General features: G+C 41.6%; 1 protein-coding gene across 1 annotated transcript; it reads right to left on the bottom strand.

The window, feature by feature from the left end:
• Positions 1-17757: 17757 nt before the first annotated feature.
• ANKRD55 (ankyrin repeat domain 55) lies at positions 17758-114081 on the bottom strand. Its single transcript, XM_080804929.1, has 11 exons — positions 113991-114081; positions 90554-90676; positions 78331-78461; positions 76365-76474; positions 66521-66581; positions 51537-51665; positions 41015-41199; positions 37023-37190; positions 33445-34106; positions 20085-20177; positions 17758-18126 (listed from the first exon to the last, which is right to left on the bottom strand). Exons 1-11 carry the CDS (start codon positions 114046-114048, stop codon positions 18005-18007), a joined length of 1842 nt encoding a protein of 613 aa, XP_080661055.1. The 5' UTR covers positions 114049-114081; the 3' UTR covers positions 17758-18004.
• Positions 114082-138734: the final 24653 nt, after the last annotated feature.

Below are 138734 nucleotides of genomic sequence, written 5' to 3'. Positions count from 1 at the left end.
TCACTTGGGCTATAAAGCAGGTTAGTGCTTTATTTAAGCCAGTGAAGACAGAAATAGTCGAACAAATCATAAAACAGAAACCTGAGAGAGAAGGGGGGGAGAAGGACAAGTGTGCATCTCCGAGTTCTAAATACACTGCCCTGTTTGGCTGTGCTGGTCTAAGAGCAGCCTGCGAGGGCCCTTTCTGGACTTTCACCTCTAGGTTCTTTGTTCCTTCTCCTTGGCCTCTGCTTCCTGAGGTCAGCCCCACTTCTTCAATAAGCCTTTCCTCGGGCCACCAGATGTTCCCAGGCTTCAGGAAACGCTCCTTCATCTGTCCTTCCAAATGTTCCAGTGACTGAAGGCTCTCTAAGCTCACCACCACACTGACGATCTGAGGTGCCCAGAACTCATCAACAGCCATGACGGTCCCCGTGCTGCTCAGGGAGCTCGGCTAAGGCCTGCCCTGGGCCTACAGTTGGTGGCTGGGGGGTTAAGACCAACCTTTTAAAGGAAGGAAAGAGAATGACTGAATGACAAAGTTTGATTTGTCATGTTTTCTACTTATAAGTGAAACCACCTTCAGGGAAAATGGGCGACCATAAAGGTGACATCCATCTATCTGTATTTTTCGTCAGTCTTCTGTGGGGGAATTTTTCTTCTACTTCTTAAGAGAAAATAATAGCCACTGGAGAGAAATGCCCTCAAATTCTTGCCACACACCTTTCTTCCACCCATCCTTTCATGGGCTCTCTCCATTCTAGTTGAAGAGATTGCTCATTGCCACAGTCAATGCTAATGCTATTTCCCTTTCAGCCTGATGGGCTTTGCTCTGTTCTAGTCCCTTCTCCTTCCTGCTGCCTCTCTTGCTACTGCTTCATTCCATTAGCATTTAAACCAGTTCAAGTTTCTCCCAACCCAAAACAATGCCCTCCTTTGTTTCCACATTCCTTTCCTTTAGATTAACTATACTTTCATCATTCTGTATTCTTGATGCTCTGGCATCTGAGGCCTTGCTGACTAGGGAGGGTCCACCTCTCTCCAAGTTAGCTAATTTCTAGAGACAAAAAACAACTCACCTGTTCTGTGTAAACTAGCCAATTCGGAACCCATACCCGAACCACCTCTTTTACGTGGCTCTCATAGGACTGCTGCACTTGGCCCACTCTCCTCCTACGCTAATTACCCCAGGCCCAGGTCCAGACAACTACAGACAGGCCCTCTGCTCCAGAGCCCACCGGAATTAGTCCTGCGAGTCAATTCTGAGCCCGCTCACCCTGCCTTGCCTTGCCTTCCTGTAAAATCCACAAGAAAGTCTTCTGCCTGTATTTTCCCCCATCTTCCTCTGCCTCCTGACTGACCCTGGTGCTTCCCCAGCGTGGCCCAGTGTGGCCTGTCTGCCCCTCCTTTTAGGAACTGTAACAAACTATGTTTTCCATGGCAGTGGTCTTCTGATCTGCTAGCTTCCCATTACTGGAATAATAATGAAAACTAATTTTAAAACATCCACCTACTTCCTTATCTGTTTACTTTTGGCTTCACTGTTTACTTTTGGCTTCAGTCAAGTATATTGAAATAGGTGTCTACACTCACCATCACCACTTCCTTACTCTCCACTCTGAAGTTCTCCTATAATCTGGCCTTTCTCCCAACATTTCTCTAATACTGCTCCTGTCAAGATCACTAAAACCTTGTTGCTAAAATTTAAGGTGGCTTTTCTGGCATTATGGATTAATTATGGATTGATTTAAGCTCTAAGCGGCATCTGATACTGGTAACCACTGCGTTCTTGAACTGCTTTTCTTTGGCTTTAGTGATACTTATCTTTTCCACCACAATTTCTTAAAATCCTTCGTGGGTTCCATTTGTTTATCTCTTCATTGCAGAATCCACAGAAAATTCAACAGTATGCTTGTCGCCTCCACATGGCCATCCACCAGCATTTTGGAATGGGGATATCCTAAATTGCGATCATAGCTCCCCCCGAAGCCTACTCCCGCAGTGTATTGCCTTTCTCATGAACGGCACCTGTCATCCCTGTTGTTGCCTGTGGGGTCAGAGTCTTGATGGCATCCCTGACTCTTCCCTCTGCTATATTCCCCACATCTAGTCAGTCACTGAGGCCTACTGTCTGTTTTACTTTTTCAATTTTTCAAATCCATTTATTTCTCTTTCCTAATTGTCCCTATGTTAGTCTGAGTTCCTTTCTCTCTCACCTGGTTAATCCAACAGCTTCCTAAATAGTCTCCTCAACTCCATTTTTGTTCCCTTCCTTCCATTCTTCCCACTGGGCCACAGCGCTCTTTCTTCACATTCCCATTGGAGCACGCAACCCCCTTCCTCCACTCTATACTCCTTTGATTGTGCCTCATTACCCTTAGGACACAGTCCAGATTTCTCCACATGACCTTCAAGGACTTTCATTTTGAGTTCTTTGCTTGCTTCTCTTATCTCCTTTCCTGTCATCCCTTCCGTTCCCCCATCATAGTGAACTGTCAGCTGTGTCCTGAATGCTTTCTCATCTCTTAACCTTTGTCTGAGCAGTTCCATAGGCTCCCTTTCCTTCTCCTGTTCCTGGCCCACTCTAACTCATTATCAGATCCCTGGTTAGGGATATGAATCCCACCTTAAAGTTTTTTCTGATTTTTAGGTGGTTCCAGAGCCAACAGAGTAACTCCATCAAGAGTCTTACCACACTATTATCTGCCTGGTAGTGCTAAGCGCCTTGATGGCAAGCCCATCTCTGGCTCACTGTACCCTTTCTAACAGTTTGCACAGTGCTGACACAAATGCTTGCCGAATAAATGACTGTGATTCCAACCAACGCTTGTGGGCAAGAGTGGTTCCATGAAATGGCCTGTCCTGAGAACACTAACATTATTGTCCTCATGTTTCTTTCATCATCAAGAATAATACTCATTGAGTGCTTACTGTGTGTCATGCTATTTTCCAAGGGTAGGGAAAAAAGCCAGACCACTTCCTTATTTACTCCATTGACATGGCATTTAAATAAAGTCACTTTCATTTTTCTTTATCCCTGTGGTGATTCTTCTTCTATACACCCTGAGATCATTCTTGTGGGGGAGGGTGTATAGAAGCCCCAAGAACTAATCACTGACCTTAAGCAACACTGACCTCAGGGGGATAGATTTCCCAGTTATCCATGATATATTTTGGCCATGTGCATCTAATCATTCATCAGAAGCCTGGAAACGTTAAGGCCAAATCATCACCACTTAAAAATATACTTGTTTAGGGCTTATTTTTCAACTGGTGGAACTGGACCACATTTCCCATCGCTAATTAATTCCGATAATTAAATCATTAATAAGCTAAAGCCATCTTTTGGGTTGCTTGTAGAAATACAATTGCTAATATGATATGCTAATATTAATTGCTAATTTGGGGGAAAGGAGGTCATTGTCGGGCACAATGAAGTCACTATTTCTGAGTTAATGGAATTTTTGACTTCCTAGAGCAAACAGATGTTTCTACATATGAGGCTTTGAGCATATCTAACAGAGGCTATAAATAATATTGTAACTTACATATCTGACACTGGCCACTGCCATCTCCAGAGTCTTTATCCACATTTGTTATAAAACAGTTTGCAAAGACCTAACAGGAAGAGCCAGGCAATTCCTGGATGAAATTATGCCATTTCATCTTCAGAGAGAAGAAATTGTTGCATTTAATGCTTGCCTACCCCACCATTCAGACTGGGAGGAAAGGCGTTGTCTCAGTCCTCTTGGGCTCCTATACCAAGTACCATAGACTGGGTGGCTTATAATAACAGAAATTTAGTTCGTCCAACTTCCTTATTCCAAACAGACTAAGATAAATGGATCTTGCCCAACGGAACTTCCTAAAGTAGAGAGGGGATCCCAAAAGAAAGGTGGGCAACTAGTTAGGATCTTGGGGGTGGTGAGAAGAGATAAGCTGTTGACCAGAGGAGAGCTGTTCTCAGCAAGAGAGACCAAGGGAGATAAACCTGAAGCCTCCTTCCACTGGAGAGAGGCCTTGATGGCAGAGCAGTTATCCGGGCTGGGGCGGGGTGGGGCCGGGGGCGGGGGCCAGAAGGGGAATCCATCAGACTTTTGGGGATGCATTTTGGTTCCCTCCTCCCCTCTCTCCATAGGGTGACCCTGAGGGGCCCAGTACAAGTGCCAGGAAGTTGGAGAAGAGGTAAATAAAGGAGAGAAGAAGCTAACAACACCCAGTTCTCCACAGCAGGCCTCCAAGCCGGAAGCCAACTTGTGTTCAGATGAGAATTAGGTTGGAGTTAAGATGTTAAACTGTTCTGAATTTTGAACATCAAAGACCGTTCTTGGGCCTGAAAAGCTATTGGATCTGCCTGAGATTTTTATCTAGGGCCTGGAAAAATGGTCTCTGTCTACTAGGGAATGATGGGCAACATTAAAATTGCTTTCATATTCACCGTCGATTGAGACTTACTTCCTGAAAGAAATGTACCATGTAGGCATTTTGACATGTTTGCTTAAAAAAAAAATGCAGCTTGATACTTTACGGCTTCTTTTTATGTGTCCATGGGTATGTACATACGTATATATCATATATATATATATATGCATGTATAACTTTACAGTTGGAAGCATATTTATAATTGTTCTAGTCTAACATACGCATTTCCTAAATCAGGAAAATTAAGTTTCATTAAGCCCTCTTTCAGTTCCAATGTTTTGTGATTTTATAATATGGATAGCCACTCATAAAAGATATTGAAATAAACCACGCTTTTCTCTTATGGATATGTACTAGGTTATCTTAAAACAGAGTAAAGTAACCTCTGATGTCAGAGAGGTGCTCCAGACACTAACTGGTTCACTGCTTCTGCAGGAGACCCAAGGATGCTTGCTGCTTTTTTTTTTTCTTTTTCTTTTCCTTTTTTTTAATAGACCAGGGATCTGCCAGCCTAAATAACTGCAATATTCGACCAAGAGCCAAGCCTGGGAGTCCAAAAACAGAGTCCAACATTGCCCTTGTTTTAGATAAGATTATTTCTATTCACCTTTAGAGAACATTTGGGTCCCCCACCTGCCCAGAGATTCAGGCTTGCAGGCTTACAAGATGTCAGTCTTACCACAGAACCTTGGTTCTGCATCCCTGAGCTTTTTTCCCCACCCCAAGGGCACAGACAAAGGTGGGAGGATATATCAAAGATCTTAAAGCAGGAAAATGGAAGCAGACAATGACCATACTCCATTAATCTCATTCCTTCTGAGTTCTCCATTTAAATTCACCAAATTCTCTCTGTTACAGCTCATGAACCACTTACCATGCCTGTTATGGTGATTGGTGGGTGTGGGAAGAGATGGCTCTCTTCTTTTGCAGCTTGGCAAGCATTCTGTGGTTGACAGAGCACCAAAAATCTGAATCCCCCTTCCCTTCTCTTCTTGGGCCTCTAAGGTCTAGAAGTAGATGCAGTGACTGAGTGGTTGAAATGTCAGAGGAAAGAGGCAATTATCTGTAGCTGTGTGTCAGGAACTTGGATATTCAGAAAAATACTGAGCACAGTGAGGAATGTGTGGAACTTACCTGAGAAATCCCTTAGGTGATGCACAGATAGAACCCAGGGGTGTCTCAATGGCCTGACAGACAGAAAGAACAGGAGGCCTGAACACCAAGACCTCTCTTGTGGCCTGAGGTGTCCTAGTTCAGCTTGACTCTACAAGAAGACGCAGCTTGTACCAGCTCTGGGCTCACCAGCCTCCTTAGCCTTCCAGAGTGTACAGGTCCCCAGAGTGACCCTGCCCAGCTTGCTCATCACCAAGAATTCTAAAGTGTTGGCTCTACAGGCAAAGCCAAGAACCACTCCATTCGTTTGCTGAGATACCCTATACAAGATGACAAAGAGCTTTTCCAGGAAAAAAGTGGAGGCCTTAACAGCAAAAAGCTACTACTAGAGTAACTCCTAAATATCAGTGTGATTTAAGACGAGACAAGTTATTTCTTGAAAACACTAAAGTCCATCTGGGTCTTTGGCAATTGGACTCAGACCATGTCAGGGAGTGGTTTCACCATCTTCTATGGCCTCAGCGTTCTCCCCTGGGGCCTCTGCATCTTACTCTTGGCGACGGAACCCAGAGAGCATGAAAGGCCCTCTGAGAGGTTTTAGAGAGTTTGGACACATCATAGCCACTCACATTCAGAATCAGCCCATGCCTCACCCTGCTGCAAGGGCTCGGGACAAGTGGTTTTGCCATGTTCCCAGGAAGAAGAGGTCACCATGGTATTGGTGGCACCGGTAGTCTCAGGAGAACCAGGTGAGCTCCCGGGGTTGGGGGGGGGGGGTGGCAGGGGAAGCAGAATGTGCAGGAACTATGAGCCACATGACCTGGGCAAGTTGGCTGGTCCTGCCACTTACAGCTGTAAGGCAGAGTAATGGTCCTGATCTCATGGGATGGTTGTGAGGGTTCCACAAGAGGACTCCCATGAGTACGGGACTTAGAACCACAACTGCACCGTAGTAAATGACTGAGGGATAGTAGCTGTTTATGAATGGGAAGCACCTATACCAGGCCCAACAGAAGAACATGAGCTGCTTTTGTTTCTCCTCTTTCTTGTTTATTGCTTCAACTAAAAATGTTCTTTTTTTTTTTTTTTTTTTTAAAGTAGAATCCACACCCACTGTGGAGCCCAACACGGGCTTCAACTCATGACCCTGATATCAAGACTTGAGCTAAGATGAAGAGTCAGGTGCTTAGCCGACTAAGCCACCTGGGCGCCCCTAAAATGTTCTTTTCTAATGTTTGAGGTCCTTCCCGGACCTCCATCTGCTTCTCCTTTTCTTTCCCGTTTTTCTTCTTTGCAGCAGCTTTGGATGGCTATTTCCATTCTGGATTTTAATTTCCTCCATTACACACCCTCTGGTTGTAAAAATCTCCTTTGGTTATGCTCTACCCTCTGGCCTCCAGTTTCCTCCCCACCATCAAATACCTCCTGAAAACCTCCTCTTAATGAGACTTTGTCTTTATTGCCCATTTAAAGAATCTTTCTAAAGTAAGTGGCATGGCCCCCTCTGGTTTTCTACTTTTCTCTCTGTATATTTTATCAATTCTCACAGGAAATAGACCCCAGGACAAACAGGGCTATCAGTGGCAGCAATGCCAGTAATTGGCAATCAACCAGATTTCATGGAGTTCCTTGGACACTGATGGGACAAAGTCAGAAAATAGAACCGGAGATAATTAACAGTCTTTGTCATTCTTTACCTATGTAAATGCAACCTAGAGAATTTTGGTTGGCTTCCTCATCACATTTTGTTTTATTCACAACTGTCGCTTCCTCACCCTGGACCAATGCACACAATGGGTATTCACAACTTTTTTGCTAAAATAATCAATCTTTGTCTGCAGAAGGGAGAGTTAGCAGGAGAAGATAAGTGGTAAATGAAAACAAGGGAGCATTTAAGAAAGACTGCTTAGTTTCTTCTGGTAGTCTCTGCCATAACTTTTTACGGAATTTTTAATTATAAGATTAAAGTCATTATTAAGAAGTATTGTTCCTCGCATCAAAAAGAATTATTAGTCAGGGTGCCTGGGTGGCTCAGTCAGTTAAGCAGCTACCTACAGCTCAGGTCATGATTCCAGGGTCTTGGGATCGAGCCCCACACCTGGCTTCCTGCTTAGCGGGAAGCCTGCTTCTCCCTTTGCCCCTCCCCCCACTTGAATTCCTGCTCTCTAAGAAATAAATAAAATCTTTTTTAAAAAAGTATATTAGTAGTGTTAGAAGGGCTAGCACATTTTATAAAAATGTATGTCTTAGGAACTAAATGGCCATTCTTCTTCATTACATTATTCATTTTCTCTTAAAAACTGTCAAAAAGACACCTCCTCCACATTCACTTTAATTGAAAAAGATAATTACCCATATATTCTTGCCAGGGAAATTTTAAGGTAATAAAAAAAATACAGAGTTCTGTTGAGTTAATCCTGATTTTAAAATGATTTGTACAGTTACCTTTCGAATGTTGAAGATAAAACACACTTGAGAAGCTCCCTGACATTTTGTTCTGTTTCCCTTCTCATAACAACCAGCGTTACATTGAAAACACAGAAAAGACAGATGATTTTTAACTTTATGCGTGATGTCTGCATGTGCACATACTTAGGTCTATGAGACTTAAAGCCAATTCTCTATCATTGGGGGGCTACTTTCAAAGCTGACAGATCTTTCAGGCCTCTTTCCTTCCTCCTCCCTCTTCCAGAGTTCATGTGCACACCTACAGAATGTTTAAGAGGTTAAGAGAAATTGGATCACAGAAGTCAGTTTATTTTGCCTCTTGTGAGCCACTGTGTTAAAAAGGTTTGCACCAAGAGAGAGAAGGTAATGGATAATCCATTTAAAAAGCTGTGAACTAGAGGCTATTATGCTGTGCAAAATAAATCAATCAGTGAAAGACAATTATCATATGGTTTCACTCCTCTGTGGAATATAAGAAAGTGCAGAGGATCATAGGGGAAGGGAGGGAAAACTGAATGGGAAGTCAACAGGAAGAAAAACCATGAGAGACTTAACTATAGGGAACAAAAGGAGGTGGGTGGGAAGATGGGGTAACTGGGTGATGGGCATTAAGGGAGGCACGTGATGATGAGCACTGGGTGTTATATGCAACTGATAAATTACTGAACACTATATTTGAAACTAACGATGTACTATATGTTGGCTAATTGAATTAAAAAAAAAAAAAAAAGCCGTGCCTCAGGAGTACCAGAAGCACCTCTCTCCTCTTTGCGGGGGTAACTACCATTGCTTCTTCTGTCGCTCCACCAAGAGAAACTCTCTCCTTGGCCCCTGGGTTGGACTGGGAATGGCAGGGACTGGGGCTGGTGAAAGCATGAGCTTCCATGTCCACTCCTCCTCCCTCCACCCCACCTCCTCTCACTTCCTACAGTGTCTCAGCAGTTGGCTATCCTTTCCTGAACAGATCTATTGATGAGGAAATTAGGTCAAATTAGCACGAAGTATCATTTTGAGAAAGAAATACTCAGCAATGTCAACATTTTGGAGAGTGGCACAGCTTTGTCAAATATGTCGTTTTTGGTTTTTGGGTAGCGGTTACCACTTTATAAGAACTAGTCTAGATTTCCTTATACTCTGACCCTGTACCTCTGGCTTTCATCTTCAGGATCTTGAAGAGGTACAATGTTAATACTCTGGATTATCATTTCACTAAATTGTTACATTCCCACTGTAGGAATTTTTTTTTTTTAAAGATTTATTTATTCGACAGACAGAGATCACAAGTAAGCAGAGAAGCAGGCAGAAAGAGAGAGAGGAGGAAGCAGGTTCCCCGCTGAGCAGAGAACCTGATGCTGGGCTCAATCCCAGGACCCTGGGATCATGACCTGAGCAGAAGGCAGAGGATTTAACCCACTGAGCCATCCAGGCGCCCCCACTGTAGGAATTTCTAACATGAAAATTTATTCTAGGAAAATAGAGGTTTTTTTCTTTTTCTTCTTCTTTTTTTTCTAAAATAAAATGCTATAGAGGTGCCCAGCTGGCTCAGTTGGTGGAGTGTGAGACTCTTTATCTTGAGGCTGTAAGTTTGAGCCCTGCGTTCGGTGTAGAGATTATTTTAAAATAAATAAATAAATAAATAGCCATATAATAATTAAAAAAACAGTAAAAGTAGAGAAACAATTTAAGAGTTAACATTTGGTTTTACTTGGGAAAATGAATACAGGAAACCTCATTTAAAGGGGAGTTGGGAAACCCTGAAGGGGGAGCCTTCTTGCCCCTGTTTGCAGATCCCACTAGGAATAAGCATAGCTCAAACCTCCCAGGAGGCTGAAGCTTACTTTACCATTCCGCAAGAGGAAGGAAGTTTTCTCCTTGCCCAGGAACAGTCCAGCCAGTGACAACTACAGCAACTCAGCAAATGAGAAGCTGCCACAACCCCAAACTCTTGTCCTCTTCCAATGGACTTTTGCTTCCAACAGCCCGCCCAATACCCTATGTGTCCCTATAAAAGAACACTCTTCTCCTTAGTGATCTACACTTGCCTATGGTTGCTATAGTTTGCATGTCCAGTATTGCAATTCCCCTGTTCCCAAATAAACTCCTTTTACTGGTAAACTAGATAGTTTATTTTTAAGGTTCACATGTTAAAAGATAATTTATTGGCTTCAAATTTTAAAAATGACCAAAACAGAGAGTACACAGTTTAAATGACTTTTTTCTTCTAATAAATACAGGAAAATCCTCATAACATAACCTCATATAAATTTGTTTTATCCTTTATACGTTGTATGTTACTTTTCGTACAGCATCTACCACAGGGCGAACAGTCAATAAATGCTTACTGAGAGAACGAATGACAGCGTAAGTACTGTATAATCATCTGCTTCTGATCCAGAACAAGTTAACGCAAGAACAGAGAAGAGATGCTGGAAACGGGGATAATTTCCAGATGTTGACGTTAGAGCTGAATCCGTAAGAGGCCTCCCTGACTCTCTGAGTGATGTCTGGTTCTTGGGTCACAAGATTTAAATTAACCTTTCTCTTTACCAACAAACAGTGACTGGTTATGCAACCAGCCAAGCAATTCAGACATAGATATCCACAATTTGCCTGGCTTATACATATAAGGAGAACCCTGCTTATCCCCTTGATTCTCGGACAATTGCCCTGAAGAAAGGCACTGTCACATTCATTTCCTACCTGCCTTCCACTCCTTCCCAGGGGCTGGTAGTGATCTCTTAACTAGGAGGGCAGTTACGGGGGAAACTAGGCATTTTCCTGAGTTTTATAGGGTGTGGGGGTAACTACATGATCAGAACGTGAAGTTACAAAGCCTACCTTACCACCAGGCTACCTGTCTTGAACAGAAAAAGGGCCTAAACTGAGCTGTGAGCTGTTAAGACTCACAAGGTAACACGGAGAAACTGTTCATCCATGAACACTCATCGCGGTGTGATGTGGCTCATGATGAGCTCTAAGGGCAAATCGCATTCTGAATGCAGTGTTGAGTCACGCATTCATGTATTATACGGGTTTCACTGACACTTGGATTATATTCTATCCCACAAAATATTACAGTTTAATACAGTAAAACCTACGCATGATTCCTGTGCCTCAGCAGTGTTTGCAAAAGGATCTATTTTTAAAACATCGTAATCTACACAGTTCCAGGTATCTATCTCTTCGGCAGTGTCTGTAAGGAACAGACGCCAGGGCGCCCCTTCCTCCGGCCTCCCACACCCCAAAACCTCTTTTCCGGTCGCAGCCTTCGGAACCACGGTCTGCCTGCCGGGACAGCCAACACCGCGGGGTGAACGTAGCCCCTGCAGTGCCCCCCCCCCCCCAGCAGGAGCTCCCACGGTCGCCTGATCTCATCCAGGGGAGGCCGCGTGGATGCCCGGCCGCCCGGCCCTGCGCGCGCCCCGCACTGACCTCTCTCGGGCGGCGGCTCGGCGGGGAGCACGTGGCTCCGTCCGCGCCACTCCGGCCAGTGGGCAGAGGAGAAGCTCCCGGGCCCCGGGGTAGCCTGAAGATGCCAACCAGGCGGACGGCGGCGCCCCTTCCAGGACGTGCGTGCGGAGGTCGCGCGGACGCGAGCGGTTGAACCCTGGACGCCGACGCCGCGCGCAGGTGCTGCCTGAGCTCAGCCTCGTGGCGCAGGTGCCCCCGGTCGAGAAGATGGCCGCCGCCTACCCCACCCCGCGGGCGGCTCCCAGGCGTCTTCTCTCGCGGCTCCCCCTCGGGCGTCACGGGGAGTGTTGCTCTGTGGAGCCCCGTGGCGCTGGCCTGAAGTCAGGGCTTCTGCCCAAGCCTCTTCCTGCGGCCACCGGGCCTCTGTTCAACCACCCTGAACACTATAGACCAAGCCGTAGGCCAATCGGAAACAAACAAAACTTTTGCAGAAAATAACATTAAAGTGTTCTTATATCTAAAAGATTACTCCCCAAAATATTATACCCAGTGGTATGCTGGTAAACCAGATCTCAAATATAAGAAAGTCCTGATTTTTAGTGTTTTCCAGAGTCTATGGTGTCGGTATTCCCACCGGGGCCAAAGTCAAGCCACCAGTGGTTCAGACTTCTTGAATACTGGATTTAGCCATCAACTCTTACAAGCTGGGAAGAGCTGGCCCGAGCATATCCGAGGAAGCAAAATCTTATTTATTATATAAGCCTTTGTTAGAACAGTAGAAAGGGCTTTATGAAGTTTGACTCTTCATCCTGAGCTAGTAGAATGTGGCAAAGGGGAGAGGATGCTCCCTAAACTCTCCACTAGTAGAGACTGAAAGGGGTAGCTCTCAGGAACTCAGGAGTTAGACATTCAATGGAAGGGAGATTCTTTAAATCTTCTCCTTTTTTCTTTGCCTATTTTTTTCCCTCCTCAAAGTCACTTATTCAGAGAACACTGAGGTAGGTATTTTAGAGCGAGCTATTTCAACACATGAGAACATTCCCCTGGTTTTTAGCTTTTCTGGAATTCAAACGCTTACTTAGCTTTGTCATAGAGATTTGAGAAAAGTCCTCTGGCAGCCTCCTTCTAGCTGTAAACCACAGTGCTGATTGGCCTCACTGGCGGTTTGTTATCCTCTTACATACTTTCAGAAACTTCTCATCTAGCTCTGCAGTTTGAATAAGTTCTACTTTTTCAAATATGGTTAGTGTTTGGCTCCACAGTGGTGCTCCCTAAGTCCATTTTTAGGGTTTTAAGTTTCTTTTTTTAACCTGATTGAGCATAATGCCTGTCTGCTCTGTATCTCATCAGTAGGATTGAATCCTGACAAGTAGAGAAATTATAGTTGGTATCTCCTGGGACATCTTGGAACAGTGTCTTCAGTATTAGTCAAGGGAAATGGGTGTCATCTTCTGCAGGTGAAACCAGTTCTTATTTCGTTTATCACAGAGAACTATTCTTTGGGCTCTAATATGTGGCTTTGCTTCTTCACAAGTTGGTCTTTTTATTATCAGCATCTAAATAGTTGGTAAATATAATTGGTTTCTCTTTAAAAGCTTCTTTGGGAGTACTTTTATACACCACGTGAAATGGAAATAATGGAGAGAATTTCCTTTCCTCGTCCCTTTATGTCACTTACTGCTGTGTCTCTGGTGGTGATTCACCTTCTGGGCACCAAAGATACTGTTCATGATCATCTGTATCTGGGCTCAGTTCTTGCATTCACTTACCATGTGCAGCCAACTACTCTCCACCTTCCCTCCACCTTCTCACCTTATAGCTGGCCTCACATCTCCAAATCTCCAAACTCCATCTTCCCATCAGTAAACACAACATGTTAGAGTCTACCTAAGGGAAACAGCAGTGTTTCTTTTGTTCTCATTTTTCCCAGTTGTGGACCACTAGAAATTGTAAAGTGACTTACCATTCACCATTAATAAAATTTTTACTAGGGATTTAATAATTAACAAGCTATTTCCCATTTTTCACTCATTAGTGTGAAAATTACCTTTGTCCTTCTGATGACAGTTGTGCCAATATACCATGCTGACTGGAAACTCTTGAGCTTTTTATACAATTTATTCATTGACTTTTCATGTTTGGTCTTTGGGGATTTCTTGAAGCTTGAAGCTCAGCTGCCTAAAAGACCAAGTTTGGATGGACTAAAATAGAGGTCAGAATGGGAAGGCATTTTCTTTTGAAAACAATAGTTTTGATAGAAACATAAAGTTTGGTGACAATCTTCATCTGTCAGTATTAATATTTCTGTGCCAATGTCTAGGAAATATGTGACTCTGATGGAATTTCCTGATTTGATTTTTTAAAAAAAGATTTTATTTATTCGAGAGAGAGAGAGAGAGAGTGCATGAGAGGAGAAGCAGAGGGAGAGAGATAAGCAGACTGTGCTGAGCATGGAGCTGGAACACAGGTCTTGATCCCACAACACTGAGATCATGACCTGAGCTGAAATCAAGAGTTGGTAGCTTAACCTGCCTGAGCCACCCCAGCACCTCTAAGGAGAAAGATCATTTTCCCTGAAGGCAATAAGAGAAGTTAACTACCACACGTGAGAGTTGCTATCATGTGTTCTTTTTATTATTATTAATTTAGTTTTTCACTTGAGTGTTATGTTTTATGCTAAGTTCAAATATGTTCCTTCCTTTTTTTTTTTTTTAAAGATTTTATTTATTTATTTGGCAGAGAGAGATCACAAGTAGGCAGAGAGGCAGGCAGAGAGGGAGGAGGAAGCAGGCTCCCCGCTGAGCAGAGAGCCCGATGTGGGGCTCCATCCCAGGACCCTGGGATCATGACCTGAGCGGAAGGCAGAGGCTTTAACCCACTGAGCCACCCAGGCGCCCCAAATATGTTCCTTCTTAATTACCCCATTTAAGCCCTACAGTAGATTCTAAAGTTTGTTTGCAAAAGACTGTCTTTAAAACGCCAAGATGCTCTTGCTTAGAGACATGCATTGGTAAACTTCAAAGAGTAGGGGCAAAAGCAAAATCAATGGTTATGTTTGTCTTTCTGGAAGGCACAATGTTTCTAATCAGTCACTTGGTGACATTTTCTAAAATTGGGTTATCAAGCTGTGATTATTAATAAAGTTGGAAATGATAATAAGCTGGAGACACAGAAGCTATTTATATTGGCTGAGTCCTATGAAAACAAGAGCGTTAGAGTTTAGTGCTTATGGGGAGAAAGAACACCTGTGTTACACCAGGTGCTTACCAAGGAAAAATAAGAAAAATGGGGGGGGGGAACCCTACCTTTCCAACAACCCTAACTGGTTAGCACAAATTACTGAATTGGTGGACTCTTTCCACAAATATTAACATTAGCTCTGCTCTGCCTATACAGCTTTTAGGCTGAATGAATAAATTCGGAAATGGATGCTTTGCCAAAGGTGTATCACACCAATGACATTTCTGGAACAGGAAAACAATGATTTGGGAATTATGTATGTGGACTATGGGACTAGGAAGACTCTGCCATTAGCTGTGTGACTGTGGGCGAATTAGTCAACTTCTTTCTTTGCCTTGGATTCCTTGTCTGTACTTGGATAATACAGGTTGATGTAATGATCCCAGTGAAATAATGTATGAGCAGTTATGATTTTTATTGTGTAAATAAATGATATGTCCTTAGCAAGGAAGGGAAATATAAGAGGTAAAATAATAGTCATTTTAGAAGAAAAACTTACTTGACATTTTTTAAGTTGGGCACAAACCAGCAAATACCTAATATCTGATTTCATCAGTAAAAGGACAAATCTACCCCAAACAAGCCACTTTACTTGGTGACAAAAGGATAACTGGTCTATTTAAAAAGTTGGTAGTGGGCAGCATAATACATCTTCATAGCTGACAAAAGATTCTTTTTTTTTTTTTAAGATTTTATTTATTTATTTGACAGAGATCACAAGTAGGCAGAGAGGCAGGCAGAGAGAGAGAGGAGAAAGCAGGCTCCCTGTGGAGCAGAGACCCTGCTGTGGGGCTCAATCCCAGGACCCTGGGATCATGACCTGAGTCGAAGGCAGAGGCTTTAACCCACTGAGCCACCCAGGTGCCCAAGATTCTTAAATCAACTTCAGTGGGAAGGCCTAACATTAGAAAATGCTAATTGTGGGGGCCCCTGGGTGGCTTAGTCTGTTGAGTGTCTGACTTTCAATTTAGCTCAGGTCATAATATTAGGGTCGTGGGATTGAGCCCTGCATCAGGCTCCATGCTCAGCAGAGTCAACTCATGATTCTCTCTCTCCCTCTCCCTCTGCTCCTTCCCCTGGGTGCATGCTCTTTCTCTCTCACTCTCAAATAAAATAAATAAATCTTTAAAAAAAGAAAAAGAAAAAGAAAAAAAAACCTAACAGGAAATGTTATGTGTGTATACCTTAGTGCAAGTGTCAGGGGATGGTGGCTTTTTCCAGAGCTATAGACAGGTATGGTTTCCCTGTTTTTTAAACTGCTTTAGCCTTTTAGCTATCCACTTGGTAAAGGGAACTTAAATGAGCACTTGGGGACTGAGCTTTGGTTAGTGTGGTAATTTTTTGGATAATTCATTAATATTCCAGTTCTCCCCTTTCCTGCAGGTCAAAGAATTACCTTCATCTGCTTACCTCATTTGGAGTTAGGCATGTCCCCACATGACTTGATTTGGCAAATGAAATGTGAAGGGAAGTGATAAGACTCTCCTGGCACTTCCTCTATTTTCATCACCAAGGAGGCGCGTGCTGAAGTAGAATGTACACCTGCCAACTCTGCCAGCTGGTGTGCGACATGTACTGTGAATGAGCATTGTCAGCCAAGGAGATTTGGGGGTTGTTTATTATTGCAGCAGAGGCTGGCCTGTCCTGACTAAGCTAAGCCATCTATGTCTGGGTATCTACTTGCATGAACATAGATTCAGAAGTAACTGGTGACATTATAGAACCACCTAACTGATACTTATCAAAGAAGGATTCTTCTAAGATGCAGCTCATGAACAAAACGTAAGAGAAAACCCTTCAGAATCTATGTCCTGAGAGCTCTTCCGTCTGCCCTCCCATTAGCTTGGGTGACTGTCAAAGGCTTTCTCTTCTATAATCCCTAATTCAGACTACTATCATTGGCAAAATGAGACTGTGGACTAGTAACCTCTTTATTATCACTTCCTACATCTCTCTACCTTGCCACCTCCCTCTCTACAATCCTATTTCCTTCCCTTCCTTCTTTCCTGGGGGTGGGGGGGGGAGACTGAGTGCCCATTGTGTGCCAGGCACTGTATACATTTCTAGAAGTGCAAAGCCAAAACACTGTGATTTGGCCTCAGAGGAGCTTCTATTTAGTTAATGGCACAGTCTGACCTCTCTCAACAAATAATGCCAATATAAAATGGTAGTATTGTACTTGAGATATTTACAGAATAACATATAAGCTTAGAAATAACACAGAATTGGGGTACCTGGGTGGCTCAGTTGTTAAGTGTCTGCCTTCGGCTCAGGTCATGATCCCAGGGTCCTGGGATTGAATCTCGCATCAGGCTCCCTGCTCAGCGGGAAGCCTGCTTCTCCCTCTCCCACTTCCACTGCTTGTATTCCTTCTCTCACCATGTCTCTCTCTGTTAAAAAAAAACCTCTCTTTTTTGTCAAAAAAACAAAACACACACACACACACACACACACACACACACACACACGACCAAAAATAAATAAATAAATAAATAAAAAGAAATAACACAGAATGACTATGATCTTATACACCTAGGCCTTGAAGTTTAAATCAGTCCAAACAACACACAAACATCTTAGTAAGACCTACAGTTAGCAGTAGTCTTTTAAACTTTACTAAATCATAAGTTTGAGAATGTCTTGAATAGGCAGAGACCATTATTTTCAGAGAAAAGAATGATTAAATACACAGAGTATTTGAGGAATGTATGAGAAATTCCTATCTTATTCAGTTAGGCCAGGATGTAGACCCTTCCAACTCACATGATCTTCTCACTATTATAACAATCATATCTAAAAATGACAATAAGTGGAAATAATCAAATAACAAAGAAGATACATAAAGACTGGCAAACGATTTGGGCTATAGCCAGAATCAGAAGATGTTAAAAAATATCTTACAGAAGCTTATACATTTAAAAGCGATAAACTGACTGTTTATAAAGGAATTTGCTACTATGATTTTAATTAAGTTTCATCAACCTAAGATAGAATTGCAATAAATGTGAAGAAAAAGTATGGAATATGCTTTTCTGTTGTTTTTTTATTCAGCAAAGCATGTATTTTTAAAACAAAATCATTCAGGAAAAAAAATCTGGGGATGCCACAATGCAAACAGAACACAGCAAAGTCTCCCCGCTGATAACATATTGTGACTTTTTATTTTGGCATGGAGACGCCACAGAAACTCACAGACTTAAAACATATATACAATCAAAGATTCCAAGTGCTTCTTTGGGAAGTATCATTGGAATAAGGAGTTACAAAACTGTGAATGGCTTCTAGAAGGCAATTTACTACATCACTCTTTGTTCTCACAAACTAGAGTAATCTCATTCTTTGGCGGCTGAAAATATATGTAATCTCTATTTTTACAGCTGGTGACCCGCAGTTAATTTTCATCAGTGGCGGGATTGGCCAAGCTTTCACTGTCTTCGGCCGCTGTGCTGTGTCCCCGTTGGCTTGGAATAGCAGGAAGCACTCGGTTTGTCCGCAGAGGTCCTCCAGACAGAACTGTGGAGAAAGAACAGAACGGGAGTCTTTCAAGGTTTGCTTCTCTCAGAGTCTCAGGACGAATGGAGGTGGCAGAATGAGCAGTGGAGGAATATCTAAGGAGCCTGTCTTGGTGAGAGCCCGGCTGCAGGAAAAAGCTGTGTCTCTGTATCCATTCAGGCTTACCACGTGTCATCAGCGATGTCAAATATGCACAAACACAAGACGGAGCCAAGTTTGTTCAAAACACATCGGGCCCTGCATGCCTGGCAGAGCTCTCTTTTCCTGGGGTGGAGTAGCTGTTGATGGCCAAGTCAGCATAATGCTTTAAATGAGCCCCACGACATCTGTACTGCTATTTTATGCGAACCTCAAAAGGTTCTCAGGGTTCTCTTAAAAAAAGCCCTCCGTACCTTTCCATTTCTTTTTCATTGAGCTAAACCTGATCAAATATCTTTATCTTCCCTTCTCTCCTTACATTTAATTGTGGAGAAGGAAACGCTCCTGGGCTCTGCCAAAGATAATCCCTTCTCTGGCTTCTCCAAACCCCACCAGGATTCAAGGCCAAGTGACTACTTAATTGGGTATCTTTGTGAGTCATTTCTGCTTAAGGTCAGGCTTGAATTTCATCTAGTGATTGAATTCACACCATCCCAAACTCTCACTTTACATGGATCAGGAAAAGCAAAGGAATGGATCTGAGATTTTGGTTTTGGCTACAAACTCTTTGAGTTTGGACATATTATCTCCATCTCTCCTTTTCCTTATCTGCGGAAGGACAGGGTTACACTAAGACCCCACTGGTCACTGTTTTTACCTAAGGAATCCTAGAACCCTTGACTGGTTCCTTCCAAACTACAGCCTGGGGCAGAGAAGACATGTTGGATATTTATTCTGTGCAAAGTGTTGCCAGGATTTTCCACCTATTACCTCATGTAATCCTCCCAACAACCTTGTCAGGATGGCACTGTTCCTATAGGCTAAGGGAGGAAACTGAAGGTTAAGAAACTTGTCTGACCAGCGCAGCTCTAAAATCATCCAACCTCCGCAATAAAGAGGGTATGGAGAAAGAGAGCAAGAGCGAGACAGAGAGAGAGAGAGAGCATGAGAAAGTACCTGCATGCTTGCATACATGTTATAAATGATGGGGCTAGGATAGAAAGAAAAGGAAAGAAGGAAATTAGAATTCTTAAGTATTGCTTGTTTGCATGAGTCATCTGACTCAGTGTCTTATAGTTTTGCTCCTGGCTCTGCTACTTACTACCTAAGTAATGTTGGGCAAATCATGTAACCTCTTTGAACTCAGTTCTCTCATCTGTACAATAGGAATAATAATAGAACCTGCCTCCCCATACAGATATGAGGATATACAAACTCAGAATTTCTGGGTATGGGGCCCAGAAATCTACTTTATAACAAGCACCCCAGGTAATACTTTAAGTACACTCAAACTTGAAGGTCACTGGCTGAATAGAATATATTTAATATTTTATATTTAAGAAATTTTTGTACAAATTATAAAATAAAGCAATAATGTCAAAAGCAGTATGGGTGAACAGCATCTCCATGATTATTCCTTTCTGTTTAGGGATACATAGCTTCTGAGTACAGGAATAACACATATTTGTATCTGTTTATCAGAGTAAGGAAAGCAATGTCAAGAGACAGTCTTAAGAATTTTTAAAGCACCTTCTTAAACACATTAAATAGTACAAAGCAAAATAAACTTGTCATTGTTTTTATAATCCAAACACAAAAATTCCTCAAGGGAGGGAGTATTCTTTTTTTTTTTTTTTCCTAAACAAGCATTACCAAGTTGGATGAAGCTTTAAATACTGTCTCTCTTCTATTTTCCTGTAATTCACAAGTTTTGGTGCCTGATGTTCCCTCAAAATATGAAAGTAAACTGAAATAACAATTGGTGCGTCTAGACATGTTAACACTAGCAAAGGCAGCCGAAGAAGATTCAGAATACTTACATTTTTGGTCTGGCAGAGGAGCTAGGTTGTTCCGGGTGATAGGAAGGTCCCTGATCTGGGGTCTGTTTGGGGACAGATGCTGAAAATTTTGTCCTGGGGACAAAAAGAATTGTATCAATCATCTGAGACATAACCAAGTACAAATTACAAAATCCACTGCACTAGAGAATATTGAAGTTATTAGAGATTGCGGAGTTTAAGATGCTAACAAGAACAAAAATCGTAACAGCTACACTTTACTAAGTTTCTATTATAGCAAAGTCACTGTTTCAATGAAAGAAAAAGACATCGGAAGTCAATTCTTGAATAAACTAGTTGAAATAAAATTTTATAAATAGCACAGTTGACCACCCACTCCATAAAACTTAAAAGTTTGAAAAAATAAAATAGGGTATAAAGTTTAACATCTTAGTCAAATCTGTGGTGAAAAACACAAATCAGTAGGATATATTCTTCTAGATTAGTGTTTCTCAATGCTGGCTGCACATAGGAATTATCTGAGGAGTTTAAAAAAACACTCTTGCCCTAGCCAAACCCGAGATCGATTAAAAGAGAATCTCTGGGGCTGGAATGGGGCATCAGATTTTTATCAGTTTTGAACAGATTCTAAAATACAATAGGCTTGAGCATCACTGCCCTAGAAGATGGGATCTGGGTGAAGGTACTCAGGAGATGGCTACTCTCTAAGTTAGGCCATAAGCTTTGGGAGCCCTGTGTACTGCCTGTTGGGAACCATTGGTTAAAATCTCAGGAATTTAGTGATCGGCTTGACATCACAGTGGCAGCCTGGCGTCAGTCATGGTAGAAATATTTATGCTATGGACATGGCAAGCACTGATTTCTCTCCTGGAGAGCCAGCTGTTAAATATTTATCAACACACTACTGATTATAAAAGAGTGATCTAAACCTCTTAAAGTAGAAAGAATACCCAAGGTATTTATTTATTTATTTTTATTTTTTTTAAAATATTTTATTTATTTATTTGACAGACAGAGATCACAAGCAGGCAGAGAGGCAGGCAGAGAGAGAGGAGGAAGCAGGCACCCTGCTGAGCAGAGAGCCTGATGCGGGGCTCGATCCCAGGACCCTGAGATCATGACCTGAGCTGAAAGCAGAGGCTTTAACCCACTGAGCCACCCAGGCGCCCCAAATACCCAAGGTATTTAGGTCCTTTTAAATAGCTGACCAAGTGGGACAGAATTAGACTCATTTGCCAGCTTGGGCAAGAGATGCTCCCTCTCTAAGCCTCAATTTCATGACCTACAAAATAGTGAAAATAATTGTATCTGTCAGAGGAGTCAAGATGGCGGAGAAGTAGCAGGCTGAGACGACATCGGGTAGCAGGAGATCAGCTAGATAGCTTATCTAACCATTGTGAACACCTATAAATCCAACGGGAAATCGAAGAGAAGAAGAGCAACAATCCCAGAAACAGAAAATCGATCACTTTCTGAAAGGTAGGACCTGCGGAGAAGTGAATCCAAAGCGACGGGAAGATAGACCCCGGGGGGAGGGGCCGGCACCCGGCAAGCGGCGGAGCGACGGAGCACAAAACCGGGACTTTTAAAAGTCGGCTCCACTGGGAGACATCGCTCCAGAGGCTAAACTGGGGGGAAACCCAGGCGGGGTCAGCATAACCCCAGGACCTGCGGGGTCACAGAAGGACTGGGGGTGTCTGAGTGCCGCAGAGCTCGCAGGTATTAGAGTGGGGAAGCCGGCTATAGCGACAAAGCCGAGGAGTGAGCTCTAAGCCCGGGGTTACCTTGTGCCGGTCGCAGGCTGGGTGGACTCGGAGCGCGGCCGGAGGCCGCGGAGACAAAAGCGACCCGGCGCTTTTCTCCAGCTCCAACAATTGACTGCTTTCCTCGAGGCGCGACCGCAAGCCAGGGAGGCGGGGCTATTGGGCGCTTTGCTCTGAGAGCGCACTGAGGAGCGGAACCCCAAGCTCTCGGCTCCTTCGGGCCGAGAGATTGGGAGGCCGCCATCTTCATTCCCGTCCTCCAGAACTCTACGGAAAGCGCTCAGGGAACAAAAGCTCCCGAAAGCGAACCCGAGCGGATTACTTAGCCCGGCCCCTGGCAAGGGCGGTGCAATTCCGCCTGCGGCAAAGACACTTGAGAATCACTACAACAGGCCCCTCCCCCAGAAGATCAACAAGAAACCATCCAAAACCAACTTCAGTCACCAAGAACAGCGGAATTCCACAGCAGGAGAAAGCAAATCCTACCTGGACAAAATGACAAGGCGGAAAAACTCACCTCAAAAAAAAGAACAAGAGGCCGTACCGAAGGCTGGAGACCTAATCAATACAGACATAGGTAGCATGACAGATCTAGAGTTCAGAATGACAATTCTCAAGGTTCTAGCCGGGCTCGAAAAAGGCATAGAAGATATTAGAGAAACCCTCTCCGGAGAGATAAAAGCCCTTTCTGGAGAAATAAAAGAACTAAAATCTAACCAAGTTGAAATCAAAAAAGCTATTCATGAGGTGCAATCAAAAATGGAAGCTCTCACTGCCAGGATAAATGAGGCAGAAGAAAGAATTAGTGACATAGAAGACCAAATGACAGAGAATAAAGAAGCTGAGCAAAAGAGAGACAAACAACTACTGGAACACGAGGAGAGGATTCGAGAGATAAGTGACACCATAAGACGACACAACATTAGAATAATTGGGATTCCAGAAGAAGAAGAAAGAGAGAGGGGAGCAGAAGGTATATTGGAGACAATTATTGGAGAGAATTTCCCTAATATGGCAAAGGGAACAAACATCAAAATCCAGGAGATGCTAAGAACGCCCCTCAAAATCAATAAAAATAGGTCCACACCTCGTCACCTGATAGTAAAATTTACAAGTCTTAGCGACAAAGAGAAAATCCTGAAAGCAGCCCGGGAAAAGAAGTCTGTAACATACAAGGGTAAAAACATTAGATTGGCAGCGGACCTATCCACAGAGACCTGGCAGGCCAGAAAGAACTGGCATGATATATTCAGAGCACTAAATGAGAAAAACATGCAGCCAAGAATACTATATCCGGCTAGGCTATCATTGAAAATAGAAGGAGAGATAAAGAGCTTCCAGGACAAACAAAAGCTGAAAGAATTTGCAAACACCAAACCAGCTCTACAGGAAATATTGAAAGGGGTCCTCTAAGCAAAGAGAGACCCTAAAAGTAGTAGATCAGAAAGAAACAGAAACAATATACAGTAACAATCATCTTACAGGCAATACAATGGCACTAAATTCATATCTCTCAATAGTTACCCTGAATGTTAATGGGCTAAATGCCCCAATCAAAAGACACAGGGTATCAGAATGGATAAAAAAACAAAACCCATCAATATGCTGCCTACAAGAAACTCATTTTAGACCCGAAGACACCTCCAGATTTAAAGTGAGGGGGTGGAAAACAATGTACCATGCTAATGGACATCAGAAGAAAGCTGGGGTGGCAATCCTTATATCAGATCAATTAGATTTTAAGCCAAAGACTATAATAAGAGATGAGGAAGGACACTATATCATACTCAAAGGGTCTGTCCAACAAGAAGATCTAACAATCTTAAATATCTATGCCCCTAACATGGGAGCAGCCAACTATATAAACCAATTAATAACAAAATCAAAGAAATACATCGACAGTAATACAATAATAGCAGGGGACTTTAACACTCCCCTCACTGAAATGGACAGATCATCTAAGCAAAAGATCAACAAGGAAATAAAGGCCTTAAATGACACACTGGACCAGATGGACATCACAGATATATTCAGAACATTCCATCCCAAAGCAACAGAATATACATTCTTCTCTAGTGCACATGGAACATTCTCCAGAATAGACCACATCCTGGGTCATAAATCAGGTCTCAATCAGTACCAAAAGATCGAGATCATTCCCTGCATATTTTCAGACCACAATGCTCTGGAGCTCGAACTCAATCACAAGAGGAAATTTGGAAAGAACGCAAATACATGGAGACTAAACAGCATCCTTCTAAAAAATGAATGGGTCAACCAGGAAATTAAAGAAGAATTGAAAAAATTCATGGAAACAAATGATAATGAAAACACAACAGTTCAAAATCTGTGGGACACAACAAAGGCAGTCCTGAGAGGAAAATATATAGCAGTGCAAGCCTTTCTCAAGAAACAAGAAAGGTCTCAAATACACAACCTAGCCCTACACCTAAAGGAGCTGGAGAGAGAACAACAAAGAAAGCCTAAACCCAGCAGGAGAAGAGAAATCATAAAGATCAGAGCAGAAATCAATGAAATAGAAACTAAAAAAACAATAGAACAAATCAACAAAACTAGGAGCTGGTTCTTTGAAAGAATTAATAAGATTGATAAGCCCCTGGCCAGACTTATCAAAAAGAAAAGAGAAAGGACGCAAATAAATAAAATCATGAATGAAAGAGGAGAGATCACAACCAACACCAAAGAAATACAAACAATTATAAGAACATACTACGAGCAACTCTATGGCAACAAATTTGACAACCTGGAAGAAATGGATACATTTCTAGAGATGTATAAACTACCACAACTGAACCAGGAAGAAATAGATAACCTGAACAGACCCATAACCAGTAAGGAGATTGAAACAGTCATCAAAAATCTCCAAACAAACAAAAGTCCAGGACCAGACGGCTTCCCAGGGGAATTCTACCAAACATTTAAAGAAGAATTAATTCCTATTCTCCTGAAACTGTTCCAAAAAATAGAAATGGAAGGAAAACTTCCAAACTCATTCTATGAGGCCAGCATCACCTTGATCCCAAAACCAGACAAGGATCCCACCAAAAAAGAGAATTACAGACCAATATCCTTGATGAACACAGATGCGAAAATTCTCACCAAAATACTGGCCAATAGGATCCAACAGTACATTAAAAGGATTATTCACCACGACCAAGTGGGATTTATTCCAGGGCTGCAAGGTTGGTTCAACATCCGCCGCAAATCCATCAATGTGATACAATACATTAATAAAAGAAAGAGTAAGAACCATATGATACTCTCAATAGATGCTGAAAAAGCGTTTGACAAAGTGCAGCATCCCTTCCTGATTAAAACTCTTCAAAGTGTAGGGATAGAAGGCACATACCTCAACATTATCAAAGCCATCTATGAAAAACCCACCGCAAATATCATTCTCAATGGAGAAAAACTGAAAGCTTTTCCGCTAAGGTCAGGAACACAGCAGGGATGTCCGTTATCACCACTGCTGTTCAACATAGTACTAGAAGTCCTAGCCTCAGCAATCAGACAACAAAAAGAAATTAAAGGCATCCAAATCGGCAAAGAAGAAGTCAAACTATCACTCTTTGCAGATGATATGATACTATATGTGGAAAACCCAAAAGGCTCCACTCCAAAACTGCTAGAACTTATACAGGAATTCAGTAAAGTGTCAGGATATAAAGTCAATGCACAGAAATCAGTCGCATTTCTTTACACTAACAACAAGACAGAAGAAAGAGAAATTGAGGAGTCAGTCCCATTTACAATCGTACCCAAAACCATAAGATACCTAGGAATAAATCTAACCAAAGAGGCAAAGAATCTATACTCAGAAAACTATAAAGTACTCATGAAAGAAATTGAGGAAGACACAAAGAAATGGAAAAATATTCCATGCTCATGGATTGGAAGAACAAATATTGTGAAAATGTCTATTTTACCTAAAGCAATCTACACATTTAATGCAATCCCTATCAAAATCCCATCCATTTTTTTTAAAGAAATAGAACAAATAATCCTAAAATTTATATGGAACCAGAAAAGACCTCGAATAGCCAAAGGAATATTGAAAAAGAAAGCCAAAGTCGGTGGTATCACAATTCCAGACTTCAAGCTCTATTACAAAGCTGTCATCATCAAGACAGTATGGTACTGGCACAAAAACAGACATATAGACCAATGGAACAGAATAGAGAGCCCAGAAATAGACCCTCAACTCTATGGTCAACTAATCTTCGACAAAGCAGGAAAGAATATCCAATGGAAAAAAGACAGCCTCTTCAACAAATGGTGCTGGGAAAATTGGACAGCCACATGCAGAAAAATGAAATTGGACTATTTCCTTACACCACACACGAAAATAGACTCAAAGTGGATGAAGGACCTCAATGTGCGAAAGGAATCTATCAAAATCCTTGAGGAGAATGCAGGCAGCAACCTCTTTGACCTCCACCGCAGCAACTTCTTCCTAGGAACATCGCCAAAGGCGACAGAAGCAAGGGCAAAAATGAACTATTGGGATTTCATCAAGATCAAAAGCTTTTGCACAGCAAAGGAAACAGTTAACAAAACCAAAAGACAACTGACAGAATGGGAGAAGATATTTGCAAACGACATATCAGATAAAGGGCTCGTATCCAAAATCTATAAAGAGCTTATCAAACTCAATACCCAAAGAACAAATAATCCAGTCAAGAAATGGGGCAGAGGACATGAACAGACATTTCTGCAAGGAAGACATCCAGATGGCCAACAGACACATGAAAAAATGCTCCACATCACTCGGCATCAGGGAAATACAAATCAAAACCACAATGAGATACCACCTCACACCAGTCAGAATGGCTAAAATTAACAAGTCAAGAAATGACAGATGCTGGCGAGGATGCGGAGAGAGGGGAACCCTCCTACACTGTTGGTGGGAATGCAAGCTGGTGCAACCACTCTGGAAAACAGTGTGGAGGTTCCTCAAAAAACTGAAAATAGAGCTACCCTACGACCCAGCAATTGCACTCCTGGGTATATATCCTAAAGATACAAACGTGGTGCTCCGAAGGGGCACGTGCACCCGAATGTTTATAGCAGCAATGTCCACAATAGCCAAACTGTGGAAAGCGCCTAGATGTCCATCAACAGATGAATGGATAAAGAAGAAGTGGTATATATACACAATGGAATACTATGCAGCCATCAAAAGACATGAAATCTTGCCATTTGCGACGACGTGGATGGAACTAGAGGGTATCATGCTTAGCGAAATAAGTCAATCGGAGAAATATAACTATCATATGATCTCTTTGATATGAGGAAGTGGAGATGCAAGGTGGGGGGGTTTGGGGGGAGGTAGGAAAAGAAAAAATGAAAAGATGGGATTGGGAGGGAGACAAACCATAAAAGACTCAATCTCAAGAAACAGACTGAGGGTTGCGGGGGGGAAGGGGGATGGGAGAGGGTGGTGGGGAAATGGACATTGGGGAGGGTATGTGCTATGATGAGTGCTGTGAAATGTGTAAACCAGACGATTCACAGACCTGTACCCCTGGGGATAAAAATACATTATATGTTTATTAAAAAAAAAAAAAATAATTGTATCTGTCTTTTTCACTTGTCATACAAATTAAGTAGGAGAACAAATATAAAGCATTCAGCTTACAAAGTTAATGCTCACAAAATATTAGTAATTATTACAGTTTTATTCTGTGGAGTGTTTAACATGATCTCCTGGAGAGTGGGGAATCTTTTGATCTTTTGCCTCATAGTCTTGTAAGAATCAAAACACTAACAGAACTGCTCATATGTTTAATTCTGCTTGGGTCAAGAAGTCCTTAGAATAAGGGGGAAAAAGCATTAGCCAAGATCCACTGTCCATCTGTGTAAGGAGTCCAATGATATATTCTAAGGGCAGAGATCTGAGCACTGCCATTTGATGAAAATTGAGCAAAATTTCCAGTCTCTCTGGTGGATATTATATTTTTATTCCTTTGTATTATAAAGGTCAAATAACTTCATAAGCTATTTAAAAAGAAAACATCCCTGAATAGAATAACAGTAAGTGATTATAGCAAGTACCCATATCAACTCATACCTTACTTATCTATGAACATTTGAGCAGAAATTTACAAAACCAAGAAATGAGATAATGATAATTATGGTTAATGTTTACTGAGAACTTAGGACTCTCAGGAACTGGGCTGAACCCTATAGGCATGACTTCATTGAATCTTAACAATCACTTTCCCTTGTGACACAGATACCATTATCATCCCCACTTTACAAATGAGGACCCTGGGTTGGAGGACTTCTCAAATCTGCTCAAGGTCGCAGAATGCAAAGCAACAAAGCTCCAACTTAGGTCTGTCCGACAGAAAACCCATCCTGCCTCCCTAGCAGCCAAAGCCATTTTGACAAGATAAGAGATGGGCAGAAAGGGGACGTGACAGTGATCTGGGAGGTGGGGGGAGAGCTAAGACTTCATTCTCCACTGGCATCTGGCTCAGTTTGGAAGGACAGGGTGGAGCTATGCACAGCCCAGAGCTTTTACCTGTCTTGCGGGCACCTTGGGGAGCATCCAGCCCATGGGGACAGGGTGGAGGACCACTGTCCTAGATTCAAATGGCAAGAGGGGTTTTCACAGTTAAACAAAGGAATTTGGTTAAGCAACTGAAGAAATTCAGCACTCTATTGTGTACTCACCGTATTCCTGAGCCTAGAGCACAAAGAGGACAAGGCAGTGTGCTCGGGAGGGGATTATAGTGTATGCTGGAAGAAAAGCAGGTCAATTTATTCTTTTCGAGCCCAAGAGTAGAGGTGTGAGGGCATCACATAGGAAAGAGGGGTCCAGAAAGGTGGAGGTGTCCTGAATCCCACAGGGCTTCCCCACTTCCTACCTAGCTCTGTGACCTTACGCAGGTGGGCTAACCTGTCTGTGCCTCCATTTCCTCATTTCCAGAATAGGGAATAAGAACTTCCCTCCTGCCACGCTGTCAAAGGGGAAGTAGCACTTCACTACCTGCCCCACAGGAGGCTCATTAAGGCGGAGCCGTTCTTCCATGGTTCACAGTGAGAAAGAGCCACAGCTCCTGTAGAGGTCAGGGTGACTTCCAGGCAACAGTGGCTTTTGAGCTGGTTCTCAAAAGACTATACAAATCTGCCAAGCACACAGTGGACAGAAGGCATAAATAACAGGGGCACCGATGCCATAGACTGAAAGGTATGGGTTATCAGGGAACTGAGAGATATTCAAGGAAGTGTTCAAGGGGACGGGAAAGGATTGGAGATGTGAGGCCCAGATGCTGAGAATGGGAAGTGAGGCCCAGCCACCCTGGGAACATTCTGTTTGCCAGCCAAAGGATCTGACCTTTGTCCTGGAAATGACAGCAGCACCTCTGATGAGCTGAAACACAGGGGTCACAGGATCAGATCCTACAAGATCAGGGAGGTCAGCACATTGCTGCTGGGATAGTCTAGAAAACCGGGAGAAGGGAGTTCTCTCTGGAGGGAGAGGGGAAGTGAGCGCTTTCTTACTTTCTGTGTGATGGCTTGTAAATAACCAGGCTGGTAGCAAACACCGCAGAGCTTTCTGTTCCATTTTCTCTGAAAGCTGCTTGCAATGAATTAAGCTGATGTGCTCCAAATTTCCTCATTAGGTTAAGTGCCCCATCCTACATCTCTCTCCATCTAGCCCACTGACAGGTCTCAATGAATGTTAAACAATAATCATTACAGCTAAATGTTCAGGGTTGCTGATGCAAGCACAGGATATTAGCTTCCAGGAACTCTAAGGGTAGCACTGTTAGCCCCTCTTATTTCTACTAAACCCAGGGCAGGAAAAGACAAACTCCAATGCCAAAGGGGCTATTCAAGTTCAAACCAGTGGTAGGTGCAGTGGTATGATTTACAGTATCCAACTGCTTTATCGTATTGGACTTTCATATCAAATATGGGGGATTGATGTTGAAATCTGCTAGATAAACAGCTTAAACCACTTAAGTGAACCCTCAGAACTATAGTCCTGAAGGCTCAGCAGTTCTAAAAACAACATTTTAAAGTGGGTTAAAAATGTCCACAAAAATAAAATCTGTAAGGCAGGAAAATCTTTTTGTTTGGGGAAGGGCAACATAATTTCTAAGAAAACTGCACTGTGTGTAAAGCAGTAAGTATACTAACAAACTGGACTGTGATATTTCAAGAGACAAGCACATTGCCACGATGATACCTTGCTGTTTAGGAGATCTGGGTTCGAGTGCTGAGTATGTCATTAATTGGTTGTAAGACTCTGAGCAGGGGTGCCTGGGTGGCTCAGTTGGTTAAGCAACTGCCTTCGGCTCAGGTCATGATCCCAGGGGCCTGGGATTGAGTCCCACATCAGGCTCCCTGCTCCTTGGAGATTCTGCTTCTCCCTCTGACTTTCTCTCCTCTCATGCTCTCTCTCACTGTCTGTCTCTCAAATAAATAAATAAAATCTTAAAAAAAAAAAAAAGACTCTGAGCAAACAGTTTTAACTATTTTAGGCCATGTGAGTTATAACTGAAAAGGGCCTCATGAGATATAATGGCTCCAGCCTCTGGATAAGAAACTCACTCAGAGAGATGATATGTCTTGCTTTATCAATCAGGGCTCATCCAGGAAAAAAGAGACCTCTGGTTTGTCTTTCAAAAAGAGGGAATTTCATACAGTTGGTTATGTCTGTGATAGAAAAGCTAAGAAGCCAAATGAAGAGAAAATAGGAGGATAATCCAGAGATTAGCTGTTTATATATATATGTATATATGTATCTATCTATATATATATACACACATATATACACACATATATATATATGTATGTGTGTGTGTGTGTGTGTGTATATATATATATATATATATATAATTTATATATATAATTTATTTATTTATTTTTAAATGCAACCACCCCTAGGCTGGTGAGATGAGAGGAAGAGATGGTAGAAGCTAGTGGGGGCCAGAGGCACAGTGAGCAGCTGTGTGGGGGGAGCGGGAAGACGAGGTGGACCTGCTGTTGGGGAGCAGAGGAAGCAGAGGGACACTGTGTATAACTACACTGCTTTCCCTCATTCTCCTACTCTTCCGCTACTGCTGTGCCTCCCGGTACTTGGCCCAAAGTACTTGGAAGCAGCTGCAAGGGAGCCTAGGAAGCATCGTTCCCTGAGAGACAGAATAGAGCTGAAGAAAAAAGACTGGATGTGAGAGCAATGAGGCAGCTGACTAGCACATTTACTTAAACTTCATCATGTTTAAAACAAGGTCATTTCTAGCTTGTATCTAAAGCACAGTGCTTAGTAAAGGGCCTGGCACTTTGTTTTTAAAACAACAACAACATATACTTTTGTGTGTGTATAATACTATCTTCAAATCCCTGTTCTAAGTACTTTACATACACCACCTCTTTTCATCTTAACAGCAACTCAAGTCCTATATTAAGGTATTTCCTCCCAGTTTTTTTCAGGTGAAAAAAAAAAAACCCAGGGAGATTAAGTAACAGTAAGTGACACAGCCAGACTTTAAAGCCAGATGTTTTAACCACGGCAGTATTCTGCCTCTTGACAAATTAGAATGACAGAGACTCTAACCATTATAAAGACCATATAATCTTCTATCTAAACATGAGAAGAAAATTAAAGTCAGTTGCACAATCATTTTAGCAAACCCATTATCTTTAAAAACTCATTTACAGGCTGAAGATTCTTGGGAGATTTATCTTATCAAACTCAGTTGCCTACAATGGCTCCTAGTTATTATCAGTGCTTAAAAACATTGGTTGAAAAAAGAAATGCTTTGATGTGCCACAGCTAATTATTTAAGATTCCCTTGGAGAATTTTGCTGCTTCTTTTCTGCTATTCTGCCACCCCAGGACTATTCAAGTTACTTCAATGTTGTTGAAGCTGCTGTTACTTTAGTTTCTGTTCCAGACAGCTGAGCCCAGTCATAACTGACAGAGAAAAGATAGACCAAGGCTATCTGGGGAACAGAGAAAGAACAGGATTTTCACAAATTTCAAAAGCTTTTCAAAAGAGAAGGTATTAACCAGGACAGGACCAAATCCAGGGCTATGCCACTAACCACATACTTTCACACTTTGTGGAGGAAGTAAAATGGTGGGTGGAGTTTTCCTCGGATACCAGGCAAAAGCCTTCCTGTGCTCATCCATATTTATCCTGTGGTTCAATACATAACAGACACGTATGAAGGCAGCCATACTCCACCTCACGTGTTTCAGACACCATGCACCAGAAATGAGGGAAGAGAGGCAGACTCACGCTGCATATTAAACAGGAAGGAATATTTTATATTTCCAAACACATGTTCCTTCTCCTCTTCTTACAATACTCATAGCTCTCCTGGTCTTTCCTTCCTCTGTGTTTGACAGAAACAGGGGTTCAAGATACATCATTTTTCCTCCCTCTCAACCCTATCGTAAGAAAAACAACAGAAACACGTGGATAAAGAACAACTGACATTCCACGGAGAGATACTAGGACTGCGCCGAACTGGGGACAGTGACGTCCAACTGGGATCGAAGGGGACTGTGGGTATGCACATCCAGCCCGTCATGACCCTGTGAGATTTGGGTTCAGGGTTGCCCAACTTGTTAATTTCTCAAGAGAAGCTAGAATTTTCCATTTTTGTGTGAAACTTCACCATTTTTGAATATTAGCAATTAACTCACTTGAAAACAAAAGACACTGTGGTAATGAATTGATTTGGGAAGCTGTTTTGTAGCCTTCGCTTTGGAACAATGGTTTCCTTTCTCAGGTGTGCCTCAGAATCCCCTGTGGACCATTTACAAAATAAAAATAAATGTTTTAGTGTGATATATTTATTTTAAAAAGGGGGGGGATTATATATATATATACACACACACACACACATATATATAGTTTGTATGTGTATAAAAACAAATTCTTTAGTATGATACATTTATTTAAAAGGGGGATATATACTTATGTATAAATGTTTTGTGTGTGTGTGTGTGTGTATGTGTGTGTGTGTATCACGTATATAAGACATCTCTGGAAGAATAAACAAAAAACAGCATCAGTAGTTTTGGATGTGGGGTGCCCTGCAGCTGGGGGAAGAGACAGGAGGGAGAAATGCAATGTGAGCCTTTGGAATGTGTGGAGACATGAACCATTAACATGTGAATGTGTTTCCTTTCTATGTGGATACACAGAAGGCACTGCCACTTCCCCTCCTCCGTCACCAAGATTTTGCTTCAGTAGGTCTGGAGCAGGGACCCAACACCTGATTTAAAACCAAGCTGGCACACAAACAGATCAACACCTCGTAACTGATCTCTGCCACTTACCCCTAGTTAAGAATCTTGCTACTGGAAATACTAATATTCCCGCTCAAATCTGCCACAGGTATTTGCTGGGAAGATGAGAAGGCACTCATCTTGCTCTCAGGGTGGAAAAGCAGAATGCTTCCATAGCCTGGAGATCTTGATCCAGTGAATTCAAGGACAGAAGTTGGCCCTAACCATCCATTTTGTTCTGGCCCTTCCCTCAAGGCTAGTACTGTTGGTCCAGTTCCTCACCCAGAACTATACACAGAGACCCTGCCCGGAATGAGGGAAAAGGAAGCAAGGACGATACCTGATGAAGGATTGTGTAGGTGAGGAAGTTGGGGCAGCCCCAAGACCTCCTGGTGACCAGCCTTGCTGGTGAGCAATCTGTCTAGCAGCTTATCAGAAGAAGACACAGTCCAGGCTTTACAGAACACCTGGTTGGAATCACCTCTCCAGGGGTGATCTAGCAACGTCTGGCAGCCAGTTCTGTTGTGCAGTAAGTCCTGCTCGCTTCGGCTTTTCTGAGATCTCTGGGCCATCTGATGAGTACCAGAGTTCAGGCCGGCTTGGGAAGTGGCCCCCTGGGAAGCTGTGAGGAAGTTATTGCCCAGGGTGATGGGTGGGAGACTCTGCGTTCTGATTGGTGGAAGCCCCTTATGGGCCAGAGGCTTCTTTTCTGGCAAGAGATATTTTGAATTCTCCAAGGTCCGCTTCTTAAAGTCAATCATAGCCACCTGACCACCGGGCTCTTCTTGGCAGTTGGTCTCCGTGATGCTGTCAAAGGTAGTGATGATGTCATCGACTTCCGAGGTGTGCTCCCCCCTGTGTCGATCCCTGCTGTGATCCTTATGATAGGCCCTCTGCTCTTCTTTTTTGTTTTTGCAGAAGATTTGGTTGAGCATGCTGAATCGTCCCTCCTTCTTCTGGGGTCTACTGTTCTGGGAAGGAAGGGGTCGAGCAGGCTCTGTTCTATGGGGATATAAAATAACAAGGATGCCATGAGAGGACAGGAAATGGAGACAATCCCCAAGCAAAAAAACAAAACAACCTCCTTCTGTTCCATCTTCTTGAGAAGGCCGTCTCAAGTCAAAGGTGATGCGGAGGAACTTGCAACACCGTTTGTCTCTTCCCCTTCCTTGCCATGGTCACTTCTCAGCCCAGTTATTTCCTAGATTCCTCTTAGTTCCTTGGGAGCTGTCCTTTCAAAATTTACCTCCAGAGAATCTATTTTCACCAAGGGATAACCTAAGCTGAAAATAGCTTAAAACACTACTGTTCTCACTTCTCAAGGGCAGTCAATAGGAGTGTAAGTTTTAAGTCACAGAGATGAAGGCCAGGCCTGAGTTGAGGCTTCAACTAGTGGAAGTGGGGTGTGTTCATAGGGGTGGGGGAAGTTGGTTTGGGGTTTTCTCTGCAAGGGATCCCAAAAGATCTGGGCAGCGCTCGGACATTATCTACTTTAGGAAGCCGGCCTGTTTTATGCTATTTGGATGTTCTTCACTTCCCTTTCAGTTTTTACTAAATTTCCTATTGAAAAAATACTTAAAAAAAAAAAAGTCTACTAAAGGAAAGCAAGGGAAGAAGATTTTGTCTGGGCTCCAGCTGCTCTAGAGGAAGTATGTAAGCCAGAGATCGGGCGTGGCAGCAGAAGCAATGTGAGCAATGCCCAATGGGCAGGCAAATTCTAAAGAAAAAAAAGTTGTCCAGCTGGCTCCTTTTCTGTGGAGAGTTTCCCTGAGGCACCATTCTGTTTTTGTTCCTTGGAAAATTCTGTTACTCTCTTTTGAGGCCACAACTGACTTAGTGCTTTCTGTGGTACAAGTTAATGATGAAACCTGACCCATGTGAGTGTCCTAAAAGCCAGATTGCAACATTACTTTTCGGAGTGAGATATTGTAATCTGTGATTTGGAGAACATTGCCCCTTGACTGCATATAATTCATGTTTATCTTTATAGGTCACGCAGTGTATAATTGGATCTTTACTTCTATGATGTATTTCTATCTTCCTTCTTTCACATTCCACTAGGCTTTTTGAACTACTGAACACAACTTCTGGACCCCTGATATTACCAGACAGAGCCCCAGGGGATTTCTAAAGTTCTTTCAAGTTGACCTGTAAAGAATATGGCCCTGTGAATTAATCCTACTTTATTATCTTCTACAGTCTTTCCTCCTTCTGTCACAGATTGTGATTCAGGACGGGGGGGGGGGGGGGGGTTGTCTCAGAGTGTAGCCCATTGACCCTGAGGGCGGGGGTCCCTATAATCTTCAGGAGTTCCATGAGGTTAAAACCATATTCATAATAATATCAAGATGCCTTTTTCATTGTGCTGCTTTTTGCACCAAGGGTACAACAGAGATAGGGGGTCAAAGTATTGGGCTCCTTGGTACAAATCAAGACAGTAGCATCAATGGACTTAGGTTAAAAAAAATCGTCATTTAATTTATTAATGTCCAGCAAAAGTGATTAATTTTATTAAATATTAACCTTTAGGTATACATTTTTTGACTAAACAGGAAGTACTCGTAAGCAATTCCACTATATAATGAAGTATGACCGTTGTCTTGAGGCAAAACACTTGTGTAACTGAGTTGCCAGCTAACCCAGACACCTTTTTTTTTCACGGAACACCATTTTTATGACTCATAGACAAATTATGGTTATTTGGAGTTGGCTATTTACAGAAATTTTCTCAAAAATGAATAAAATAAGCCTGCCATTTGAAGGTAAACAATTGACAGTAATTGCTGCCAATGACAAAAGTCCAGTTTTTAAGGAAAAATTAGAATTGTGAAAAACCTGCAGGCACGCTGTAAGCTTGACAGCTTCCTGATACATAAAAGCTTTACTGATAAGATCAGTGGTCGTTTTAACAAACATGATTTTTAAAAAAATTCTATCACGAAGTGTGTCATTTGGAAGATATTCACAACTAACAGAACCAGTATTTTCCAAAGGACCAGAACAAGATGTTATAAAGTCATGCATGGGAATAAAACCCATTTAAAGTGCGAGATAGAACTAATGGATTTTGATACAACAGAGTATAAAAAGTTCATTGATATGCTGACAGTCCATATTGCAACTAACCTTTAGGAAACTAACACTTGTCAAATTTTGATGTAATATCAAAGGGAAAAGTATCCACAATTATCTCCAAAGGCCACTGAAATATCTTTCTCCAACTACATGTTTATGCAAAGCCAGATTTTTTCCAGACACTTCAAAACAAAGCATTGCAACAGAGGGAAGGCAGGAGCAGATATGGGAATTCAGCTGTATTATATCAGGCATCTGTTAAGATATCAAAGAGATCTGCAAACAAGGTGGAGCTCAGCTATTCTTCTCATTACAACTTGTTTTTGGTTTCAGAGAACAGGTTGTGTTTAACTAAAAACATGGTATTTAGGTCGCCATGCAAATGTAATGGGGTTATTATTGTTTTACAAAAGTAACTAAATAAATATTTTATTAAAAATTTATTTTAATTTCTAATGCCATAAATATCAATAGGTGTAACTCACATCCATAAAAGCTCTCTGGGGTTCCCAATTTTTGGAAGTGCAAAAGGGTCTTGAAATTTTGAAATTTTGAAATTGTTGATTACGGAATAAAGAATATGAAGAGACCATGGCATTAAGGGAAGAAGAAAGGAAGAAGAGAGAAAGGAGAAGCACCACTCCAGGGGGTGCTGGGGCTAATGGATTCGTGCTCATGACTATCACTTTGCTCCACTGAGTTGAGAACATGTCACCCTCTGTTAGACAACAGCAAACACAGTATTAAGGTAGTGCTGGCCTGCTGCATCAGCAAATTCAACAATTGTAAGGGATTTTGTGCACTGCTGGGAGAAAGAAAATGAGGGCCTGCCAGTGCACTTACCTGCTCTCCTGGGAGAGGAGTCTGACGCAGGCCGCGTGGCCGCAGTACAGGGCGTAGGCCAGGGGCGTGCTCTCCTTGGTGTCCCGCAGGTTGCTGTCCATGCCCAGCTCCAGCAGTGACTGGACACAGTCTGCCTTCCCTGCAGCAGCAGCCCAGTGCAGTGGGGTCCTGGGGGACCACAGGGGAGCAATACAAGGGTCAGAGCACAGACATGGCCCAGGTTGCTTAGCCAGCGACAGGTCCTGTTTAAAGTCTGGGCCCCGCCCGAGACACATGTTGCTATGTATGCCGTGGACATGCTAAGCTTTAGATGGGGCTGCAGGATGACAGTGTGCCCGTTGGAGCCTGTCCTCTAGTTCTAAGCATTCCCTGGCCTTCTGCCTTCACTAGCCTTCCTGAGAATGTCCTAGAAGAGGAAGCAGTGGGTCAAAGGCTATGGATCATTTTCAGGCTCTATATACCCAGGGCCAAACAGTCTTCTAAGAACACTGACTCAATTTAGCCACCTACCAGCTGGGTGCCTATTCCTTCCCTAAACTGAGTGTTATTAGCACCTTTAAAGAAATTCTGCTGGGGTACCGGGGTGGCTCAGTCGGTTAAGTGTCTGCCTTCAGCTCAGGTCATGATCCCAGGGTCCTGGGATTGAGCCCCACGTCGGGCTCCCTGCTCATCGGGAAGCCTGCTTCTCCCTTTCCCTCTGCTTTTCTACCTGCTTGTGCTCACTCTTGTTCTCTCTCTCTCAAATAAATAAATAATATTAGAAAAGAAAATCTCTGCCAATTTGGTAGGCAAAATGATAATTCAGTGTTGTTTTCTTTTGCATTTCTTTAACAGTGAGGTTGAACTTTTTGAAATACATTTCTGTCATTTGTGACTTGTCACTGAAACGACTCTTAATGACCTTTGGCTCTTTTTCTGTTAGATTGGTAGTTTTTTCTACTATTTATGTGGGCTCTTTATGTATTAAAGGTATCGGTCTTTTGGTAAACATTTTCTCTAATTTCTTACTTGACTTTTAATTTTTTAGTGATTTTCCATACAACTGAAAAAACACATTTAGTTATCTCTTCACTTTTGTTTCTTTCATAACTTTATGCTTAGAAAGCCCTCCATTAGCCAGAAGGTAGGTGTATGTTCACCAGTATCTAAGCCTTTATAAAATTGTAAAACCAGTATTTTCTTAGGAAAAAAAAAGCAAGAGACTGGGAGAAAATACTGTAATTTATAAATTGCCCTGGGAAAGGCTCAGCCCTGAGGCAGAAAAGGAGGGCATGACCAGCTTCTCCTTGGCTTTGTGGTGGGGCCTCAACCTTGGGCAGAAGGGCAGCCAAGTGGTCTCTCAGACATGGAGGCAGCTGAAGGGTTCGACTGAGAAGGGCTCAGTTGGGGCTATCTGTGAAGGTACATGAGCCTTAATATTTGGAGAGTAGTCTTGTCCCCAGTGTGGCCAGTGTCCCGAGGTATGGACTGTATCTCCTATCAATCAAGCATCCTTCACCTCAAGTTATGCTATGGGCAGCACTTTGAGACCACTTAATAGGACCATATTTCTTCTTCAATATAGTGATCAATCACAGTGCTTATGTGAATATGTGGCAGATGTGATTCATTCCACTCTACTTGAGAGAGGTCTCCAGACACTATTTATTATGAAATAGGATGAGGCAGCAGCCAGATTATGCCATCCTGTTTAGAGAATATATTGCCAATAAATTCGGTAGATGAAGGGTTGGACATCAAATTTCGGCAATTTACTAAACCATGACAACCCACTCTGGAGCAGCTTGAAATATTTCTTCACAACAACTGTGAAGGCTGACTGTTTTAATTGTTTGGACTACCAACACAGAAAAAGAGATCCTGAAGAATGGGGGGAAACTGACATTGTTTTTCAGAAAAACAAGGGAAGTATAGAGACAACTCCTAACTGATACACGTAGAGCCTTTGTGGGCAATCTGTAGTATCCAATGGCAAGTGATCCCTGCTGTAATTCCTTTCTTACTCTAAACTTCCTGCAATTTCACAGGAACAGCAGACTGGTTTCAGCCATCACAGTGTGGAGTTGGGAGGGTCAGAGCCCATGATCAGAAGAAAGTCATTCCAGATGGCCGAGGAGGTACTCTCGGAGTGGCGGGAAATGATGACTCTAAGCATGAAGCATTGGTTGAGGAATCGGCAGCTATGGAATGATTTATAGGACATGTAAGCATTCCCTAGAGGATTCCCAGAAACATGGAGGGAGGGGAACCTGATGGAAGATGGTCTTTCCTGACGATAAATGGGTTGGGTATTAAAGTCAATCTGACCCCACGGGTTGATGAAACTTGGGACATTTATGCTACATAAGGTACTTCTGGGTCATGTGTTCTGTGCCATCACTCTTAGGCTAATTTACACCATGTTCTAAATGTCACAGATCTGTAAAACTTTAATATCTAGGAGGACTAGGACCTCCACATTTTCCCTTTTCTTTTTCTTTTTTTCAATCACTGCCTTATTTCTTCCCTTTTCTTCAAACACTTTCCCTCTGCTAAGAAAGACAGGAAATCACAGTTAATGCAAATGCTTAAGGCACTTACACCTATGAAAATTTTGAAAAAATTCTACTATGAATACGAGCTCATAGTTTGTGTGAAGGCAACAGCTGCATGACGCAGAAAACGTGAAACAAAAGGGAGGGCAGGATCTGTCACTGCCGGCTACCTGTGAGCTGAGCTTAGGAGCAGGAATAGATTCTCTTCGAGATTTTACTTGAACTTAAACCTCCTGGCCTTTATCTTTTATACCTTTTTTCTCTGCTTGGCTTTACTTTCTTCCGACGCTTGTGGAACTGGTTTTTCTTTGCTAAGTGTGTGATAATGCAGAATGGCAAATACTCTCTTCAGAGCTGCTTCTAAAACTACTCCGAATTAGGCAAACTTTTCTCCAGCCCTCCTCTCCTTAATGTGTTTTTTTGGCCTCCTGGATCATTCACATTTTCTCTTCATACAACTTTAGTCCTGCTACTACTGTCTTATCTGCTCAGGATCAACATCTGCTCTTAGGAAAAGGTCTACTTTCAGTGCTCTATGCTGTAATTTTACAGTCATCATGTTAACCATGCCCAGCTCCTGAGACTCAAGGCACAACCTAAGATTTTTTCTCCGGTGTTACAAGGATTTCGGGAATCAGGAGTAGGAGGTGTTTCTTGGAATTTATCTAAAGTTAGGATAAATAGGTGGCTAATGTTGCAAGAGGGTTAAAAACACACAAACAAAAAGCAAAACAAAACAAAACAAAAAACCCCATACATAGTGTGTAAGCCTTTTACTTATTTTCCAAGTCTTGTTTGTTGTTATATTACTCTTGCATTTCCATTGAGTCAATGCTTAACTAAAAGGAAGATTAGATAAACAGTGTAATTGAAAAGCTCTTAATAGTTGATTAGGAAGAAAAGCAATGTGGATGGAAAGTTCTGTTTGGAAGAGGAGGGTATAAGTCTTCCTTTAATTGCTAACTACCTCTGAGGTAAGTCTCTTCCCCTTTCCGGATTCAGCTTCCTTTTCTATGTTAATATTATTTTAATGCTTGGGAAAAAAGGCTTGATAAAGTCCTATCTGGTTCTGAATATAAAACCTCTATTATGCTCTTGTCTGGATAGCAAGAACTTTTTGACTTTTTAACATAATCCAGGAATGAAGAAAAAAATAAGACTTACTGTTAAGAATAAAAAAGAACGTATAGCAGGAAACTGACATACAGAAAACTTTCTGAAAACATTTAGCAAAAAGTGGAAAATCTGACAATACTGTACAGTCACAGAATTTCTCTCCATAACAATGATTTTTTCCTGCCCTGACTAAAACAGAGCAGTTTTTATTGTCACCAGCACATGTGTAAACATTACCGGCAGTGAGGATATAGTCATATAGGATAACCCCTTAACCATGTTCTTTAACTTTCAGAGAAGATGACTGGTAGTCCCCGACACATCCTGAGTGGGCGCAAATACCTGTCATCCACATCCAGAGCCTGCAGGTTACACTCAGGCACTCTGGCCAGCTCATTAATGATGTCACTGAAGCCCGCCGCCGCTGCGATGTGCACACACGTCTTCCCACTCTCGTCGTCGTAGTTGACGATGGACGGCCCTTGGTGGTGGCTCAGGATAATGGAACACAGGATTCTGTTTCCACTCTGGGGAGGAGAGGTCAAAAGGAGCTCATGAGGTCCAGCCTGGGGCTCTTCCCTGCCTATGCATGTTCAGATAAAATACAAAGGGGAAAACAAATGCAAAAGGAAAAGGAAAAAGAAAAAGGGAAGTAAACACATTTTATCAAACCCTCCAACACCTTCCCACTTGTCTCTTGTTACTGCCAGGATTTCTGTTTCCCAGAGGAGCTAAATTGTTGTCTATGATTCGCCAGCTAAAAAGGAATTCAGTTATACACAAGACTAGTTGACTAACGTTGGCGCTGACCCATGCAGGGGCGACCGACACAGCAACTTGCTGCTCAGATCTCTGTGCTTTCTTTCCCCAACTGTGGCAGAGGTGACCGCTGAGAAGTTGGTACAGTGAATTCTCATGTTAACAAAATGACCATGACAGCTACTCACTGGTGGCATAATGATGACCAAGAGGATCCAGTAATGGTCAAATGGCTACAAATGGCATGAAATTTAATCTCCAAAAATCCTTGGTGAAAGGAAATGGATCATAATTAAGTAGCTAATCAATAAAGAAATCGACAAATATGAGAAAGAACTTCAGGCAACCATATAAACTGGGTTTCTCTGTGTAGATCTATAATAAACTTTTTATCTTATCTTCGAAGGGAGGCTATTGTACACTCTTTTTAGTAACCTGTCCCAGCCTTAAAAGCCACCAGTTCATTCTTGAGGTGTCCTGTATCTCTCCAGCTTGCACAAATAGGTGAGTAAAATCTGTACATATTACTGCTATTGAATACCTTCTATCGAATTAAAAAATAAAAAAATTGCATGAGCATTTGCAATGTAAGATGACAATAAATCTTCAGGGGCAAGTGAAAGAAATTCTCATATCACTCAATAAAAAGTCTTATCTTTTAGATTTCTCCTGGTATCTCTGGAAAGATCATAAAACAATCCAAATAATTAATTGTTATGCCTGAGTTTTCACGTCTGAGAGACCACCAAGGAGCCAAGCACCGATGCAATCACATGAGGGTTTATCTGACAAGCTTAAGCTTGGGCCCAAGTATACCCGATGCAGCGGAGTAGGGACTTGGACCCTGAGGCTAGTTAAGGTAGGGGTTTTTATGGGTCATTACAAGAGGCTTGGGGCGGGGGGTGGGGGGGGGTGGGGGGGGTGGTGTGTGTGTGTGTAATTTCAGACTTTTCTGCAGTAAGCTGATTAGCTGTTGCAGGGGTGTTGCAGGGTGGGGTACTTTCTTGGAACTAAAGCAGGGTGGGAGTCCCTGGAACTAAAGTGAAGTAGGGGAAAGTTCAGCCCTTGGTCACAGGGGCCTGAGATGGCTGCCAGAGCTAAGATGGCTGTACTTGTGCTAATGCTAAACTCGAGGTGGGATGGCCTTAATTTTCTCGGCCTCCACATTCGTTAGCATTTTAATTTTCTCAGTGAATCCACAGAGAGACCCTGGAACTCCACGCAGTGGGACTTCTGGGTGGAATGGAGGTCCCTCTGAGGCATGCAAAGCCAAGTTAAGGAAATGGGAGAGGCAAGTTGTTATTCTGGAAGCACAGCTTTGGACCACATGTTAGGGTCAGAGACCCGGGCAAGAGAGAGTTGGATTTTTAAGAAGCAGCAATTCTGATAGGCTTCAAATGCTGTTCAGCAGCTACTTCCTGATACACTTTTCCATGTAAAATTTCCTGTTGATCTTCTTTCCGCTTTGTTACCCTGTTCATGTGATCCCAAGTTTGCATTCTAGAACTTGAGTCAGTTTCCACAATTCCATGGAACAGCACTCATTCATTTCACCTTTCCTCTTCCTTTCCCTCCCTTGTTTCTGTTTGCACTCTGGGCTCTCTGTCTCTCCGGATTTCCCATGACTCAGCTTGCTGCTGGCTTCACAATGAGCCATTACACTGTGGACCCTGGGGTGTGTTTCCAGTGCATAAGGGGACAGCAGCTGACAGTCCCGAAACCTTTAGCAGGACCGAGGGCCAGGAGCCTCACAGCTCTCAGAGTGCTGAGTGTGTGTTAACTGCAACAGCCAGGGCCAGATATATCATGTATGGAGTCCCCTAATCACATGGCAGGGAACAAGCTTATTCCTTTCTTTTTGGTGTCTTTTTCCTCCCAAATACCCCTTGTCCTGAATTTTCCAGGGAACCTCTTCGTCTTTACATCTAGCTCTCACTTACGCAACAGGGGCACTCTATCTCGTTTTCTCTGATAAGAAAATAACTCCCAGGTAAAGACAGGAAAGCTGTCTTTACCGAGTGAACATTGTGTGCCTGGCACTGCTCTCCAACCATTTTCACGTACCAGTTCATTTCATCCAGACAACAACCCTGTGGGGTAGATCCTCCTTTGTTTCCCATTTTGTAGAGCAGAATATGGTGGCACACGAGGGTTAAGTAACTTGCCCAGGGTGACAGCCAAGAAGTGACACAGCACGATAGACAGCGTGTCTGCAGAGCCCTTGCACCTCATGGCTACACCATTCTGTCTCTGATAAAAGGAACCCTGTCTATTTATTTGATCCTTCATGTTCATACTGGAGAAACGAAAGTAAAAAAGTAAAGAACTCCTGTTTAGGCTGCAACAGCAGTAGCAAGGATGTGTGCCCGGCCAAATGAAACATGAGGTCTTTAAAAGCTTCTGCTCTGAGGGTTGCCATGGAGCACCCTCAGAGGAATCTGAGGGGCCTGAGAGAGCACTAGGCTGTGAGCTGGGGCCTTGGCTTGCTGGTTTCCTGGTAACCACATTTCTTTCTTGGCGAGCTGGCTGTGTCAGGCAAAGGTAGGCTCCAGGCCCGGGAGGCCAGCAAGGGTCACAGAGACCAAGAAGCACCAGGACAGAAGGAATGGGATGGTGCCTGGAAGAGCCCTCAGGAAGAATGGAGAGTGGGTTTCCACTTGGGAGAAATGTCATTAAACGGGGGGAGCAGTCATACTGTACAGATCATATTCTTTTTTTTTTTTTTTTTAATTTATTTATTTGTTAGAGAGAGCGAGCGAGCACAGGCAGACAGAGTGGTAGGCAGAGGCAGAGGGAGAAGCAGGCTCCCCGCGGAGCAAGGAGCCCGATGTGGGACTGGATCCCAGGACCCTGGGACCATGACCTGAGCCAAAGGCAGCCGCTTAACCAACTGAGCCACCCAGGCGTCCCTGTACAGATCATATTCTTACGGAGCTCTGGAATTCTGCACTGGATGACCAGATGAGCATTGTGGATTTGTTTCCTTGTTTTCTGTTGTATTTGTTCTGTTTCTGTTCGTGGATAATTCATGAAGTTGCCCTCATGTGCTCTGAGAACTGCTGGGAACTACTGAATGTTAGTCATTGTCACGTTACTCGTCAAAAGGGAGGGTTCATAAGAAGCCTTGTGTGATATAATGATTTATAAGAAATATATATGGTCACTCAGATTCCTGAAAATGCTTCAGAGCCATAAAGGTGAAATGGGTGTCCTGTTATTAAAAGGTGACTTTTGGACCCCACTCAAGGGTGGGGCTGGCTGCCAGGAGGACCAACCGAGTGATTAGAGGGTTGGAGCTGTCAGTACCCTCACGGAAAGCTTCTAGGGAGGGGAGAGAACTAGAGGTTGACTCAGCCCATGGCCCATGACTTAATCATGACAGTGTAGTGAAGCCTCCATAAAAATCCAAGAGGGCAATCTTTAGGCCTTTCTCGGAGAGCTTCCATGCTTGGGGAACTGGAAGGTTTCCATCTGCTACCAAGCCAGACCCCAAATCCATGAGGACAGAAGCTCCTTTCTTTGGGACCTCACCTTATGTATCCCTTTAACTGTCTGTTGATTCCTATGCTTTATCATATCCTTTCATAAAATGGTTAAGTGTTAGTGTGTCCCTAAGTACTGTGAGCTGCTCCAGCAAATTAATTGAATCTAAGAGGAGGTCACTGGAACGTCCAGCCTGTAGCTGGTCAGTCAGAAGCACAGGTAACAGCCTGGAGCTTGAGACTGGCATCTGAAGTGGGGAGTGAGGTGCAGCCTTGTAGGACTGAACCCTTCACCTGTGGAACCTGGTGCCATCTCCAGAGAGACAGTGTCAGAACTGACTCACATTCTCAAATACCCTTAAAAACCTTGCCATCCACACACAAAAGTTGAACTAATGTATAATAACTTTGCTGCGGGAAGACTGCTAAAAAACAAGATTCCAATGTTCTGACTGTAGATGCTTTTTATTCTAGGAGACCTTCCAAAGGGTCTTAGTGGGCGACTTAGGACTACTTGGTTATTTGCTAACACATGCCTGGGGAATTAGTGCTGTCGTGGCTTCTTCTCAGATGAAACTCCAACCTCCTCCCTTCTTTTGGAAGCAGTGGCCCGTTTGCATCACTTGTCTCATGATGGTGACCAGATAAATGGGAGGCTAGGATTTTAGGTCATAAGCCAGAGCCAGATGCATCAGGCTGGGAATGTAGCTGTGAGGGAACATCTACCAGTCTACACTAGGTGAATATTTGAAAGTTGAGAGCCTGGAGCTAACCAGATATAAAAAGCACCTAATAGCCTGAAGTCTGAACCATCTTCATGGTTAGCCCCTTTGGATACAAGCTTTACTGTTTGGCCTGACTCCAGAGGCCACTGTACCCCAAAGCTTGGGGCTGACTGCCCTGGAAAGCTAGGGGAAAGACAAAAAGGGGGGGAATGGGGCATGAGGCATGCTGACCCTCAGCTGCTGAGCCACATCATTTCATAGGTTCTCTAACATGGTAGAAAAAAAAAATCTCCTTTCTTGCTCTGTTAGTGTATAGAAAGGGGCTGAATTCTGCTTCTGGGTGTCTGACAAGATGAAGATCTCCAGGAGGGCCCTATCTTGTCCTTGCTAAATGTCTGACTGGGATTCTGCTGAAATGAAGCCTAGCAGAGAGTCACCCTCAATAAATATTTACTGAACAATAAATAAATAAGTGAGAAAGAAATTGATGAACTTTGAGCAAAGCCAAAGAGAATACCCATCCTTTTTAGCCTCTCTCTCTTTTCTTCCTTATCTTCCTCCTTTTACTCTTTTCATTCTTTTTTTATATGCATTCACTCTTAGGTGAGTCCCTGTTATCTTCTTCTCCTGCACTCTTTTTCTCTCTATAACCAGGTGCTGGGGAGCTGACCCACGTGGCCACTTAAACTTAGGTTGCCCCTTAAGCCTGCAATTTCCCTAGGTGGGTCAGCCTTTCCTGCCAGGTATGGGTTTAGAAAACTTGACTTTCTTTTTGTTTACTTTAGGCTTAGTGGCTTTGTAGTCTTCCTCTTATCAAGCGCTGCGAGATACGGCCTGGGTGCCTGCGTGAATGCTGGGTGTCCTTGCTCCAAGGACAACCTCTGGTACATTAGTTTCTTTACCCGTGCATTGGATGGTGGGACTAAATGAGTTAACATAGTCACTTCTAGCTCTAAGATTCTTTCCCTGTACTAACTGGACCCTCTGGTATGTGACATTTATCCGCCGTCACTCTGAATATATTCAGGGTAAAAGTATATTTCTAAGATTTTGACACAGTCCAAAAGGTTGACCACAGATCTTCACCACAGGAAGGAGGAGGATTCCATACTGGACCAAACCAGGCTCAAACACTCGAGGCTTAAAGGTTATATTAAAGAGCTTGAAGGGTGAGAGAGAGAGAGAGAGAGAGAGAGAGAGAGTGTGTGTGTGTGTGTGTGTGTGTGTGTGTGTTTAATTTCCTTAACCACATAACCACATACTGAATGAACAAACATGAAATAGTTGTTTTATATTAGTGCAGCTCTTTTCTTTCTACTTTCCTTTAAAAATGCATGAAAAGAAAGTACTTCTAAGGAAGACTCCAAAGAAACACATCTTCTAATAAGCCGAAGAGGGAGCTACTGGTGAGATTTGAGGAGCACTAGATACCTGCCCCCTCACTGACCTGCCATCATATCTATTCTAGAATTCCTACCATTAGAAAAACCTCCTAGTATTAGGGCATTACTCTCCTGCAAGTCTCAGTTGAGCTAACAAATGGTGTTCTACAAAGAGAACTCAGTAAGCCATTAATCTCGCTGATTTGAGATGGGTAAATTTATTGGATTGAATTCAGTGAACACTTCTTAAAGGAACTAAGATTCACAAAGATCCGTTCTGGGTCTGGAGAGACATCTACATGAATAAGACATATTGTCCTTAAGCATACAGTCTATAAGGGAAGAATCAGCCATTCCACTGCTTGCAACACCAGTCCTAGACATAAGAAAGTACTAGATGGGCAACTCAGAGGGAACAATTCTTAAAGGGAGTTCAACAAAGAAGGTGGCATTCCTTTGGGTCTTCAGGAATAAGAAAGAATAAGCAGAGATTCTTCAGGCAGAAGGAATGATGTGGGGAGTGCAAGAAGGGTTTCAACAAAAAGGAAGAGGGTGATTAAGGTGGAGACAGACGGAATCTCTGTGATGTACTGGAGGGACCATTAGTATTTTGGTGTGATTGGAGTAAAGCCTATATGGGCTGAAGAGGAGAGGTCAAGGAGTGGGTGGGGACTAGGGCGTGGTTGTTTATAACAGTAGGCACTAGGCCAGGGATTTTGTTCTGTACCAAAAAATGGAACTCACAGAAGGTTTTTGAGCCAAGGACCAACAGTGACCATAACTGTTCTGTTAGGATTAACAGTTGTGTTCATCCTTTGGGATTTGTAAAAAGAGCCCTTGGTGGCAATGTAAGAATAGAAGGGACAAAGAAAGGGCTGAAAGTAGTAATATAGATAGTGAAACTGTTCAGATGAGAGATGGTAGAAGCCTGATCTAAGAAAGTGAAAAATTGTCTCCATTTGCTCTTCTGGGTTTACTCTCCCATTTTTTTTCCATTCTCCTCTTCCATTTAGCCTTCCTTGCCCTATGGCTTCTGGTTGGGTTTGGCCAATGAGTGACACTGACCAGAGATGGGAGTATGAGGATAGAAATTGGGGTGTTTATCATTCAGTTCTCTCTCTGCTGGACCACGGTTTGGTCATTCCATCAAAGGTTATACCTACTGTCCTGGGCCCTCTCCTACAGCTCTAGCTTTTGTTGTGTCTTAGTAACCACTCCCTCCCATGCCCTTTTAGAGCCAGATGCCCTAATCACAATCTGCTGTGGTATGTGATAGCCTCTTTAGGAATCTCTGCCCAATTTATCCCATCCCGACTGGGCTATGTTTCCTGCTGTGACCCTGACCTGTACAGTGGGGAGAGAAAGGAGATGACAGAGATGTGAGAGCTGAGGAGGTAGAATTGAGGGGTCTTGACAACCAACTAGACACAAAGGCTGATAAGGAAGGAGTGTGGATGATGCAAAGCTCTTTGGCTTGGGCTACTAGGAGGACAAGAATGTGATGGGAAGGGAAGACCACGGGTTAAGTTTGGACATGTCCAGTTTGAAGGGTCTGGGAAATGATGTGTGGTTGCCAAGGAGAGCTAGAAATGTGAGTCTAGAGTTTCAGAGAGAGGTCAGATTTGAGAAGCTTTTGAGTAGAATGATAGTTGATGGGATGGGCTTTCTGAGGAAGAGAGGAAGAAAAAGACTGAGGACTGAACTTCTGCAGGGTCTCCTGGGCAGACAGGGGAGGTGAAGGAGGGCAACGGGCCCACAGGAGGGCATCACCAGCTACCAAGGCACTTGAGAGATGGGGCAGAAGCCTAACCCAAACCACTTCATGGGCCTAATGTTTCCAATCTTTTTTGCCCTGGTTATCTGGGTGAAATACAGAGGCTCTATTATTTGAAAGTGGCATGGCTTTAAACATGGGCTCATGTGGTCCAAAAGAAAGGCAGGAAGTTTGGGGAAAGGAATAAATGACAATGGGAAATAGACTCATTCATGTGGAAAAACTGAAAAAGGAGCACAATGCTGGTCCTGTGCTATAAATGAACCAGAAGGCAAGTGTAATCATGGTTTCAGCTGACATTTGGAATTACCCTTAGTCTTCTTGGCAGATTAAAGGGCAGGACACACCACTTCTGAATTTCACTGCTAACCACAAGGACAGAGAGGGAGCATGGTTCTCCTACAAGTGTGATTCTGCACCTTTTAGGGATAGTCACTGATCCACACTGAGGGAGGAACTGAAGAAAGTTGTGGATGACTTCTTCAGAAGAGTTTGCCAACATATTTACATCTTCACACATAACATGTTTCATACAGTTGTAGGGGTTTTAGAAGGGACCTGTCTAGTTAATCCTTTTTACCCCCAAAGGCAGATACACAGTGGGTGCTCAAGAAATATATATTGGGCAATTGAGTAAACAAATGGATGGTGCAGTATGTTTATACCAAATCATGATCAAGATGCAAATATCTTAGGTATGACTAGATAAGATTTTAGTACCCATTAATATGAATTCATTTATCATAGCAGTTTTCAACCCTCGGTGCACATTTCAGTCTCCTGGGGTGAAGGGAAGCTTTAAAAAGTATGGATGCCTGGGCTCTATCCCAGAACAACTAGCTGAAAATCTAGGGTGTGAGGCTTGTGTATCAGTATTGCTTAAAAGCCCTTTAGATGATTTTAAAGGGCAGAGAGGACTGAAATCAATGCAGCACATTAAAAGCCCTATCATTTGGTAGAGAGAAAGAAGAAGATGTGGGTATGATAATTAAGCTGTTGTGGAGGAAATCAGTTACCGTAACAAAAATGGTTATCTATTCTAATTACCTAGCATGTTACACGTTGCTGTCATAGGCACACTCTCATTCATACCCCAATGACACACAGACAGTTAATCCGAGAGGGATTGGTGATTTTTCTCAGATCAAAACCAGGTCTGTCAATGCAAATAGATTTTTTGAGTTGAGTACTGGGTGTTCTTTTCATTTTGCCAAATGGCCTCTTTGAGGATAAGAGCAGGGGTTCCCACCCCTGAAGAGTCCAAATCAGAAGGTCAGGAGTAGGGTCTGGGAACCTATCATTTTACAAGCACTGTGGCTGATTCCATTGCAAGGCTGGGACCACAGCAGCAGCTCTAATTTGGGCGGGGGTGGGGGGGTGGGGGGGTGGGGGGGTGGAGGTCATGGGAGCAGGAGTGTGAGCCCTATCCCAGATCTGTGGAATCAGAATGCCAGGGCGATGAGGGTGAATACAGGAAATGCTTGATTTGGATACCACTCCCACCTCAGCTGAGGACCTGCACACACGGTTGCCCAGCCAGAGGACCGGCTCGGGCAGGGACTGGCATGAGGGGGACAGGGTGGGAGATTAGATACTGAAAGCATGTAGGAGGATGCTACAGCAGGTGGGGAGGACAAAACAAGTTTTGCTCACTTCGCAGTTTTGCCCAAGGCTCGTCTTAGTACAGAGTAACTAGAACCAAAGTTGGAGTTACAAAACCAGAGAAGTTTCCAAATCACTTCAGTTTCAATTTTACCTTGAGCCTGAAAGTGCCAGGTGCTCGTCTCTGGCATGCTTGGCACGTGAAACCACTAAGTGAAACCGCCAGCAGGGCAGGCAGAAACCCCCTCTCGCAAGCGTCCTGGCAGCAGCTCGGCAAGGGTGCCTTTATTGGGCTGATGAAGTTTAACAGTGTCTCTGCTTGGGTAGCAAAAGACAGAATGGGCTGGCAACTTGGTTGAAATGATGCATAATACTACTGTCCTCTGAAGGACAGAGTACATGACTCTGAGTTAATCTATTCCTCTAAAATAGGAAGCACATCAATAATGTTAGCTATGGGCATTCTTTCACCTTATTCTCACTTTCCCCCTCTTTGGGCTGTAGAGTTCTTGGCCCTATTCTGATTTCTTTGGTCATGTGTTCTAAGACAGACTCCCTTTTGTGATCATGGGATAGCATTAAGAGGCATGATTTTCATTGCTCAGGCCAGAACTCAGGGTCACTTGGAGTTACTCTGCTTTGGAGGATTTGGAAGAAGAGAGTTATGGTCAAAAGACTTTGAAGGGATTTTCCTAATAAAACTTTGAAGGTTTATCCTGGTGCACTGTGAGCTACTTAGCAAGCATGCAGATGGAGAGAGTAAGAGAGCAAGCAAGAGAGGTGGGGTGTGTGTGTGTGTGTGTGTGTGCGTGCGCATGTGTGTGTGTGTGCATGTGTGTGTGTGTTTATAACAGCCAAAGCAGGCTCTCTTCCCCCTCTGTACCTTGGAGGGGGTTCTTCTCCACAACTGATGCACTCAAATCCTCCAGAGTGACAGGTTTGTGGTCAGGCCCTTTGGACATGAGGGGACAGGAGGAGGGCAGCGTGAATCTTCCTTGCTCTAGCACACATTTAACCTTCATATCAGTGCAGTGGCTGCACCTTTGATAATTCCATCTTTCAGGTCTGATAAATGCAGAGACTTGTAACATGGCTTTATACCATCTAAACTTGAGACAAGTTTACTGGTCAATTTCTCACCTGGACTGCCCAGTGGAGAGCTGTTTTAAAGTCTTTATCCACAAGCGTGGGGTCTGCTCCCTTCTTCAGCAGCATTTGAGTATGTTGAGGCTGGTTGTGGAAAGCTGCCCAGTGGAGCGGTGTCATTCCCTACAAAACCACAGTCAAAAAGGGGAGAGGTGAGCACAGCCTATCAGGAAGGAAAAGGGAGGTCCCACTTTCTCCCCAGACCCAAGGGCCATCACCAGATACATTGGTTGCTGCCTGTCAGTTCAATCAGTCCTTAAGCCATTCAGTCAACAGATACTTACTGAGGTTCTGCTTTGTGCCAGGAAAACAGGGATGGAGAACACTACAGAGAATTACATAAACAAGATCCTTGCTCTCATGGGAACTGCAGTGTAGTAGAGGAAGACAGACAACAAATGGAAATGAGCAAAAGGATTTTCCAAATTGTTCAGTGCTATAAAGAATGCATATGGGGAGCTGTGAGAGAGTAATTGTGGGCTTAGTGACTGTTCTACATGGGCCTCTAGGAGCCAGGCTGGGGGAACAGAGCAGCAAGCGCCAAGCCACAGAGGCAACCACTTGTGACTGGGGTCATGCTAAACTGCCATATCCCACCCACAGGGGGAGGGACACTGTTTTACTACAGTATCCCCAGTGGCTACAACAGAGACTGGATAAATAGTTGTTGAAGGAATGAATGGAGAAGGAGAAAGAGCCATGTGAGATGAGTCTGGAGAGGGAGGCAGGGCTGATCCTGGGATGTAGGATGGGGGATAAAAACTCTGTATAAGGCATTTAGATTTCATTCTGAAGTCCATAAAAAGGCAGTGAAGGGTTTTAAGAGCATGTTGACATAATCTGATGTACACTGTTAGAAGAAATCACTCTGTGGCAGCTTGGATGAGTCCATCTGGTGAATCTCAGCTTCTTTCAGAGCTTGAAGTCACACGCTTTAGGCATCATTTAATAATACAATGAGCTTATGCTGGGAAAGGTAACCATGAGGACGAGTATTATTTGGGAGTATACCATGAAAAGATGGCCTCTTCTCCTTGCCCATACTCTCAGTACACAAAGTATCTCTGAAATGACTCTAGATTAAGATGCTTGGTAAAGAGGGTAAAGAGTATGGGCAGCTTTAAAGTCCTTTTCATAGTCATCTCTGCACATAATATAGAGCTAAGAGTCTAATACTTATCAATCCAATGGTCTTTATGAGTCCTTATGTAGATTTTTCACTGAATCCTCTAAACAATCTTCTGAATTAAGTACTGGGCTGAACTCCACTATGTGTTCACCAAACTCTATGTCCTCTTCCTCCAGGGTGCGCAGGGTACATTCCCCAGCCTCCCAGCAGATAGGGGTGGTCTTGAGACTGAATCCTGGTCATTGCAATGTGGACAGAGTGGGTGGAAGCCCCTCGCAGGCCTGCCTAGAAAACAAAACCACGGGGTCTCCTTCCCTTCCTTCTCTCTTTCCTCATCCAACAAATGAATGCAGACAGCAAGACTGGAGAAGATTCCAGAACCATGTAATTACAACGCTTAGGACCTGACTGATGAAGGAGAATAAGGCTACCCTGTGATCCAGGATTGGACTATGATTCTAGCAAGAAAGAAGCTTTAACTGTGTCAGGCCCCTGAGACTTTGAGTTTATTATTGTAGCAGTGGGCCAACTCTGATAGGTGCTGCTGTCCTCCTCGTTTTATAGAAGAGGAAGTTGAGCTCTAGAGAAGTTCCCAAGTCTGTGAGTGAGAATCTAGGGTTTGAGGTTTACAGGACACTGGGATGAGAATGTTAATCCCCTTGACCAGGTTGAAAATTCTAGATCATTATGTTATGGTCTGCTTTCAAGTTGCGAGAATCACATAAGTGAGATATGCTCTTGAGAATATTTCAAGAAATTAGTTACATTTGGAAAAGAAGCCTACACTGTTGGAACACAACCTGGATCCTCGCCAATGTGAGTGGTGTTGAGTATGATCCTGTGAGAAAACTCCAGGAGATGGAGGGCAAAAGTCTTCCTGGGCCAATGACCAGGGAATAAAAATGGGAGGATCACCGGAGCACATTCATGGCCTCCTCTTAGATCTGATAAGTGTGGAGAATCCTTAACTTGCTCTTGTCGTTTAAAGCTAAGAGATAATCGTTCACGTATCACAGTTGATTGCCTGCATGTGGCCCACATCCTGCATGTAGCTCACATTTCACACGCAGTTCATGTCCTGCTCATAAATCTATATTCTGTTTGTAACCAGATCTTGTGTAAAGTATAAAAGAAGTGATTGAAAAATAAAGTCATCTACTGATCACTGATCATCAGTCGGTAATTCCCCATCATTTCAGCTCTGATCACCAGGATTACCACTTTGCATAGGTGACAAGTGACACCGGAACAGGGACCTGAAATTGACAAACAGTAACGCAGTGATCCGGAGACCTCACAGAAAGAGGTAAGTGAGAATGATGGGGCAGAATCAAAAGTCGCGTCCAGCATTTCCTAGCATTAATATGACACCTTTTAACTCAGGGAGGTGCTTGAGTGTCCAGTGGTCGATTAAGAGCTTGTCTGGATGCTACTTATGAAAATAATCCTGGTTTTCCAATGAAGGAACCTTGGAAGAGGCAGTTTGGGAGCATGCATGCCATAACGTGGAAAAGGCTTATAGACAAGGTAAAAAAAATTTTGTGGAGTTTTGGGTTACATGGGCGTTGGTAAAAACAATAATTCAATTTTTGGGGGGGGAACATAAAGAAGAAGATCTTAAGGCTGAAACAGCCACTTCTTTACATACATATGAGTTAGATGATGAAACAACCCGACAAATTCAAACAGAAAGTAAAAAAATTATTTTTCGGCAAAAAGGACAGATGCCATGTTTCTCCTTTGGCCACTGCATCTCCGATTCCCTCTGGGGATGAGGACGAGGAAATAGCAGCAGATCTCTTTGGGGATGAGTGAAATGACACTGGGTTGGGTGATTTACGCACGTTACAATTAGGACTAAAAAACACAATTCTGTGTCTACACCATCTCGCCCCCATGAGCTGCACTTAGTTTTCCCTGTAACTTTTCAGGCTAATAGGCCAAATACTTAGGATGGGATGCCGATGGAGACTGTAAGAGAATGTAAAGGCATGTTCCATGTACAGACCTACTTCTCCGTATTGTTAGGAATATTTATCCAGTCGGAGCAGTAATGCCCGCTGGATTCCTTATGATTTTCAACTCATAACTAAAATGGTATTAATCTCTTCTGAATTTCTACAGTGGAAACTGTGGCTTTCTGAGGAGGCAAATGAAAAGTTCAGGAGTTTAGGACAGAGAGGGAATGTCGCAGCTGTAACTCAACATGGGAACAGGAGCTTGGACGATGTCTAATCATCAAACTCATAACATCCCTCTTACAGCCCTTCCCTGCATATGTGATGTGGCCTTACAAGCCTGGCAAAAAATTAATTCGGGTACCGATTATACTCCCAGTTACACAAAAATATAACAAGGGCCTGAAGAGCCGTACATTGATTTTTATTGGCAGGTTAAAAGAATCATTGGAAAAGCAGATAAGAGGAAGACAAATTCAGGAAATACTCTTAAAACATTAGCATATGATAATGCTAATGAAGACTGCCAGGCCCTGATCTAACCTCTGAGAATTTGGCAATGTCCTGGATTATTTAAAAGCTTGTCATAATGTTGGATCCTTTAAACATCAGGCCTGAGTAACAGCGTTAGAAACCGTGGCTGTTAAAAACAATTGCAGGCAAAATGTTCATTGTGGACAAACAGGATACATAAACAATGCCGTCTCCCTCCCTGTCCGATTGCTCCCTCTTCTGCCAATCGCCTGATAAATCCAAGATTCAACCCCCTAATGTTTTTCCCCTGCAGTCGACAACACAAGTAAACACTGGGCTAAGGAATGTAAGTCAAAAACCGGTAGAGCCTTCAGGGAACCCTCATCAGGGAAACCCCCTAAGGGGCCAACTCCAGGCCCCAATAAATGTGGGGTCACAGAATTCCCTATTCAGTTTGTACCCAAAAGCGACTCTCAGTTATGGACTTAGTCTCTGCTACTCAGGGGAGCGCTGCTCTTGATAACCGTCTTCCTAAAGCTTGCTTTATATGTCCATCTCAATATCCTTAAAATTGTCAACAAACCGATACCCCCAAATACGGCTGGTCTCCTGCTTGAATGGAGTAGCTTAACTATAAAAGGAGTTAAGTACATACTGGAGTCAGACTCTGGTTATTATGGTGAGATTCAAATTACGGTTTCTGTCACTGTTCCTGGACCTTTTCGGCAGGCGAACAAGTCACCCAACTCTTGTTACTTCCCTATATTAAAGCCAACTCAATCTTCAAACTTGAGGGAGGGAGGACTCAGCAGTACTAATAAAGATTCATTTTTCTAAGAAACTGGAGGAAGTCGACCCCAAATGAAGCTTTCTATTAAGGGACAAATATGTGAAGGGCTCTTAGATTCTGGAGCAGATATCTTCATCCTTTCTTGTCAGTGTTGGCCACGCCAATGACCTACAATGCCTGCTGATAATGCCCTTGAGGGTCTTGGCTATGTAACTACTCAACTGAGACAAAGCAGCCGACCTCTGCCCTGCGCGGGCCCAGAGGGATTACAAGGTCATATTCAACCTTATTTACGTGTTACTGATAAATTATTTCTAGATTTCTCTGGGCAGTTCTCAATCCTCGGAGTTCTTTACTGCCATCCGCTCTATTCTATTGCAATGTTTTAGCGTTACGAGGGTCCCTACTACTGTAAAAAATGAAGGCACCAGCTTACACAAGCCACAAATTTTACTGCCTTTTGTTCTGTTGGGCCCATTGATCTTATTACAGGTATACCTTAAAACCCACAAGGATAAGATATAGTTGAACGAGCTCATTGTACACTAAAACTGCAATTACTAAACAAAAAAGGGGTAAACCCCAAGGATGTTTTAGCACTCTGTTTACTCTTAATTTTTTGAATTTATGCCAACGCGACAGTCCGACAGCCGCAGAAAAACTTCTCACAATCACAGCAATCCCTTGAAGCATCTATTCCTATTTGGTTCAAATCTTTTAATGAATGGCTTCCTGGCCTCCTATTAAGGAAAGGCAAAGGGTCTGCTCTTATTTCCTCAGATACGGTGATGGAGCCTCCGAAACACTATGGCTTCCTCTTTGGCTCATCAGGCCCCAGAAAACCAATGACCCCGCTGATTACCACTGCACCCCCGATTTCTGAGAAAGATCTGGAGACAAGCAACAGAGGAGGTCACTCACAAGAGTCACTTGTGATTGGAATGTGACATCCTTCTGTATTACCCCTGCAAAATACAATCGTACTCGTTATGAATGGGATAAGATCAAATATCACTTACAAGATTTACGAGGGAATGTATCTCTTGACCTCCAAGCACTCCAGCAGGAGATTTTTGAAACCTTTCGAAACAAATTGCCAGGCTTTCCTTATGAGAATCTCGCTACAGGGATTGCTGAGGCACTGCAAGGCCTTGACGATTGAGCTTGGTTTCAGAGTACTATGCATTGTTTCTGGGGCAGGAGTTAGCTTGCTAATACCGTTTATGTGTATTTCTTACAGGGTACTGTCGTCTCAAACGACAAGTGACCTCAAACGACGAGTGAACAAACAAGTGTCTAGCTTGGAATTGGCTCTTAAGATGTTGCAATTAAAAAACAAAGGAATCGTTGGAACCAACCTGGATCCTCAGCAATGTGACTGGGGTGGAGTAGGGTCCTGTGAGAAAACTCCAGGAGATGGAGGGCAAGAGTCTTCCTGGGCCAATGACGCCCGGAATAAACATGGGAGGATCCCCGGAGTGCTTTCATGGCCTCCTCTTAGATCTGATAAGTGTGGAGAATCCTTAACTTGCTCTTGTCATTTAAAGCTAAGAGATTCCTTCACGTGTCACACTTGATTGCCTGCTTGTAGCCCACCTCCCAGACATAGCTCATATCTCATATGCAGTTCATGTCCTGCACATAAATCTATATCCTGTTTGTAACCGGATTTTGTGTAAAGTGATAAACAAAAGTGTCTACTGATCATCAATTGTTAGTCCCCACAGTCCCCCCATCATTTTGGCTGTGATCACCAGGATCCCCACCTCACGAAGGTGATATTATACAAGCGCAGGGGAACTTCTTTTTTGTATTCTGACAGCTGAATATTTACTGAGGATTCAGAATAACTCTGTGTATTTCAGTAAGTCCTCTTCGTTATAAATGTGGCACACTGGAGGTAGAAATCTGGACTCAGCGGGAATCTGATTATTTTTATCATTCATGGATTTTCCCTTCCCAGTGCTGAGTCTTGTTTGCTTCAGACTCATTGGCTTCAGCTACCAGTATTCAGGGTTAAAGACATGAAAGGAAATTGGAAGTCACTGCAAGTCACTGCAGTATAAACTCCAAGAGTAGGTCCTTGTCTGCTGTCTGAAGGCTTAGGGCTTAGAACAGTGTCAGGAATGTTGTAGGTGCTAAGTAAGTTATTTAAAATGAATGACTTCTTAACCATCCTTGATTAAATTGTTTTGCTTTTGTAAAATCTAGCTTTGCTTTTAAAAACTATATAAAAAAAGGCAAAACATGACTTCTCCTTTATAATAATCAGTTTGTCTGATACCTCATTGTTACCAACTCTTCAACTGAAACCTAGTAGAATTTTTGATCAGTTCTCCAAATAGGTACATGGCTATCACTCTGTGCATAGGTATGATTTACTGATACGCGAACTCACTGTGAAAAAACGGTTATGAATTAAATTCTGGTTATGCCCTGCTAATCCTTGTCTCCTAAATACAACCGTTAAACTTCTAGAGTTATTTCCTTAAAACAACCCCACCTCCTGCCAAAAAACCCTTAAAACCCCAACTTCTGCATCCTTTGGTAAAGTGGTAGGGTGGGGAGAAACACTAGTGTTTTTTTGTATAGCTACTTGTGGCCAAGAAATTTATGTTCCCTTACCATATTTATAGACGTAATCCTTAATGGGTAGACCATTGTAGCCCCATTTTACAGGTGAAGAAACCGAAACACAGGTTAAGTAATTTGCCTATGGCTATGGGTACATGCCATAGTTGGGATTCGAATCCAGGTCTCTTCAACCCTGGAGAATAACACACACTAGTAGGCTAACACACTAGTAGGCTTTCCTTTGGAGGTGAGCTCAACTGCTGGAGAATGTTTTTCTGTGTGATATTAACTGGATTCAGATCATCTAACTTTTTGAAATGGTTTTCATTAGTATAAGGGCTGCCATCTTATATTTGTTGCATTTAGCATTGCTTCTAGGTTCTCAACAAAAACAACTGGCACATCCTTATTTTGGAAGGTACTGAGCTATATATTTTCTCCCATTCCCCACCCTAGAATTTGGGTGATTATCTGACCCTAAATCAAGACTTGAATCATTCCATTCCTTCTTGAAATAATCATAAACACACATGTATGTATTATACTATAACAAGTTGCAAACAAGTCAAGGGAACTTTTTCCATTGCTGTTTTTTCAACTGGGCTAGTGAGAAAACCAAATGCCCTTAGAATTAGTAAAAAACCCAAACTTTCAAAATCAGCTTTAGTGCAGGCCCTGGCATTGCACAACACACGGTTTAGGAAAGTAGACTTTTCGCTACAACTGCCTCTCTCCTCCAGCTTTTGGGCAGACAAGAAGTCATCCCAGTTTTATGTGAAGGCTGGTAGCCATTTAAGGGGCTGACTTCAGGCTCAGAGACTGGTGTCTGTGTTAAGGTGTGATGCACTTAAAGGTAGAAGCTGTGGCTTCTTGGGCGTGGTGAGCCCACAGCACCGAACACAAGTGTTCAAGAAATACAGGAAGAATTAGTGAATTACAGGTTATCAAGGCTCCCTTGGTCTCAGGGAGAGTATAAAATACCAGAGTGTCTTGGATGCAGTCCAGCCCTCTGTGTCCTAACTGTGGAGACCTTTTCTATCAGCTGCTCCCTACAATTTCGTTGAGGACTCAATTGGGCCTTCGAAGCATCAGGGGGCTGAAAACCCAGGAGCCATGTGCAGACATGTTGCAACAAACACCCAGATGGTCCAGGTCAGAGTAGAACTCCACTTTTTTTGAAAAAGTATTGGCTCAGAGACTAAAAACTAACGGACATTCACTTGAGAGCATAGCTCTCCAGAATGTTTCAAAGGGACGTGTTCAGTTTTAGTTGGCTTCGAATCCATTTAGAGGTTGCTGATGGGACTGGGTTGGGTGTTGAGCAGGTTGCTTTGAAACGGCGCTTTCATACAGATGAGGAATTCTGTGCCTTGAGCCTGTGTTACTGACATTTTAAGGGCTTACAAGTCCTATCAATGTCTCAGAACCTTTTTTTTTCCCCCCCAAAACCACTCTTACTTCTGTGTTTTCTGAACCAGAAATCTGGTTAAGTGCTCAGGATAGCACCTTTAAACTGGCATTTGCAGACTCTGAGAAGCACAGAGAGAGATGTATGATATGGCCAGGCACTTGCTACACCTCTCAAGTTGGTGCTCTGGGGGGTAAAATTATAGCAAGTGCTGAGAGGTCAGCGAAACCTAAAGGATCTAGAATTTCACAGAAGTACAGCTTGGCTTTGCTTGACTTTCTAAAATTTACATATTATTAATCTCCCGATCACATATGACTACTGCTCACAAAAGTTGTCTCTTCTAGACCAAAAAAAAAAAAAAAAAAGAAGAAGAAAAAATGATGTGCTTTAAAAGAGTTTTAAAAAAAGTAGATGGTTAAAAAAAAAAAAGTAGATGGTTAGAAGTGGAGGAAGAAAGCCATTTCCTTTAATTTTTATTTTGAAAATATGTTATAGATCACAAAGATTAATAAATTATTTCATCATCTATGTTTTAGAGTTTTCCAATCTGGATAAGTTATGTTTATCATAACTGTCAAAAGATTATAATTAAAGACTAAAAATAGACGTTGGGTTTTAGGACAGTAAGAATGGCTGCTATTGATGATATTCTTTTAAAATGCTCACTCTCTCCCTGTCGGGGCACTTGGGGGCTCAGTCAGTAAGGGTCTTTCTTCAGCTCAGGTCATGATCCTGGGGTCCTGGGATCGAGCCCTGCATTGGGCTCCCTGCTCAGCAGGAAGCCTGCTTCTCCCTCTCCCACTCCCCTTCTTGTGTTCCCTCTCTCACTGTGTCTGTCTCTGTCAAATAAAATCTTAAAAAATAAATTAAAAATGCTTACTGTCTCCCTGTAATAATGACAAAAACTGTGTATCCAACAAAAACATAAAAATCTTTAGGGTAGAGAATTTTGTAATTTAAATGAGACCCTAACAGAAGAAAGGCTATGAAGAATAACTCAGGCCATGGAAGCAAAAGGGCAAATTTTAGTAAGAACAAACTTCTAAACTAAAACCTTGAGAATAGAGACCTAAGTTGGTATATTTATTTTTCAGCTAAACAGAACATCTACATTCTGCACTAAACTGTGAACTATTAGAGCAGGAATCAAGCCTACATGAGACAAGGTAGGTACCTAAATATTTTTTAATGAATAACACAACAACTTTCTCATTTCAAGCAGATCACCTTGGGAGGCCTACAGTTATTCCACTTGTTGATCAAAGTATTTTTGGAAGATCTTTTTTGGATATTCTGCAATATCCTACAAAAAATACTCTGCAATATCCACTGCAGCAGGGGTTCTAGCCATGGATAGAAAGCAGACTTTGTGTGAGCTTAGATCAAAGAAAGAAATTACATCTTTACGGTTACTAACTTCAAGTGGAAATTTAGCATCTTCTTTAAATATGGATATAGGCAACCACTGTTAACAACACCTGTGACTTTGCCAATGATACAAATCACAGATACTTTTGTATTGCCTTAATTAGCACAGATATCTCAAAACACTATTTCTATGCATCACTAGTACAGTGTTACTTGTCTGACCACTAAATCTTAATGTATTAACAAGCAAGCTTGCATATCACCATTGCAAATTTGATCTTTATAATATTTTGATAATGCTGTTTCAAAAAAACTGGTTTCTCTTGTAATCCTATGTATTTTATTTTATGCAGTTGCAAACATTTTTCTGTGGTTGGATCCATCAGCTTCACCAGTGCACCAGAGGTGTCCATATCGTAAAAATGGACAAGGATTCCCGGCCTAGAGTCTACAGCACATTTTTTGAAGATCCCAAATGATACAACATCGTTTTCTTGCGAGTAGATTTTTGGCAATAATTAAAAGTCACCTGGGGAGTCAAATCTGATACATAAAATGGGTAACTGAGTTGGGTCAACAAAACAAAGAGAAAGGGCCAATAAAATGGATTCTTCAAAAATTTGATAATTCCTTATCTACATATGTAAGTATATTTTTGAGGTGAGGGCTCTACTATGTGCAAGTTACTGAGCTAGAGTCTAGGGATCCAAAAATAAAAAAGATAGGCCTAAAAAAAAAAAAAAAAAAGGCCTACCTCTAGACATGCAGGGAAAGGAGAAGGTGAGGGTTCCTAAGTTGCAGAGACTTTACTCCATTTTTTTTTAAGGTATTCATTTTTAGGATAAAAATTCTGGAGCATTAAAAAAAAGTTCACTTTATTATTTTCCCTTTTGCGAACTGTAAGGTAAAATGATTTCTAGAGTCAGGCACTGTTTCTGTTGATTTTGCCTTGACAATGCAGTCTCTGCTTATGATTATATCTTAAGGATGTTTTAAGTGAATTTAGTGCTAAGAATTACATCCAAAGGTTCACATCTGTTTTTGCAATTTAGATTTTTTTTTTCTCAGAGCACTGTTTAATGAAAGTTTGGTCATTGTCAGGTCACTTAAAAAATCTACTTATATCAGAATGTGCGTTCAACATAGGATTAACAATGTACCCTAAACACAGTTAAAAACAGTGCTTCTCTGGATAAATGCATTAAAAGTTCTAAATGAGCTGCCATTAAATTAGCTTGTAGCCCCTTTTGATGAGGCACTCTTCCCATCAAAGCTAAAATGAGAGCAAGAGAGGTTAGATTCCAGGAGTTTAGCAACTTGTCAGCTCCCTCTAACTGCAACAGACAGCTACTCTGTATGTCAGTGATTCCTTTGAGGTCCAGAAGAAAAAAGGCACAAAGGACAATCTGACCCATTTTGCCTTTCCCACAGTGTCAAACTCTGCAGTGTAGATAGCCGGCAGTAAATAAGTCACTTTACAATTAAGGGCAGTGGTCAATGAAACAGGAAAAAACAAACAGATCATTAGAACATAACAATTACAAGAAAACTTAGCATAATGTGATTATGCCTTGCGGGCTTCGGGGTGGGCCTTCTTTAAAAAGGCCTCAAAAGCAGAAGCAGTAAGGAATAGGAATGATCACTTTGATTATATCATATTTTGAAATTTCTGTACTAGAAAAGACACCACAGACAGTTCTAAAAGGAGTCATGCACTGCGAAAAATTATTTGTAATCCAACAGCAAACAAAGAGTTAATGTTCAGAATAGAAAATAAACTATGAATCCATACAAAAATGACAAAGTAGCCCAATAAATGAATGGACAAAAAAATCTAAAGAGGCAAGTCATAAAAGAAGATATAATAATGGCCATTATGCCTATGTAATGCTACTCAGTCTCATTAGCTATCGGGGAAATGCAAATTAAAACAAGAAAATATGACCAGCACACTATTCAACCGCAGGTAGAGCTATAAATTGATCGCAGCCTGGAGAAGCACTAGGCATGTGTATAGAAAACAAAAATGTATACCCCACTTCCCACCATTGTATTTCTAGAGAAATGATTGTGTAAAATACTCAAGGAGGCTTGTATAAGACACTCTTTAGAGGAGTGTTTGCGATGGTGAAAAACCGGAGACAGACTAAATATACATTCATAGGGGAATACCAACATAAACGGAGGTATTTTCATAGTGCGGAACATCATGAAGCCATTAGAAGGAATGAGCCAGATCCGTACGTTACTGACATGAATAGAGCTCTAAGACATTCTGTTGGGTGAGAAACCAAAGTTGTAGAACAACATATGGAGTGTGATACCTTATATGTTACAGTCCACGGGGTCTGTGGGTATATAGAAGACATTGGGAAAGAGACACATCAGACAGTGATTACCTAGGGGCTAAGGTGGTAGGGTCAAGTAATCAAGGACTTACTATCATTACTTGTAATATTTAAATTTGTTTTTTTTTTTAATTTTTATTTATTTATTTATTTGACAGAGAGAGAGATCACAAGTAGGCAGAGAGGCAGGCGGAGATTGAGAGGGAAGCAAGCTCCCCGCTGAGCAGGGAGCCTGATGCCAGCTCGATCCCTGGACTCTGGGATCATGACCTGAGCCGAAGGCAGCACCCAGGTGCCCCTGTAATATTTAAATTTGTAAAAAGCAAATGTGTTTACATATTATACAAGTAAAAACTAATAATGTAAAAAAAATTGTTTCAAGCCCCTGAGCTCAGATCAAGACAGCCACTAAAGTGATAATCACTTCCCTGATATGAAGTATTACCTCATGTTTTATTTTACCTAAACAGGAGAAGTGCTTTCTTTCTTCCTTTCTCTGTTTGGTAGTTTCAGTTTATAACCTAATCTATCTCCTAATGAAGTTAGATTTCTACTAACTGATCCTTTAATCTTCAATCATTATTGTGACAAGCTTGGGGGTCCTTCAGTTATTCTTGGAAAATAATTTCATTCAGACTCTGCAGAGGAATGCCTTGCTCTTTCCGCTTGTATTAGACAACCCTAATGCTTCACTAGCAGCGGTAACTTACCTTTTCCCTCATTTCTCTTGCCTTTGATCTTTTCTCCTTCCTGTTATTTAGCAGATGCGGTGTGTGTGTGGGGCGGGGGAGCTGTGTGCATGTGCCTATGCTTTAATTGTTCCATCATATATAATGGAGAATCATTGTGCTTGGAGCTCGTTGGCAAGGTGATTGGGGGAGGGGGAGAGTGGGCCATTGCTTGTTCAGAACACTGAGAAGCCGAGTGTAGGAAATCTGCCGAGGTGGTGAATGAAAAAAAGCCTTTGCTGTGTTCTTTCCATGTCAGAAGTGTCCTCATTTCCTAGTGGTTAAGAGCCTCTAGCCCTTACAAATGTATATGGATTGACTCATAATAGCATTGCTCTGTGTGTGTGTGTGTGTGTGTGTGTATGGGTATACGTGTGTGTACACACACACACACACACACACATATATATTTTTTAAACACAGACAAGCATTAGCAGTTGGCTTAGATGGATTTCAGACATGCTGTGACACGTCCCAAAGAGGAAGCTGCAACACTGGCTGTAAGTGTCCTTTTGAGGTCCTCTTCTCTGCACATAAAAGCCACAGTGGGAGGAATCTCTTCTGAGAGGTTACTTTGCATGAGAAGGAAGTGGAGACATTTCCAATATTTAGCACATATTATCTGAAAAGTGTAACAGTTAACATTGTTAGAAATACCTGGGTCTGCTTTCACTGTCCCCAGCAGCCAGGGGCCTTGCAGGATGGGGAAGAATAGGGAACCATCACTTTGCCAGAGTATGTTCTTTTAGCTGAAGACTGAATGGAGTTGGAACTAAGCTTTAGGGTATAAATGAGTGAATTTGCCCCCTTTCTAAGAAAAGCCAATTTTGCTGGGTGAGGGTACGAGTTGGAGGTAGAGGAAGCTGATTGTCAACTTTCCCAAACTTTAGAAGTTCGTGATCAGTTAGTAAAAACTGCACCACTTGGGATGCCTGGGTGGTTCAGTCAGTTAAGCAACTGCTTTTGGCTCAGGTTATGATGCTGGGGTCCTGGGATAGAGTCCCACATTGGGCTCCCTGCTCTGGTAGGAGCCTGCTTCTCCCTCTGCCTGCCGCTCCCCAGGCTTGTGCGTGCCGTCTCTCTCTCTCACAAATAAAAATCTTAAAAACAAAACTGCACCACTCAAGCTCCCTGCTTTCACACCATGGGCAGAGTGGTCAGAGTGTGCTTTCTCATTGCTGGTTCTCATTTTTAAAGCAGAAGTTTAGAACAATGTAAACCTCTCATTTCTAGGGTTTTGATTTAAGTCGCTGAAGACATGGGGAGTGAAAGCAGCGTGTGACCACTGCGTCAGGGTGGTGTCCAACCTCAGACTGAGGTTGTGAAGAAGGGGCTTTTCAGTGTGGTCATTAATGCTAAGCCAGCTGGGAGGAAACCCTGTCATCAGAAAACTCAAGAAAGGCTAGGGGCCCAGCCCCCGTTAGGGCACTTCCTCCTACAACTGCTGTCTATGGCCACCTGGCTTCCTTGAAAACAGTGTAATTTGGGATTTTCATGCGTATGCATTTTCAATGCTATCACACTTTCTCAAAGTTATCAGACATTCTTAGTAGAGTGAAGCCAAACCAAGCACATAATATATTAAAAAACCTAACAACATTAAAACATTCAAATGTTTAAAGAAGCTTGTTAAAGAAAACAGGCTGGGTAATGAAAATCAGCGGCAGTTCTGCCTGGTATCTGGTAACACTCAGGCAGGGATTTTGTTTGCGAGTACTGTATTGTCTTCTTGGAAGACTTCTGTTGTGTCTGCCACATAAAGAAAACAGCAACCGTGATCACTGGTGTTAATGATGTGGCCTCCGGAGCATGGAGCCTGAAATTATCTGTCATCTTTCTCTCAAAGGGAGAGCAATGGCAGCTTGCCCTTGAAGTTTCTGGTTCAAGAAGACAGGAAAGAGCAATATTTATTTCTCAATATCCAGAGGGAAATTACAAAATTTCAGTGGTGTGATAGATGCTTAAGTATTTAATGCAAGAAATCCTATCCTAGTAGAAGCTACCCATAACCAGGGTGGGGATAAATTTCTGCCTGAGGGTTAATAGTCGAGACACAAGCTCCCCTCTCAGGGTGGGAGCCCACAAATGTGCTTCATCCCCTCCCTGAACCTGTATGATAGGAAGCACAGGTTGAGAAAAGCCCTTCCTTCTACTCTGACAGGTGTAATGGCCAGCTGTTCTTGAGAGGGCAGGCTCACCTCATTGTCCTGGTGATTAATCTCGCTGAGATTTGACTGTTGCACCAAGACTGTTAGGAGCCTGTGAAGAAAAATAGAAAGGCTCAAAAGAACAATCTGTATGAGGACATAACATTAGAAAGACAGTCCACTGAATGCCTCCAAATGAAGATGGGCTGCTTCTGCTTACCTAGGGGAAGAGCCATAGAAAAGGCAGTGTGATCAGTGAGAAGGCACCTGGGGTGATTCCTCTGTCTCTTGTCCTCCAACCCTTTTTCCATCTCAATGACTCAGGTCGGGGTAGGGTGCAAATGGCACAGAGAAGGTGAATTTTCAGGCTCGTATTACTCACCAGACCTGTTCTGTGTGACACTTGAAGAACTAAAGCCCTCCACTACTTACTCTTTATTCTTTTACATAACTGTATACAATGCTTTCAAATTGCTTCACCACTCACTACATGGGTCATGCCTTTTAAATGTATAGATTTTAAAAGGAGACAGCATTTACAACTTTGCTTATTTTTTGCAAAACATACAAATATCTAAGCATGAAATGACACTACTCAGTGTGAAACAACTATCAGTGTTTCTCAAGTTCAAGTTTTTATCGCAGTTGGGTCTCACACTTGAATGACCTTGGTCAACACTGTGGGAGAGAAGTGACTGAGTGTAGTGGTTAGGGACTCATAATCTGGAGCCAGACTGTATGGGTTCACATCCCATCCCTGCTACTGACCAGCTTTGTGACCCCAGGCAAGTGCCTTAACCATTCTGTGCCTAAGAGTCCTCATCTGTAAAAGAGGGGTGATAAAAAGTGCCTAGTTTATAGCTCAGAATGCAGATTAAATGAGTTAATGCATATAGCATTTACAGTATGCCTGGAACACTGCAACTGTTATTTCTAGAACACTTAACCCTAAATTTTTTAAAAAATATTTTATTTATTTATTTGAGAGAGTGAGTGAGAGATAGCAGGAGTGAAGGGGGAGGAAGGGGGAGAAACACACTCCTCATTGAGCAAAGAGCCCAATGCAGGGCTCCATCCAAGGACCCTGGCATCATGACCTGAGCTGAAGGCAGACTCTTAACCACCTGAGCCACCCAGGCGCCCCGACCCTAGATTTTAACCCTGGCTCCATCTCAGAATCACCGGGGAAATTTTTTTAAAACCACAAATACCTGGATTCTATATTCAGGGTTTCTGACTCAGTAGGTCTGGAGAGCTCAGCTTTCACAGTTGAAAAGGGCTGTTCAGGAAATTCTCGTAAACAGGAATGAAAACCACTGAGACAGGTACTGAATGAATTAATCAATGGATACTCATTGCTATGAACTGAATTCTGTCCCCTCCTGCTCCAAATTAATAAGGCTCTGACCTCCAGTGCCTTAAAATGTGACTGTACTTGGAGACTAAGCCTTTAAAGAGGTAATTAAGTTAAAATGAAGCCATTAGGGCGGATCCTAATCCAGTTTGATTGATGTTCTCAGAAGAGGAGATTAGGGCACACAGAAACACACCAGGGGTAGGGGATCACAGAGGAAAGACCATGTCAAAAGGCAGCAAGAGGGTGATTCTATGCCAGCGAAGGACAGAAGACTCAGAGAAAACCAACCCTGCTGGCACCTCGTGGATGAACTTCCAGCCTCCAGAAATTTGAAAAAAATACATTTTTGTTGCTTCAGCCATCCAGTCTATGCTACTCTGTTAGGAAGCCCTACCAAACTAATATAACCAGTCAAGATGATAAAGGATCGTCTTTATGGGGAGACAGTGAAGGTAATTAATTTTGGAAGAATTATTTGAAAAAATAAAATGGTTTAGGCTTTCCCCCAGTTAGATTTTCATTGTGTCTCAGCTTAGATGCCATGTAGTCCTGAGTGTTAAATTGCTACCTGCAATAGAAGAGAAAGTGGGACCAATCATGTTCCATAGTGGTAAATGTAACACAAAGGGAGCTTAATTAGGGATACCCTTCTGGTTATTTGCTGTGGAGGTGAAATAACCAAGAACCCAAGGTTTAAATCTAGTCTTATCACTGTCTTTTGGGGAGCTGGGATAATGCTGTGATATAATTCTGCATGACCTCTCTGAGCTTCTGTATCCTCACGTTTATCACAGCGATAACGGCATGGGGATAATGTGGTAAGGACTGAATAATGAAACCGGCATAAAGCTCTTAGTACAGCGACTTGAACAATGTCTCTAAATGCAAGCTTTCTAAATTCTAAAATTCTGCATCTAGTGGGATGAGGCTATAAAAATAATTGCACTTGTGGATAGTGCTGTTTTTATCTTCATAATTATATTTCATTCCTAGATATATTTTCTCTTATAGTTGCTTTATAAGGCTGGAAGACAACTGGCAACTGACTTTCTTCTTTCTCTTTACTGGCCATTGTTTAAGCTCTATGGCTCATTTGGTCTGAAGTGTGGGGGGAGAGTGGGAGAGAAAGGCAAGAGGTCAGCTGTGGCCCAGTCTGGTTATCCTCAGCTAACCCTGAGCAGACTGAGATCATATGTAGCTAGATGGCATCTCCTGGGACTGCCCCAGAGCAGTGATCACACTAAAGGAAGTTGGGCTCTGACCAGATGGGAATGAGGGAAGGGAGGGCAAGACCTCTTGTCATGTCCTGGGGATGCCTCCAAGAGGGCATGGGATGAATCCTGTACCTGGATATTTCTCTGTTTGCTTCTCAAATCCATTTGCTACCCTGCAATGTCTTTATCGTGCAGGCTTCTTTGCCCTCTGACTTCTCTCTGAGTTTGGCCAGGAGAGCTGACAGGAGAGAGGAGGGAAGCCACTTCCTCTTCTGACTTCTTTCCTTTACCAAAAACCAGGGCTCCTGCTAGGTGGATCCTCTTCTCCAGTCAGAGCTCTCAGCAGGTTCCAATAACAGCTCCCTTCCTTGCCCCTCTGGCCCAGGGATGGAACATTTTCCTGTTTCGGGGTGGGGTGGTGGTGGAGGGGAAGGTGGAAGTGGGAAATTATGTTACCATTTCCCGTTAGTTAATTTTCAGTAGTCTTCCATGCAGCTTTGTACAGTTACCTTCTACTACTCCACGACTTCCCTCTTAGGACCCTGATAGATACATGCCAATCTATTTTTGCTTCATTCAGTTTGATTCCTAAGTGCCTCAGAGTCATTGATTTTCAAAGATGGACACAAATTTACAGATAAGTATGCTCGCTCGCTCTCTTTTTGGCAGAGCAAATGACTTGAGCCCCTACCTTGTAGGGCCATCCTGCATTGCCTTGGTGGTGATCCAGCCTAGACTAGAACGCAGGTGTTTGGTTCCCGGCCTGGGGCTTCCATGATGTTCCATGGTACAGGGGTAATCTGGCAGGAGCTGATCCCACATCCATCTTAATTACCAGAGGACTTGCAGACCTCTTAGTTTTGTTTTCTCAGAGCTCTCTTTCTATGCTAAGGTGGCTCGGGAGTATTTCTCCCACAACCCCCAAACGAATCTCCTCTTAGCACCAGCTCTGTCCTATTCTCAACTCTCTAGGGAGCAGCACAAAACCTCCCTTATCCCAGGTAGCGGGACAGTAAGTAAACGCCCAGCAGGAGCACTCCCAGACAGGCAGCATGGTGAGTGGTAAGACAACAGATGCTAGGGCCAGATTGCCTCCATTAGAATCCCTGCTCCATTACCAGCCAGCCAGTAAACTCAGGCAAGCTAGGAAACTCTCAGTGCCCATATTTTCTTACCTTTGAAACAGAAGTAATAATAACACCTACTACTTAAAGATTTGTTGAGATTTTAAGTGTGGCAATACATACAAAGCACTTAGAATGACATTTACAAGTTCTCTATGATTTAATAATTTTTAGAGAGAGAGAGATTGTGGTGGGTGGGCAGAGGGGGAGAGAGAGAATCTCAAGCAGGCTCCATACCCAGCGTCAAGCCCATGCGAAGCTTGATCTCATGACCCTGAGATCATGACCTGAACCAAAACCAAGAGTTGGACTCTCAACCAAATGAGGCACCCAGGCATCCCTAATTTAATAACTTTTTAAAAATTACTACACTTTATGTTTGGTGAACCCCCTGATCTCCATGAGGTGATTGGGAGGCCAGAGATCAACTAGATGTATGCTCAGGTGGGAGCGGCTTGCCTCTTTGGGCTTCTCTGTTTTGCTGGCTCCTTGGGCTTACAGCCCTGGATCTGACCAGCACAGTGATGGCTGGGGAAAAGGGTCCCTAAGTTAGCTGTCTGTCCTCCTATTCCTAAAGCTGCTGACATGGGAGTATGCTGTAATACAGCACCCACCCACAGGTTAGAATACATCACCTGGCAACTCGAGAACAGGACCCCAAAGAAGTAATTTCCTTCTTCCCTCTGTCTGTCATCAAGAGCCATGAAAAGAGGCAGAGCCTCTGGCACTCTGGTGGGGGGTGGAAAAAAAGAATGTGCCAGTAACCATGGAGACCATGAAAAAGACTGTGCTGTGAGCCCTGTGGCTGCATTCAGAAGAAATCACTGCTCGCCTTCCAATGCTAGTATGTGCAGCGCTGTACAAACACAGCTCCTTTCTCTTTGGAGCTTCATCTTAACCCGCTTTCACATGGTGCCCTCTGAATGTCCAAGCCAAGGAAGCAAGAAAAGCCATGGTGAGCTGAAAGGGAGAAAACGTGGACCTACTGAGAACTGAGGGCTCAAAGCAGAAAAGGAAACCATGAGATAAAACCTGCACTCCTTTGCTTTTGTCCACCAACTTGCTTTCCTGTTTATAATTATAAATCCCTTATTCCTGCATCAGTTTAAATCCCCACTGAGCTGCAGCTTAGCTAAGGCTGTGTATTGGAACTGGCTGGTTTGTTCGTGAGTTGTTTCCATCACAGAATCTTGCTGGGAACACAGGGCTAATGGAGGTGACCCCTTGGCTTATTTATAAGCAGCTACAGTCTGAGGCTTCACTCTAAATAACCTCCAGTTGAGCACTGAGTAGAAGGAGCATGCTATTTGGAAATCTGACGATTATCAGATTTTTAAAATGAGTATGAATACCTGAGTTTAAGGACACAATGTGGCCTGTACATATGTTTTATGATCAGGGGACAAGTAGAGATGGATGGGCACCAGCAAGGTGGAGAAGGGAGTTTCAGGGGAGCTGAATGGTTGAGTTGATGTTCTTCGGGTTCTAAAGTCTAGCAACAGTCTTGTAGCAGCCAAGGGCAGGCCACCACAAGATGGTCTACTTTGGCATGGACATTACTTTGAGTTTAAAGCAATCAAAATGCAGTAGATTCAGAAAGAGCTCTTTTGCTCCCCTTCAACTGCCTGCCTCTGCCTGGAAGAGAGCTATTAACAGAGATTCCCTTTTACCTAAGAAACTTACCTGTCTAATAGGGCAATCTTTGCTTTCCAAATATCTCCTCTCATCTTTCTTCTCATGGTCTTCTTCCCCTTGTATGCTCAGATCCCAACCCCTCTCCTTAGGTTAGCCTCATGTTGCTTGACTGTCTTTGGAGTTTCCATGTCTGTGTGGATTTCCAGTACATCTGCTACTAACTTTTAGTTTTATCTGTGAATCTGTCTCATGTCAATTTGATGCTTAGCCCAGCTAGAACTCTGAAGGGTAGAGCAAACAACTTGTCCCCAGTGCACCTGTATGTATGGGTATATTTTTTGTGGACCCGTGTGTGCTAAGGTAAAGAAGACTGGGGTGAGAACTGGTGAGGTGGCAATAGCAGGGATTTGTTCTTTAGCACTGATCTATAGTATTTCTTTATTTCTATCTATCTTCCATCACGATTATCACTATATTATCAATATAACCAACACTTACTGACACTGATGATTGACGGTGTTCAGTGCTTTTCACATGTTTTCTCATTTACTTCTACCTATTTACTATGAGATAAATATTGTATTATTCATACCTTCTAGGAAAGGAAGTTAGCTGAGCCTTGACATGTTAATATGGTCATTAAGAGGTGGACCAGATTCAAACCCAGTCAGTCTGACTCCAGATCTTATATGCCTGGCCACCCTTTACCTCAATCCAAAAAGGATTTTAGGTGATTTTCAGATACATATAGTAAAACAAGATTACAAATGAAGAAACTAAGCAAAGAGAAAACAAGGGCAAAGAGAAAACAAGAAAAGACGATGCAGTTACGGGCCTACATATGTGTCAAAGGTGGGACACAAATTGGGCTGTGGCTTTTTTAAACACACAGAGAGAAAAACACAAGTCACAGCTTCCACATAGTAAAAATCAACAATTTATCAGAAGAAGCACAGCAGTTCCTTCTTTAGTAGAAATCTTTTTTGTGGTTTTTCATTTTTTTAGATGCTGTGACAAAGTATTTCCTGACAATGAGACAATAAGGAATTTTGTAAAGTTTCTTAAGGTAGGGCTTAATGACAGAATGTGGCAGTTAAAATACATTCTATAGGGTCTGCAGCAGTGGATCCTAGGAACATAGCAGGCCCCCTGGGCGGGTTACTTATCCTTACACCTGTACTACATAATAAATTATCTTCTTAGCGCCTCAGTTTCCTTAGCCATAAAATGGGGATAGAGATACCTATTACATAAAGGTGTGGTCAAGATTAGATGAGATAATACATGGAAAGCACTCAGAACTTTGCTCAGAACAAGGTAAATAATCAGTGCTGTTTGTCCTCCTTTTCTTCATCATTATAAATGCAGATTTATATACTTTAGTGGTTAGCTGAACCAGCTGAAAGTTGTGTCCACTTAGGAAAATTAAGCAAACAGGTTTGCATGGCCTAATGACAGGTCACTACTTCTACATTACGTCTGTAGGATTAGAAAGTACCCACAAACCAGACCAATTTTTTTTCCAGAAAACAATTACAGTTTCATGCTGGCACACAAACAGATGGAAGAAAGAAGGCCAAATTTCATGCCGGAGAGCATGGCTTGGCTACTTTCTGCTTAAAACACTGAATGCAGATGCTATCAAACACTCTGTGGCTGTAACTTTTCTCATAAGACAATGATAAAATATCTAATTTTAAGCAATGTAATTCCATGGAGAATTCTTTGAGGCAAACTAGTTTCTAAATGTTCTCTAGGTAACAAAGCCAGTTGCTTTGCTATATTGATTGTTGAGGTTTAACCCAATTAATTTTTGAAGAACATTTACCAGAAATGATGTTTTGGTTTTGTAGTAGTTAATCTTAACCTCTGGGTTTTCCTAGTTACCGCAGCTACTATTATCATAACCAAAGTAGGAGTTCATCTTTCAGAATCAGCTAAGTGTCCATTTAGGACAATAACATTATATCATCAGGACACAGAAGAATGTTTATTTTTCTGGCTTCCCCTCTTCCAAAGGTGGTGGCTGGGTCATTAGGTATAATTTCAAGAGAAGGGGAAACCACAACTCTGTGTTATCTGTTATAGTGATGTAATATAAATCTTAGAGAGTCTAGAGCCACTGTTGGGCATAATAAGAAATAGACTAATATGTCCATGAAAGAGGAAGTACAGTTGGATTGATTTTCAATTCATTACTGCAGTGATTTGAGATGATGAGCCCAAACAACTGACCAAATTGACCTTGAGTGTGATTTGACTGACAAGTCTTGGTTCACCCCTCAGGTGCAATGGCATGATGACAGAGAGAGCTTTTCACCAAAATTCATTACCTCCTTTTTTGAACTGGAGTCACTGCCAGGAGGTAGATTCTGTTCTATATTCCCAAGTGCTCCTTATACCTATGTGTGGTATAGGACCAGTAGAGTAAATGACTAGTCCTTATTAAAAGAATGTGAGCAGAAGTAAATTGTATCAAAGGCTAAGATTTTAAAGAAATAAGAGGGGTATCTCCACATTACTCTTTTCCCATTCCCAGGCTGACCAAAGAGGAATTCTTTGATCTTAGAGGATGGTGGAGCCACAAAATGGAAGAAACTTAGATCCCTGAGTTACCATGCAGAGGGAAGCCCCCCCAATCCAGGAATGCCTACATTGGACAAAGCTCTTCCTGTGTTAAAACATGGAAGCTTTGGGTTTAATGTGTTAGAAAAGCTATAATCACCATAAGAAAAAGCAGTCATTTATCTTCCAGAGTCAGGCAGATTTTGAAATGACCACGGGGTGAGGCAGGTAGAATGAAGTAGAGCCAATCAGGGCAGAATATTCTTTAAAAAAAAAAAAAAATTATTTATTTATTTGACAGAAAAAGAGAGATCACAAGTAGACAGAGTAGCAGGCAGAGAGAGAGGGAGAAGCAGGCTCCCCGCTGAGCAGAGAGCCCGATGTGGGGCTCCATCCCAGGACCCTGAGATCATGACCTGAGCTCAAGGCAGAGACCCAACCCACTGAGATACCCAGGCACCCTGGCAGAATAGTCTTAAAGGCACATTTTAAATATATAAATTTTTAAGATTATTCTTAGGAAAACAGTGTGATTTTGTAACCAAATATTTTTGTGGGTTGTCCAGAAAAGTCATTCTTTCTTTTTCCCGATTCACCAAAAAGGAGTCATCCCTTATGATGTCTACTGATTGTTAGCTCTGAGCCTGCTGTTTCTTCTCTAAACTTCCTTGTTTTGTTGGACTTTGAGTAAATCCTAGTTTTTTATTATTCCTGGATATAATCCAATGATAACAAGAGGCAGTGCTTGGTTGGGAATAGTTCTGGAATTTCCCAAACCCTTTTAGTGTAAAACAGAATGAAATGAAGAAATCCTGTTACCCTTTCAACCTTGGTCTCATGAACCCCCACAGAGCTTTAGTTTTAGTTCTGGATACAGGGTCTAGGGGATGAAATTCCTGTCAGAAGCATGTTTTGTTCTGCAGAAGTTAAGGAAGTGCCCAGAATATTGCTGATTCCACAGTGGGAAATGCTGTTAATTAGGTGCTCCAAGGGCTTTCAAAAGATTATAGACTGAGGGCTTTAGACACAGAGGATTGGGGAAGCTATACTTGGTCTGGACAAAACTTTTTCCTTTGTTGCTCAATTGTCTTACAAAAATGTGACCCTTTTGATCATCCAGCTTACTTGAGTATATTTCTTCATACAGCTCCCAGCGGCTCAGAGGCCTGGTTCTCTTTCTAATCTACTTGTTTCTCGGTCTCACTCTACTTTGCTGGGTCCCTTGCCTCCTTCAAACCCATAAATGTTAAGCATGACTCTGGGGCACCTGAGTGGCTCAGTTAAGTGTCTGCTCTTGATTTTGGCTCAGTTCGTGCTCTCAGGGTCCTGGGATGAGTCCCTCATCAGGCTATGCATTCAGTGGGGAGTTTCCTTGGGGGTTCTCTCCTTCTCCCTCTGCCCCTCCCCCTGCTCAGTCTCTCCCTCTAAAAGAAAGAAATAAATAAATCTTAAAGAAGAATGTTGGCATGACTCTGACTTCAGACATTAATCTTTATGCCCAGTCAGTGCTTTTCCACTCCCCTTCCCACTCTCTGAAATTATCCTATTTATTTTGAAATTACCCTCTTTATTTGTTTACTGGTATGCCACTTAGCACCTTCACTAGAATATAAGCTCTTTAAGGTCAGAGACCCTGTCGTGCTTACTGGGAACCCCTAGGGCATAGAATAGCACTTGGTCTATGATTAAGCACTCAAGATTTATTGAATCAATAACTGCCTGATTGAATGAATATGTGAATTCAGATAATTAAAAAAATAGCATTTCTTAAATCAGAGATTAGGAGAAAAGGGTTTTATTGAAGTAGGAGGGGATTTGAGATTAGAGGTTAAGATTCTTCCAGGATATTTTGATTTACTGAAATGTGGCCCTATCTGCTACAACTTCAAAAAAAAATGGACAGGTTTTGTTTTTATTCACCACCGAGGGTCGATTAAGTGACATTCTAATCCAAGTTAAGTCCCTGCCAATGTGAACATTGTGTGAACCTGGCTACTTACCTCACATCGGGCTCAGCAGTGGCAGCATGCAGTGGCAGACGGCCATTTTTATCTGGGATATTGTGCTTGGCACCATTTCTAAGCAGACTCACACAGCCTTCCAGCCAACCCTGAAATACAAGAGCAACTGTATCATTATATAACACAGCCTGGTATATAACACAGACCAACAAACTTTCTCCAGTTTTCTTTCTCTTCTTCAGTGTGGCTAAACCCATGTTTTATTGATTTAAAGTGGTTAAGGATCAGAACTCCAGTTTCAGCACTTCAACATAAGGCTGACAGTCTTGAGGTGTGGCTTCCTGAGTTTCCTAGACTCTCTCCTCTGTCTCCCATTCCCCATTTCTTACTTGCTGTTTTCCACTTTTATACTGAATTCCTAGGGCTAAATGTGGCACATGGTAACTCTAGCCTCTCATTCTATGGGCCTAGCTCCAAATCATCCTTGTCAATAGTCTGACCCAGGTGTCATGGTCCAATTCTAAAAACTGGGCTCCTATGTCACTCTTGAGTCCCAGCCTCCACTTTGTGCCTCAGTTTATATCTGATAAGCAAGCTTTGGTCCACTTTTCTAAGTTCTCTTTCTAGTAACTACAAGGGTAATATTTTGTTTATTCCAGTCTGTCTTCTCCCAGTGTCTAGAATCCTAACCTGAGCCCTAATCCAAAGGGTGGGACCCTGCCATCTCAGTTGACTGATTTTTCTGATGCTGAATATGAGGCTACTACCAGGACCCTCTAAGATTTCCCTATAGCTGTGTTTCACCTACTATGAATTTCCCCCAAGAAACTTCATGTAAACTCCCTGCTGTCCACTCATTCTCCAGATTGGGAGTGATACTGCTGCACCTCATGTTTGTCGCCTTCCTGGTTCATACTTAAAGCTGGGCCATTTCCCCACTATCTCTCATTTCAGAGGGCAGATAAAATAGCCAGCTAGTCCTCCCTCCATTTCTGTTCTACACTACTTTAAGTAACTGACTCAACCCTACTGATAACAAAGTTTGGCTAAGGAGAATGCCTCCTACATTCATCCAGAGCCATTGGGGTTACTCATTCAATTATAAGTAGACATATAAGTAGATGAAACTATTATTATGAAGAGTAATATATAGAACTCTCTCTCCTGCCTTCCTCCATTCCTGTATAGTTAAACTTGAAGACTACCCGGTCCAATGAGAATGACTGATTTTCCCTCACAATACTGGAAGCAGTGAAAATAAAAATGTTATTAAATGAATGGAGAAGAAAGATAATGAGAAAAGAACCTTTTGGTTCTGGAGATTCTGGAAAAAATTCTTTCAGTGAGAGCACTTTCATAGGTTCTAATATTGAATATCGTTTTGAGTTGACCAATAATATATGTCTTAAGTAGAAGCAAATGTTGTTCAGTCAAATGTTGTAGTTTCCTAAAGTATTAAATCTGGTTTTAGTTTCTAATGTCCAAGTCATCAAAATCTCCGATTAAAAGGAAAAAATATGACCGGGAGACCCAAAAGAAAGGCACGCTGGACAAATTTTTCAGTTGCCTAAGTTTTAGTTTTTGAAAACAGACCTTCTGGTGGGGGAGGGGTTGAAACATTTTTATCATTTTGCAACATTTCCTGGAACTGTGTGTATGTGGTTTTCTTTTTTTCTTCGGAAAAGAAATCAGAAAATCACTGAATATACTTGAAACCAGTGGTCACTATTCAGAACCAACAAGTACGTTTTTACTCACTATGCTCTGGGTGGTTCCACATGTGTTTCTCTTTCACTTGTGATAAATGTAGGATACTATTTTTTACTACATTTTACAAATGAGGAAGGCGGTAAAGTCATTTGCCTAAGTTTATATACATCCATAGTAAATACATTTGTATACTGAGTTTGGAGCTGTGATACACACTTCTCCTGCAAGAGGGACCCCATAACAACACATTTAGCCCTCCCCATTCCCTGACAGCCACCAAAGACATGATTGGTACCAGATAGGTTGCCAGGCATAGACTTGTGCGACCATAAGCATCCTGCATGTTAATATTGGCCCCCATCTTCAACAACAGCTTCACTGTGTCCACTTGACGTCCAGAAACCGCATGCATCAAGGGTGTACATCCTGGAAGGAGACATTTCAACAGTCTTTAATAATATCTGACTTGTGAAATTTATGGGCAAACTTTATTTGCCCATATATGTGCTCTTTGCAGATAAATGAGCTGCTCTCAACACAAACCCAGCTGCTGAGCTACATGGGACAGGAGAGAAATGAAGATCATTGTTGCTACATTAATACAAACTATGTATTTTTTTCTGGTTCTGTTAAATCTTCTGTTATTTTGCAGTAATGGGTTGATTAAAACATTTTGTGCCAATGATAAAAATTCCTCATTACTACCTTGAGAATTAGCATGACTTGGGACATAACAGGCATGTTTATCCTGACTTGGCTTGAACAATGTAGAATCTGGAAGTGTCCAGAAAGCAAATCCGGCCAGGCAGACAGGTCTAGCCCACTTCTATTAGAGGTAGTGGGTGATAAAGGGCAGCCTAGCCTTAGCTTGCACACAATCTAAAGAAAAGGGTCCACCCTTGTTGAAATACTTCTCTGTTTTGGTTATTAATCTAAGCCAAGGCATTTGGTTCTTCATGTCTTTTCTTTTTGAACAAAAACAGAGATGAAATTACACATTGTAAACAACTTGTAGGTCTGCAGGAACAAGCCAGGCTGGTAAGGCAGAATCCAGGTGCTTCACACTCCTTCAGGTGAAGAAACCAAATCTCAGACACAGTCTCTTGCCAACCTGAGACTTGTTTATAAGCTTTTTTGTTGGCGATTCACACCTTCTTCTAGTGAACTGCAAGCTATGAACCTAGGAGATCCCTGAGAATGGACAAATGGAGGGACTGCTGTTCTCACCAAGATTGCACTGGCAACCCAGTTGCTCTGCAAATCTCTCCCTTCCAATGCTCTTTGGGTAAAAGCAGCAGTGAAGCGCTATGTCTTAAATAGTTGCAATAGTTCCTTCTTTATTTCTTCCTCTCTCTCCTCTTTCCCTTCTTTCTTCCCTGCTAATCCCTACTGTCCCTCCCTCCATCTCTGTTCCTTTTTCTGTTTGTGGGTGTTGAATTGGTCTAGCGCCTGTTTGTTGAAGAGGCTTGCTTTCACCGAATTACATTTGCACCTTTGTCAGAGATCAGTTGAGTATATTTGTGTGAGTCTATTTCTGAATTTTTTGGTCTTTTCCGTTAATCCATGTGTGCATCCCTCAGCCATTACCACAGTCTTGATTTCTGTAGCCATAGAATAAATCTTGAAATTTGGCAGACTGATTCCTCCTGCTTTATTATTTTTTTTAAACATTTTTATTTTTTAAAAAGATTTTGTTTATTTATTTGACAGACAGAGATCACAAGTAGGCAGAGAGGCAGGCAGAGAGAGAGGAGGAAGCAGGCTCCCTGCTGAGCAGAGAGCCCGATGCGGGGCTCGATCCCAGGACTCTGGGATCATGACCTGAGCCAAAGGCAGAGGCTCAATCCGCTGAGTCACCCAGGTGCCCCAACATTTTAAGTTTTAATTCCAGTTAGTTAATAAACAGTGTGATAATAGTTTTAGGTATACAATATAGTGATTCAACATTTCCATACATCATCCAGTGCCCATCACAACTAGTGCCCTCCTTAATTCCCATCACCTTTTTAACCCAACCCTCCACCCACCTCCCCTCTGGTAGCCATCAGTGTGTTCTCTATAAGTTAAAGTCTGTTTCTTGGTTTATCTCTCTTTTTTCCCCTTTGCTCATTTGTTTTGTTTCTTAAATTTCACATGAGTGAAATCATATGGTGTTTGTCTTTAAGTGACTTATTTTGCTTAGAATTATATTCTCTAGCTCCATCCATGTTGTTACAAATGGCAAGATTTCATTCTTTTTTATGGCTGAATGATATTCCACTATATATAGATATAGACATAGAAATAGAAATAGATATAGATATATAGAATCAATCACATCTTCTCTATGCATTCATGGAAACTTGGGCTGCTTTCATATCTTGGCTACTGTAAATAATGCTATAACCATAGGGGCATGTATTCCTTTGAGTTAGTGTTTCTGTATTTTTGTGGGTAATAGGGTAGTTCTATTTTTAACTTTTTGGGGAAATTCCATACTTTTTCCCCACAATGGCTGCATCAGTTTGCATTCCTATCAACAATACATGAGGGTTCCTTTTTTTCCACATCCTTACCAACACCTGTTGTATCTTGTGTTGTTGATTTTAGCCATTCTGATGGGTCTGAGGTGATACCACATTGTAGTTTTGATTTTCATTTCCCTGATGATAAGTGATGATGAACATCTTTTCAGTTCTCAGTTGGCCATGTGTATGTCTTTTTTGGAGAAATATCTGTTCATGTCTTCTACTCATTTTTAAAGATTTTATTTATTTATTTATTTGACAGACAGAGATCACAAGTAGGCATAGAGGCAGGCAGAGAGAGAGGAAGAAGCAGGCTCCCCTGCTGAGCAGAAGAGCCTGATGTGGGGCTTGATCCCAGGATCCTGGGATCATGACCTGAGCAGAAGGCAGAGGCTTTAACCCACTGAGCGACCCAGGCGCCCCTTCTACTCATTTTTAAACTGCATCATTTGTTTTTAAGTGTTGAGTTTTATAAGTCCTTTACATATTTTGCACACTAACCCTTTATCAGAGATGTCACTTGCAAATATCTTCTCCCATTCCATAGGTTGCCTTTCAGTTTTGTTGATTGTTTCCTTCACTCACAGAAACTTTTTATTTTGATGTAGTCCTAATAGTTTATTTTTGCTTTTGTTTCCCTTGCCTCAGGAGATGCATCTAGACAAAAGTTGCTACAGCCAAAGTCAAAGAAGTTCTCTTTCATGATTTTTATGGCTTCAGTTCTCACATTTAGGTTTTTAATCCATTTTGAATTTATTTTTGTGTATGATGTGAGAAACTGGTCCAGTTTCTTTCTTTTGCTTGTTGCTGTCTTGTTTTCCCAACACCATTTGTTGGAGAGATTATTCCTTTCTCATTGGATATTCTTTCCTGCTTTGTTGAAGATTAATCGACCATGTAGTTGTGGGTCTGTTTCTGGGTTTTCTGTTCTGTTCTGTTCTGTTGAGCTGTATGTCTACTTTTGTGCAAGTACCATAGTATTTTGACTACTACAGCTCTGTAATATAACTGGAAGTCCAGAATTACGATACCTCCAGCATTGCTTTTCTTTTTCAAGATTGCTTTGGCTATTCAGGTCTTTGTGGTTCCATACAAATTTTTAGAATTGTTTGTTCTAGTTCTGTAAAAAATGCTGCTGGTATTTTGATAGGGATTGCATTAAATGTGTAGATTGCTTTGAGTAGTATGGACATTTTAACAATATTTGTTCTTTCAATACATGAGCATGGAATGGCTTTCCATTTCTTTGTGTCCTCTTCAATTTCTTTCATTAGTATTTCATAGTTTTCAGAGCACAGGTCTTTCATTTCTTTGGTTAAGTTCATTCCTAAGTATCTCACAGTTTTTGGTGGAATTGCAAATGGGACTGCTACCTTAATTTCGCTTTCTGGTGCTTCACTATTGGTGAGAGAAGAGCACCAGATTTCTGTCCGTTGTGCTGCAACTTCATTGAATTCATGTATCAGTTCTAACAGTTTTTTGGTGGAGTCTTTTCAGTTTTCTATATAAGTATGATGTCATCTGCAAATAGTAAATGTTTTACTACTTCCTTACTGATTTGGACACATTTAGTCCTTTTTCTCATGATTGCTGTAGCTGGGACTTCCAATACTATGTTCAATGGAAGCAGTTCTTGAAAGTAGTGACTTTATGAAAAGGAGATCCTGGCGTGCCCTGCAGTGTGGTGTCCCCTGTTTCCTAGAACCTGGCCCTTCGAGAAGAACATTCTATGTGTGCTGCTCATGCCCTGCTGTTGCATCTGAGTCACTTTTCCTTTCAGTGCAGTCCTCTGCACTGACTCTGTGCCTTTTGTGGGCTGCTTGCTCTGTGGTCTTAATGGGACCCAGGGAGCTTGAGGGAAAATGCCCACCGGGGAGCTTCAGAGTGGGGTGGCAGTGTGTTGGGCCATTAATTCTATGCTGGATCTCCTGGAGTACCATGGTGAAAGCTGAAAGCTGTACCCTGGTACCAGGGGTCATGCAGCTGTCTGGGGGCTGCACTCTGGCTGGGTGCTGTGGCTGGGTAGGGCACAGGTAGCAGTTGTGCTCCTGGCTGCTGGGCAGGGCATGTGCGAAGCTTTAACAAAATGTGCCTTGAGCTCTGGGCCAAGGCTAAGTGTCTGTGCAGCCCCAACTCCCACAGGTGGCTCTGTGTTTATGATGGGGGACAGGGGAGGAAAATAGTGCCTGCCAGTTCCCTCATTTTCAGAAATCAGTATGAGCAGATCTGTCTCCCAATTGCCCCTGCTGTTAATGTAACCTGCCATTTTTGTGTTGCCTCCACATAGTCTGCTATCTCATTAAGGGTATCAACCCAGCCATCACTCGCCCTCCTGGGCTCACCCAGAGCTGAGTCAGCTGACTTTTAAAGATCTAGGCTCCAAGTCCACTGGTTTTAAAAACTCACAGAATTCAGTCCCTCTGGTTTTTAAGGAAAAAACATTATGGGAATTGGTCTTCCCTGTGTGAGGTCCCTGTGTAAGGGCCTGTTTCTGTACACACTCCATGTGCAGCTCCCTCCCTCCTACAGGTAGCTTTCCCCCACCTCACCTTCCTGACCTTCCTAACCTTTCAGAGGCAGCTAATTCTCTATTTAGTTGTGGAGTTTGTTCTGCCAATCTTTGGATCACTCTCCAGTTTATTGACTTGGAGATGGATGATACCTAGTAAACATGGGGTGGTGTGAGCTCGGGTTCCTCCTACACCTCTACCTTCCTAAGTTCTCCTTCCTACTTTATTCTTTTTCAGAATTGATCTCTACTAATTCTTTGGCCTTTCTATATAATTTTAGATAATTCTGTGTATATCTACAAAAAAATCTTGCTGGGGTTTGATAGAAATTGCATTAAGCCTGTATATGAATTTGAAAAGCACTGCATATTTACTATCTTGAGTCTTCTAATCCATGAGCATGATAGGTCTTTCATTTATTTAGATCTCCTTTGATTTCTGTCATTAGCATTTCATAGTTTTCAGTTTATAAATCTTTTTTTTTAAAGATTTTGTTTATTTATTTGACAGAGAGAGATCACAAGTAGGCAGAGAGGCAGGCAGAGAGACAGAGAGGAGGAACAGGCTCCCTGCTGAGCAGAGAGCCTGATGCAGGACTCGATCCCAGGACCCTGAGATCATGACCTAAGCTGAAGGCAGAGGCTTAATCCACTGAGCCACCCAGGCGCCCCTCAGTACATAAATCTTGTACATATTTTGTTATATTCACACCTAAGTATTCTTTGTTGAGTGATTTTTAAATGGTAGTGTAGGTTTTTGTTTTGTTTGTTCTTGTTTGTTTGTTTTTTCATGAGAGAGAGAAAGAGTGAGCAGGGGGAGGGGCAGAGGGAGAGAAAGTTGTTTTTTTTAAAAAAGATTTTATTGATTTATTTTACAGAAAGAGAGAGCACAAGCAGGCAGAGTGGCAGGCAGAGGGAGAGAGAAGCAGGCTCCCTGCCAAGCAAGGAGCCCAAAGGGCACTTGATCCCAGGACCCCGGGATCATGACCTGAGCAGAAGGCAGCCACTTAACCGACTGAGCCACCCAGGTGCCCCAAGAAAGAGAGATTCTTAAGCAGGCTTCAAGCTCAGCATGGAGCCAGATGCAGGGTTTAATTCCACAACACTGAGATCGTGACCTGAGCTGAAATCAAGAACTGGACACTTAACCAACTGAGCCACACAGGCATCCCAAAGGGTATTATAGTTTTAATTTGATGTCCATGTGTTCATTTCTGGTATACAGAAATGCAATTTGTTTTTCTGGATTGATCTTATACCTCGTGACCACACTAAACTCACCTACTTGTAGAAGTTTTTTTGGTAGATTCCTTAGGATTTTCTATGTAGAAAATCAAGTTGTGCAAAAGGGAATAGTTTTATTTTTTTATTTTCAATAGATAGGCTTTTTATTTCCTTTTCTTGCCTTTTTGCATTGGCTAGAACTTCTGCCACTGTGCTGAAGTAAGAGTGAACATCTTTGCTTTTGTTCCTGATCTTAAGAACAAAGCATTCAGTATTTTCTACCATTAAGTTAAATGTTAACTCTAGGGTTTTCTTTCTTTTTTTATAGATCAAATTGAGGATGTGTCCCTCTATTCCTATTTTTATGAGTTTTTAATCCCCACTGTGTGTAAAATTTTTTTCACATGCGTTTCTGCATTCATTGATATGATCATGTAATTTTTCTTCTTTAGCTGGTTAATATGATGGATTACATTGATTTTGAAATGCTGAGTCACACAATTCCTACAACAAATTCCACTTTGTCATGGTATATAATTCTAGTTATAAATTACTGACTTATATTTGCTAATATTTTGCTAATGTTTTCTATATCTTATGAAGAGTACTGGTCTTTAGGTTCATTTTTTTAAAATATTATCTTTTATACCATCTGGTTTCAGTATCAGAGTAATATTAGCTTCATAAGTATAACCAAGAAGAGTTTCCTTCTCATTTTTTTCTGGAAGAGATTATTTAGAATTGATACTATTACTTAAAAGTTTGGAGAGGTTGTGGGGAAGATGGCGGAGTAGGAGGACCCTGGGCCCACCTCTTGCTGCATGGTCGCCTGGAGAGCACCCACATCGGCATAAATAACCCAGAAAGCAACCGGAAAGCTGGGAGAACAGACTCTCTGTGGCCTGATATAGATAAGAGGCCACAGCAAAGCAGATGTACCCCTCTGATCGCTCTTGGCAAGATCCCATCAAAGCACTTCCACAAGCCTAACAATGTGCAAGCAGCCCAGAGGAGGGCCAGCACCACTCCAGAGTGAGTCCTGCTCTGGGCCACAGGCCAGTCTGACTGAAGGCTCCGCCTACCACCAAAAGCTTCTCAGAGGACAACACAAGGAAAATGCCTGCAGTTTGGTGCTACTTCATGTCTGGTAAACTCCTGGTCTGACTCAACTCAAGCCCAAAGCAGCCCCCGACCAGCCCACTAAAACCACAGGGACCAGACTCTGTCCACAACAGGTAGAGAGCCATTGCAGCCTGGACTGAAGGCAAACACAGCTCTGGCACAACAGTAGGACACCCCTATGGCAACACACAGAGGAGACACCCCTGAAGTGCCAGGTTCTGGGGAATAGGACATTGCACTGCGGGACCTCTTCTTTATCAGGCCTCTACTTTGAAGTGCGGAAGACATAGCTGACTTTCCTAACACAGAGAAACAGACACAGCAACAGACAGAATGAGAAGACAGAGGAATATGTCCCAAATGAAAGAACAGAACAAAATCACAGCAATAGACCTAAGCAAAATGGAGATAAGATATATGTCTGATACTGAATTCAAAGTAACGCTCATAAAGATCCTCCCTAGAATCTAGAAGGAGTGCAGAAACTCCGTGAGACCCTCCATCAAGAGATAGCAGCCATAAAAAAAGAACCAATTAGATCTACTGGACTCACTAAATGGAAATAAAAATAGATCACCTGTAATAAATAGCAAACAAGAGGAAGTAGAAGAACGGATCAGTCACCTGGAGGACAGAGTCATGGAAAGTAATCAAACTAAGCAGATGAGAGGGGAAAAAAGTACACAAAATGAGAATAGACCCAGGGAACTCAGCGACACTGTCAAGGGTAACAGTCACATGACAGGGATCCCAGAAGGAGAAGAGCGAGAAAAGGGGGCAGAGGATTTGTCTAAAGAAAGAATAGCTATGAGGCGCCGGGGTGGCTCAGTGAGTTGGGCCTCTGCCTTCTGCTCAGGTCATGATCCCAGGGTCCTGGGATCGAGCCCCAAGTCGGGCTCTCTGCTCAGCAGGGAGCCTGCTTCCTCCTGTCTCTCTGCCTACTTGTGAACTGTCTGTTAAATAAATAAAATCTTAAAAAAAAAGAAAAAGAAAGAATAGCTAAAAACTTCCTGAATGGGAGCAAAGAGAAATCCAGATCCAGGAGGCACAGAGAGCCCCCAGCAAAACCAACCCAAAGAGGTCTGCACCAAGACACAAAGTAAATAAGATGGCCAAAAGTAGTAATAAAGAGAGAATTTTAAAAGCAACAAGAAAAAGGAAAGCAGTGACATACAAGAGAAACCCCATATGGCTATCAGTGGGTTTTTCAGCAGAAACTCTGCAGGCCAGAAGAAAGTGGCATGATAAATTCCAATAGCTAAAAGGAAAAAAAATCCACAGCCAAGGATACTCTATCCAGCATATCCATTCTTCATTTAGAATAGGAGAGACAGAGTTTCCAAGAAAAACAAAAGTTAAAAGCAAAACCAGCCATGTCCCTGTCACCCATTGTCACCCATGGGTCCCAAATTCACAGTTTGGCTGCCCTCCTGCCTGAGTGAGCATGCATGGCCTGCTACCTGCTACCTCTTGAGGAGAAGAGTGTCAGTTTGAGCCCTTGGCAAGACGACACACCTTCACCTCAGATTGCCAAGGGCTCAAACTGACACTCTTCTCCTCAAATTCCAGCCCCTGCGCTCATGTTTATGCACGAAAGTGGGCATAATTATAACAGCAGAATGAAGCAACCAAAAGAGTGACACTAATTCTGTGGAATATATAATGGATAAAAGGAGTGTGCTAGGCTGAGAACATCACCAACAAGCACATCAAAGAACAATACATACAGCATGATTCCGGTTAGTTAAAGAAACAAACCCAGAAAAAATAAAACAAGATGAAACCAGAGAGGGAGACAAACCATAAGAGACTCTTATGCATAGAAAATAAACTGGGTGTTGCTGGAGGGGAGGTGGGTGGGGGTATGGGGTAGCTGGGTGATAGGCATTAAGGGGGGCACTTGATGGAATGAGCACTGGGTGTTCTATACAACTGATGAATCACTGAATTCTACCTCTGAAACTAATAATACACTATAGGTTAAATAATTAGATTTAAATTTAAAAAAGAAAACCCACACACACAAAAATTAAAAGTTTGGAGAAGTTTCCAGAGAAACCATGTAGGCCTGAAAATTTCTTTTTCTGGGAATTTAAAAATTATGAATATACTTTCCTTAATGGTTATAAGGGGAATTCAAATAGTCTATTTCCTACTGGACGAATTGTGGTTGTTTTATCTTTTTTGAGGAATTCATCCATTTCATCTACATAGTCAAATTTATGTGTGTAGAGTTTTTTTGTTGTAGTTCCTTCTTATTGGTGAGATGTCCACAAGGTCTGTAGTGATATCTTTGGTTTCACTCCCAATAGTGGTAGTTTGTGACTTCTTTTTTTTTTTTTTTTTTTAAGATTGTACCTATTTATTTGACAGACCAAGATCACAAGTAGGCAGAGAGGCAGGTAGAGAGAGAAGAAGGGAAGCAGGTTCCCCGCCGAGCAGAGAGCCCGATGCGGGGCTCGATCCCAAGACCCTGGGATCATGACCTGAGCCAAAGGCAGAGGCTTTAACCCACTGAGCCACCCGGGCACCCCAGTTTGTGACTTCTTTCATTTTCTGTCAGTATTGCTAGAATTTTGTCAATTTTACTGATTTTTTTCAAAGAATCAGTTCCTTGCTTCATTGATTTTCTTTATTGTTTTCTGTTTTCAATTCCATTGATTTCTATTCTTTCTTTATTATTTCTTTCCTTGGGTTTATTTTGTTCTTCTTTTTCTAGGTTCTTAGGGTAAGAACTTAGATTATTGACTGATACCTTTCCTCATATAATGAATGTATTAAGTGCTTTCCTTCAGTATTGCTTTAGCTTTGCCCCACAAATTTTAAGATGTCATATGTTCATTTCCTTTCAAAGGTGGTACAAGGTAGGATTGAACCCAAAGAATCTGGGTCTTACATTATCACACAAGTGGTATTTAACATTTGTTTCTCCTCATTTTCCATTTCTAACCCCAAAGCAGATAGACTAGTAAGTCTGATTTAAAAACAAGCAAACAAAAAAACCCAAAACTACTATGGATAATTAGGGGCAACTACTCACTTTACAAAACATTTTATATACATTTACAAAACATTTTGCTGTCATGATAAGGAACTCCCAAGCTCTTCTTGGGCAGGTACACTGGCTAAAAATCATTAATGAGTTTCTGCAAGTAAAAGGACAGAAGAAAACAATGATAGAACTTTTGTTACAGTCCCACAGGTCCCTGATGCTCTTTTTTTTTTTTTTTTTTTTTTTTAAGGCCTATTTTCTTTCAGTTGTTTAGACTGGCTTATTTCTCATTTCTGTTGTACTATTTTCAAGTTTATTGATCCTTTCCTCTGCTTCCTCATTATGCTGCTGAGCTTTTCTATTGAATTTTAAATTGTGATTATTTTTTAGTTTTTAAAATTTTCTATTTGTTTTTTTATATCTGTTATTTCTTTGTTAAGGGTTCCTATTTTTTCTTTCGTTTCAAGCACTTTTTTTTAAAGATTTTATTTATTTATTTGACAGAGAGAGAGATCGCAAGTAGGCAGAGAGGCAGGCAGAGAGGGGGGAAGCAGGCTCCCCGCTGAGTGGAGAGCCTGATGCGGGGCTCGATCCCAGGACCCTGAGATCATGACCTGAGCCGAAGGCAGAGGCTTAACCCACTGAGCCAGCCAGGCGCCCCTCAAGCACATTTTTAATTGCTCATTGAAGCATTTCTTTTTTCATGGCCTTTTCAAAATCTGTCAGATAATTCTTTTTTTTTTTTAAGATTTTATTTATTTATTTGAGAGAGACAGTGAGAGAGAGCATGAGAGGTGAGAAGGTCAGAGGGAGAAGCAGACTCCCCGTGGAGCTGGGAGCCCGATGTGGGACTTGATTCCAGGACTCTGGGATTGTGACCTGAGCTGGAGGCAGTTGCTTAACCAACTGAGCCACCCAGGCGCCCTGTCAGATAATTCTTAACATCTGTTATCTCAATGTTGGTATCTATCGATTATCTTTTTCATTCAGTTTGAGGTGTTCCTGTTTATTGATATGACAAATGATTTTCTGTTGAAACCTGGACGTTTGGGGTATTGTGTTGAGTTGCCTAATCCTATTTAAACCCTCTATTTTAGCTGGCTTTCTCTGACATTGCTCCGCAGGGGAAGTAAGGGTGGGTGTGTGTGTGTGTGCCACCTCATCATTGCCAGGTCATATTAGAAGTCCAGGTTCCCTACTTTACTACCATTGACATCTGAGGGAGAAGAATCTTCATTACTAGGTGGTGGTAAAAATACTAATTCTCGAAAAGGCTTCCTCTGACACCACCCTGCCAGGTAGGGGGAGGGAGGCTCAGTAGCTGGGGTGGAGGTTCAAGATCTCTACTTGGTCTTTGCTGGAATGACAGGGCTAGGGTGACAAGTTTTTGTTTGCTTGTTTGTTTGTGTGTTTGTGTGATATTTGGTTGGAGTAGACTCATTACTGTCTAAAAGTTTTCTGTCTTGCTTTGTGGTCCCTTTCCTGGTTCTTTGGTTAGAGAGCAGGCTTTTGTTTGTGGGGTTTGGGGGTTTTTTTGGTCTGTGATTATTAGCCTTTCTGGGCTGTTGGATTCTTCAACTCCAAGTATGGGACGTAAGAGGCAAAAAAGAAAGCCAAGGAAACTTACACCATGTCATTCCTTGGGTCCCATGGTCCTAACCAGTCTGTCATTTTCTTTCCACTCTCTAGAGTGTTCTTATGTTTATATTATACACAACATCCAAGATTTTTAGTTATATTTAGCAGTAGGAATAGAATATAAGTACGTCTATTCCATTTTCTAAAAAGCAAATCTTTGCTTTCTGGCTTTAATAGTCACACTTTCCCAACATCCAGTGCTACCAAAAATAGCCCTCTTTCCATACTCCTTTTTTAACTACTTGGCCTATCTACTTTAGTTATTCATACAAAGAAGTTGAAAGTAAACCCAAACCAAATGGCTTCATTATACAAGGTGATATAAAAGAATTGGTAGATTTGTGTCCAAGACCATCATTTAAAGAACTACTAAAGGACCTTCAGTCACAGAGGCAGGATACTCCTTGTTCCTCCAGTATCAGTGGTCTGTCATATATAATTTTATTAACATTGCTCACTCTGAAGGCCATCTGTAAACAAATAGGACAGAACATTCTGCAGGATTAAAAATGCATAAATAGCTCACCTTCACTGTCACAGCATTCTAGGATGGAAGGGTCTTCCCGAATTACTGAAGTCAGAGCATTAACATCTCCATTAGAAGCTGCCTGATAAACCATGGTCAGGTCGACTTCCTCAGATGAGTCACCTTCATGAATCAAACAGAGATACACTTAGTGTGTGTACCAAACTCACTGAAAGAATAACACCCACAACATCGCCCATACAAGTGATTCATGAAAACTTCTCTGATGAATCCAGGCAGGATGCTGAGTCATCCTCCTCACAAGCACCCTCAATGCTTCTGAAGAAAGGTGGACCCCTGTGGGCCATGTTGTAACATCACCATATACAAGGAAGGAGTTTGAGGGATTAGATGTCCTCTGAGATTTTACGATTCCCTGTAGGCCTTCAGGCTACTCAAAATCAGGCCAGAGAGGAAAAAGGGACCCTTATTTTGGTTCTAGGTTTCCCTCTTTGATCTGGAACACGTTAAACTTTTCCTTTCAATTGCTCCGTTCACCCAACTCTGATAGAGATACTGCATTCTCTATTTCCTGTTCTCCTGATGTACTCTCCACCCCTTCCCACCCTGCTGTGTACCCCGAGGGGCTGACACTGACTGTATCACCCGGGCCCCCTCACTCTCTGGCTTGCCCACAGTAGACACTGGCAGGAGACTGATGGGGAGAAGATAGAGAAGTAAGGAACTCCTTTCTGCCATCTCTTGGTGTAGTGTCTAACAGTAGCTGCTTCTCTCCCACCAGGAGTTTCCTCCTCCCCAGAACCAGCTCTTACTGGGTTCCCTTTGGAACCATTCTCTCCACCCTGCCTCATCTCTGTATGTAGTCCCTTCACAAAACTGGTTGGGGTTTCATGATATGCTGTTTCCAGAAGGACCAGACCTATATGCAACTCCTTGGAATTTGATAGCCACCAGTATTATACCTTTGTGCACCAGCATTATACCTTTGAACCAACTAATGGTACTGCCTGAACAGAACTTCAGGTCAGGTGATGCCAGGGGAGCACTGAAGGGCTGGGAGGCAAGCTCTGCTCATGTGGAGACCCCTAGGGAGGCACTGTGCAGATCCCCTCTGCTTCTACAGTTTCTCCCCCACACAGCCATTATTCAGAGAAAATACATGTGTGCATACAGAGTTTTTAAAATCGTGTTTTTCTGTGAATGTGGATATTACACCAGAAATACTTTACAGTTCTAATCTCTAGTTGGCAGTAATCCTAACCTGTTGGCTGGGTTTCTCTGCCCCAGTACTTCTGGGAAGTCACTAGTGATTTTTTAACTAGTTGACCTGTCCCGGGAGGAGCTTGTTATTGAAAATGGTTCACTTATGACAACAGGCTGCTTTGTAAAGTGAGTAGCTGCTCCCTAATTTATCCACAGTAAATTTGTTGTCGGTGTGGGTGTTTTTAAAGCAGACTCATGTGCACTTTTGCCTGGGGGCTGGAAGTAGGAGGTGAGAGATATCAATGTCAGATGCCCCTTCTGTGGTAAGTGTGAGGACTCTGGAACCATACAACTTGGATGCAAGTTCTGATTTATACTAACTAGGTCTGTGAATTTGAAAATGACCCTCTCTGTTTCTTTGCTCCTAAAATGGAAATGATGAAGGCTGTGTGGGTGGCTCAGTTGGTTAAGTGTCTGACTTTGGCTCAGGTCATGATCCCAGGGTCCCAAGACTGAGCCCTGTGGTTGGTTTCCCTGCTCAGCGGGGAGTCCGCCTCTGTTCTCCTTTTGCCCCTCTCACTCATGCTCTCTCTCTCCAACAAATAAAATCTTTAAAAAATAATAATAAAATGGAGATGATGATGACAACCACGTACATCTATGTCTATGTGTTTACTCCAGAGATTATTCCATGGGGCCATTATAGCAGCAGCTTTCAGATATTTGAAGATTTTTTTAAATTAAAAATTGTGGTAAAATATATATATAATGCAAAATTTATCTTTTCAACCCTTTAAAAATATATAGTTCAGGGGAATTAGGACATTCATATTATTGAGTAACCATCACCACAAATCATTTTTAGAACTTTTTCATCTTCCACGACTCAAAGTCTGTATCCATTAAATAGTAATTCTCCATTCATCCCTCCTACAGTCCATGGAAACCACCATGCCACTTTCAGTCTCTATGAATTTGACAACTCTAAGGAATCATTTAAGTGAAATTAACAGTGTTTGTGCTTTTGCAACTGGCTTCTTTTACTCAGCATAATGTCCTAAGGTTCATCTGTGTTGTAGCATGTGTCATAATATCCTCCTTTTTCAAGGTTGAACAATATTCTATTGTATGTTTAGACTATGTGATTTATTCACTTATCCATCAATAGATGCTTGGGCTGTTTCCACCTTTTGGCAATTTTGAATGATGCTATCATGAGCATAGGATTCAGATACCTCTTTGAGACCCTGCTTTCAATTCTTTTGGGCATAAACTTCAAAGTGGGATTGCTGGAACATAGGCTAATTCTATTATTTTTTTTAAAAGAACTACCATAATGTTTCCCACAGTGGCTGCTCCATTTTATATTCCTGCCAACAGCACACAAGGGTTCAAATATTCCCATGTCCTTACAGATACTTGGTATTTCCTGTTATTGTTTTACGTGTGTGTTTGGTTTAATAATAAGTAGTCAATAGGTGTGAAGTGATATCTCATGGTATTGATTAGCATGGCCCAGTGATTAGTCATGTTGAATATCTTTTCATGTATTTGTTGGCTCTTTATAAATCTCTGGAGAAATGTCCCCTTAAGTCCTTTATCCACTTTTAATCAGGTTGTTGAATTTCTGGTGTTAAGTTATAGAAATTCTTAATATATTCTGGATATTAACCCCTTAACATATATATGATTTACACATATTTTTTCCCATTCTGTGGGTTGCCTTTTCATTCTGCTGATCATGTCCTTTGATGCCCAGAAGTTTTTAACTCCGATGTAGCTCAATTTTGCTATTATTTCTATTGTTGTTTGTGCTTTTGTCATCATATCCAAGAAATCACTATCAAATTCAAATTTAATGTCGCAAAGCTTTTCTCCTATGTTTTCCTCTAAGAGTTTTATAGTTTTAGATCTTATGTTTAGATCCTTGATCCATCTTGAGTTAATTATTATATATGGTGTTAAGGTAAAAGGGTCTGATTTTTAGTCTTTTACACATGGCTATCCAATTTTTCCAGCACTGTTCTTTCCCATTGAATGGTCACAGCACCCTTGTTGAAAATCAGTTAATTTAAATGTATGGGATTATTTCTAGATTCACAGTTCTGTTCCATGGATCTATATGTCTATCTTTATGTCAGTATTATAGAGTTTTGATTACCAAAAAGTTTGTAGTATATTCTAAAATCTGGAAGTGTTGAGAACTCCAGCTTTTTCTTTTGTAAGATTGTTTTGGCTATTTGGAGCTCCTTGAGAGTCCATTTGGATTTTAGGATGGAGTCTTCTATTTTGCAAAAACAAAAATTTTTTTAACAAGGTTACAAAACCATTTATATGCAGAAGATCTACATAAACAATACATAAATTCTTCCTTTTCTTCTTTCTTCTTTCCTTATCTCTTATCCATTTTTCTATCTAGTATCATTAGAATTTAGATGGAGATTACATTGAATCTTTAGGTTTCTTTGGGTAGCACTGACATCTCAATATTATCTTCTAATCCATGAAACAAGGATGTTTTCCCATTTACCAGTGTCTTCTTTAATTTCTTTCAGCAATATCTTGTAGTTTTTACTGTATAAGTCTTTAGCCTCCTTGGCTAAGTTTATTCCTATAAAAAATATTTTTTTTATGCTGCTTGTAAATAGAATTGTTTTTCAAAGAACTTTTTAAACAATTTTATGGTTAAATTGTTTTGTGGAACTCCGGCAGTTAGAAATAGCAGTGAGTGAGAGTGACAGAGAAAGGGTATTCTAAGTGTTAAAGCACTGTAAAAATATTCTGGGTCAGGGTGCCTGGGTGGCTCAGTTGTTAAGCATCTACCTTCAGCTCAGGTCATGATCCCAGGTCCTGGGATCGAGCCCCGCATCGGGCTCCCTGCTCAGTGGGAAACCTGCCTCTTCCTCTCCCCTTTCTCATGTTCCCTCTTTAAAAAAAAAAAGAAAGAAAAAAAATATTCTGGGTCACTTAAGAGGTAGTGAATTTCCTGACATTGAAGATGGCCAATCTTGGGTAGATGGCCACTAAGGAAATGTATTATAAAAGGAATTCACACAGCAGGAGGCACAGCATAAAAGGACAGGAAGATGTGTGAGGCAGAACAGAATTTCCTTCAGAGTTCCTTCTAGCCCTGAACTATCATACTAAACAATGGAGCCATTAAGAAATAGGAAATGAAGGGGCTTCCACAGAGGATGTGTAGCCACAGCTAATTTAAGTTGAAGTCAATGCAAATAATTAAGTATAAATTTAAGACTATACAAAGAATTTCTGTGGAGATGAGAAAGTGTGATGTAGAAACGATATGTACAAAGAGAAGGATGAATGATGGTCCTTAAAGAATCTAAAACAAACAAGAAAATTTTTTTCTACCACAGGTCATGAAACCAAGGGTCACAAAACAGAAGGTTTAAATAAACAAACAATATATGCATTCTTCCTTTGTCTCTTTCCTTCTTTTCTTATCTATCTCTGTATGTATCTATCATCTATTTTTCTATCTAGTATTATCTGACTACCATCTAGAGCATGTTTTGAATGGCTCTAGCCTCTCTAATTGTGTGAAAGTAAAACAGATAGACTTATGTATGGGTGTATAAAGAGAAATTCCAGAATTCACAAAGAGGGGGAGAGGCTGAAAGTAGAAAATGGAAAAGAGACAAAGAAGTAGGAAGAAAGAAGCATGTGAATAGATGTAAATCAAGTTTTATAAAATGTTATCTATGTATAGGTATAAACATGAAACGTATTAAGACTGGAAGGGCATGCATTAAAAAAAGTCAATAGAGACCATCTCTTAGATGTTCTTTAGAACTTTCTATATTTTCCAAGTTTTCTATACTGAGTTTATATTTTTAAAAATCATCAAAGTAAACCAAGTTTTTTTTCTTAAATGCTGAGGAAAGTGTCTCATAAGCTTTATACTGATGTGCTACTACTAAAAGGATAAACAAAGCTTAGTGTGTCTGTAACTGAGAAAACAAGTCCTGGATATCTGACCAAGTTCTGAGAAAGAAAAAAAAATATATATATATATGTATTTTTCTAATTCTGACCTTTACAAATTCCCTAGATTAAACATATATTAAGTTTTTGTTAAGTTTTACCTAAAAATGGGAAGGATAGACATTCTTGCAACCATCTATTTCCCTCATTTTTCATGGTTAAAAACCCTAAAAGGTTTCTGGATGTGCCATAAATTATGTACCTAATCCCAAGTGCCTCGCTCTTTAATAGTGGGATTTCAGACATGTGACAGGCTTCTAGAAATGTTTGGGGTTAGAGCACCTTCCTCAGAATTTCTCACATTTTACCCAAATGTAGGCCTCTTTTCTAAAGCTTCACACAGTATTTCTGCCCTTGAGTTATTATTGCGGAGCTGCTTGGGAAAGTCATTGCCTACAGCAATAACTGGCCTATTTTATTGAAATTTACCCAGAGGTCAGCTTGACACTTGTTCTACTTAAGCTATAACTATTTTGTGGAAGAGTTCGATCAATGTAAAGATAGATTAGGTATTACAGTTTCGAGAGTCCAGACCAGAATGGTCTTGAGGGGCTTTCTTTAGTTCACACTATTCTGAGGCTCCTTGGGTGGCTGAACCCACTCTAGAATCACCCTAAGTCTGATTCATTTTGGCTAACTTTGTAGATCTTCCTTAGACTGTTCCTTACAGAGGAACTGATTGCCTGTGAAGAGCTGAAGTTTAATGACTCATCCATTTACTTGACATCTACCCTAGGCTACCCTAGAAATTGTGGGGACAAATGTTGCAGAGTCTCCATCTTTAAGAAAGACATACCCTAGTGGAGAGACAAGTGCGTAAATGACAACTGAGATATACCAGGGATATGGAAGGACAGAGAAAGAATCACTTAAATGAATAGTTCCCTGGGCATTCCCTTAATTCATATCCCTCTCTCTCCTCCTGCAGGATTATCCTGGGTGTTTCAGGGACAGTAGAGAAACTCCACTTCAGGGGTTGTATGGAATGACCTATCAATAAGGTGGTGAGGCCCTTCCACTTTTAGGGAGGATACCAAGCCTACGCGGTACCCTGATGGCTCCATGTGACAATATTGCCCCCCACTGGTGATGAAGAGTCCCTGTGGGCCTTGACCTGGTCCCCGAACCAGGATGGTATCAGTTCTGCTGGAGAGAATTAAAAGCCAGTCTGGAAATCTCTAACAGTGCAGAAACAAGTTTGAAATATTGATACAGTTGGGTGGCATTGAAACAAAAGTAGTTTCATATGACGCATCATATATATCATGTGACACACTGCATACATACTCAGAGGCAATGTAGGAAAATACTCAAGAGCATAGACCCAAACTCCAGAGTTTGAATCCTGGCCTTGCCACTTACTTGCAAGCTGTGGGACCTTAGGGGAACTGATTAACTTCTCTATTCCTATTCTTCAATTGTCAAATGGAATAAGAATAATAACTACCAGGGCGCCTGGGTGGCTCAGTGGGTTAAAGCCTCTGCCTGAGGCTCAGGTCATGATCTCAGGGTCCTAGGATCGAGCCCCACATGGGGCTCTCTGCTCAGCAGGGAGCCTGCTTCCCTTCCTCTCTCTCTGCCTGCCTCTCTCCTTACTTGTGATCTCTGTCTGTCAAATAAATAAATTAAAAAAAATAATAATAACTACCTTATAGCGCTGTTTTGAGAGCTAAATGAGTTAATCCATGCAAGGTGCTTCAAGCAATGCCTGCACAGAGTGAGTATTCAAACCATGTCAATTATTATGAATATTATTTCTCTGACATAGATAGGGCTCTCTGTCTTCTTTGTCCTTAATGAGACCCTTTGCATTGCTAAGCAGGCTGCAGAGATCTTGTGAGCTGAAAAGTTTTGCTATTTCTCCTGTTTTCTCCTCCAGTCCCTCAGGGTATACTGACTGAGGCTTTAAGAGTATTTTATAAAGTACCAGTCATATGCGAGGAGGAAAAAGAGTCTCTTTCTAACATTTTAAAGAGAAAAATAGCTCCAAGATTTCTGTATATAGCAGCTGAGAGAACAAGTTCTCAAAGGAACTTTCATGCCCTGGGAGTGGAAAATGGAATTTCATTCTCTGGGGAGGAAGTCTTGCAATAATACCTCAAGGGCAAATACCCGGCCACAATCAGACCTTTCTTAATAACTGGATTTGTGATGTGGCACATGCTGTGTTTCTTTGAGTCTCAGCATCACTGTGTCCCTCAGTGTACTTCTTCTGACCTGTGAATGCCATTCCACAGTTGGCGTCTCTACTGAACCTGGGGTGGTAGTGGGATGAGGGGTGGCGGGGGCCTGAGAAAATGAAACTTGCTATTTTAAGAAGCATGTCTGTGTTGAACTTCAGTAATGTTGCCTCTCTAGAATGTATTTTCATAGAATGAACTTCATTTTAATAATACTAATTCTTAAAATGTTAGATCTCAATCTTCAATGCGTAGGGCATTGAGAATATGTACAATGAATGGATCAATTGAGTGTTTTAGCCTGCATGTTCAGTGGGTTTTCTTGCCTACTGGAGGTCTTGTGGAAATCTCCTTGATGTTAAAATATTATGTCTTTAAGTTCTTTGGCAATTAGGCAGGTATAAATTTTAAATGAATTTTGTGAAGGACTGTACTAAGCTAGTTGGTCTTTGGAAATTGCCAAACAAGTCAAGTACTGTTATTTCAATCACCCTTCCTCCAATCTCCCTGACTTTCTTCTGGACCAAATATATCACTCCACCCACCTCTTTCACTTCCAAGAATTGACAGGTTTTCCACATCAAGTATATGCCATTTTTTTTTAAAGATTTTATTTTATTTATCTGACAGACAAAGATCACAAGTAAGCAGAGAGGCAGGCAGTGAGAGAGGAGGAAGCAGGCTCCCTGCCAACCAGAGAGCCCAATGCGGGGCTCGATCCCAGGACCCCGGGACCATGACCCGAGCTGAAGGCAGAGGCTTCAACCCACTGAGCCACCCAGGTGCCCCAAGTATATGACATTTTAACTGGGGACTCTGGAAGGTGAAGAATAGGTGAGGAGGCAGAGTTTATTAGCTAGGAGAAGACATGACAACTGCAAGGCCATGGGGCAAAAAAGTTCTGGAAGGTGCTATAGCTCCCTGATGTGCTGAGCCTCAGGATAAGGACAGTGGCTTCCTGCCTGTGGCTGCTGATAAATTACTGAATGCTATATCTGAAAGTATATACTTTATACTATATGTTGGCTAACTGAATTTAAATAAAAATAAAGAGTAAAAATAGTTACCAAAACAAATGAACAAGTAGCAAAGAAACCATGGCAGGAAGTCTGCCACAATTCCATTTCAATTTCTTCAGGCATCTTTAGAAACACATGAGACCGCTGTAGGAAACTTAATGTCAATCTGTGGCTATGGACAGAGAGCAAAATACAGACATTTTGAAGATCAGAGAAATTTTAAAGAAAAAGGTAAGTAAGAAAAGTAAGAGATCCATGTCCAATCTGGGAATGGATTACTGATGAAGAGGGAGGAAGAAGAGTCAAGACAAGACATCCTTGGAAGGCCGGCTGACAGAGCGTCTGCAACAGGGCTTCAGAAGCAATGCAAAGCTAAAGGATTAGAATACAATGATAGAGCCTGGAAAAAATGAGTAAAATTTCCTAAGATCCTGTGTGAGTTAGGCTAATAGTGAGGCCATTTCGTTGCTTATTTATTCAGTGAATCTCTGTGTCTCCCCTCACTCCAAAATCCCCTTCCATAATAAGGGGCCAGGTCAAGCGGGATGTTAAGCAGATCTAACAACTGGTTTATCAGAGCCTCCATTGGAATGGAGGCAGGCCTAATAGCTGGAGTGGGATCTATAACTTTTTACCTGCTAAATTATACGTAATGTGTATGTGTTCCTGGGGAATGATCAGTATAGGAAGATGGGTGGTCTCTATTGATTTGAGGGTATAGAGATATTTTAATATTGTAACAATCAATGACTAACAGTTCTGAGCATAGTGCTGGAATTACACGTATCTATTTGTTTTTTACAAAAATAAGATCATGCTGTACATAAAATTTTTATTTTTTCTCCTTTTCACTTAATATTTGATCATAAATGTCTTCCCATGTCACAAGGTGAGATTTTAAAATATTGTTTATAAAATGTGACAAAGGATTACATCGACTGAACTTAACACAACTAATTTGATCATTTTCTTATTACAGGACATTTAAATGTTTTCTCTTTTTTTGAAGAATCATAAGTTTTGTGGCCACTCCAAATAAAGCTATAATATTCTTGCTTATATGTCTTTTCCCACATCTTTGACTATTTCCTCTGGGAATATTCCTAGAAGTGAACATGGGAGTCAATGCATTTCAATCTGTCAAATTGGCCTCCAGAAAAGTTAAACCAATGTACCCCCCCCAAGCCGGGCCTGAGAGCATACACTTCATCTTTCTTAATGACACCGTACTTTTTTTTTTTTAATTAATGTTGATGTGAAAGAAAGAAAATAGTATGTAATTGTCAATGGTTCTTCTGTTATTCCTGAGAGAAAAGTTTTTCCATCTGTTTATGGCCATTTATGAATTATTTATTGGTGTCCTTACATTTTATTATTTCAGGGCATTTATCTTTATTGAGTTGATTTTAAATACCTTTATATATAGTAAGGACACCAGTTTTTCACCTGTTACCTATGCTGCCGTTATTTCCCCTGTTTGCTACTCAAGTTTTCAGGTGTTTTGCTGGTTTTTGAAAAATACATCTTCAAAATTTATGGATACTGCATTTACAAAATTTACTGCATTGCTTTTATGATTAGAGAGGTCAGGATTTGTGGGACCTTAAGCCTAAGGTCCTAACTTATATGTTAATATTGAACTATAATTAATATGGAATTTCTAAACTAAATTCTTGTATGCTACGTTTTTTCCCAAATAACCAATTAGTGGATAATTGGTCCCTTTCCTTGCTGCTTTGTAGTTTTATCATAAACTAAATCATTATTAACTCCCCACAGGAGGCTCTTCCTACCTCCTGTTTCCTTAAACTGTGGCTTGGCAAGCAGAAGCCCTGACCTGCCCTCTCTGTAGTATTACACACATGAACTTGGGGATAGAGCCAAAGTGCACCTCAGGCACATTCCATAGAGTCTTTTGGTTAGTCCACAGTAAAGGTTCTGAGCTTTTTTGGGTTTCCAGCAGAGTTTTGAATTCTAGAATTTTTGGTAGCATATCTGAAGGAATTAAAAAACTTAGAACAACCCTAGAGTTAGCAAAAACTATGATAACAGTCACTTTTAGAGGACAACAATGTCTCCCAGTCACTGTGATAGTATCCACTGTTACTGTGCTCTTCATGTCTCTGTCACTCTCTGAAAAACAGTCATAAGGATGGTTAACAGTTTCATGTTTATTATGCACCAGGCACTGTATTAAACCCTTTCTGTAAATCAACTCATTTAATTTTCACCTTATGAAGTAGGTACTACAAATTAGCCCCATTTTACTGATGGGGAAACTGAGGCATAGGGCAGGAAAGTGACTTATTCAAAGTCATATAGGTAGTAAGTAAGTGGTGTAACTCAGAAAAGGCTGCAGGCTGTCAGGCCTCAGATTCTACCCTCTGTCCCAGGTGCACTATTGTATATGTAAGGGCCTATTTAGCCAGAGCGATTCCATCTTGGATTAAACAGTCATTTTGTTGTTTATGCAGTAAAACTTAAACTGACCCTGCCCCCCCCCCCAGGGGACTTACTTAAAAGCAAGCCAGGGAAACCAGTCCCAGGTAACAAAGCCCAAATACAAGGGTGGGTCAGGCCAGGTAGAGGTATCCAATCAGTGGGGGAGCATACTGTCTCCCTAGCTACCAAGGAGTGTGGGTCCCATCTTTTGGGCGCCAATTCTGACCAAGGTGATAGGCTAGTTCAAATATCTGCTGGGGTAAATTGTAATTCAATTGGCCACACGTGTGTGACCTAGCATGACTGTGCAGCTTTCTCTGTGTATTACAATCTCATTGGCCATCTGTGCGTGGCCAGGCCCAACCACATGGCCTTTGCCCTTAAAAGCTAGTCTGTAAGGCAGAGAGGGGTCGCCTCTTTGTAAGAGACGGTCCTGACCGGTCAGTTTGATTCTCGATGGTTGGCACGAAATAGAGCTTTGCTTGACCTTTGCTTTGTATCAGTCTCGTTCCTTTAATCACGGACCCATTAGTGGGGGACCTTTCAGTATATAACTGCCTTTTCACTCAGGAGGCAAAGCTCTCACGTATTTCAGTGAATTTGTGACCTTTCTTTGGTGCTGGATGGTCATTCTATGTTCCATTCTCTCTAACAGGGGTTTTGCCCTGCTCTCCTCTCTGGGGCATCAGCTGCGTGGTTCAGCATTCTGCCTGACAGACACCACTCTCCTGGAGTTTAAACTCATTTGTAGCAAAAATAAAATTCACACGTTAACTGAAAATTGGAAATGTATCTATGAAGAGTTGGTTGTACACCAGGGAGAGAGTTAAAGTTAGTAGTAATAGCATAAAGATTCTAAAGTGAGGTTGACTGAATTCTTTTAGTTAAGATAAATATCAAATGACCAAGGAACAAATAATTCCCAAACTGAAGAACAGGAAAAGAGTGAAATTTTGCTAATTTCTTATTTTTAAAGATTTTCTTTTAAAATAATCTCTTCACCCAACATGGGGCTTGAACTCACAACCCTAAGATCAAGAGTTAGATGCTCTACCAACTGAGCCAGCCAGGCACCCCCTCAAGTTTATTTTCTAAGGCAGCAAAACTGATAACACACACACACACACACACAACACAGAGGCAGCTACAGAAGAATTCAGTTTATGAGCACAGAATTCTAAGTTTTAAATTAAATTCTACCAGATAAAATTCAGTTGGATATTGAAAGTTTATCATTTATAAATCATTCATAAATTATCATTTATCAAATACTTTATCATTTATAAAGATGTTTTTAATGAGGGAGCAGAAGTCTAGCTGAAGACAAAGCATAAGCTAACACCCTGCAACGTCCCCCATCCCCTGACTCTTGGGTGGGACAGGTGTGATGTTCTTCCTGGGATCTCCCAACTACCTCAATGTTAATACCTTGCTAGAGTGAAAAACAATGGCAAGGCCTCCAGTATCTCCTCAGTATCTTGTAGGTCAGTCTCTGGTCCTCTTCAGCATATGAAAGTTCTTTTTTTTTTTTTTTTAAGATTTTATTGATTTGTTTGACAGACAGAGATCACAGTAGGCAGAGAGGCAGGCAGAGAGAGAGAGAGGAGGAAGCAGGCTCCCCGCCGAGCAGAGAGCCCGACGCGGGGCTCGATCCCAGGACCCTGAGATCACGACCGGAGCCCAAGGCAGAGGCTTTAACCCACTGAGCCACCCAGGTGCCCCAGCATATGAAAGTTCTTTTGAAACCTCCCTTTTCCTTACTTCCCCTAACTCCCAAGTATGTAATCGCCACTCCTCAGGACCCTGGTGCAGCAGCTCTTTCTGCCCATGGGTGCCTGCCAAGCTTTAGTAAAACCACCATTTTGCACCAAAGACATCTGAAGAATTTTTTTCTTGGTCCTAGGCTCTGGACTTCACCCCACCTAACCTCATGTATACTCCAAAACCACATCATTTTGATTTCTTGACATCTATTAATAAAATACATCACAGCACTAGAACAAAGGGGAAATACATGATAATTTGAGTAAAGAATCTAAAAAAAATGCTTTACAGCTAAAAGCTTACATTCTAAGTATGGCTAAGTGAATTTATTTCTGATCAGTTCCAAATATCTTATTTAATAGTAAAACAACAGAGAAGAAAGAAGACAAACATAATCTAATGCAGTAAGTATGAAACAAAAAAAAGATATAATAATCACAAAGGGAGAGCAAAATTATCAGTTTTAATAATAGCTAACTTTACTGATGACTCATGTTCCAGGTACTGTCCCAATAGTATCATTTGAATTAGGCTATTTATTTGCTTCAACAATTTTATGAAGCAGGTGGTATCTTTATCCCAATTTATAGATAAGGATATTGAAGATGGAGAAATTTAATAATTTCCCCATAGTTGCACAGCTATTAAGTGGCAAAGCAGGATTTGAAAACAGTCTACCGGATTTCATCCTGTGCATAAGGATGGCACAAGAGAATTAATGACAAAACTATTAGAGCTAATAATAATAACTGATTAAATTAGCAGATTTAAAAATCAACATAAAACTAGATAGTTCTCTGTAATAAATAATATAAGCAGGAAAATCAATCCTCCTTACACAGAAAATAACTCATTACAATGAAAATATGAAATGCCTGGGAATAAATATTTAAAATCTAATTGAGGAAAACTACAGAATTTTGTTGAGCCATATAACAGAAGATTTTAATGGATGGAGATATATGCCATATTCCCAGAAAGGGCAAACAAAATAGGGTAATAAATTTTAATTATTATTACAGATTCATTTGTAAATTTAATGTCATTCCAATAAAAGTTACAATAGCTTCCTGGGGGATCAGGGTCAGGAAAATGATACTACTTTTAATTTGTAAAAATAAATGGATAAGTTTATACTTTAAAAATTTATTTATTTATTTGACAGACAGAGATCACAAGTAGGCAGAGAGGCAGGCAGAGAGAGAGGAAGGGAAGCAGGCTCCCCGCTGAGCAGAGAGCCTGATGCAGGGCTCAATCCCAGGACTCTGGGATCATGACCTGAGCCAAAGGCAGAGGCTTTAACCCACTGAGCCACCCAGGTGCCCCAACTTTATGCTTTAAAGAAGAAAAGAATATATTTAACTATTGGCTCATCTACACAGAATCTCTCTAGAAGAATACATAGGAAACTGCTTACATGGTTTTGCTTTGTGGCTAGGAGAGTTTGGCAGGGTGGGAAAGTCTTCATTGGCTATGGCTTTATACCTTGAACTTGTATTAATAGCATTCTTCCAAAAGCAAAAATAAACAAACAAAGGAAACAAAAAATGGGTAAGAATATCCAATAAAATTGAAAGAAAAAAAAAAAGAGTACTGAGGGAGTTTTCCTCTATCAAATAGTAAAACATAATAAAACTATAAGGTTTTTTAAAAATGACATTCTAGAGTACTGTGAAGTGTGTAAACCTGACGATTCACAGACCTGCACCCCTGGGGCAAATAATACATTATATGTTAATAAAAATAATCTAAAAAATCTAGCACGTAAATAAATAAATAAATAACACTCTGCCTCAAAATCAGATAGATTCCCAGAACTGCGTCGAGAGCCCAGGAACCTGCTTTGCACCAGTATGGACAGTGAAAGCTAGCAGGTAGACTGGCTTTTGAGCGAAGGGAAGAGTTTAATCTGGAAGGCGACAGAACCCCAGTAACAGAGGTCAGGCAAAGTAGAAGTAGTCCAAGTTGTTTGAGCCTTCCTGTAGAATTCATTTCCTTCTGATGTGGTTTTCCTGCCCAGGAAAATTCTGCGCCTTCCAATTTCCACAAAAAACAGTGGTGCTATGCCATGTATTCATTACTAAGGAGGAGCCAGCTTAAAGGGTAAGATGTTCTCTTGACCTGGGAAGACCAGTTGTCCATGTGACCTTATGTAAGTCATTTATAAGAATCACTGGCACTTGTGGAGTGATTACTCTGGGGCATTTGTAGTCCAACTGCTTTGTATGTATTCATTAAATCTTTAGAACAATCCTCGCTATAACCATTTTTACAACAATCCTAAAACCACCACTAGCACTCACTGAATGATTACTATGAGCCAAGCATGGTTACAGGGGCTTTGAATGTATTCATTAATTCAATCTAGATAAGCGGTCCTTGGTAGTAGCTTCATCTTGGGTTACAAGGTAGGAAAATGAGCTGTAGAGATGTTAAAACAGCTGGGTCACACAGTAAGTGGTGGTACTGGCCTTGTTCACTTTGGCTCTAGGACCCATTACAGCATTACACTTTATCCCCATCAATAGCTCTATGTTTCAGTCTTCACATATAAAAAGTGAGGGAGTTGGATTACACACTGAGGTTCCTTCCAATTCCAAAATACGACTGTTCTAAGTTAAAACACTTCCAGGATCCATCCTGAAATTGATTTCCGCTCTGACTACCTGAAACCAGATACCTGTGAGCCCGTCTTGACTCCTCTCTATGTTCAGTGGTCATGCTGAGTCAGCCAAGTTGTAGCCAAAACTCTAGCACAGCATTTTTTAAATAGCACTAGGTAATCAGAAGGATAAAAATGTCAATTCAGATGAACTTCAGGTGTCTCTCTCACAGTTCTTAAAAATAAGCTAAAAAAAAAAAAAAAAAACCCACAGTAGACTGTGTTCTGATTTACTATGGTGAGTTAAAGAACAAAGAAATGGTCTCAGGGTTATTCACAATCAAACCACAGGACATTGATGTCAAAAAAATTCTTTTTTTCTTTCTATCAAATGCTGTTTATGTGTGACCTTGTTTACAGGGCTGGGCTCCCTGAACTGTCTTTTGGAGAAACATCAACAATGTGCTGCCCAGAACAAATGTGCTGAGTAGGAATATGATAAAGAAACTGGTTTCTTGGGGTGCCTAGGTGGCTCAGTCATTAGGCGTCTGCCTTTAGCTAAGGTCGTGATCCCAGCGTCCTGGAATCAAGCCCCATATCAGGCTCCCTGTTCAGCAGGAAGCCTGCCTCTTCCCTCCTGCCCCCCCTGCGTGTGCTTCCTCTCTCACTGTCTGTCTCTATGCCAAATAAATAAAATCTTTAAAAAAAAAAAAAAAAGAACCTGGTTTCTGAAACTTCTGTGATGGAACCCAAGCCTTGACTTTGCAAATACCCAACTTCTATCACATCGGCTCCCTAGGTCCCACTCCAGTGTAACCCCAACCTTTTAGCTGCAGACTCGTCTCCCAGGATGCTGGTGCCCTTCTCTGCTCCCAAGGCAGCCTGCTGTGGAGACTGGATCCACTGATACCCTAGAAGAGGTCAGGCTGTCACAATGAGCAGAAGCCACTGGTCAGAGTTCATTGCAACTGGACTTTCAGTGTGGGGTAGCCACTTTAGGGCTGTCAGGTCCCACCAGCCCCACTTGAGGTGCCACTACCTTTCCTTTCCTTCTTGTGCTAGGAGTCATGAAGCGGTGGATGGGGTAGGCTATCAGAGACCACAAAGTCTTAACTTTGTGGTGAAGGGAAGTGTGAGGAGGGCTTGGGTTACAGAAGCTGAAGTTAAAATGGCAGCTTTGCCCTTGTCCTATGGGGTGCCGGGCAAGTCATGTGACCTCAGACAACCAAAGATGGGACATACTGAAGTTCATGTGACATTAACAGGAGTAAAGAGTTAAGCATACCACCTAGCACGTGGGAGCTGCTTAATAAACCAGTTACTGCTCTTCTTCTGATTAATGATGCTGATTAATATTCTTGGCCTGATTTCCTTTATCTCCCTTTGAAAACTACTTCCCAGCCCTAGCAGGAAGGGTGAATTACTATGAGTCCATCTTGGTGGCTGAGAAGCTGAGGACAGGCTGGGCTCACAGACTTAAGAACAGAGCCATTTGTGAGCTATACAACACTTGTATTGCTAGAATACAACACTTTTTTTTTTTTTTAAAGATTTTGTTTATTTCTTTGAGACAGAGATCATAAGTAGGCAGAGAGGCAGGCAGAGAAGAGGGGGAAGCAGGCTCCCTGCGGAGCAGAGAGCCCAATGTGGGGCTTGATCCCAGGACCCTGGGACCATGATCTGAGCTGAAGGCAGAGACTTTAACCCACTGAGCCACCCAGGCACCCCTAGAATACAACACTTTTTATGCTGAAATCCTTTTTGTATTGCTTGACCATTTTGAAGAAGGTGGTGTTAATTTTACCACAGAAAAAAATCCTAGTATATTAAAAAAAACATTGTAAGAACTCCTTGATATGGAGAAGTGCAACACCTGTCACTTCCAATTACCATTTAAAAAGATTTAAATGATATTGTGATAACCTGAGATGGAGACATCACCCTGTGGCACTTTGGCTGGGAAGGCATAGTCTAAATCTAGTCATGAGGGAGTGTCAGATAAACCCAGAAAGAGGAACTCACTATGAAAAGAGAGAGAAAGAGAGACTGTAATTTCAAAATGGTAATGTCATAAAAGACAAAGGAAGTATGCAGAAATGTTCCAGAAGAAAGGAAACATAAGACACATGACAACTAAATGTAATACTTAATCCTAGATGGGATCAAGTACTGGAGGAAATGATATGAAAGACATTACTGGCTCACTAGACAAAACTGGAATGCAGACAGATTAAAGTATATGGACACACATGCATATATATACATTGAGGCAGAGACTAGGAGATGTGGGACAGAGAGAGAGAAGAAAGCCAACAATAAAGCAAATTGGGCAAAATGTTAATATGAGGTGAATCTGTGTAAAAGACAGTCGTGTTCTTAATACTATTTTTACAACATTTCCTTAAGCTTGAAATTATTTTTAAACAAAAAGTTAAAAAAGGATTAGGATGTTATTAAATACTGTACATGTATATTTCAAAATTCTGAGGAACATAAGAAGTAGAAATACCTCCTTGTAAAAAGACAGTCTTCCCTTTTCCTCCTCCCCAATAGACCCAATAAAAGCAGATCATTGATGAGCAAGTGACATTTTGAAGTTTTACAAAGAGAAAACAAACTAAGGGTCCTTATTAAGCACACAAATCTATTTATTAGTTGAAAGCTGGTAAGTTTTCGGTTAAACCACCATGATTTTAGGAGATAAATCAGAAGAGCTGAGATCATTCTTCTTCTATAGGTGGATTCTCAGAATCAGCCAACACTTCACACTGACTGACTGGCAGCCTTCCTGATAGAAGTGCTAAGCGTGACTCCTGGTTGGATGTGGTCTTTCTGCAAGATAGTATATATCTGCATACATCTTCTATACCAATCTTGCATGTATGTGCATCCAGACCCTCACCTTCTCACCTTGTCTCATATTTGGGGACAGGTGAGATCTTTGTTTCATATGTGTTTGGTAATAATCATAGCTACATGTGTAGTCAGTCATTTCTCTTTCACATTCCATTAAAATATCCTTGCGTCCAAATGGTTGGATCAAAGAGAAAAATATGTGAGCATCAACACAGTTGCTTAATAATTGTTAAAGAAATGCGGAGTTAATGAATAGAGATGGTAGGAAAAGCTCAGTGTGGGGCCGCAGCTGACTTCTGAATAAGGGACTGAATAGAGGATTTGCTTTCTGGAGTTGATCTGGCTACAATGTGGGACATAATGTCAGGGTTAATGCCGGAGGCATATGGGACCCAGTGTACCTCCATTCCCTCTGGCTACCATTCCTGGATCCGCCTTGGGATGCATCACAGGGCAAGAGGCCCCATTCCCCAGGTAGGGCTGTCCTCTAGAGGAGAATAGTGACAATAACACCAGTTTTCTAATCCCCAACCCCCGGAATCGCTCGCATTTTTCATGGCTCTCTAAGGTTGTGAATGGTAATTGTTTGGATAAGACTAGTCAAGGGCTTCCTTTCAGCTAGGCTCCAAAGAGGTGCCAGGAGAGGACTGCATTGTTACAACTTCTCCCAGGAGTTGGTTGATGGGAAGGAGCTTCTTGTGCCAAAGGGACAGCAAGGAAACAAGTAGGGGAGAAGGGCAGGCTTCCAGCAAACTTGTTTGATGAAACTTGGTCTCCAGTGGGCAACAACACTGCAGAAAGAATTCGCTCATCTCTCATTTTCCCTCTGCTCCTCTTCCTTCACCAAAAGAGGGAGAAGGCTAAGCATTTCCCAGAGGCCAGGATATTCTGCTCCTAAACCTATGGATTGATGATTTACCAGCCTATCTTCCTTTATCTTTATCAGTCTGAAAATTAATCACAGCATTCTCCTCAGTGTTCCTGGGTTTCATGGGTTCCTCTAGGCACCCATTCAAGGTTTTTAAGCCTAAAATCATCACGCGAGCCCAAATCATTCCCTCTCTGTCTTGTCTCCTTTGCCTGACTTTGCTCTGCTCTCTTCCCAAAACTCATTGGAAATTTGCTTACTCTTCCTGTGGGGGCATCTGGATGTCACCCAGAATTTTCACTTTTGCTTTTTCAGCAAAGTGCAAATCTGTATACTCTAAATTCTTTTTGTTTAGCATTCCTATTTTGGATGAAAAGTTGGAAATGAAAACCGTCACATCTGTGCGTGGGAGCTTCAAAAATCCACAACACAACGGAAGAACAGCTTGATTATGAAAATACCACCTCATTAATTTGAATTTTCATTAATCTCTACTTCTTCCTTAAATGTAGGGTTGATGAAGGAAGAGTACCGTCTAGATCCAACATGGGTTTTGAAGTCCAGCCGATTTATGCTTGAATCTCAGCATTGCCATTTTGTCTGTTGTAACCTTGGGTCAGTCATAACTTTTGAAAAATTCCCTCCTTGGGGCGCCTGGGTGGCTCAGTGGGTTAAAGCCTCTGCCTTTGGCTCAACTTATGATCCCAGGGTCCTGGGATCGAGCCCCACATCAGGCTCTCTGCTCAGCGGGGAGCCTGCTTCCCCCTCTCTCTCTGCCTGCCTCTCTGCCTACTTGTGATCTCTGTCTGTCAAACAAATAAATTAATAATAATAATAATAATAATAAATTCCCTCCTTGGTAAAAGGGGGGAAAATAATAGTGGGGCAGATATGAGGGTTGAATGAGCTAGTCTACGTCCATGTGGCACAGAGCCTGGCTCTGGTAAGTGCTCAGTAAACCTTCGTTCTTATCAAATGTATTCGAGGTAAAGTACCCGCAGAGGGAAAAGGCAAGGAAGATTCCTGAAGGAGCAAGCCAACATTTTGATTCTGTACTTCTGGTCTCCAGAACTATGAGACAATGCCTTTCTGTTGTTTTAAGCAACCCATCCTATGGTACTTGCCAGGTAGCTCTAGGACTCTACTGCAAGAATTGAATCTGCACCAGAGCGCCTGGCCCTCCTCCCATTGTCTCAGCACCCTTACCAGTGAAAAGTCTGTGGGGTGGGTCCCAGCCCCCTCAGGTGCCCACAAACACACTGCTCATCAAATGCGTAACTTCCCAGGCCCTGCTCAGGGCTGGGTATAGGCAAGACCCTTGGGACCGGTTGTCCAGCTCCTGTTCTCTCTCTGAAGCCTTGGGTTCCTCCTTCAGGCATCGCAAACCTTTTCTTTCCACAATTAGAGACAAAGCTGAAAACGTAAATCTCTTCAGTTATATAACATCTCCACTGCAGGAAGAACCTTTGTGTTCTGTAGTAAATGATTTTACTACAGGTCCTTTCCTGCATGTGGGCTCTGAGAGGGAAGACAGCCAGAAGGAGCACGTGGGACCAGAAGCGATGTTGCTATGGTGAGAGCAAAAAGCACAAAGCAGGAGTGGAGAACTCTGAAGACCCAGGCTTCCTGCGTCACAATTTCACAAAGCAAGCCAGAAACATGGCTCTAATTCTTTTGGCCAGTCAGAAAACCAGATCTTCAAGCCTCCCAGCGGCTCTGCCCCTGCACATTTTTCAGACAGAGATCAGTTTGCCCAGGAGCATGCAAATGGGAAGAAAACTGAGACAGGACATGAGCAGTTGCCCTCCATCCTCGTGCCCCTAGCATAAGGATGCCTCATTCTACCAAAGAGAAATATAGAAAATAGAGAAAAATGCCATTGGAGGGATTCAGATTTAGCATATCCACATCATTTGAGCCCGGAAGGTCATTCTGTGTCATATTTTTCAAGTGTACAGTGCTAACCGTTCTCTGGGAACCCATAAACCAGAGCAGCCTGAGCCCTACCACCACCCCATAGTAGACCACCCATGAAGAGAAATTTCTTATTGTTCTGTTGTCTGGATAGTGAACACCTGGGTCTCAGTCCCCTCTATTACTCATTAGCTGGGTGTCTTAATACAAACAGGGCCTGACTTTTAATCTCTCTGTGCTTCATTCTTCCCATCGGAGAAGTTAGGGGGATGGGTTGGATGATCTTCATTGTACAGAGATCTTCCTGGGGAGCTTTTGTTAGGCCACACTCCACACCAATTAAACTGGAGATCCAGGCATCAGCATTTTCAAAACCTCTTCACGTGATTCTTATGTGTGGCTACATTTGAGAACCAATGGATTACATGACTTCTAAGATCCTCCCAGATAGCCCATCTTTCTTCAACATCTGCATCTACTAGAATTTTTATTTTTCTAAATCTTCAGAATTCATGGAAAGCCCTCAAATAAAGCCAACATTTAACTTTCAGAGAGACGGTCACTTTGTCGTGGTTTGCCCAACTACACAATATTGGTATTTAAAATCTATTTGATGGTCTAAACCATTATGGCCTTGCATGCTTTTAAGCATTTGTTCTGAGAACTGCTAAATTCAAGCTGGAGATAGAGAAGTGAAGAGCCTTTCACATTTGAGGTACTCACAGTCCAAGGTAGTAATAATTATAATAGCAACAGTAATAACAAAAGCACCACAATTTAAAGGTTCTTATGGCACATTAGGCAATGTGACTGGTGCTTTTTACAAATTATTTTATATTCTCACAACAATCCTGCTAGGCCAGCATTACTGCCTCCATTTTATTGCTGAGGAAAATAAGACCCAGAGAGGTTAGGTAATTGGCAAAGGTCACACAGCTAAGAAGTTGACCTACCATTCCAACCTATGCTATTTCCACCATACCACATCACCCCTAGAAAGAAAGGATTGAGGACTGGAGATAGAGTTGGCAGGGAGAAAGTTAACTTCGATGAGGGAGAGTCAGGACTAGGGTGGAGGAAATGCAGTGAATAGCTCACATGAAAGGTGCTAAAAGAAAATGAATGTTACAATTTAATATGTTAAGTAGTTAACTTTGTTTGGGGCTCAGTCCCGTAAGGAGACACAACCCTGGAACAGATGAATTCATTATGAAGGGCCAGCTCTTCAGTCGGTCCCAATTTCCTCAAATTCATCTTACAAAATAAACCCACTGTGCTCCTCTTTGCATTGCATAGCTCAGCAATGTCATTTTTTAAGCCAGTATTAGGTCTTTGGATTTAGGCATATTTTCACTTTTGCTGATTGTCTTCAATGATACAAGACGGACACAGGGGAGGGGATGGCTGTGGACACAGCCATAACAGTCACTTTCTCTATGGCGTTCCTCAACCAATGCAGTGTGAAACAGCACATTCTGAAGGTGCACACACACACACAATTCAAAGTGAGTTCAGAAGTGGAGATAAATCTATGTGTGTGTATATGTGTGTGGACACCTGTACATACAGTTACTCAGAGATGTAAATGTAAAACTAATATTTGAGAAAGTACCAAACTGAAATAATTCACCCATGAAACCAGATGTAGCTTGAAGGATAGTAAACACAGTATGGCCTAAAGCAGGAAAAGGGAAAAAGAAAGAAGCAATGAATTTTCTGAATGAGGCTTTCACCAATCACCATTTTCATGTTGTAGCCAAATCAAGGAAATGACCAAAGAACTTTAGGATCCTGAAGAATACTCCCAGGTGACCGAAAGTGGTTTAGGTATCACATATTTTTTAAAAATAGTCTAAAAAAAACTATGACATTTGCAGAGTGGAAATTTCCTGTATATACATAGAAAAGATGCATAATTGCACAAAGGTATTATGTATACGTATATGTAAACACTTCATAAGCAAAATGGATACATGTAAACTGTATGGCTGAATACATGCTTTTCATGAAGATGGGTTGATTCCACAGCAATCTTTTCATGTGGAAAATGACCTCCACTCTGCAAATTATGAGTAAGAAAGATACATCCTGTCATCACAAATAATAACATAGTGATAAGTCATACCACAACCCTGGATGAGATAATATATCAACTACAGTTTAAATCTAGGTAACATCTATTCCTAAAAGGGAATCAAGAAGTATTTCTGAAACTGGAGCAATGAGATGCTGGGTTAATAGACTGAAAAGAGATACGTGGTTCATTCTTTTTATATAACTTACTATAACATTTTTTGAGAAGGTTTGAAAAAAATCAAATGAGAATAAAGATGATCCTATCTGAAATAGCTGGTGTGCTGGAAACCCAATTTTTAAAATTTGTGGATTGGAATATTTTAACAAGACAAATAGACCATAAGCTTATTTTTCCCTTCCAAATGCTTATCAAATAAGAAATGGGCATTTAGAACAGGTTTTCTGTGTGAAATCCTCTTTACACACACACACACACACACACACACACACACGCACACACACCCCTCTTTCCCCTTAGAATTGCAAAATCTCAACTACTGAACTAAAGATGCGAAGAACCAAAGGATGTATGAAAGCAGCATTTTACCTTTTTGCTGATCAAACACAGACGGAGTGCTGAAATCCATGGTTGCCTGTCTCATCATTTACCATCAGAATGACAAAAAGCATCCAGGTTTCTAGAGAGGGAAAAAGCACCACCTCACATGTTACAGTCAACGTATGAGTCAGATACAGCATCACTCGCCAAGACCTCTGTTTGTGAATTAAATGTGCATTAGAGCTGCAGGTTGTTGTCAAGGCGAACAATGGCAATAGGTAAATGTTCTTCCTATAATACCTGCCAGAAAAAAGAGTTACTTCTTATGGCTCCATTCATCACCTATGCTTGTGGGTAATTACCATACACCTTCCGAGCCCCAACAAATAAATAAAAAAGCTCAAACTCTAAAAAACGCCATTTGCAGGGGGCCACCTGCCTTGGATTAGAGCCAGGAAAACACTGGAGGTCACAGAGCTTCAGCAGCTGGGATGTTGCTTTAAACCAAAAGAAATCTCAATGGGTGAGTGAGGATTCACAGGGCCAGACGGAGCATGTGCAAAGCTGCCAATGCAGTTAGATTCAGCTGTGTTCTTGGTGGAGTGAGAGCTGCATTTGGGTCATGTGAGCGGAGAGTGCCATCTCAATGGAATAGGACGTAAATAGTGTAGCAGGAAGCTGCTGGCCATGTGCTATATGGAGTGATTATCAGCTTTCCTGGCTCATCGGCAGCTAGCTTCATTCCCCAAATGACAGGGAGGGTAAGGGGAAGCAAGTGGCATTTGAAAGGTTAGATTTCAAGGCTCAAGAGACCCAGGAAAATGAAATTAAAACAGTCTGACATCACAAGGGTGTTCAGTGTAGTATTATCTGTGGTGGGGAAAAAAAAAACAAACAGAAAATACCAGAATATACCTCAAAATATATTTGAGGAAGAGTTGGATAAATAATAGTAAATTCATACTCTAGATTAAAAGATGTGAGGGAAATCTCTCTATTCATCTGGTAGGATGTCTCTAATCTATTGTTAAATGGGAAAAAAAGTCTATATTTCATTTGTTCATGTTTTTATAAAACCAAAAATCACCCACTATATATGTAAATATATTTATATATGTTCTAAGGAACACCAAGGAAGATGCAGAAAGATACCCATTAAACTGTTAATATTGGTTATCTCAGGGGATTGCATTTAGAGTAGTAGATTTCTAACTCCGTCCACCATTGTGTTTTTAGTCTTACTACAACAAAGGTCTATTATTTTATATTTGTCATTAAAAATATGATGTGGTAAATTCAAAGCAAACTAACAAAGCTCTATATTCTAAATAATTTGATTTTTGGGTAAATCACAGAGCCATACAGCAGGTACCCGCCTAAATGCTATTGAAAATGGTAATACTTTTTTTTTAACTTTGTGTCTGCATGTGCAAATGAAAGCAGAAACCATTTTTCTTCATATATGACCATAATTTGTTTTAATATTGACTGATATAACTTACGACATATATTCTTCACTAGGTAAGCTTCTTTCTTAGCTCTTGCTTCTCGTATTTTCTCACTGCCTTATCATTTATTTTCCATTAAACACATCGTCTGGCCTCAATTCCCTATGGCAATATTGCCAGTCACTTATCTTTCTCACATCAGCCCCTTTCCCCAAAATTCCCTGTGTTGTTTTTATTTAAAACATGAGCAAACCTACTTCTTATAAATCATTATGCAAGATGAGCTCCATAGGTAAATCTCTTAAATTTCCCGGTGTTGTTTTTTTGCATTAGCCATGAAAGCCGAAGTGAGAAAGCTTAGTGGATTGACAAATAAAGTGACTCATACTAGCACATCCTCAGCTAAGGAAAGATGGCTCAAGCTTGCCCAGAGGACTGAGGCAGAACGATTTAGATTAGTTTCCTTCTCACGCATTTGCTTGTTGATTCATCAATTTCTGTGGAAGGATCACCATATTCCAGTCATTTCTATAGGCTCTGATGATGCAGGGATGAGCAAGGCCTCCACACTCAATGAACTTAACACTCTTGGGTGCAACTTCTGCTTCTGGCCAAGGCGGAGTCATAGGAACTGGATTTACCTACTGTGTAAACAACTAGAAAATTGGGCAAAATATCTGAAACAGTGGTTTTTCAGATAGCACGTAGTGATTCCTGGAAAAAGAGAAACAGATGAGCTTCATCTGATGGGTCTCCCGCTGACTGCCTAGAGTTTCCAGGCTGAAGTGCAGGGAGGGTGCAGTGGGCTCAATGGTGGTCCCCCAAAAGATGCATAAACACCCTAATCCTCAGAACCTGTGAAAGTGACCTTATTTGGAAAAGGGATTTTTGCAATTAAATTGCAATCAATTAAATTGATTTTTGTAATTAAATTAAGGATTTTTGAGTCAAAATCATCCTAGATTATCTGAGTGGGCCCCAAAACCAATGACAAGTGTCCTTAGAAGAGCCACACAAAGAGAAGGGGAAGTCATGTGACCAGAGACTAGATGATACAGCCACAAACCAGGCACCCTTGGAGCCACTAGAAACTGCAAGAGGCAAGAAGCAGATTGTCCCCTGGGGACTTCAGAGGGAGCATAACACATTCGTTGCTTGATTGATTTTGAACTTCTGGTCTCCAGAGGCGTGGGAGAACAATTTCTGTATTTTCAGCCAAGTTTGTGCTAATCTGTCACACAGCAGCTTCAAGAAATTAACACAGAGGACATACTCTCAAAATAAATGCAAAGTCTCTATAATTGTTACATTTCTGCACCCATTTATAACATTACCAAAAACCAAATTAAAATATAGACAATTTCATGTGGGTAGAAGGGCTATGTGGGGCTCATTTTGAAGAAAGGCAGTCAAACAGAGTGGAAAGGATAGGAGTTTGAACTTGTTTCTCATTTGCTGTGTGATTAAAGCACGCTAAAGAACTTTCTAGGCCTTGGTGCCTTAATCTGTGGCAAGAAAACTCCCATCTCCTAACTTCTTAGGAGAGTTACTATTGTTGAGTCCACTTCCCAGGCTTTGAACATAGAGAAAATTCTTGCTATCCAACTAAAACCAAGTATAAGATAATATTTGGTTGTCTCTTCAAGTACGTTTTGAATAAGGCCCTTATTCAGGCATATGGAGTTCATAAACTCTTATCTGTACTGTAGGAGGGGAAAAGAGAAGAGGTCTCTGTGATTGCAAAACCTGGCCGCTGGCTTCCCCTGCAGCTCATCACCCACCACCTTTCTCAACCCACACATCCAGCCACACTGCTCTCCTTTCTGTTCCATAAACATGCCATGCCCTCTCCTAGCCTTGCAAAACTCTGCTGTTCTGGCCCTCCATTTGGAGTGTTTTTCTCCAGTTCAAAGGTCACCATTTCAGAGAGGCTTTCCCTGACTCCATTATCTAAAGTAGTCCTCCAGTCCTTCCCCCCACCAGTCACTTCCCTCTCCGGAATGCCAGTTAGTGCATTTACAATAAGAAATAGCCCTGTCAGAGAGATTGGGCTGCTGTGCTTCTCAGACTACCTGTGGCAAAGGAACAAGTTTTAAAATTTCCAAAACGTCATGGACTCATACATTAATAAAATATGATAAAAATCAATAACAGAAAAATAAAAAGTTTACAGAATGCCAGCCCCAATTTTTATTATTAGATTTAGTAGCCATAATGTTATATATCAATAAAAATAATGGAAACAGGGACGCCTGGGTGGCTCAGCTGGTTAAGTGTCTGCCCTTGGCTCAGGTCATAATCCCAGAGTCCTGGGGTTGAGCCCCACTTCAGGAGCCTGCTTCTCCCTCTGCTGCACCCCCCAACTCATGCTCTCTCTTGCTCTCTCTCAAATAAATAAATAAAATCTTAATCAAAACAAACATAGAATTAAAAAATCATAAAAAATGTACACATTGTTCACTCAAAGTACATGTAGGCATTAATATACTGTGCTGTCCATTGTGGTAGCCCCTAGTCATATGTAGCTACATAAATTTAATTAAAATTAAAAACTTATTTCTTTTCTTTTTTAAATTTATTTATTTGACAGACAGAGATCACAAGCAGGCAGAGAGAGAAAGGGGAAGCAGGCTCCCTGCTGACCAGAGAGCCCAATGCGGGGCTCCATCCCATGACCCTGGGATCATGACCCAAGCCGAAGGCAGAGGCTTTAACCCACTGAGCCACCCAGGCACCCCCAAAAACTTATTTCTTCAATCACTATGGCCCCTGTGATTAGATTTTGTCATAATTAAAACTTTTGCTCTTTAAGAAGTGCTTGAAAGATGATGGAAGGACAAACTACAGAAAGGGAGAAAATATTTGTAAAACATATCTGATAAAGGACTTGTATCCAGAATACACAGAGAATCCTCAAAACTTGGTAAGAGAAAACAACCCCATTTTAAGAAGGGCAAAAATTTGAACAGACCTGTCACCAAAAAAGAGACATAGATGGCAACTAGGTACATGAAAAGATGCTCAACATTAGTAATCATTAGAAAAATGTGAATTAAAATCACAACGAAATACCACCACACACCTATTGGGAGAGCTTTTAAAAAAGCTAACAATGAAAAAAAAAAGCTAACAACGCACTGCATGCTGGAAAGGATGGGGGCTCTCCAGGAGACTGCAGATGGCCACTGACATCTTGGAAAATAGCTCAGCAGTTTCTTAGACAGTTAAACATAAATATGGCTCAGTGATCCAACTCCCTGGCATTCCGTGAAGAAAAATGAAAATACCTGGTTTCACAATACATATGATTGTTTATAGCAGCTTTACTATGACTCAAAACTGGGAACAGTGCAAATGTTCATGAACTGGTGAAGGAACGAAATGGGGCCCCATGACGATGGAATACTAGCCGGCAATAAAAAGGACAGAAGTACTGATACGTGCAACACGCGGACGAATCTTAAGAGCATTGCACTGAGGGAAAGAAGCCAGACACAAAGGGCTGTACACCGCATGACTCCACTTACAAGGCATTCTTGCAGTAAGTAGAGAGACAAAAATCAAAGGAGGGCTTCCCAGGGGAGGGAATAGACTACAAAGCATACAGAGAAAACTGGAGCGATAGAAATACTCTGTATCTTGATCATGGTGATGGTCACACACTGTGTTCACTTGTCAAATTCGTATAACCAAACACCTCAGTGGGTGATTATATAAATCATATCTCAATAAAACTGAAAGAGTCAACAATACAAATTCTACCTCTATAATTAAACTAACAATGTTAGCCTAAATTTAAAGGTACATTTGTTAAAAAGTAAACTGAAAATGGCAAGTCTTAAAAATAAATAAGTGCTTATATCAGATTTTTATATACTTTTAGATAATAGTTGACAAGCTTATCTTAAAATATCACATATTTCACACTCTTCTACTATGAATTTCCACGCAAGCTGGACCACGCCCAGACAAGTCTTTACAATGTTCAAGGAAACAAGTCCATCATCACAGGCTTCGAGGCTGGGGCAATGTCAAATTGCTGTAACCGATTCGAAATGGTTACATTCAGAAGTACTCTCAGTTTTGTACTTACCTTGTCTCCGACTGATGACAAGCAGTTCCTGGAGGGGCACTAGACTTCTCGTAGGGCAGGTCTACATCCCTCTTCCCTGGGATCAGTGGGCTTCCACAGCAGGTTTCTTCTTATCCTCCGTTTCAGCTCAGAGGCCTTACTGATCTCCATATTCCACCTAAAGCAGCAGCTGCTTCCCTGCCCCATCCCAGTTACAATTAATACAATGAGCTCATTTTTCCTTCTTACGATTGCCCTTATCCGTAATTAACTTGTACTTCATTATTTGCCTCCCTGTAGCTGATCCTGTCAGTCCCCAGACTTTTCAATGTGCTCCACTTTCAACTTTCAAATGCCCGTGTCTGTATTTTGGTTTGAGGGTATTTTTCCAGAATTCAGAAGGCCGCTCTGCTAGCTCTCAGGGTAGGTCAGAAGTTCCAGGGGCTTACTCATGCCCTCCCCAACCAATAGCAGCCCTCAACCAGTGACTCTTGGGAGATGGTCTATACCCTCCAGCTGTGTTGTCTTTGGATGTAATGATTCTAAGGTTTTATGCCATTTCCCTAAGTTTCCCATTTAAAACTAAGCTGTTGCCACCTGTGTTAACTGATTTAAGAAGACCAGTTGCTGGGTTGCTGGTCCCTCCCTGTGTGACTTCCCCCCTTTCCTACTAGTATTTTCCTGTACTTTTTGACCAGCTACTTGCTTTAGAATCATTGTCTCGGGGTCTGCTGCTAAAGAAACCTAAATTAAGACCCTTCTCCACTAGAGGGTAAACTTCCTAAGGGCCTGACCCTTGTCTGCTTTGTCCACTCTGTGTCCCTACAGTCTAGCACAGAGCAGGGCACAAAGGAGGTGCTAATGAATGAAGAACTGCACTGAATACTTCGAGAATGAACATCATTGAATGACTCTCCCTGCCAAAGCTGATAATGTTACATTAGAACCCAATTAACCGTCACTCTTTGGGGGTAATTCCATATTAAGTACCTTCTGGTAAGAATTTATGATGAAACTTACCCATATAAACAAGAAATCATCTATTTGAGAATTTCAGATTTTAATGATATTCTGATTGTGCTATAAACCAGAGGAACTCACAGAAAAATTGTAGGTAGCTCTACATTTCATCCCGGCAAAACCAGAGCTCTTCCTGCAATGTGCTCAAGTTAGGGCAGGGAGAGCTGTACAGGGGCAGCACAGGCAGTGCTCAGGGCCTTGGGCATCAGGCAGCCTTGAGTTTGGGTCCCAGCTCAAGCACATTTCTAGTACATTTGTGATATTGAGCAAATCATTTAACCACAGTTACAAATGAAGATCAAAAATACTCACAGTGGGGCGCCTGGGTGGCTCAGTGGGTTAAGTCTGTGCCTTCGGCTTGGGTCATGATCCCAGGGTTCTGGGATGGAGTCCCACATCGGGCTCTCTGGTCAGCAGGGAGCTTGCTTCCCCTTTCTCTCTCTGCCTGCCTCTGCCTACTTGTGATCTCTGTCTGTCAAATAAATAAATAAAATCTTTTAAAAAAAATACTCACAGTGGGGCCTCCTGGTTGGCTCAGTTGGTTAAGCATCTGCCTTTGGTTCAGGTCATGATCCCAGGGTCCTAGGATCGAGTCCCATGCTGGGCTCTCTGCTCAGCTGGGTATCTGCTTCCCCCTTTCATTCTCCCAGTGTGCGCCTTCTCTCTCTCCGATAAATAAAATCCTTAAAAAAAAAACTCACAGTGTTGTTGCAAGCATTAACACCCAATAATGCACATAAAATACTACTATGGAAAACTGAGATTATGCACTGGTTTTAAAGAAATGTATTGAAGTCACTTATCTATATTACTAAAAAATGCCATTAGGTTTGTTTCTGATTATAGAAGAATACACATAGTCTTTTTTTCCTGGTTGAGTTAATCAAAACTAGGCTAAAGAAATCAGTTAGTAGGTTAATTATTCATAAGACTCATGGGAAAAGTTAATCTCTCAAAATGAACATGGGTATAACTTTAAGTGAACAAATATAGTTCTCTACCGCAAACTTGCTAAATCCTGTAGTTTCTTGTAACAAATATAGTATCATGAAGCCAAAAGTCCTTGGAGTTTTTAAAACAAAACTTTCAATATTTTCTCTCTCTCCCCCTTAGTAAGCAAACTCAACTTTATAATGCCAATATGGCATCTAAGTCTAGATTAAACTTAAATTTGTGGAAATTGGCACAAAATTTTTTTGAATCTTGTTATTTTAAAATCTACTTAAAAGCTAAAACTAACCAGCACTTCACAGTCTTAAAGTACTTAGGTCAACAACTTCTTTATTTAGAACTTTCCATTAAGATGCATGATGTGTAGTTTCAATTATAATTTTAATTAATACTGGCTTAAATAATTCAAATTTCTTTTATAATTTTTTCCACGGTGTTCATTGTAGATGAATGTTTGTTTTTGCCCCAAATTCATGTGTTGAAACCTAATCCCCAATGATGGTATTTAGAGGTGGGGGTCTTTGGGAGCCAATTAGGTCATGAGAGTGGAGTCATCATGAATGGGATTAGTGCTTTTATAAAGACTTTTCTTTTCTTTTTTATTTAAATTTTTTAAAGATTTTTATTTATTTATTTGACAGAGAGAGATCACAAGTAGGTAGAGCAGTAGGCAGAGAGAGAAGGGGGAAGCAGGCTCCCCGCTGAGCAGAGAGCCCGATGCGGGGCTCGATCCCAGGACCCTGGGATCATGACCTGAGCCGAAGGCAGAGGCTTAACCCACTGAGCCACCCAGGCGCCCCTCTTTTTCTCTTTCTTTCTTTCTTTCTTTCTTTCTCTCTTCTTCTTCTTCTTTTTTTTTTTTTAGATTTTATTTATTTATTTGACAGAGAGAGAGAGAGAGAGAGCACAAGCAGGCAGAGTGGCAGGCAGAGGACGAGAGGAAGCAGGATTCCCGGAGCACGGAGCCCAATGCAGAACTCAATCCCAGGACTCTAGGATCATGACCTGAGCCGAAGGCTGCTGCTTAACTGACTGAGCCACCCAGGTGTCCCCAGAAAAGTTAATATTACAAACGTGGCTTGCATTTTATTTCTACCGGACCCTGCTATTTTATAGGACTCCATGTCATCTTAAGGAAAGGTTGTTTAGCTGACTGGCTCAGCTGCATCACGAATTTCCAGCAGGACTGATGGGGCACAGTTTGGAAGAGGGTAGAGGAAGAGAGGAAACAGGGCTACACTGAAGAACACGGAGACCTGAAGAGCTCCAAGAAGCCGTCATCATTTTCTTTTTTTTTTTTTTTTTTTTTTTTTTTAAAGATTTTATTTATTTATTTGACAGAGGGAGAGAGATCACAAGTAGGCAGAAAGGCAGGCAGAGAAAGAGGGGGAAGAAGGCTCCCTGCCGAGCAGAGAGCCCAATGCGGGGCTTGATCCCAGGACCCTGAGATCATGACCTGAGCTGAAGGCCGAGGCTTTAACCCACTGAGCCACACAGGCGCCCCAGCCGTCATCATTTTCATCATCACCACTATCGTTATATGACAAGTCAGTCACCCACCCTTCAAGCATCACTTTCCTGTGGTATCAGTGTGCAGGCTGCTTTCGCCTGTGTCCCTGTGGAAGTGGGCTTGCTTCTCCGTGGGGTGCGTTTCTCTTTACTACCGCCCCGTGCTCCCATGTCCCCCTCGTCCCCTCTCGTCCCACACCGTTTCTCTCCCTGATGCTACTCCCCCACCAGATCCTCGATTAGATACTTCTGTGAACCAGCACAACTGGGGATGAAGAAGCCGTGGCTGCTCAAGAACATTATCAGCTGCGGAAAAGAACTGTGGACCACACGACCACCGTCCTTGGTGCTATCCCTGGAGTCAAGGGGTTTCTAAACTACTTCTGAAATAAGTGGACACTGTCCAGAAGCTTATCTGGACCTTTCCTAAGGATAGATAGCCCGTACACTTAGGAGATCCCAGTGTTTTACTCAGAACTATATCCTTGTCTGAAATCCTGAAGAATGGAAAATTGATGGTCTCTGTCACTTCAGATCTCCAGCCATTTATTTACATTCTACCCACTCATTTCAGGAAGCAGCAATATGAACTTTCTCCCTATAAAATATATATATATATACACACACATATATATATACACAAACAATGTATATAATAATAATAATATACATATTTATTATTCTTAAAATAATTTTCATGTTGCTCTGAGCTTATACCATGTACCTTTTAACACTCATCTACTTACTTATTCACACAAACAAACATTTAGCACTTACTATGTGCCAGGGACTCTTACAGTTTAAACTATATCTCCTTTATAAAGACTTCTTTGACCTTTTAACATTCATTACCCTATTTGGCACTTAATCATAAAATATTGATATTTTACATGGTGTTTTTTAAAATTTGTTATATGATCATGTTACACTTACATTTGCAACTAAATTCTAAGTTCCCAGAAGACCTGAGCTGAATGATAGGTCTTTCATCTCTCACAGTGCCAAAAGAGTGCTAAGCTCACAGTAGCCAGTAATAGATACTGGTTTGTTAAATTCTCAGTGCTAAATGTCCAAATGGGCAAATCCAACTTTTGGCAAAATGATGAATTGGGTGAGGGAGCCTTCTGACTCCACAGAGATTGCCCCTCCTCCCAGTCCGCACAGTCCCATTCCCACTTAGTGCACACACCCCCATTTCTGATTTTGCCCTATGTTTTCCTTTTATTTTTAGTTTCCAGGCTACTGTCAACTTGTTTTTTTTTAAGATTTTTATTTATTGGGGCGCCTGGATGGCTAAGTCGTTGGGCGTCTGCCTTCGGCTCGGGTCGTGATCCTGGGGTCCTGGGATCAAGTCCCGAGTTGGGCTTGAGCAGGGAGCCTGCTTCTCCCTCTCACTCCCCTTGCTTGAGTTCCCTCTCTCGCTGTCTCTGTCTCTGTCAAATAAAATCTTTTAAAAAAAGATTTTTATTTATTCATTTGAGAGAGAGAGACAGAGAAAGCACAAGCAAGGGAAGGGGCAGAGGGAGAGGGAGAAGCAGACTCCCCTGTTGAGCCTGAGCAGGGAGCCCTTTGCAGGGCTCCATCCCAGGACCCTGAGATCATGACCTGAGCTGAAATCAAGGAGCAAATGCTTAATGGACAGTTACCCAGGTGCCCCAGGCTACCAGGTAATCTTCTACCTTCATGCACATCATGGTGAGTACTTACCAGGCATTTCTAGCATGCTGAGGTTAATCTGGAGCAATGGCTTTATTCATTCATCCATCATATGATAAATATTTAATGAACATTAATTAGGTACCAGGCAATGCTGTTGGTACTGGGGGCATGGTGGTGACCAAAATAGGCATGTGGTCCCCATTAATAAGAAGCTTTCAGTGTAGGGATGATTTATGAGGCTACCTTTTGTGGCCTCCTGGCACCTCAGAGTCCTTGGATGCTATTCTTGGTCACTAGAAGCCTGAAGAAATATCTCTGAAGGACCACCTTCTGTAAGAACACAGTAACCCTCCCCATACCTGGGCAAATAGAACGCTCTCCCTTCTATCCTTCTGTTGAATAATGCTGCTCTTCTGGCCTCTAGAAGGCATGCTTGCTATCCTACCTTGGTTAGATGAAAAATGGGAAGGGACTTTTCACCCTGCTATCCCAGTGGGATGTATTTAGCCTAGTACCCACTGATGAGCACAAATAATTTTGGCCTTTATTTTAAAATCCCAAATAGATCTTTAATTTTTTTTTCTCTGAACTGCATTTGTTTCATTTCTAGATTTGTATCTCAACCAGAAGCCACAGGGATTTACCTTCAATTGTCTCTGGGTTGTGGCCATTTCCTCAGCAACCTGATGGCTTGGGAAAACAGAAAACGAAACATAATAGAAACCCAACCCACGATGCTTTTTAAATGTGCGGATGGCAAATTTAGTGAACATCTCAGAAGTGTTTTTAAAAGTTCTAACTTTGGCCACATATCCTTTCCTTCTATTTTCAACTCATGAATGATTGGCCAAGTTCAAATGAAGTCCTGTGGTTTGAATTAAGCTAGCACGTCAGAGAAGTCTGGCTCCAGCAGGCTTACTCCTCCCCACCACTTCCTGACAGACTCTCGAGTGTTTAGACGTTATTTTTCTTTGCATTAATTTTTCTGAGAGGAAATCCTTGTGAGGAATCCAGTTGAACTTGGCTCTCCAATGTTTCTTGTAGAATTAGAAAAACAAAATCTGAGGTTACTAAGCGGGTTAATGCAAGAGAAGTCTATGGCTGTTTGCTCAGAATAGTGCTAATGAGGCTGAGTCTCAGTCCGTAGAGACTCTCTGTTTTGTGACCACAGACTGTACCCCTAACGACCACAAAGGGGATGAGATAGGATAGAGTGTGTTGTGTCAGTGCCTGTCACTGCCAACTGCAAAACAATATACAATGTGACACATTCTTGGTACATGAGAGCCCCGCCTTGATTGCTGTAGTCTAAAGTGATGCTTCTTAAATTTTAATGGGCATACATATCATCTGGGGATCATCTTACAGGACAAATTCTGACTTAGTTGATCTAAGTAAGAAAGAGTCTGGATTTCTACCAAGTTCCCAGATGCTGCTGCTGGTTGGCCCATTTTTTAGGTAGCAAGGGGCCAAAAAATATTTCGAGTACTAAGTAAAACTCATTGGGCTTTTACACCACGGTACTCTCCTGGGCAGTAAAGACCTATAAATATTAACTAAGTCCCCAAGGGGCCACAAGAAATGCATCCGTAATAGAGGTGAGCCAGAGGTGGGGATTGGTTACCACCTGGAATATCTGTGGCGGTTTTTAGGTTAAAGAAGGAGTACAGGCCTATGGCTAGATGTCATTAGGGTCATAGAGCCTGAGCTTCCTTCAGAGTTTTGCCCCCATTCTAGTCCTGTGCATTTGGGCAAATTATATTTCTCCCAATATGTACACTGGAAATAATAGTGGTCTTTATCTTAAAAGGCTGTTGGATGAAATGGGATAGCAAAGCAGTGGTGCACTAAAGTCAGCACCTACCGGCTCTCTAAAGATAACTGTGAAGTATCAAGGAATTTTATGAGGTACTTTGGTAGCTTGAAATTAGCAACAACGGGAATATTTACACCATGGAAATTGGCAAATACTACCAGTGAGGACTACTTTTTGGTTTTTTGAGAGCTAATTTACCAGCATGCCACTTTGTGTAAATTACTCAGTGCCTAAAGAGCTTGATATATATGAATACTGTCTTAGCTACCTTACTGAGTTCTTCTAGCACTTGTGGTCTGAAACACATCCTTTAGCACTGCATATTTTACACCAGTTTCCTTTTCAATAAATTCTATAATTGGGTTCTTCTCAAGAGTGGGTCTTTTGAAACTGGATGCATATTTTGCCATTCCCATGATTGATCAAAACCTTGCTTTTCGAGGTCTCCAAGGAAACTACTGAGCATAATTTCAGAATTTTTGGAGTTCATTGATCCAAGAGTTTTGACTCCTTTCACAGGAAAAAATCAGAGTCCAAGCTGTACGATATCAGGATAGATCCCAAGATATTAATGTCTCTTCAGTTTTTTCAGTGAAAATCAGAAGAGGGAGAAAGGATGTATACAAGTGCTATAAAATAGGTATGTGTCCCAGTCACAAGTTTTCACACATTTGTCAAAATAGTTGTAGCTGGTAGCTTAACTGGGAAATGGCACCTGCCCTAGCAACTAGGGAGGTAATGTCTCCCTGTGTATGTGTGCCAACAACATAGATCTGAACATAAGAGATCTTAAGAATCAGCCTCGCCATCTAATGTGAACGCCCTCAGCTCTTCCCTCCTGTTCCTCCAAATTTCTCTGTTCCTTCCCCTAGTCTCTTCTCAATCTCTTCTGCTGCAAAGAAATAAATGTCTTTTCTCCTTGAGAATGCTAAGCTACCACAAGTGTACCTCATTCTACATAAAAACTTCCCCTAGTGAGGCAGATTTTGCACAACCGTTTAGGGCTCGACTGGAGCCTGACTGGCTAGGTTCAAGTCCCAGTCTTGCAACTTGCTTCTGTTTAAGCTATGCCTTATTTTCCTCATCGATTAAGTCAGAATCATATTAGGGACTTCCCATAAGGTTTTTGAGCGAAGTAAATGGGTTTAAATATGTCAAGCTCTTAAAGCAATGCCTAATACGTAGTAGTTCTTATATACATTTACTATTATTTCCATCAATTATTCCATCTCTTTTGCAACTTCATCCTTTTCCCCTAAGATCCTTTTCCTTAGCCTACATGTAGGCTCACATCTTTCAGTCCTCAAAAAACTGAAACAATATAAAACAAAACTGTGATGTTTCTTCAAACAGGTTTACTTTTCCTTTCCCAGCATGCTTTGGGGGGAGAGCCTACATTTGCTCTTTCCTTCCTGACCACCCTATCTTTCTTTGGTCTGTTTAAATTTAAGTTCTATAGCTGCTCAGCAAAGGCCCTGTGGGCAGATACGGTGTTGACTGGACACCAGTTCTGACAGAATGGTTAGGATTCACTTCCCCTACGGCTGCACCTATGCCTGGTGGAGTTGGTCGGTAATGCTTGCTAGGAAAAATAGACAAGCTCAAATAATATTTTCCATATATCTCAGGCCTTCTACCCCTTAAAAAGCCAGGATTATTCTGGGGGTAGAGTGGGAGGAAATGTGGTATGGTGGAAAGAAGGGGGAACTTTGTTATCACAAGAACTGGGCTCAAGTTCTCTTCTGTTCTACACATTGTTGATCATTATAGATGCTTCCCTAATACTTACTGAACTACACTGAATTATTTCCCAGCAAATCACTCAGGACCCTTGCCTTCTTATTTTTATGCTAATGTATCAGTTATCCGGGTTGGTTCTGACACTGACAGAGCCTGAACTGAGGTCCTGAGTCTGAGCCTCTAAGTCAGGCTTTTATGAGCAAGAATGAGTAAACCCAGGGGCTTTGGAAGGATTTTGTCCCTGAAGGAAGATGAAGGCAGGATGATTAAATTGCTCACAGGACCCATATCTGACCCTTTAAATAAAGAAATGGGGCTTAGATGAAATCCTCTCCTGCTTGAAACCAGTGGTTTTTCTCTGGTATCATCTATAATGCATCTAATCTCTTTCTAGCTCTGCCTCTAATCTCTTTTTCCTCTCATGAGAATCTTAACCCTGGAACTCCTTCTGTTATATGTCTTGAAAAAAATTCGAAATGTTCCAAGAATCATAAAATACATTAGAGCAAAAAATTATCTTAACTCTCCTCATTTTACAAACAGACTCAGAGAGTTGATAATTCAACCAATAATTGTCGGAGAAAATAATTTTCCTTCATTTGTAGGAAGAAAAAATAAGGAAGTTTGGATTATTGCTCTGCTGGTTGAGGCGACGTTCGGGTTGCATGAGTACAGCATCAACAATTTAGTGACATCAAAGGTTTGGGGGTTTCCTTTACACGTTGTCCAAAAGGACGTTTTCACATGAGCTTGTGCCAGATAACAGTTTTGAAATGCTGAGTTGATATCCAGCAATCCCTTTTTGGATTTCACAATCTTTTTGTGAGACACAATTAAAAATATATCTGTTTTCTTCTCCACTGAAAGTGGCATTGGAGCAAACAGATTTATATTAAGCTCACAAAGCAGAGAACTAAAAATTTTAGCCAAACTGTTGTGTACTGTATCTGATTTAAATTATGCTAAACAACTGGTTTGGTAGGCTTTGGGTCCCTAAAGTAACCATCTTCTGGGTATCATATGGACCTAGGCTGCACGTTTCTGGGTAAAACCATGCCTGAGTCCTTCTTTGGTTGGATTTGTCAAGTTTGTCAGTAAAGATGTGCTGTGGAAGTTCTACATGTAGCAATATATTAGCCTTTAGGCAACTTTTGATTGGTGGAACATTTCATCTGTCTGCAGGATGTAAGCTTCCAGAGTTTATATTCTGACATTTCCCCTCCTTTCCCTCAGGGAAACAAATTCTGTTGAAATCCAAATTGAGAAATAGAAGGAAAAAAGAGATCTTAATTTGCAGCATGAGATTTTAGGCATGTTTTAGGAAACAAAACAATAATTTTTTTTTCAATTTTTAAATTTTTTTTTAATTTTTTACTGTATTTTTTAAAAATTAATTAATTATTTTAATAAACATATAATGTATTTTTATCCCCAGGGGTATATGTCTGTTATTCGCCAGGTTTACACATTTCACAGCACTCATCATAGCACATACCCTCCCCAATGTCCATATCCCCACCACCCCCTCCCTACCCCCCTCCCCATAGCAACCCTCAGTCTGTTTTTTGAGATTGAGTCTTTTATGGTTTGTCTCCCTCCCAATCCCATCTTCTTTCATTTTTTCTTTTCCTCCCCCCCACCCCCCCACATTGCATCTCCACTTCCTCATATCAGGGAGATCATATGAGAGTTGTCTTTCTCCGATTGACTTATTTCACTAAGCATAATACCCTCTAGTTCCATCCACGTCGTCGCAAATGGCGAGATTTCATTTCTTTTGATGGCTGCGTAGTATTCCATTGTGTATATATACCACTTCTTCTTTATCCATTCATCTGTTGATGGACATCTAGGTTCTTTCCACAGTTTGGCTATTGTGGACATTGCTGCTATAAACATTCAGGTGCACGTGCCCCTTCGGAGCACCACGTTTGTATCTTTAGGATATATACCCAGTAGTGCAATCGCTGGGTCATAAGGTAGCTCTATTTTCAGTTTTTTGAGGAACCTCCACACTGTTTTCCAGAGTGGTTGCACCAGCTTGCATTCCCACCAGCAGTGTAGGAGGGTTCCCCTGTCTCCGCATCCTCGCCAGCATCTGTCATTTCTTGACTTGTTAATTTTAGCCATTCTGACTGGTGTGAGGTGATATCTCATTGTGGTTTTGATTTGTATTTCCCTGATGCCGAGTGATGTGGAGCATTTTTTCATGTGTCTGTTGGCCATATGGATGTCTTCTTTGCAGAAATGTCTGTTCATGTCCTCTGCCCATTTCTTGATTGGATTATTTGTTCTTTGGGTATTGAGTTTGCTAAGCTCTTTATAGATTGTGGATACTAGCCCTTTATCTGATATGTCGTTTGCAAATATCTTCTCCTATTCTGTCAGTTGCCTTTTGGTTTTGTTAACTGTTTCCTTTGCTGTGCAAAAGCTTTTGATCTTGATGAAATCCCAATAGTTCATTTTTGCCCTTGCTTCTGTTGCCTTTGGCAATGTTCCTAAGAAGAAGTTGCTGCGGTTGAGGTCAAAGAGGTTGCTGCCTGCGTTCTCCTCAAGGATTTTGATGGATTCCTTTCTCACATTGAGGTCCTTCATCCATTTTGAGTCTATTTTCATGTGTGGTGTAAGGAAATAGTCCAATTTCATTTTTCTACATGTGGCTGTCCAATTTTCCCAACACCATTTGTTGAAGAGGTTGTCTTTTTTCCATTGGACATTCCTTCCTGCTTTGTCAAACATTAGTTGACCATAGAGTTGAGGGTCTATTTCTGGGCTCTCTATTCTGTTCCATTGATCTATATGTCTGTTTTTGTGCCAGTACTAAACTGTCTTAATGATGACAGCTTTGTAATAGAGCTTGAAGTCTGGAATTGTGATGCCACCAACTTTGGCTTTCTTTTTCAATATTCCTTTCGCTATTCGAGGTCTTTTCTGGTTCCATATAAATTTTAGGCTTATTTGTTCTATTTCTTTGAAAAAAAATGGATGGGATTTTGATAGGGATTGCATTAAATGTGTAGATTGCTTTAGGTAGAATAGACATTTTTATAATATTTGTTCTTCCAATCCATGAGCATGGAACATTTTTCCATTTCTTTGTGTCTTCCTCAATTTCTTTCATGAGTACTTGTAGTTTTCTGAGTATGGGTTCTTTGCCTCTTTGGTTAGGTTTATTCCTAGGTATCTTATGGTTTTGGGTGCAATTGTAAATGGGACTGACTCCTCAATTTCTCTTTCTTCTGTCTTGTTGTTAGTGTAAATAAATACAACTGATTTCTGTGCATTGACTTTATATCCTGACACTTTACTGAATTCCTGTACAAGTTCTAGCAGTTTTGGAGTGGAGCCTTTTGGGTTTTCCACATATAGTATCATATCATCTGCAAAGAGTGATAGTTTGACTTCTTCTCTGCCAATTTGGATGCCTTTAATTTCTTTTTGTTGTCTGATTGCTGAGGCTAGGACTTCTAGTACTATGTTGAACAGCAGTGGTGATAACGGACATCCTTGCCGTGTTCCTGACCTTAGCGGAAAAGCTTTCAGTTTTTCTCCATTGAGAATGATATTTGCAATGGGTTTTTCATAGATGGCTTTGATAATATTGAGGTATGTGCCCTCTATCCCTACACTTTGAAGAGTTTTAATCAGGAAGGGATGCTGCACTTTGTCAAATGCTTTTTCAGCATCTATTGAGAGTATCATATGGTTCTTATTCTTTCTTTTATTAATGTATTGTATCACATTGATGGATTTGCAGATGTTGAACCAACCTTGCAGCCCTGGAATAAATCCCATTTGGTCGTGGTGAATAATCCTTTTAATGTACTGTTGGATCCTATTGGCCAGTACTTGTGAGAATTTTCACATCTGTATTCATCAAGGATATTGTTCTGTAATTCTTTTTTGATGGGATCCTTATCTGGTTTTGGGATCAAGGTGATGCTGGCCTCATAAAATGAGTTTGGAAGTTTTCCTTCCATTTCTATTTTTTGGAACAGTTTCAGGAGAATAGGAATTAATTCTTCTTTAAATGTTTGGTAGAATTCCCCTGGGAAGCCGTCTGGTCCTGGACTTTTGTTTGTTTGGAGATTTTTTTTTTTTTTTTTAAGATTTTATTTGACAGAGAGAGATCAGAAGTAGGCAGAACAGCAGGGAGAGAGAGAGAGAGGGGGAAGCAGGCTCCCCGCTTAGCAGAGAGCCCGATGCGGGGCTCAATTCCAGGACCCTGGGATCATGACCTGAGCTGAAAGCAGAGGCTTAACCCACTGAGCCACCCAGGTGCCCCTGTTTGGAGATTTTTGATGACTGTTTCAATCTCCTTACTGGTTATGGGTCTGTTCAGGTTTTCTATTTCTTCCTGGTTCAGTTGTGGTAGTTTATATGTCTCTAGAAATGTATCCATTTCTTCCAGATTGTCGAATTTGTTGGCATAGAGTTACTCATAGTATGTTCTTATAATTGTTTGTATTTCTTTGGTGTTGGTTGTGATCTCTCCTCTTTCATTCATGATTTTATTTATTTGCGTCCTTTCTCTTTTCTTTTTGATAAGTCTGGCCAGGGGTTTGTCAATCTTATTATTTCTTTCAAAGAACCAGCTCCTAGTTTCATTGATTTGTTCTATTGTTTTTTTGGTTTCTATTTCATTGATTTCTGCTCTGATCTTTATGATTTCTCTTCTCCTGCCTGGTTTAGGCTTTCTTTGTTGTTCTTTCTCCAGCTCCTTTAGGTGTAGGGTTAGGTTGTGTATTTGAGACCTTTCTTGTTTCTTGAGAAAGGCTTGTACTGCTATATATTTTCCTCTCAAGACTGCCTTTGTTGTGTCCCACAGATTTTGAACCCTTGTGTTTTCATTATCATTTGTTTCCATGAATTTTTTCAATTCTTCTTTAATTTCCTGGTTGACCCATTCATTTTTTAGAAGGATGCTGTTTAGTCTCCATGTATTTGCGTTCTTTCCAAATTTCCTCTTGTGATTGAGTTCTAGCTTCAGAGCATTGTGGTCTGAAAATATGCAGGGAATGATGTCAATCTTTTGATACCGGTTGAGACCTGATTTATGACCCAGGATGTGGTCTACTCTGGAGAATGTTCCATGTGCACTAGAGAAGAATGTATATTCTGTTGCTTTGGGATGGAATGTTCTGAATATATCTGTGATGTCCATCTGGTCCAGTGTGTCATTTAAGGCCTTTATTTCCTTGTTGATCTTTTGCTTAGGTGATCTGTCCATTTCAGTGAGGGAAGTGTTAGAGTCCCCTATTATTATTGTATTACTGTTGATGTATTTCTTTGATTTTGTTATTAATTGGTTTATATAGTTGGCTGCTCCCATGTTAGGGGCATAGATATTTAAGACTATTAGGTCTTCTTGTTGGACAGACCCTTTGAGTATGATATAGTGTCCTTCCTCATCTCTTATTATAGTCTTTGGCTTAAAATCTAATTGATCTGATATAAGGATTGCCACCCCAGCTTTCTTCTGATGCCCATTAGCATGGTACATTGTCTTCCACCCCCTCACTTTAAATCTGGAGGTGTCTTTGGGTCTAAAATGAGTTTCTTGTAGGCAGCATATTGATAGGTTTTGTTTTTTTATCCATTCTGATACCCTGTGTCTTTTGATTGTGGCATTTAGCCCATTCACATTCAGGGTAACTAGGGAGAGATATGAATTTAGTGCCATTGTATTGCCTGTAAGGTGACTGTTACTGTATATTGTCTCTGTTTCTTTCTGATCTACTACTTTTAGGGTCTCTCTTTGCTTAGAGGACCCCTTTCAATATTTCCTGTAGAGCTGGTTTGGTGTTTGCAAATTCTTTCAGCTTTTGTTTGTCCTGGAAGCTTTTTTATCTCTCCTTCTATTTTCAATGATAGCCTAGCTGGATATAGTATTCTTGGCTGCATGTTTTTCTCATTTAGTGCTCTGAATATATCATGCCAGTTCTTTCTGGCCTGCCAGGTCTCTGTGGATAGGTCCGCTGCCATTCTAATGTTTTTACCCTTGTATGTTACAGACTTCTTTTCCAGGGCTGCTTTCAGGATTTTCTCTTTGTCGCTAAGACTTGTAAATTTTACTATTAGGTGATGGGGTGTGGACCTATTCTTGTTGATTTTGAGAGGGGCTCTCTGTACCTCCTGGATTTTGATGCATGTTCCCTTTGCCATATTAGGGAAATTCTCCCCAATAATTCTCTCCAATATACCTTCTGCTCCCCTCTCTTCTTCTTCTTCTGGAATCCCAATTATTCTAATGTTGTTTCGTCTTATGGTGTCACTTATCTCTCAAATTCTCCCCTCATGATCCAGTAGCTGTTTGTCCCTCTTTTGCTCAGCTTCTTTATTCTCTGTCATTTGGTCTTCTATATCACTAATTCTTTCTTCTGCCTCATTTATCCTAGCAGTAAGAGCCTCCATTTTTTATTGCACCTCATTAATAGCTTTTTTGGATTTCAACTTGGTTAGATTTTAGTTCTTTTATTTCTCCAGAAAGGGCTTTTATCTCTCCAGAGAGGGTTTCTCTAATATCTTCCATGCCTTTTTTGAGCCCGCCTAGAACCTTGAGAATCGTCATTCTGAACTCTGGATCTATCATATTACCAATGTCCGTATTGATTAGGTCCCTAGCCTTCAGTACTGCCGCTGGTTCTTTTTTTTGTGGTGAGTTTTTCCGCCTTGTCATTTTGTCCAGATAAGATTTGCTTTCTCCTCCTCTAGAATTCCGCTGTTGTTGGTGAGTGAAGTTGGTCTTGGCTGGGTTTCTTGTTGATCTTCTTGGGCAGGGGCCTGTCGTAGTGATTCTCAAGTGTCTTTGCCCCAGGCGGAATTGCACCGCCTTACCAGGGGCCGGGCTAAGTAATCCGCTCGGGTTTGCTCTTGGGAGCTTTTGTTCCCTGAGCGCTTTCCATAGAGTTCCAGAGGACGGGAATGAAGATGGTGGCCTCCCAATCTCCGGCCGGAGGAGCCGAGAGCTCAGGGTCCCGCTCCTCAGTGTACCCTCAGAGAAAAGCGCCCAACCACCTCCACCTGCCTGGCCTCTGGTCCCGCCTGGAGGAAAGTGCTCAATTGCTCGCACTTGGAGAAAAGCGCCCAGTCACTTCCGTCTCCGTGGCCTCCGGCCGTGCTCCGAGCCCACCCAGCCTGCGACAGGCTCAAGGTAACCCCGAGCTGAGAGCTCACTCCTCGGCTTTGTCACTGTAGCTGGCTTCCCTGCTCTAATACCTGTGAGCTCTGCAACACTCAGACACCCCCGGTCCTTCTGTGACCCCGTGGGACCTGGGGTTATGCTGACCCCGCGTGGGCTCCCCCCCCCCCTTAGCCTCCGGAGCAATGTCTCTCCGTGGAGCAGACTTTTAAAAGTACTGATTTTGTGCTCTGTTGCTCCACCGCTTGCCGGGAGCCGGCCCCTCCCCCCGAGGTCTGTCTTCCCGTCGCTTTGGATTCACTTCTCCGCAGGTCCTACCTTTCAGAAAGTGATCGATTTTCAGTTTCTAGAATTGTTGCTCTTCTTCTCTTCGATTTCCCGTTGGATTTGTAGGTGTTCGCAATAGTTAGATAAGCTATCTAGCTGATCTCCTGCTGCCTGCTGTTGTCTCAGCCTGCTACTTCTCCGCCATCTTGACTCCTCTCCCCCAAAACAATAATTTTTAAGAGCTAAATCTCAATTAATCTCTGAATCTCCAAGCAGACAACAGGCTTAAACTTTGCTTCATTCAGTTATGCAAACTACCAAAATACTATGGGCATAGGAATAGAGTTGTCATTTGATTATATATTCTCTTTGTTATAACTTAAGAGAGAAAGAACATACAGGGAGAGGCTTTCACTATTTGCCTGATAAACTGAGATGTGAGAAAAGTGGTTTTCATTATCAGGCAACTAATAATTGATGGGAATAAGAGGTAGCTATGATGATCTCTGAATTCCCCCTCTGGCAACGATAGTCTCCACAAGAGGAAATCAGCGTGTTTAAGTGCTTTTCATGTAATTCTGTTTGCATGCAAGCATACTCTTGTGTATTAAGTTCTACGCTTACCATGCATGAATAGAGGTCCAAATCAGAATTCTTAAGTTTTTCTCAGTGAAACACCAAACAGCTGAGTTAGAATGATTTAGAGATGTTTTAGAGAAGATCATTCAGTGACCACTGATCGAGAAGAATGTATTGGGGGCGCCTGGATGGCTCAGTTGGTTAAGCGACTGCTTTAGGCTAAGGTCATGATCCTGGAGTCCTGGGATGGAGTCCCGCATCAGGCTCTCTGCACAGTGGAGTTTGCTTCTCCCTCTGATCCTCCTCTTCTCATGCTCTCTCTCTCTCTTTCTCTCATTCTCTCTCTCTCAAATAAATAAATAAAATCTTAAAAATAAAAAAGGAAATATGTATTGGATACTCATTGAGCACCCCGCCTGATATCTGGTGCCATTATTCACTACCCCAACATGCTTCATAAATGAGCTGCCTATTCTTAGACTCCTAAGTCTTAGACTCCTACACCTGAACTCCTAATAATCAGAAAGGAGAAGAATTTTTCAGTCCAGTTTCTCCGTATGGATAGGTATTAACTAAGGGTACGTTTTATCCCTTCTCACATTATGATGCTTCTAGACCACTTTCCAGAGCAAGACTTGTGTGTTCAGAAGCTTTCTTGCCTCTTGGAGAGTTATCCTTCCTCTTCAAGGCCAACATCTGTGAGGCAGGTGCCAGTGGTTAGCTATTCTAAGACCCAGCTCCATGGTTAGAACATAATCATCCTCTGAAATAAGCAGATTCCTTCATATATCCTGACATCAGGAGAACAACCAGTCTAATACTCTGATTTTACAAAAGAGAAACCAAGGCCACAGAGGTATGTTGACCCAGGCCAGTGTTTTCTCCACTGTTCCACGCCTACTCTTGCTCTGTGGGTGGAAACCAACATTGGGTAACTATCACAGGTGCCTTCTGGGGATGATCTCCTAGTCAAGGACCTGCAACTTTGAGAACTGGGCAATGTGAGGGACAGAAGTACTTGATCACACTTTTCAACACAAAGATATGTCTAGGACCAAGTGTGAGTCAGCCTATCAGCACTGATTGCCTCATTGTGCTCTCAAATCTGAATTTCCTCTGGAGTTAACCTGGCCCTTTGGATCTCCCCCCATCTTTTCAATTCCCTTTAAGTCTCATGACTTAAATCTGCTATCTGGCCACAGTATTTCACACAAAACTTTCATGGATAAAAATATGTTCATAATTAACAGATAATTTGCATTAAGAGTTTACTATGGGGCAGATGCTAGGCCAGGCTCTTTATGTGTATTTTTTTCATTTAATTCTTACAGGAGCCCCACGAGATAGGTAGTATTAATAGATTCATCTGCAGATGAGAAAATTCAGGTTTGGAGAAGTTAAGTCACTTGCCCAGAGTTCAAGAGCTAGATTTTGAATTGAAGTAATCTAACTTCAGGCCTAAGCCCTGACTTATACTATTAATAAACCAACAAAAACATTTTGAGCATTGACTTTATATGCAAGCCATTCAGCAAGGCTCTGTGAAGGATGGGGCTTCTAGCCCTGACGAAGTGTCTGGACATCTGAAGACCTGTTTAGCAACACATTATGTGATAATGCATAATAAGTAATAAGTCAGTAATAAGTTAAGGTGGGAACTTCATCTTCTTTTCTATGCATGTCAAGGAACTCTTTGGCAGTCTGGTAAAACCTATGGACTCCTTATCAGGATAAATGCATAAAATAAAAAGCACACAATTGCAAAGGAAACCAATTACATACCAACATAGAACAAAAAGTTTTAAAATGTTGTTGTATGGTGCTGTGTAAACTTCTGTACTAACACATCATGAACATCACCATTGTGAGAACCAGTGACATAGAGAGGAAGAGCAACAGGCAGCGAGGGGCCAGAGCTACAGCGAACCAAGTGGATGTGGGGCCCAAACTGTTTCTCACACCTCTTCAGTTCACCCAACCCTATGCTTCATTCCCAGAGATTGTAAACTGTACGTATTTTCACTGTGCCGTGCATGTCCACACACTAGTTTTTCTCATTGCTCCATAATAAGTAGATTTTCTCATGGCTCACTAAATAGACACATTTTTGCACTGTTATTACATCTACTGACACTCAAGTCCCACATCTCAGAGAGGGATTTTTAAAAGGCTGTGCATACAGGTTTTTCCAACATTTCTTCATCAAAAGGCAATTTTAAAACCACAGTTTTAAATACCAAGAAATGAATTTGGATAGATTTCAATAATTGCAAACAGTCATGTTTAATTCCAAGAGTGAGGTTTCTGTGATAGGCTTTCACTTTTTGCAGAAGGCTGGCGAAAGTTTCTTATGTACTTACAACGGGGTATTAAAATTCATTTCACTGCAACATGAAAACCTTTAAGAGAAACCTCACTCTTTGAATTAAACCAGGCTGTTTATAATTATTCACACTTACTTTAATTCACTTTCTGGTATTTAGAGCTGCGGTTTTGCAATTGTTTTTTCCAGGAGAAATACGGGTGTTTCTGGACTATGAACAACATATGGTCTCAAGATGTGGTTTTAATTTGCATTTCCCTCATGGGT

This window comes from Martes martes (genome assembly GCF_963455335.1).
Source record: "Martes martes genome assembly, chromosome: 5".
Taxonomy (NCBI): Eukaryota; Metazoa; Chordata; class Mammalia; order Carnivora; family Mustelidae; genus Martes; species Martes martes.
Note: the sequence above shows the minus strand (reverse complement) of the source record. Positions and strands in the feature narration are given on the sequence as shown.

Bases quoted from the DNA above. Each gene is read 5' to 3' on its own strand.
- ANKRD55 (XM_080804929.1), bottom strand. From the start codon at position 114,048: ATGATGAGACAGGCAACCATGGATTTCAGCACTCCGTCTGTGTTTGAT. The intron at 90,677-113,990 runs GTAAAATGCTGC...TGATTCATGAAG, and splicing joins TGTGTTTGATCAGCAAAAAG to GTGACTCATCTGAGGAAGTC. The intron at 78,462-90,553 runs GTGAGCTATTTA...GTCTCCTTCCAG, and splicing joins AGAATGCTGTGACAGTGAAG to GATGTACACCCTTGATGCAT.